We start from the raw sequence: 128,616 nt of genomic DNA, 5'->3' as shown, positions 1-128,616 counted from the left end.
GGAGTAGCCGCCCGTCCGCCCACCCACCAGCCACCAGGCGCTTGGGCTTCAGCGAGCGCAGCCTCGAAACCTCTCACTTCCTCAGTCACACATTCATTCCCTCGTTTACTTCCTCATTCGCTTACCGTCCCATTCCATCCCCTCTTCGTCTGATTTCCTCATTATTCCATGCATTTTCCCCATCATTTATTTTTATCCATCTATCCACCCACTCACGCGCCTATGCATACATCCAATTAGGCAGGGACATCCCTGTCCTGTTTGCCCAGTGCAGAGCCTGGCACTGAGTGGATATCTGTCGGATAAAACACTTCAGATCCATGTAGTCTAAAGAAATTATAGAATGAATTTTGAAGTCTGGATTTGAAATCTGACTCTACTGCTTATTGGCTCGGGGACCATGAGCAAGTTGCACCGCTTTCTTGAGCCTTAATTTCCTTACATGCAAAATGAGCATGGTAATACTGCTTTCCACAGAGGCATTTTGTGGGCATTAAACAATGCATTCAAAGAAACTAGCACAGTGCCTGGCTCACAATAGGCGCCCAATAAAAGCTCTGTGAGAATTAGTACAATAAAATGTAGTTTATCATATATATATAAATGCAAATGTTATTTTCTTTCTGACATAGATTTGAGATAGAGTAATAACTTCACAACCCAGTGTAGCAAAGGATTCTTGTGAGACTTTAACAGCCACAATCACCAGATCAAGGTTCCAGAATTTCCCAAATATTCTTCCACAGCATCCCCAGTCACCAATCTGAAGCATTAGGACACATCCTCTTATTATTCACCATGAGCAGACAGCCAGTGTTCTATTAACTCCCTTTTCAGCATGGCCACAGAACAATGAACACAAGTATGACAATGTCTCTTAGTTTCTACAAGATTCCATGTTGCCTTACAAATCATCTAAAATTCAGTTATATTCTGAGTCATTCTCATATTAGCATTATTTTTTAACTCTTTGAGAACCATTGTATTTAAAGTTCTAGGAATGAGAATATTTAAATACCCGGAATCTCTTGCCCAGCGGGCACCTATGAGATGGCAGGGTGCAGGGTCAAAGTGTGGGTGGCAGATGTTGCAGGTAAGCCAGCACAAACAAGCCACTGGGTCTCAACAAGGGTAGAGTTCCATCCCACTAGGAAACATCTGGAACTGTGGGAAGGATGTTTTGGGTTATCTGTCACAATGACTGGCAGGTTCTACTGGCCTGTGCTAAACCTTCTGCAATGCTCAGGAAACTCCAGCATGACACAGAATTGTCCTGGAGCAATTGCCAACATGGGGGACCCATTGAGAAACACTGGGCTAGGCTAAGGCCTGGTGTTTAGACCTTTCAGGTTTAAAAATGGCTACTTATTATGTGGGTATGTGGCCCGGTGAAGCAAGAATTCCCAAACTCTGTCTTGCCATCTCCCCTTTTCTCAAGGAGACATATGCAACAAGGATAAAATAAGGCAAAGTAACACTTGATTGTTAGCTGGGGGTTTGGCTTCAAATACCAAAGTAGAACTTGGGACAGCTAGGCTTGACCAAACAGAGGACTTCATTTTCTTAAACTCCGCTGAAGCAAGAGGAAAGGCCACATTTATTTCCTTCCCCTGAGTCCAAACCCAAGCTTTGGATTTTATTGCTATGATTGGTGGAAAAATACAACCTCTAATATCATGGAAAAGGCGTTCCAGATAGCATATCTATGGCTTACCCAAATTTCTCACTTGGATATCTAATACACAAAATGCCTATTTATTTGTCCCCCGACCTCTATTTCTTCCCCTGGAATTTTGACACTCTACTCAGTTGCTCATGCCAGAAATTCGCTAGGAATTATCCTTGGTTTCTGTTTCCATCACCTCCTGTATTAGTTATTTATTGTTGCATAACAAACTACTCCCAAAATTTGGTGGTTTATGATAATATACATATAATCTCCTCATTTTTGTGGGTCAAGAATCTAGCACAGCTTAACTGGGTCCTCTGCTTCATAGGCTCTCACAAGGCTGCAATCAAAGTGTTGGCCCAGGTCTGTGGTCTCATCTGAAGGCTCAGCTGGGAAAGGAGCCATTTCTACGCTCACTCACCTGGTTGTTGGAAGGTTCCAGTATCTTTCAGGTCATTGGACTGAGGATTTCTATTCCTTGCTGTCTTTTGGCTAGTGGCAGCCCTCCCTTCCTTGCCAAGGTGGCCCTCTCTATCAGGGTAAGCACATAAGAAGAGGCAGAGAGAAAATGCAGCAACACAGAAGTCATAGTCTTTTATAATCTAATTTCAGATGTGACATCCTGTCACTTTCTCATGTTCTACTTGTTAGAAGCAAGTCATTAAATCTAGTCCACACTCAAGGGGAGAGGATTACACAAGGGCTTGAATACCAGGAGGCCAGGATTATTGGGAACCATTTTAGAAGGCTGCCTCCCTCACCTCCCATATTCAGAGAATCAGCAAGTTCTGTCAAATCTACTTCCAAAACATGATTCGCATCAGTCCAGGCATGTTCTGAACTGCCAGTAGGGGTTGCTTGACAAGGCCAAACTTTGCTCAATTCCAAAAGGCCTCATTCCCATTGTATTCCATGTAAATGGAATCCCCACCGAGTTGTATGATGTGGCTGTTCTATGGTCTAGAAAGAATAGCAATTACCTTCTAATCAATCTCCTTGCTTCTTCCCATGCCTTCTTCCAATCTTTAATCCAGAATGATTTTTAAAAAAACATAAATTGAGGGGCCGGCCCGGTGGCTTAGAGGTTAAGTTCAAGCATTCCGCTTCAGTGGCCCGGGGTTCACCGGTTCCAATCCTGGGCGCAGATCTACTCACTGCTCATCAAGCCATGCTGAGGCGGCGTCCCACATAAAAGAGCTACAACTCTACAACTGTGATACACAAGTACGTACTGGGGCTTTGGGGAGAAAAAAGAAAAAGAGGAAGATTGGCAACAGATGTTAGCGCAGGGCCAATCTTCCTCAAAAACAAAAACAAGAACATAAATTGAATCCTATTTCTCCCCTGCTTAAAACTTGTCAATGGTTCTTCATGGCTCTTTAAACAAGTCTGAACTCCTTACCGTGGCCTCAAAATCCTGTATGACCTGGTCCCTGACTGTGACTACAACGGCACCAATTCTGGGGCTCATTCCAGCCCCACTGGCCTCCCATCAGGGCCTCTACCATTCCTGACTCTTACTTGCCTCAGTGACTTTGTACCTGTGCTTCCTTGTGCCTGATCCCAGGCTCTGGAAGATACTTCAAGATTTAGATCTCAAATTAAAGCCATCTCCTTAGAAAGGTCTTTTTGGCCACCGCTTTTAAGGAGCTATTGCTCCTCGCGTTATTCTCTATTATTTGCCCATTTTGTTTCCTGCACAAAACTTACTACAAGTTGTATGTGTGGATATACATATATAATAAACATACATATATGTGCACACGTAGATACATGAATAGATATATACATTCATATATATGTCTATATATTTTTAATTGGAATTACCTACAGATAGTAAAGTATACAATTCTCAAGTATATAGCTTAATATACCACAAAGATCCAGATATAAAACATTTCTAACGTTTCAGAAGATTTGCTATGCCCTCTCCCACTGGTTATATTCAAGAGCAATAACTACTCTAATTTCTATAATCATAGATTAATTTTCCCCGCTCTTTGAAACTTTATATAAATAGAACCATACATTTGTACTCCCATTCAACATTTTGTCTGTGAGATTAATTCATGTTTTTCTATGTTATCAGTAGGTTTGTTTGTATATTTGTTTGTGTTTTTGCTGGGTAATGTTCTATTATATGAATATACCATTGTTTATTATTTGTTTATCCATTTTACTATTGAGGATAGTTAGGTCACTTCCAGCTATTATGAACATTCTGTACAAATCTTTTGCAAGACGTAAGCACTCATCTCTTTGGTATATGTCTAAAAGTGGAATTTCTGGGTCATATGTTTGGCATATGTTTAGTTTTAGGTGCTGCCAAACAGTTTTTGAAAATTGTTGAACCAATTTACACTCCCGCCAGCGGTTAATAAGCACTCCAGTTTAATTCACATCCACCTATACTTGATCTTGCGTGTGAATTTAATTTTGGCCATCTGGTGGGTGTGTAGGAGAATCTCGTTATGGTTTGAATTCTCATTTCCCCTGATCACATTTTATATATTTATTGATGATTTGGGTATCTTCTTTTGTGAAATGCCTCTTTAGGTCTTTTGGCCGTTTGAGGGGCAGAGTGTCTGTCTTTTTCTTATCGATTTGTGGGAATTCTTTATAAATGATCAAAATGAGTCTTTTGTCAGATATACGTTTTGCAAAGAACTTCTCTCAATCTGTGGCTTATCTTTTCACTCCTTTAATGATACCTTTTGATGAACAGAAGGTCTTAATTTAGTGAAGTCCAACTTATCAATCTTTTCTTTTATGGTTAGTATATTTGGTATTTTGTCTAAGAAATCTTTCCCTACCTCTTGGTCACAAAGAAATTCTTCTGTTTTCTTCTAGAATAGAAGTATGATAGAACAGTATGATAGTTCTGTGTGATAGAACTTTTTGTGATGATGGGAATGTATTGTATCTGCACTGTCCAGTATAGCAGCCACTAGCCTCATGTGGCTATGGAACACTTGAAATGTATGACTGAAGAACTAAATTTTTAATTTTATTTAATTTAAATAGCCACATGGGGCTAGTGGCTGCTATATTGGATAGCATGGTTCTAGATACTTTATTGTTTTAGTTTTCACATGTAGACCTACAACCTTTTGTGGGTTTTTTTGCGTATAAGGTATAAAGTGGAGATCAGGATTTATATTTTTGTATATGGACATTTAATTGACCTATTTGTTGAAAAGACCATCCTTTCCCCAGTAAATTGCTGGTGGCTTTGTCATAAATCAGGTGATGATTCTGTAACAGAAATAAAGAATGCCTTTGATGGGCCCATTAGTAGAATGAACACAGCTGAGGAAAGACTCTCTAAGGTTGAGAATATGCCAATAAAAACTTCCAAAACTGAAAAAGAGAAAAAAAGACTGAAAAAAGAAATAGAGTATACAAGAAGCATGGGACAATTACAAAAGGTGTAACGTACATGTAGTGGGAATATCGGGAGAAAAAAGAGAGAAAGAAACAAAAGAAATATTTGAAGCAATAATGACTGAGAATTTCCCTCAAATTAATGTCAGAAATCAAACCACAGATCCAGAAAGCTCACAGAACACCAACCAGGATAAATGTCAACAAAACTACACCTAGATATATTATCTTCAAACTGCAGGAAATCAAAGATAAAGAAAAAATCTTGAAAGAAGACAAAGATAAAAAATACCTTAACAATAGAGGAGCAAAGATAAGAATTATATACAACTTCTCCTCAAAAACCATGCAGGCAAGAAGAGAGTAAGTAAAATATTTTAAAGTGTTGAGAGAAAAAAATCCACCAGCATAGAATTCTATGTTCTGCTAAATTACCCTTCAAAAGAAAAGAAGAAATAGACTTCCTCAGAAAAACAAAAATTCGGAGAATTTGTTGCCAGTAGAGCTCCCATGAAAGAAATTCTAAAAGAATTTCTCCAGGGAAAAGGAAAATGAGATAGGTAAGAAAAACTCATATCTACATAATGAAAGGAAGAACATCAGAGAATGAATAAGTAAGGTAAAATAAAAACCTCTATTTTTCCTATTCTTAATTGGTCTAAGAGAAAACAGTTTGTTTAAAATAATAATAGCAATGATGTATTTGATGATTAAAGCTTATGTATAAGTGAAATGAATGACAGCAATAATACAAGGGATGAGAGGAAGACATTAGGAATATTTTATTATTATAAGGTACTTGCACTATCTGTGAAGCAGTATAGTGTTATTTGAAAGTGGACTTGGATTAATTGTAAATGTATATTGCAAGTTCTAGGGCAACCACTAAAAAAGTTAAAAAAGTATAATTGATATGCGAAGAAAGGAGAAAAAATTGAACCATATAAAATGCTAAATTAAAACCACAAAAAGCAGAAGAAGAACGGAAGAGAAAAATAAGAACAAAGAACGAGGGGAACAAGTCAAAAACAGTAACGAATAGGATAGATATTAATCCAACTATATCAATAATCACTCTAAACATCAATTGTCTAAATACACCAAATAAAAGAGAGAGATTTCAACATGGATCAAAAAACAAGACCCAACTATATGTTATCTATAAGAAACCCACTTTAAGTATAAAGACATATATAGATTTAAAGTAAAAGGAGTGGAGAAAGCTATACCATGCTAACACTAATCAAAAGAAAGCTGGAGTAACTACAGTAATTTTGAAAGGAGCAGACTTCAGAGCCAGAAAAATTATCAGGGATAAAGTGAGCCATTACATAATGATAAAGGGGTCAATTCTTCAAGAAGACATAACAATTCTTAATGTGTATGCGTGTAACAAAGGAACATCAAAATGAATGAGGCAAAAACTGATAACATTGTAAGGAGAAATAAATGAATCCGGTATTATAGTTGAAGACTTTAACAGCAGTTTATCAGAAACGGACAGATTCATCAGGCGAAAAATCAGTAAAGACATAGCACTGTCAATCTGCTGGATAAATTGACATTTACAGACTACTTCACCCAACAAAAACAGAATATACATTCTTCTCAAGATCACGTGGAGCATTCACCAAGATAGACTACATTCTGGGCTATAAAACACACCTTAACAAAATTAAAAGAATGGAAATTAAACAATGCATGCTCTTAGAACACAGTGGAATTATAGTAGAAATCAATAACAAAAGATAGCTGCAAATCCCTAAAATACTTGGAGATTAAACAACACACTTCTAAATAATACATAGGTGAAAGAAGAAATCTCGAGAGAAATTTTAAAATATTTTGAACTAAATAAAATGAAAATACAACTTATCAAAATTTGTGGGTTACAGAGAAAGCAGTGCTTAGAGGCAAATTTATAGCATTGAATGCACATATTAGAAAAGAGAAAGATCTAAAACCAATAATCTAAGCTTCCACCTTAGGAAACCAGAAAAAGAAGAACAAATTATATCCAAAGTAAACTGAGGAAAAGAAATGATAAAATAAGAGCAGAAATCAGTGAAATTGAAACAGGGATTCAATAGAGAAAATCAATGAAACCAAAAGCTGGTTCTTTGAAAAGATGAATAAAATAGTTAAACCACTAGCCAGACTAACTAAGAAAAAGAGAAGACACAAATAACTAGAATCAAAAATGAGAGGACAACCCTACAGATTCCATAGATGATTAAAAGGATAATAACGGAATACTGTAAACAACTCTATGCCTATGAATTTGATGAACCAATTCCTTGGAATAGACAATTTGCCAAAACTCACACAAGAAGAAATAGACCGTTTGAATAGGACCACATCTATTAAAGAAATTGAATAAATAATTAGTAAACTTCCAAAACAGAAAACACCAGGCCCAGGTGGGTTCATGAGTGAATTCTACCAAACATTTAAGGAAGAAATTATGTAAATTCTCTACAAATTCTTTCAGAAGATAGAAGCAAGAGCATACTTCCTCATTTCATGAGGCCAACATTACCCTAATGCCAAAACCAAAGACATACAAGAAAAGAAAACTACAGACTGATATCTCTCATGAACATAGATGCAAAAATAAAAAAAAATAATATTAGCAAATCAAATCCAACAATATATAAGAAGACTTATACACCATGACCAACTGAGATTATTCCAGGTATGCATGGCTGGTTCAACATTCAAAAATCAACAAATGTAACCCATCATATCAACAGGATAAAAAAGAAAAATCACATGATCATATCAATGGATACAGAAAAAGCATTTGACAAAATTCAATGCCCATTCATGATAAAAACTCTCAGAACACTAGGAATAGAGGGAACTACTTCAACTTGGTAAAGAACATCTACAATAAACCTACAGCTAACATCATACTTAATGGTGAGGAACTAGAAGCTTTCCCACTAAGATCAGTAACAAGACAAGGATGTTCCCTCTCACCACTTTTTTTTCAACATGGTACTGGAAGTCCTAGCTAATTCAATACGAGAAAAGAAAATAAAAGGTATACATATTGGGAAGGAAGAAATAAAACTGTATTTGTTTGCAGATGACATAATCGTCTATGTAGAAAATCCAGAAAAACTGACAAAAAAACTCATGGAACTGATAAGCAATTATAGCAATGTTGCAGGATACGAGGTTAACATACAAAACTCAGTCACTTTCCTATATGCCAGCAATGAACAAATGGAATTTGAAATTTAAAAACATAATGCCATTTATATTATCACCCCCAAAAATGAAATACCTAGGTATAAATCTACCAAAATATGTACGAGAGCTATATGAGGAAAACTACAAAACTCTGATGAACAAAATCAAAAGAGAACTAAATAAATGGAGAGATATTCCATGTTCATGGATAGGAAGACTCAATATTGTCAAGATGTCACTTCTTCCCAAGTTGATCTATAGATTCGATGCAATCTCAATTAAAATCCCAGCAAGTTATTTTGTGGATATTGACAAACTGACTCAAAAGTTTATATGGAGAGGCAAAAGACTCAGAATAGCCACCATAATATTGAAGGAGAAGAACAAAATTGGAAGACTGATGCTACCTGACTTCAAGACTTAATATAAAGCTACAGTAATCAAGACATTGTGGTATTGGTGAAAAAATAGACAAATAGATCAGTGGAGCAGAATAGAAAACTCAGAAATAGACCCCCATAGTTAAAGCTAACTGATTTTTGACAAAGGAGCAAAGGCAATACAATGGAGCAAAGAAAATCTCTTCAACAAATGGTGCTGGAACAACTGGATATCCACATGCAAAAAAAAAAAATGAGGATCTATACATAGACCTTACACTCTTCACAAAAATTAACTCAAAATGGATCATAGACCTAAATGTAAAATGCAAAACTATAAAACTCCTAGAAGATAACATAGCAGAAAACCTAGATGATCTTGGATATGGCAATGACTTTTTAGATACAACACCAAAGGCACAATCCATGAAACAAATAATTGATAAGCTGGACTTCATTATATTTAAAAACTTCTGCTCTGTTAAAGACAATCTTAAGAGAATTGGAAGACAGGCTACAGACTGGAAGAAAATATTTGCAAAAGACATATCTGACAAAGGACTGTTATCTAAAATATGCAAAGAACTCTTAAAACTCAACTACAGAAAACAAACAACTGATTAAAAAATAGATCAAAGATCTTAACATACATCTCATCAAAGAAGACATAGAGATGGCAAACAAACATATGAAACGATACTTCAAATCATATGTCATCAGGGAAATGCAAATTAAAACAATGAGGTACTACTGCACACCTATTAGAATGGCCAAAATCTGGATCACTGACAACACCAAATACTGGTGAGAATGTAGAGTGAGAGGAACTCTCGTTCATTGCTGGTGGCGGTGCAAAATGGTACCGTCACTTTGGAAGAGAGTTTGTCTGTTTCTTACAAGAGTAAACATACTCTTAATATATGACCCAGCAATTGCCCTCCTTCATGTTTACCCAAATGAGCTGAAAACTTATGTCCACACAAAAACCTGAACTCAGATATTTATAGCATAATTTTCAAAACTTGGAAGAACCCAAGATGTTGTTTATAGGTGAATGGATAGATAAACTGTGGTACATTCAGACAATGGAATATTATTCAGTACTAAAAAGAAATGAGCTGTCAAGCCATGTAAAGCTGTGGAGGAAACTTAAATAGATATTGCTAAGTTTAAGAAGCCAATCTGAGGAACACCAAGAGTGAACCCTAATGTAAAGTATGGACTTTGGGTGATAATGATGTATCAATGTGTATTCATCAATTGCAAAAAATGTACCCCTCTGGTGTTGAGATGTTGATAGCGGAGGAGGCTGTGCATGTGTGGGGGCAGCGAGTATATGGGAACTCTCTGTTCTTTCCCATCAATTTTGTTGTGAATCTAAAACTACTTTAAAAAATAAAATCTATTTTTTAAAAAAAGCAGATATGGGAGTTTTCACTCAAGTACTGTGGCTCTACCGTCTATGTGGTTAACCATGCCTCCCAGGAGATATATGTATATATTTGCTTGAGCAAAGAGAAGGGTGTAAACTGACATATACAAGATGGTAACCAATAAATACCTCAGTGGGTGGGAGAGGAGGTTTTGGGTTATGTCTGTATCAGTTAGAATGATTTTAGCTGCACAGAAGAGAATATCTGAATAACTATGGCTTAAACTATGGCTTTTCAAACTTTAATGTGTGGACAAATTATCTGGAGATCTGGTTAAAATGTAGATATTAATGCAGTATATCTGGGTCATCGCCTGAGTTGCTGCATTTCTAACAAGCTCTTAGATGTTACTCCTGCTGCTGGTGGTGGTCCAACATTTTGAGTAGCAAGGACTTGAATAATAAAGACATATGAATAATAAAGACAATAATAAAGACATATCCTATATAAGAAGAAGCCCAGAACAGATGGAGGACAGGAATGGAAGAAAATCTTTTCACTATATACCTGCTGTGAACATTTTTGTATTTATCTTTTGGTGAGCATATGAATGCATTTGTGTTGAGCATATACCTAGGAGGGAAATTGCTGTGTCACAAAATAGGCATATGCTCAGCTTTCTTGGATTCCACCCAGTAGTTTTCCCAAGTGATTATATCAACTTCCACACCCACCGGCAGTGCATGAGAGTTCTGGTTTCTACACATCCTCTCCAACTTTTGGTATTATCAGTCTTTTTCATTTTAACCATTCTGGTGGGTGTGTAGTGATATTTCATCGTGGGTTTAATTTGCCCTTCCCTGAGGACTAATGAAGTTAAACATCTTTTCATGTATTTGTTTGCCAATTAGACATCTTGTTTTATGAAATATCTATTCAAATCTTTTGCCCATTTTTGCACTGAGTTGCCTGTCTTTTATTGGTTTGTAGGATTATTCAGAACATGCATAAAGAAACCTTATCAATAAATATAGTTTTATTTTTAAATTTAAATATTGTTTCACTTGGAGTTTATCCTGTTTTAGGTATGGGCCCAACTTAATTCTTTTTTAGATGTCTTTATTTTTTACTCAGTTGTCTCAACACCAATACTACACAGTCTGTCTTTATCACATCAATTTGTGATGCCACTTTTGTCATGTATTACATTCCCATGTATATTTTGGAATATTCCTGGGCTTTCAATTCCATTCTGTTTGTCTGCCATGTGAGAGTGCTATTTTATTTACTTAGCCTTATAATGTGTTTAAATTTCTAACAGGATGAGTCCTATTGTTTTAGAGCTTTCCAGGCTATTCTTATCTATTTTTCCATAAACTCAGAACTAGTTTGCCTCACTCTAAAATAAAAAACAACTTTATTGGTATTGAGACAAATTTGTAAGTTAACTTACAAAGAATTAACATCTTCATGATGTTGTTTTTCCAATCCAAAATGATTACATGTCTCTTATTTGTTCAAATCTTATTAGGTATCCCACAATGACGCATAAACTTCTTTTGATATGTATAACTGAGCTGGTGGGAAAGTGAGGAAAATCTCTGAGGCCAAGAAACTATAAGAAAGTAAGAAACCAGAGTGGTTATTCAGCATTGCAGTCAATCTTTTCTTTGGACAGGAAAGAAAGCCTAGAGCCTAAGCAAAGTGTGAGGTTCAACTGGGGACATCTGAATGAACCTGGGTCCCCTCAAAGGTGGCACTCTGAATAGGAATCTAGAAAACAACCCATCTCACAGAAGATGAGAGAGATATCACCTCTGTCAACTGTATTCCTCAGAGGAGGGAAAAGATTGATTGAGAATTCTTAACAGCCCACTTTCACATACGTTTCTGTGGGTCAAAAAAAAAAAAAAAAAAAAAAATCCAAGGAGAAATTTTAGGTTTAAACTGTTCTAAGTTGGTAGTTCCTCCAAGTTCCAAAAGCAAAAGCAAATTTTCATTGGCTGGGCACACTTTAAGCTTAGATGTTGTGGGTTGAACAGTGACTCCTTAAAATTTGTGTTCACCTGGAACCTCAGAATGTGACTTTATTTGGAAACAGGGTCTTTGCAGATGTAATTAATTAAGGATCCCTAGATGAATCACCTTGGATTTAGAGTGGGCCCTAAATCCAATGATTGCTGTCCTTATCCTTACAAGAGAAGAAAGGACACAGAGAAACACACACGCATGAAAGGCGGCCACAGAAAAATGGAGGCAGAGATTGGAGTCACGCTGCCATAGCTAAGGAATGCCATGAGCCAGCAGAAGCTGGAAGAGGAAAGGAAGGAGGCTCTTCTGAGCCTTCAGAGAGAGCATGGTCCTGCTGACACCTTGATTTCAGACTTACGGTCTCCTGAATTCTGAAAGAATAAATTTCTGTTGTTCAAGACACCCAGTTTGTGGTAATTTATTATGGCAGCCCTAAGAAATGAATACACTAGGTTTCAAGATATTCACACAGATAATATTCCAAGGAACTTGATTTCATTACCCCAAACCATAAAACACATAATGAAATAAACCATGATAAGCAAGAATCAGCATGAATAATAAACTGCAGAGGGCAATCTGCAAACAGTACAGACATTGGAATGGTCAATGTGGAATGTAAAATAAGTACGTGCAATAGTTTTTTAAAAATAAGAGAGGTTATGGAAATTAGATGTAAGTACAAGAGACTACCAAGAGGGATGGGGCAGATTTGAAAAAAAAGTATAACTTCTAAAAATGCAAAATATGTAATGGTTAAAATTAGAAACTCAATTTATTGGTTAAATAGCATGTAAAAGCTAGCTGAGAAGAAAATTGAAAATGGAAGATAGATCTACGGAAGCAACTGAAAATGTAGCACAAAGAGATAAAGAAATTTAAAAAATTAAGAAGTTAAAAGACAAGAAGGATAGAGTGAAAAGATTTAATATGCTTCTAATTGGACTTCCAGAAGGAAAGAATGAGAGGGCCTGGAGGAGGCAATATTAAAAATGAATATGGCTGAGGGTTTTACAGAACTGAAAAAACAATACAAATCCTTATGTTGAAAAAGCATAATGAGTTGTAAATAGGATAAATTGAAAGAAATCCATGCCTAGACATATTTCAACAGAATATAGAACATAAAGGAAAAAGAGAAAATCTTAAATTCACAGAAAGAAAATCCAGTGTACCTGCAAGGGAATGAAAATCAGATACCTCATCAGCCATAACATAGACTGCAGTGGAGTAATATCTTCACTGTGCTAAGGAAAAAATATATGAACCTGGACTTCTGTACCCTAGAAAATTGTCATCCAACTTAGAGCGTACAAAGGTAAGAAGTACCTAAAAATGTGGAACAGATTTTGGAATTGGGTAGTAGATTGAGGTTGGAAGAATTTTGAGGCACATGATAGAAAAAGCCTTCAACAGACTGTTGGTAGAAATATGATGTTAAAGATGCTGCTACTGAGAGTTCAGAAGGAAGTGAGGGGCGGGGTAGAGAAAGTGCATATCACCTTAGAGAATGCTTAAATTGTCACCAACAGAATATTAGTAGAAACATGGGTGTTCAAGTAGCTGTTGGTGAGAGCTCACAAGGAAAGGAATAACGCCCTATTGGACATTTTAGAAACTTAGGTGAACTGTGACCTACAGTTATGTGGAAAGAAGAATTTGTACACGATGAACTTGGATGTTTAGCTGAAGATAATTCCAAGCAAAGTTTTGAAAGTACAGCCTGGTTACTTTTTGCTGCATTTAGTAAAATATGAGAGGAAAGAGTTAAATTAGGGAAGAACTGTTAAACAAAAAAGGAACCCGAACTTGATGATTTGGGAAATTCTCAGCCTATCCGGATTGCAAAAGATGCAAAAATATAGGCGATTCACTGTGAGGAATGTATGTTCTGGAAAGAAATTTAAGGATGTGGCTGGACAACTTTTTGCTAGTACCTGGAAAGGATCGTAAGTTCAGAGTATTCAATCATACAGAGGGCTCCTTGAAGAGATGAGGTGTATGGCTCAAGGATCTCCTCAGTCATTTCAGCAGAAGCCAGGAATAGAGATGATATCGTCCAGTAAAAAATTGTGGGAGAGCCTTTTTTTTAATGGAGTGAATCCTCATGACATACATCAGAGACCCACAAGGTTTTTGAGAGTGTTATATCAGCAGAAACACTGCCAGCTTGGGCAGAAAGGGACACAGAGAGGACTAAATGAAAGATAGCTGTTGGACCCCCCCAAATTCTACAGGCAGTAAACAGGCTGATAAAACAACTCAGCTGCAAACATGTGCCCTCATTCAAGAAAAAGAAAAGCATAACTCAGTGCAAAACTATGGGCCCAGAGGGCGGAGCTGAGAGCCACAGAAGATTATTCTCAGGCACTGTAACTAATAAAATTTGCCCACTTGGATTTCAAAATTGCTTGAGACCAATGAGTTTGTCTTTTCTCTCCCTTTTGGAATGTCAATGTGTATAATTATTATTCTATGTTTGTCCCACCATTGTATTTTGGGAGCAGATAACTTGTTTTCTACTTTCATTCATTCTTAGATGGAGAGAAATTTTGCCCCAGGACAGATCATACCCAGAGTCTCACCCATACCTTATTTAGATTATGTTATTTGGGACTCTTGAGGGGATCATATTTAGATGAGATTTTGGATTTGAGTTGATTTTGTAATGGTTTGAGAATTTTGCAGATGTTGGGATGGAGTGAATGTATTTTGCATGTGGGATGGTTGTGAATCTTTGGTGGTCAGAGGGTAGACTGTGGTAAGCTGAATAATTGCCCTGAAAGATATCCATGCTCTGACTCTTCGAATCTGTGACTGTTACCTTATATAGTAAGAGGAACTGGCAGATGTGATTAAGTTTAGGATCTTGAGATGGGGAGATTATCCTGGATTATCTGGGGGGACCCTAAACATAATCACAAATGTCTTTATAAGAGAGAAGCAAGAAGATCAAAGGAGGAAGTGGAAGGAAGGAGGAGGAAGATATGACAACTGAAACAAGAAATTGGAGTGATTCAAAATGGGGTCATGAGCCAAGGAATATAGGCAGCCTCAAGAAGCTAGAAAAGGCAAGGAAACAGATTCTCCCTTAGAGCCTCCGGAAAGAACAAGCCTTTCTGACACCTTGACTTTAGCCTACTGAAACTAATGTTAGACTTCTGGACTCTAGAAGTCTAAAAGAATAAATTTGTGTTGTTTTAAGCCAAGAGGTTTGTGGTAATTTTTTATAGTAGCAATATGCAACCAATACAAAGGGTAAAATACAGACACACAAAGTCTAAAAGTTTACTGCCCATAAACTTTCAATGAATGAATAATAAACATATACTTCAAGAAGAAGAAGATTGAGTCCAAGAAGAAAGAGTGGGATGCAAGAAGCAGTGGTGAGTTAAAAAATAGGTAAAACATATTGACAAATCTAAAAGCAACAAAAAAAATTTTGGATGAGGTTTATAATCAAGGTGTGACTAACATCTATAAATAAAAACATGAAAGATTGGTGGAGATAGTTCAGAGGGAAGTTAAAGGTTAAGATCCTTGTTTTGTTCATAAGGAGGATAGAAATGTTGGTTTTATTTTTCCTAAAAAAATTTAAAGTTAGAGTTTTTAAAATATATTTTTAATGGAATCTAAAGCTAACATTAAATGTGTATATAAAAATTAAGGGTATAAGTGAATATACAGTATTCACTGTAACATTTCTTCGAGTGTTTCTGTATGCTTGAAAATTTTCCTAATAAAATATTGGGAAGGAAAAACTCACAATGAGATATCTTCTAGAATAGCTAAACTAAAAAGTCTGGGGCCGGCCCCGTGGCTTAGCGGTTAAGTGCACGCGCTCCGCTACTGGCAGCCCGGGTTCGGATCCCGGGCGTGCACCAACGCACCGCTTCTCCGGCCATGCTGAGGCCGCGTCCCACATACAGCAACTAGAAGGACTTGCAACTATGACATACAACTATCTACTGCGGCTTTGGGGGGAAAAAAAAAGGAGGAGGATTGGCGATAGATGTTAGCTCAGAGCCGGTCTTCCTCAGCAAAAAGAGGAGGATTAGCACAGATGTTAGCTCAGGGCTGATCTTCCTCACAAAAATAAATAAATAAATAAATAATAAATAAATAAATAAATAAATAAGTCTGATAATATCTAGCATTGCGAGATTGTGAAGCAACCAAAACTCATACCTTGCTAGTAGGAGTGTAAATGGGGCCAAACACTTTGGAAATGTGGCAGAATCTACTAAAGCTAAAAATATGCATATTCTATGACCCAGAAATCCCACTCCTAGATATAATATATATTTAATAGAAATCCTACTAATGTGCACCAAAGGATATGTAAAAGAATGCTCATGGCAGTTGTATTTGTAATAGGTAAAATCTGGAAATTATCTAAATGTTTAACAAAAACAGAATGGAAACATAAGGGCATATTCATGTGATAGAATACTACATGTCAATGAGATTAAATAAGCTACTGCTACGTATGGCTATATGAGTGGATCTCAACCTAATGAGGGAAAGAAGCCAGGCTCAAAACTGTCTGATTTTATTTGTATAAAGTTCAAAAATAGGCCACACTAACCTTTGGTATTAGAAATCAGGCTATTGGTTTCCTCTGGGGAGGAGAGAGAGTGTTTGGAAAGGGGATTGAGGGAAGGCTTCTGGGGGGTGGTCATGCTTTATTTCTTGATCTGGGCAGTAGGCATGGGCATGCTCGCTTTGTGATGATTCATTAAGCTGTACACTTGATATGCTTTTCTAAATTAAAAAAAGATTATTGTTTTAAACATTTCAAGATAATTACTGAGTCGGTGAGTCCATGGTAATTTCAAAAGAGATGCTAGGATTACTACTGAAGGCAGGATGAAAGACCTTCCAGTGATTTGGAGGGAACTGAGATTAAAGGACGCCTGCACAGAGCCCTGGGAGGTGGGGATCTCGCAGGTGTTCGCTGGGCTCTGCAGAGCGAGAACACTAAGGTGGAGTGGATGGTTGAGCTCCTCAGAGGAGAGATGCCCTGAGGTAGCCTTCCACGGCCCTGGAGGGGCTCACAGCATGGCCAAAATTTCTATGCCCTGAAGAGAGCACTAAGTTGAGCAAGAGAGTTCTATCAGGTCCATCCCGAGTACTCACGGGGTCTGGGGCGAGAGTATATAGGGAGATCAACCTACCATATGCTTAAATATTTAGAAGGTATAAGTCAAACTAACCACTGTCAAATAACGTATGTTCTGTGCTCCTGCTTGACAAATATGCTTTTGTAACAACCTTGAAGTCCAGGATGAACTTGAAGAGTCCCACATTTGTACATGGCCGTGGTGGAGGGCCAGCCTTTGGCCCATCCCTTTCTCCTTCCATCCCTGGCACGTGCATGGACACACTTGCCCACATGTCCAAGTTTCATCCATGCCCCTGCAGACAGTTGCCCCTTGCCCACTCTCAGGCGTAATGGTATGTACACTAGAGACAATGTGCCTTTAGGAGGACCACTTGGGAGAGAAGCCTGCACCAACCCTGCAAATGGGCTCAGGAGCACTTAGATAAGGAATTACCGGGTCTTGGCTAACCAGAGTGTGTTCTAGAAGGGGGAGGGACTAGGGCTCTGGATGGGCACTGCTTGAGGAGGGCCAGAGTGGGGCCCAATAAAATATGGCCCCTGCTGGGCCCCTCTAGCTAAGGTACAAGGACAGTATAGGTCCTTGTGTTGATAAGGGAATGGCTCAGCGAAAATTGGAATGGAGGGGCTGGCCCAGTGGTGCAGCTGTTAAGTTCACGCGCTCCACTTTGGCAGACTGGGGTTCACCGGTTCGGATCCTGGGAGCAGACCTACTCACCGGTCATCAAGCCATGCTGAGGTGGCGTCCCACATAGAGCAACTAGAAGGATGTACAACTATGACATACAACTATCTACTGGGGCTTTGGGGAGAGAAAAGTCAAAAAGGAGGAAGATTGGCAACAGATGTTAGCTCAGGGCCAATCTTCCTTGAAAAAAATGTGTAAAAAAAAATTGGAATGGACTCTGCAGCTATGAGACAGAGCTTTGAAAGTCTCAGTAGATGCTAGTGTGATGAGATGACCATGTCTGAGGACCACAAAGAACCAGACATTCCTGCTCGTGTCTGTGTAAGAGAAACGACTCCAAAGACGAGACGTCCTCTTAGTCCCACCCCACTCTACTCAAAGCCATGATTCTTTGAAAACTTCCTAGAAATGAAACGACGCCTTGGGGAGAATTAAGGAGGAAGAGAACAACCTTAACCCCTTGAATTTACCCCAAAGAGATTGAGGAAAAACTCTGAAGTGACTGAGTTTACCATGAATTAGCTTGCAAACTGCAGCTAGACAGAGAAATTAAATTCAGACATGGAAAATCAAAATTACATTTTTTTGCATACCTGAGTTTTGTGCATTACTTAATATGGATTAGTTTATACTTAATACAGAATATAATGGTGCTGCTTAGGTACGCCGTGGTTTTAAGATCCATCTACCTTTTAGAACACCCTAACTTGCAGTTCATGCCCATTTCGTCACAGGGACAGGGGAAGAAGTTCTGAACTCTGGTCTGAACAGAATGTGGTGGTCAGGTAGGGGCTTGGAAGATGATGGAGAAGGAGGGAAGAGAGGGGACCATGATTATGTGTATTATAAATAAGTCACCCAAAGGTTGCTTCAATGAAGAGTTCTCTTGGTGAACTCAGAAAATGATTTTGCTATTAAAATGTATGAATTCTATCAAAATTTTCAGGACATACATATTAACCAAAATTAGACTTCCCAGGATTTTTTGTTTTGGAACTGGACAATATGAAACAAGATAATGTCGAGGGAAGACCAACACTGCTATGTATTATAATGCACTAGTCAGCTATAATTAAAAGAGGATGGTATTGGCACATTGAAGTCACTTGATGAAATACAATATAAACCGAGGAAAAGATTCTGGCCAATAGTCATCAGTGCTGTGCAGTCAAGAATGCTTTTCAAGTCAGTGTGGAAGGATGGTTTTGGGGTAAACAAATGCCAAAATACCTTCAGAATGAAATAAAAAGTTAAATGTAAACAATAAACCATAAAAGAGCTGAAAGAAAACAGAAGTAAATAGTTTTATGAATTTAGTTTGGAGTCAGCTTTTGTGAGCATAGCAAAAGTCATTGTTGTTTATAATGCCAAGCAAATTGGCTATAACTGAATTATCTAATAACTGGGATCAGATAAACAAATTATGGTAGATCAGTTCAATAAAATGTTGCTGACATAAAAGGATTATTCATGACAATATTAACTTTAAAATAAGCTATCAAAAAGTATGTACAATTTAGTCTTATTACAAAGAAAAAAAGCATATATATGCTTAGCAAAAAGGGTAGAATACTAATAGTGTGGTTATCTCTGAATGGTGAATTTATTTTCTTCTTCATGTTTTTCTGTATTTTATTACTCTGATAGGAAATTTCCTCAAAAAAACCAAACTTCTGTAAGTGACTTCTCTATGCCAAGCAATCCTTGCTACTTTTAAAAATTACTGGAAGCAGCCTTATTCACGTTAGCCAAAAAGAGGGAACAAGCCAGTCCATTAACTGGTAGATGGATAAACAAAATGTGGTGCATCTATACAATGGAATACTACTCAGCAATAAAAGGGAATGAACTACCAACGTATGTTACAGTGTGGATGAACCTCAAAAACATTATACTATGTGAAAAAAGCCAGACACAAAAGACCACTTATTGTATGGTCCCATTTACCTCAAATATCCAGATAGACAAATCTACCGAGACAAAAAGTAAATTACTTGTTGACTGCAGCTCAGGGTAGGAACAAGGATTAACCATAAAGGCACAGAGAGATTTTATTGGGGCAATGGAAATATTCTGGAACTGGATTATGGTGATGATTGCGCAACTTAATACTAAAAATCACTGAATAGTACACTTAAAGCAGAGTGAGTTTTATGAAATGTAATTATGCCTCAATAAAGTTGTTTAAAAAAACTTAATGGAGAATTTGGTGAAAGTTCAGAGACTAAAAGGTTTAGAGGTTTGGTTTTGTTTTGAATATGAAGGGAGAGGATGAGGAAAGAATGATTAGAGACTTCACAACTGCAAATTAAAGAACGTGGCTTTAAACACTGCAGTATCTATCCAGACATTTAGGATGGATATACCATGGTATTCTTGATGCCAGGGAGGAAAGTTTACCCAGATTTAGACCCAGAATAGTGATCCTATTTCTCTAACCAACTGTGGGTTCCTGGAGGAAAGAAACCACACCTTAGCGTTGGGTGTTAACTTCTGCCACCAACCGGCTATGTGACATTCCCCAAATCACTTTGTTTCTCTAGGTTTCAGTTTCCTTATCTGTAAAAAAAAAAAAAAGAAAAAATAGTGGGTGTACTAGATGGTTTTTATAGTCGAGTTCAGCTGTAGAATATTTTCCTTGGTGTTCACCACCCGACCAATTTGCCTTAGATTCTTTTCCAATCCTATAGCTTGTTGCTTCAGTTCTTGTATCCTTCACATCAGATAAGGTGACCCGGTTCCACCCTATTTATCTGCACTTTTTTTCCCAGTGGCCTTTGCTCAGGCTCCAGACTCTCTTATCAAAAATGAGATTTTTCTAATTGTTCCAAGCCCCAAGAATTTCTCTATCTCTGGATCTCTCTGATTTAACTTGTACAGTCTTTTTTGTCTTTCACTGTTATTTCATTTATCAGTTGCTGCACTACAAACCTCCCCAAAACCTACCGATTTAAAACAACCACCGTTGTATTAGGCTCACAATTGTGTGAGTTAGGAATTAGGGTAGGCACAGCGGGGATGGCTTGTCTCTCCTCTGACATAACTGGGGCCTCAGCTGGGGTGGCTCAAAGGACTGGAGGTGGCTAGAATGGGGACATAAGCCTGGAGCTTTGTTTCTGGTTGACAGCGAGTTTCCTCTGTTCTCCATGTGGCATCTGCTCTGGCTCGAATGTCCAAGCTGGCTTCTTCACTCATGTGAATGGTGTCTGGGCTGGTGAAAGCAGTTAGGGTTGACAATATAGCCTCTCCACGTAGCTAGGTTGGGCTTCCCCACAGCATGGTGGTCTTAGGGTAGGTGGATTTCTTACACTGTGGCTGGCTTTCCCTCAAAGCACGTGTTCCAAGAGTCATGGTGGAGGTGGCAAGGACTTTTATGATCAGGCCTTCAGAAGTCAGATAGTGTCACCTCTGGCGCATTCTCTTGTCTCCACAGGGCCAACCCAGACTCACTGGGGGAAGGGACCACACAAGAGTGTGACTAGGGAGTAGTGACTCACTGTGGGGGGAGGCATCTTTAGAAACTGGCTACCACAGCTGTTAATCCTTCTGTGTTTTATTTTCATAACTAAAGTCTAAATTATTTGAAGTTAGGAATGATTTCTTTCACCTTTTATTATCTCCACTCTCTCTTCCCAGAGCATCAAGAACAGAAACACATGTTTTATGGACAGTGGGCTGAAGGCAGGATAAGCTCAGGGTTCCCAACTCTGGCTCTGTCACTTATAAGCCATGGGACTTGGACAATCACTCAACCTCTCTAAATCCAAGTTTCCTCATCTTTAAAATGGTGGTGGTGGTGGTGATGGTAATATAATACGTTTTTCCTCATAGAGCTGATATGGGGATTAAATAATGACATTGTTTGCACATCACTTGGAAAAATGGCTAGTATACAGTAAGCAACCAAGAAATACCAGCTCTGATTGTTGACTAAATTTATACCATAAATTTATGATAATTTGGGGCCAGTGTTGCCCAGAGGAAAAGGGAAAAACTCAAACATTATTTTCCAGAATGAAAAAAAATTCTATAGACTGTGACAATGGGGGCAACTGGCTCTGCCATGCCCATTCAGGCTCTGTTGCATTGGCTGGAGACTTCTGATGCATGAAGATCTAAGTTTAAATTTTCTCGTTTCTTCATGTCTTATCTAAAGACAGAATACATCTAATTGGCTATGAATTATAATTTTAAAAAATCACAATAAAAAGGCTGTTAAGTACTGAAATGACCAAGAAAAACAATTGTACATAAACAATCCTCATAAGGAAAAAAAATTGATATGAAACAAAGAAAATGTCCGTGTAGGAAGAGAAGTGTAAATAAATTGCGGGATGAATGAACACTTAACAGAGAATATGCACAAACCAGAGTCCAGAATGGAGCAAAGCAAAAGGAGAAGATTGGAAGAAGAACCCAAAACTTGGGCCGGCCCAGTGGCTTAGCGGTTAGGTGCGCGCGCTCCGCTGCTGGCGGCCCGGGCTCGGACCCCAGGCGCGCACCAACACACTGCTTCTCCGGCCATGCTGAGGCCACATCCCACGTACAGCAACTAGAAGGATGTGCAGCTAGGGCTTTGGGGGAAAAATAAATAAATAAATAAAATTATAAAAAAAAAAAAAAAGAACCCAAAACTATGTCTTGATTATATACAATTGACAATAACATACAGTAATTACTACCTGCATTTTAAACACTAGGGCATCTCATTGAAAGAATTTACCCTTATTTAGGAAAAGAAGTGACTAATGGGAACTCTCCTGGGGAAATAGTATAAAACAATCCAGTTACACTATTTTAACTTTATAGAGAAGTGCCTGTAATGAGTTTACAACACATATAATCAACAGAAATTGTTTCAAATTGCAGGGGGACCTGTTTTTCTCCTACTTAGAACTCATAGTTTTGTTGAGTGTTTCTTTCTCCCCCCAACACAAGATTGGTTTTCTTTTTGGTGGTTGCAATAATCAAAAGACATTCAGGAGGATAGAGAGCCCTGGCAATGGGTTTTAAAAATTCAGGCAAAATCATAGTTTTAAGACGCCTTGGTAAAGAAATGCCGGGAAATGACACTGCAGAAAAATCAAGACGGAGGTTGTAGAGTTGATTTTGGGGATTTCAATATTGAGGGGAAGGTGAACATTCCAATCTGTTTGGAAGGGTAGACTGTAGCACAGATGACATCTTAGATTGGGGCTCCTGGAAACAGACTCTAAGAAGGACGATTGAGTGCAGATGGTTTTGGGGGCATGCTCTTGGGAGATACACTCACAGGAGGAGGAAGGTGGAACTGGATGGAGGCTCACAACGCAATGGCAACCAGGACCTCTGCCAATTCTACAGGTTGCTCTGGAGCCGGAATGGCTTTCAGAGTTATCCCACTTTGAGGCAGAGAGCCAGGCCTTTGCATCCTGCATTAGCCTTCCGGAGGGGGTAACTTTGGACACGGCACTTTTCTGTGGTCAAGGGCAATTCCCTGTGAGGGACACAGCTGGGAGCCACCAGCAGCCTACATTCCCAGCCTCCAGGGGTGATCCAGGTCTTCTGATTGTTTTCTAGTCATCCACAGAATCTCTTTTTTACTGAGATATTGCATACAGTAAGTGCACAAATCGTAAATATACAGCTCTATGAATTTTTACATATGTATATACTGATGTAATTCCCACCCAAATCAAGATATACACTAAATTTTCAGCACCCAGCAGGCTTTTTCATGTCCCCTCTCAGTCAATAACCATGCCCACAGAGGTAATCACTATGCTTACATCTATGACCATAGATTAGTTTTGCCTTCATGTAAATGGAAACATCTAGTATGGACTCTTGGATCGGGCTTTTCTGACTTAACATCCCTATGTGATTCATGCATGTTGTCCATAGCAGTAGTTCATTCTTTCTTATTGCTGTGTAGCAATATTGAGTTAATATACCACAAATTGTCTCTTGTACTCTTCATGGGCACTTGAATTGTATCCAGTTTTGGCTATTATGAATAATGCCTCTATCAACATTCTCATACATGTCTCTTGCTGGACAATTACCACTCATTTTCTGTTATATATCAGACGAGACGAGATCGGGTGCGTTCAGGGTGGTATGGCCGTAGACTCTGTTATATATCAAAGGGAGGAATTGCAGGGTCTTAGGGCATACATGTGTTTAGCTTTAGTAGATACTGCCAAACAATTTTTTAAGGTGATAGTACAAATTTACAATCCCATCATATTCTCTGACGACAAAAGAGGTGCATCTAAATGACTTCTGCAAAAGGGAGTAAAAACATGTTCACCCCAAATCAAGGAAAAGATTAGTGAGGTTAAGGATAACTAGATTAGGAGAACTTTGAGAAAAGTAACATAAAAACTGGAGTCACATATTTTCCGTAGATATTGTAGATACTTAAGCAGTTTTGCAGGAGCATATAGAATGCTAAGGGATTCTTGAAGATGTGGTTATAGGTCAGGTGCGCTAGGCCTATGCTTCTGTTCCTTAGAAGCAGAGACTGAGACAAGGATTTGGATCCATGTGATTTATTGAGGGGCATTCTCAGGAGAAATCTGTAAGGGAGGAAGTGAAGAAGGATAGGGAAAGGGGAAGAGCTGAGTAAGGATGTGGGCTTGGGGAAAATCAAGCCTTGGCCTGATCCTATATGGAACACACTGGGGTCATCTGTCCCTTGAAGGAGGTCTTCTGTCACTCCTATCAGTTCTCACAGTTGTGGGTCTGGGGGAGGGGGTGGTGGTGTGGTCATTGCTTCCTGGAGCATCCTGTCAATCTAGAGCAGTTGTTCTCACTTGTGGGCAATTTTGTCCCCTAGGAGACATTTGGCAAAGTCTGGAGATATTTGTGGTTGTCACAACAGCAGAGCTGGTACTGGCACTGAGAAATTACAGGGCAGAAATGCTGCTAAACATCTTACAATGCACAGGATAGCCCCCCACAACAAAGAATTATCTGGCACCAAATACCCGAGGTGGAGAAACTCCGGGCTAGCACAATTCTTTGGAGAAAGGGTCAGGGGCAAGCCATTAACAGCGCTAGCTGCTAGTGCCAGACGGACTCCTGGTTCTGTAAAGGGCATGTGGTCAGGGCATCAGAACAGAACATTCTGTAGATATCTTTTAGTTATGTGATGTTAAACAATGAAGGGAACTTGAGATGCTGGTCATTAACGTTCCCATGTGACCTGCATTTCATCTATGGAATGGAACTAGCATTTTGAAATATATGTTGCTAAACCCCTAGCTACACACAGCACAAAAACATTGTCAAAAAACTTACTGGAGTCAGCTATAACCTTTTCAGATTTTCTTCAGAACTTTATTGAGCTTGTGTAAATTGGAATTGGAAAAAAACCTACCTGAAATACCCATTACTGTGCTATGTTGTTGCCAACACTGCGCTCTTGAATAACTGTGACTTGAATGGGGTGAAGAATTGGTGCAAAGATTAAAAAATAGTTGTACTTAACTATAAAGGGGTTTAAAAAACACCAGTGTCAGACTCATGGTCTGCACTGTCTATATCCTGTTGTCACAATCCCTTAAACCTCTTTTACAATCCAGTATTTACCTGTAAGTTATCCATGAATTCATCCAAGCCCTCTTAGAAACAGTTTATAACTTGGAATTGCAAAACTCAGGATATCTAGTCCCATTGTGTTGGCTACTGTTATATGAAAGGATAATTTTTTTCAAACTTCAAAATGTGTGATCTAGTTTGTATCCTAACTTTTGTATTTTTATTTTAGTTTTGTGATCTATGTTTATGATGTTATTACTAGTTTCATTTTTTTCCTCTCTCAAAGTGAATCATTACCTGATCTCTTAAGACTTACAATCCTAACACTGATAAATAAGAAGGGTACAATTATATTACGATATTTTTGACAAAAAAAGTAGTCAAATGGAAATATTATAATGTTACATTAGGTGGAAAATTGAAAATATAGAGTGTGATACCATTTTTGTTTAAAAATCTTTCTATACTTTTATGAATAGAATAAAACTCTGAAAAGATGTATATCAAAATAGTAACAGTTGTTAAGGTGTAGTTTGTACGTTCTCTGTAAGATCCCATCACTTCCCCAAAATGGCTCAGAGAATGAACTAGAGTTATAAACAGCTTATTCAGGAAGCTATTTCCAACCGAGGTTAAAACTCTGTTCTTTGAGATAACAGTCTTACTCACCTATACGCGTGCCACCTTCTGGAAACAAGGAGCATTTCACCATTAAAAGACTTCTCACAATAGAACTTGGTAACAAGGCTGAAATTGGAATTGTTTATAGAAAATATTTTTTAAATTTACCATTTAATTTTGAATCTTGTGGATCGCAATCAAGTTTGTTAGACCAGAGGACGGGCTAATTTAATATCATCAAAGATGGTAGGTTATATACTTGTCCTCAATAAATTGGCCACGGAAAAAACTATTTTCAAAATAGTGAAAAGCTATCCAAAAGTAAGCCTTAAGGAAATGGAAAAACAAACAAACAAAAAATACAACTTAGAGTGCTCAAAAAATGATGAAAAATTTCATTCCTGTTTGTTTTCCCTCTGAAGCAGAGTTAACATGAAATTTTGAAATACTGTATTTATTTTTAAGCAATGTCTGTATCTAGAAACATGAATTCAACTGGATCTATGAATCAATATTGGTATGTCTAAGAAAGTATCCAAGGAAAATAATAAAATAATGTTGCAGATTGACATTTATAGTGTGATAATGTACCCATGCATGCACACACAAACATAAAGTAACAGTGTACCCAGAAATGTATATAGACATATAGAAAGGTCTGCAAGGGTGGCCAGAGGGATTACCTTTGGGGAAGCAGAAGAGAGGATCAAAGTTGGACAGTAGTCAAGGGAACTTTAACTATTTTTTAAAAAAGAGAATGAATTTATAACTCGTGTAATTTACCACAAATTAGAAATACAAAAATAAAGTGAACTATAGCTTACAAACAAAACAAGACAGCCCTGTTATATAGTTACAACTATCAGTATCTTGTGATACAGCAGATGCAATATGTATTTCTTATAAATAACAGCAGCAATGAACCATATAGTCTGTTTATGTGTTGTAATCCTGTGTGTGTGTGTGTGTGTTGCCAAACAGAATAAAATGTCCAGGAAGTGCACAGTCTACTTTGTAAACTGCTTTCAGTTAGAGTTTCCTCATGCATAGCTCAGCTTTAGCCTCGGTTAATTCTCTGGCATTAATAATTTAAAAATATTAATGCTTGTGACCTACAGGAATGAGGTCCCATGCCGGATGTAAAGACTCTTTCTAGAGCTAATTTGGAATGATCCAGCCAAAGGCCTATCTCAAGAGACCTTTTGAGAGCTTTACTAATTCCAAGTTTGCACCAATTCATTTTCAATATCGAGTGCCTATTATTTGTAAGGCTCAGTATGGTCTAAAGCAAGGAGTCTTTTTTTTTTTTTAATTTTTTATTTATTTATTTTTCCCCCAAAGCCCCAGTAGATAGTTGTATGTCATAGGTGCACATCCTTCTAGTTGCTGTATGTGGGACGCGGCCTCACCATGGCCGGAGAAGCAGTGCATCAGTGCGCGCCCTGGATCCGAACCCGGGCCGCCAGTAGAGGAGCGCGCGCACTTGACCGCTAAACCATGGGGCCGGCCCAAGCAAGGAGTCTTGATCTCAGAATGTGAACAAGTTGGGTAGGTGGTAATATTAGAATGAGTCAGCACTGTAATATTTTAGAGCCTGGGTTCAGGAATCAGACTCACTTGGGTTTCAATTCCCATTTCACCACTCACTAGCTATGTAATCTTGTGCAAACCATGGGGATATATAATGCCTACTGTATAGAGCTATCAGGAGGGGAAAATGAGATCATTATTAAGGATTTGGTGCAGTGTTGGCACATAGTAAGTATTCAATTAATCCCTCTGCTACCCAAGGACTGGATGAATGTGTAAAGAGTACTCTTCAAATTGTTTTACACATAACCTCTTATTTTATCTTTACCAAAACTCTCAGATTTAAGCAGAGTGGTTTTTGTTTTGAAATTTTGATTTTATTTGCTCCTGTTAATATGTTTTTATGAGTCCTAATTAATTTTCAAGACTCATTAAAAACTGGAGGTTGAAAAGGCTTTTGAGGTTATCTGGTCCACTGTCCCAGGAGATGACTTTCACCCCTTTTCCATTGACATTTGAAGCCAGGAAATAAACACTATTTCCTGGACTATTCTAGTTACCGGTGAAATAAAAGGAAATAAAATAAGAGGGAAGGAAGGCCAAGGGAATATGTAGGGGAAGAGGGAGACTAGTGGGAGAGGCATTGGGAAAGTACGAGGAGCACAGACTAAAGGGGGTAAATGCAAGGAAGAGAAGGAAAAGAGACAAAAAAGAGGACCTTGAACAAGTGCAAGAAGAAGAGGGAGAAAAGGGAAAGAGGGGCGAGTACAGAGGCACTGCAGTTTGTCGCTGCAGGCATCAACAGGGTTTAAGAGTCGGACGTTCTGGGTTCTGATAATTGTAAAATGCATGAGTATAAGACATTGCTTAACCTCTCCGAGTCGTGTTCGTCGGAGTTTGTAGCGCAGATTAAATGAGATTAGTGGGATGGACGCGCTGTAAACGAGAGAACTCTACTCAAATAAGGAATTAGGAAGGAGAGAGAAAGTGGCAGAAAAAGAGAGGGAGAGTGAGAGGGATGTAGAGGAGGAGAGGAAAGGGAAAGGGAGGAGAGAGAAATCGGCAGAGAAGGACGGAGAGGGAGAAAGGGGAATTGTTGACAAGGCAGGTGAGAACTAAGGAAAACCGCAGTAACGCTGCTGTGGCTACTGCGGTGACTGCTCGAACACATCTAGCACTGACGACTTGCCAGGTACGTTGTGAGAGCTTTACATTCATAATTTCATGTTATCCTCACAACCTCTCTATGGGGCTAGGTTCTTGTATGATCTTCATTTTATAGGAGAGATATCTGAAGCACAGAGAGGTTTTGTAACTTTCCAAGGTTAAGCTGGGAAGTGGCCGAGAAGGCATGAACCGCAGGTCTATCTGCAAAGCCAATGCCTGTTAAAATCATCTCTAAGAACCTCGAGAGAGGTTTGGTGGGTCTCAGGCGGACTCTTGTCCCGGTTCTTCCAAATTACGCCCTCGGTTCAATTCCAGCGCACAAAGCCGCACTCGCCACGCCCTTTCTCCACCTCTCCACTAACAGCGTCCTGTCTCCATGGAGATCGGCGTGGGGCGGGACTTCCTCTCTCACGCACGAGCACTTCCGCCTCGAGCCGGAAGCGCCGTGGCTAACAGAACAGGTACCAGCGCGTGGGGACTTCTTGCAGAGTTTGAGTGGCGGGACTGCGGCGGCAGTGAGAGTGACCGACTTGGGCACCTGAGTCCGGTGCGGTGATGCTGACCCCTGCCTTCGACCTCAGCCAGGACTCCGACTTCCTGACTGTCGCCATCCGCGTGCCCTACGCTCGGGTCTCCGAGTTCGACGTCTACTTCGAGGGGGTGGACTTTAAGTTCTACGCCAAGCCGTACTTTCTCAGGCGAGTTCTGGGTGTCCGGCCAGGGGAATAGCGTATTTTGGGGATTCATTCATTCATTAGATGACTGCTTATCGAGGGAGGATGAAAAGGCGAGGGAGCGCGTCTCTATTTCACGGCTGCCCTTTCCGAGATCTCCGCGGCTTCTTTTGGTGCTGAGGAAGTGCCCTCTTCCAGGCGTGCGCTCTGGATGCTGCAGAAGCTCGTTGCCTTTTGAAGCCTTCTTAAATCCCCACATTAAAGAGATTTCGGAGCCATTTAAAACCTTGGCGTTTGGGACCATGTCACCTTCCTTTTCTGTTCTTTTTTTTCCTTGCCCCGGCACAGCGTGCGCTGACCTCCCGGCTGCCCAGTCCCTTTGACTTTTCTCAGTCCACGTTGTTTATTGACCTCTTGGCTGACCGCTCCCTACTTCCTGAAATTCTCGCCTTCCTTGACCCCCCTTGACACCGAAGTAGCCTCATTCTCCTACCTCCTCGTCGTCTGCTGCTTCTCTGTTTGGTTTTGTCCCTTGATTGTGGTTGTCGTCCCCCAAGTCTCAGTGAGGGGCCTTCAGCGCTTGTCTGTCTGCGTTTTCTCCCTGGAAAACCGTAACAATAGTAGTAACAGCTAACGGTTACTGCTCACCTTCCATGGGGTGAACAAGCAACGCATTAAGTGCTTTATGTGCATTATTTTATTTAATCTTGACAGTGACTCTTGGAGGTAGGCGTTAGCCCCATTTTACAGAGGACACAGTTCGTCCTAAACATTGTCAGTCCATTGCCCCCACCCCTTTCCTACGAGGGAACATCCCTTCTCCTAATCTTTCGCGTTCAAGTGTAGCTCCAACCTGCCTTTCCTGCCCAGTACTTTCCTAATACAAACCTTCCTCTTGAGTCAAGCTGGTTCCCTCACTGGGCCTCAACCGGTTTTGCTCATATTGCCATTAAGACCTAATTTAATCCACCTACTTAATAAAATATACTGCATTTCCCTATTTCTTTAATCATTTATTTCTTTGATTTATTTATCAAGCTCATGGTATATACTAGGCTCTGTTTTTGTTACTGGGCGTGTAGTGGGGCCTCATGTGGTTTATAATTTTATTTATTTATTTATTTTTACCCCAAAGCCCTAGCTGCACATCCTTCTAGTTGCTGTATGTGGGACACGGCCTCAGCATGGCCGGAGAAGCAGTGCGTCGGTGTGAGCCCAGGATCCGAACCCCGGGCCGCCAGCAGTGGAGTGCGTGCACCCAACCGCTAAGCCACGGGGCCGGCCCGGCCTCATGTAGTTTACATTCTAGTGGGAAGAGAAAAATAGTAAACAAATAAGTAAACATATAACTAAAACGAAATAAACATATTTCTAAAAAGAAATAAAGTGCACTGAGGGAGAGTAAAAGAGAGCCTGTTTTTATCTAAAGTGGCCAGGGAAAGCCTTTCTGAAGAGGTGATATTTAAGCCAAGACATGAAGAATGGGAAGAAGATGTTGATGGTGATAGCAAATATTTATTGAATTTTTACACCAAGTTTATGTTATTCTTTATGTGGATTATCTCGTTTGGTTTTAGCATATCCTACAAAGTATGTTCTATTATTTACTCATGTTACAGATGAGGAATCAGAGGCTCAGAGAAAAGTTCTTAAATGAGATAGGATTGTAAAATAAAATAAGTACAATAAAATAAAAATTTCAAAGTAAAAGCCACTGTGTGTAAGTCGGTGGGTTTGATGAAGACAGAATACGAGGTTATGTATGAAACAGTTTAAAGAGTTCTCTTCACAGATTTGTCCATTCCTTGGGTAGCAGAGGCTTGGGAATTGGGCACAACTGGATCTTGGCACGCTGACAGTTCTATGACTTTGGGCAAGTAATTCAGTCTCAGTTTTGTAATCTATAAAATGGGACTAATATTTGTGATCTTAAAGAGTTGATGTCAGGGTTGAGCTGGTGCCTGCATAGTCCTTATTATCATGGCTGGTAATTAACCATGCATTCAATAAATAGTAGGTATTAGTATTTATTAAGGGCCTGCTGTTCCAGTTATCTGTTGCTGCATAACCAATCAAACTTAAAGATGTAAAACAGCAATCATTTAACTCCCTGTCCTGGTTTTTGTGTGTCAGGAATTTGGTAAGGGCTTGGCTGGGCTGTTCTGCCTTGATGTCTTTAATACAGTTGTGGTGACATGGTGGCAGGACCTGGAACCCCAAGGGCCTAAGCAGCTGGGGACTAGTGGGGTGAGGGAGGAGGGCACCTCTCTTCATGTACTTTCAGGACCTCCCTGTGTGGTCTCTTTGCAGGGTCTAGTTTTGATTCCTTTGAGGAGTTGGACCTCTAACAGGGTAGCTTGAAGGTTTCGAGAGTGAGTATTCCCAGTGAGCAAGGCAGAATCTATATCACCTTTTATGACCTAACCTCAGAAATCACAGTGTCATCTCTGCTTTATTGTATTGCTTAAAACAGTTCCAGAAGCCCATTCAGTTTTAAGGGGAGGGGACATAGACCACACTGTTGGGAGGAGTGATGTGAGATGGGCCATCTTTGAGAATGCAGTTTGCTACAGTACACGAAAGATTAATAAAATCTCGCCTCTCTCTTTGAGGAATCAAGAGTCTAACAGGGGAGGCAGATCTGTGAACAAATATGAGTTCACTATTACACGGTAAGAATCTAGCCCCATACTTAGAGAGTTTAGGAGAAGGGAGTTGATAATAACAGCTTACATCTTCTGAATGTTTACCAACTGTACCAGCCACTAAGCTCTTTGTATTATCATCTCCTTCTCTCAGTAACCCTGGGATAGATTCTGTTATTTTTCCCTTTTTACAGATGAGGAATATGAGCCTTGAAGTTAATTAACTTGTACAAAGAAAGTTACAGAGCTGGTAAATGGCAGAGCTGGGACTCAATTCTGATTGTGATAGTAAAGTTAGTGTTTGTAACTGTTATAACAAACTGATTTATCCGTAAACTGACTCCTTATACTGGGCTTAGAAGGGGTCTTGGTTTGGAAAATGCATTGTAGCTCCTAGAACCATTGGGATCCAAGGTAACTAGGTTGTGAAGCCCTGGGCCTTTTGGGGTCTGCCAAATTTATTATTATTATTGTTATTACTATTAGAGTAGGAAGCAAGGGAGAGGGAGTTATGAGAGGAAATGAGGCTCAGATGATAAGTTTGGAATGGAATGGTGCCGGCCTGATAGGCCACACTGGTGAGTTTAAATTGTCTAGTCAGTGTCAGGCAGCCACAGAAGCTTTTTCAAATGGAAAAGTAGTAGACTTCTGTTTTAGAAAATTCTTTTGGGGCATCAGTGAAAGACTGACTGAACCAGGGTAAAGCTGGAAACAGAGAAATCAGTTCATTTCCTTTAGTATGAAAGAGGGGGAAATCCCCATATAGTAATAATGAGATTTGAGAAAAACACTTTTGCTTTCTACTTTTTTTTTTTTTAAGTAGTAATTTGTCCAATATAAACAACTGGTTTTGTTGTTTCCCATTTTTTGGTTCTTTTTTTTTTTTTTTGGAAGCCAGTTAGTCTACTTTTATTGAGCCCCTGCTGTTCAGGCACGAGGGGAAAGTACTGTAATAAGTTATAACTAATAGTTACTGTGGCTTTTCTTTTTAAGTCTCTATTTTATCGGTGACTAATGGGTGTTCAGACAGAAAGATGAGTCATCTCTGATTTCTTTCTTCTTAGGGAAGAAATCTAAGTTATTTAGTTTGTAAAATGTTAAGAAATGCTGAGGAATTTCCTTTTAAGATGGTTGATAGATTTCCATGGTAAATGTTTACAATCATTGAGAATCACTTATTGTGCTTTGTAATTAAAGGACTTCATGAGACCTTATATTAAATCTGCAGATTAACCCTTCCTGGAAGAATTGTAGAAAATGGAAGCGAGCAAGGGTCCTATGATGCAGATAAAGGTATTGCCTTTGGGATTTTTGTTAGTTTTTTCTTTGGATTCTTCATGTTAGAGTAACTACACAAAAAAGTTTCAAGATACTGTGGGGACCATAGATGTATTGCTAGTGCAATCTGCCCCTGTCATTCTTTATTGTTTCTTACTGTTCAGTGCCTGTTATTGATAGATTTCTTAACAATTTCAACTTCTTCAGTCCTTTAAAGTTTTTCACAATATTCTTCAAAGTCAAGTTCATTTAGTTAAATACTGTGGTTCTATTTTCTAGTAGTTTTATTCCCTACTTCCTCTACATTTAGTAAGTGTTTAAAAGTAAAAAAAATGTGTGAGGCAATAAAAGATGTAGATGGTTTTAGCTGTGAATCAAATCTTTCTTGTACAGTTTTCAAACTTAAAATTTAATAACATGTAAGTGAGAGAGAAACTGTCCATAGGTGGCATTTAAAGGCTGATTGAATTTTCTTCTCATGGTTAATAAGCCCTTCATTTCAGCTAGCCATGAAACCATTTATTTTCCCTTCATAGAAGCCACTGGATTTTCCTTTGTCACTTGATCTGGAATGAGAATACTTTGTGTACTCTTGTGTAATATATTCAGGGAATATTTATTGATCTCAGTCAACTAGGGTAAGGGAGGAAAGATGGGATGAAAGAGGTAAATGACAGAGTTCTAACCCATAACACAATGTAATTCCTAGATAGTAAACCTGCTTTTAATTGCAGGTAAGTTGCATATTGAAGCGAAGTTATTAAATTTTAAATGTACACAGGGGTTTAGGAGGGTTGTATATGTGGAAATATTTGGCTTGAGTTGTATTTGATATATTAGAATACAGTTTAGTACACTAAAAGATGTAGAATGTTCTGAAATGTAAGAGTAGTCAATAATGTGCTAAGTTCATAGGAGAGCCTAGATGAAGTGGATAAACCCATTCAGGAAAGAAGTACGGAGATAGAATTTGAGTCTGCCTTAGACAGACTTTAGGAATATACCTCTTGAGGTATCAAAGAATTTTATTAAGCTGTAATTGCTTTAATTAAGATTTTGTATATTTTTCAGACTATTGCTATTCTCCAGTGGATTAGATATCCTGATTTTTTTCCCCTCTAGTCCAGAAATAAATTTTGTAAGTAGCTGCTGGTTAATTCTAAGTTATGACCTTCTCAGGCCGTTGAGTTGTGAAAGTTTTGACTTGGACTTTTAATATTATCGATAGGTGAAGGTGATACTATGGAAGACTAAAGCATTCTGCAGCTTTAACAGATTCATTTCTTATAGAGGTGACAGCTGAATCAGCAGAGCTCTATGAAATAGACTTCTGTTTTACCAATATATATATTTCTTAGATATATTTGTGAAGTCTTTGAATATTTTAATCTAGCTAAGCATAAAAAAAATTTATCTTTAAGGAATTTTTACCATTCGATTGCCCAAAGAAACTCCTGGCCAGCATTTTGAGGGGCTGAACATGTTAACTGCTCTTCTAGCACCAAGAAAATCCAGGACTGCGAAACCACTTGTGGAAGAAATAGGTATGTCTGTTACAGTTGGGAGGAAAGAAAGATAGACAGAATATCTGGAATGCTATGTGTTTCTAGGGGAAAAGGGATATAGCAAATAGGAAATAGGAGAAAATACTTAAGGTGACAAGATAAGGAGGTCATGTGAAAATAGCTCATTTGATGACATATAATATAAAGACGTAAAGAACTCTATTGAATGAGTAGTCAGTCACATTTTGGACCAATTGAAACAGCATCTCTGTGTTTGGCAAAATATTGGGCTCTTGAGCTAAGATCAGAAGTGTACAATTCGGTGAGTTACGTGAAGTACCACTACCAGCTAGGTCAAGAAATGGAACATTTCCAACACCCTGGAATCCTGCCCTGTGTCTCCTCCTGGTTACTTCTCCCTCCCTCCTCTCCCAGGTAACTCCTACCCTTAGTATTGAATTGTATATATCAGTCATGTACATAAATATATATACATATATATAAGTCATATACATACATTTATACATATATATATAATTCATACGGTATGTGTTTTTTTGGTCTGGCTTCTTTCACTGAACATTTTTGTGATATTTATCCATATATAGCTGAGGTCCATTTGCTTTCATTGCACTTATTGCTTATACATCCTACTATTGATGGGTTGGTTCCATTTTTTTTGCTTTTAAGAGTAGTGGGGCTGTGCATATTCTTGTATGTGTCTTTTGGTGCACCTGAACAGGTGTTTTTTCCTGTTCTTTTTCTTCCCCAAGTTGTACCTAGGAAATCCAGTACTTTAGCAAATTAATATTTAACACATTTAGGTGCTTCTGAGGTTCCCGAGGAGGGAGTAGAAGATGACAATGAAGAGTTTGACTGGGAAATTGAACAGTCCCCCTATGAAGAGGTATCCGAAAGTGCTTTGAGTCCACAGTGCCGCTATGGATTTGGAAACTTGCGATCAGGAGTCTTTCAACGGTTACAGGTATGCTGTCTCTCTAAAGACCTTGGTATATAGGATTTTACTGTTTGGATATTTTAATTTCAGTTCTGCTCATACTTGGAGGTTTTTTGTGAAGATTGCAGGAGGTGACATATTTAGAGCACGAAGCACAGCTCCTTGTATGTGGTTGTTAGACAGATGTTCGCTCCGTTCCGTAGCATTGGCTGTTCTGCCTAGTCTTACTGTGCTTACAGTTGTAAGATGTCCTGTTACTTTCTTTTTTTCTCTACTTCATTCAGTATTCTAGACATGAAGTTTCCAAAATACAAAACGGGACCTCTCTCTCCTCATACTTCCTGGAAAGCTTTATGTTTTATACTTCTGAAAAATGAAAATTATGTCTTTATGGCATGATGTCTCTTCTGTTTTATATATAAATGACACAGAATGTTCCTGATGAGAATGACTTTGTGTCTTTTGATCAAATTGTTTAGTTCTTGCAAGGTGTACAGTAGGCACTTTTGTCTATTTACTCTTCATCGGGGTTGAATGTAATCTCTTGTTAAAACCTGATCATTTGTCATTTAGGCTAAAAAGGAATGACATCACTCTTTCTCTTCCTCAAACAATGTAGGAAATTCTACTTTATCTTAGGCTATGTAGGGAGATTGAAATGAATGAAATGGAGAAGAGAGATTTTGGATAATTTTGTACTTGTGTTGTTTTATAGAAAACGCATCTCTGGAATGTTGAATGATGAAAGTGTTTGTGAACCACTAACTTGAGGTCTTAATGGTTGTTTTTAAATGAAAGAAACAGCAATGAACAGTTTTTTTTTTAACTTCATTCCTATCTGGATAGAGGATGTGAAACCTGTTCAGAATGTGGTTTATTATAGTAAGACATATTGGAAGCTACTAAAGAGAGGTAAAGGACCTATGTTTTGGTCCCACTCTACCTCTGTTTAGATTTGGGATGCCAGGCCAATTATTTGACACAAACCAGTTTTATCTCCTCTTTGTAAAATAGGGATAAATTTGCTCACCTACTTTTTTTTTTTCAATTTTATTTATTTATTTTTCCCCCCAAAGCCCCAGTAGATAGTTGTATGTCATAGCTGCACATCCTTCTAGTTGCTGTATGTGGGACGCGGCCTCAGCATGGCCGGAGAAGCAGTGCGTCGGTGTGCGCCTGGGATCCGAACCCCGGGCAGCCAGCATCGGAGCGCGAGCACTTAACCGCTAAGCCACGGGCCGGCCCTGCTCACCTACTTTATAAGGCCACATAGAAAATTTAAGGAGATGCTATCTTGTGAAAACTCTTTGAAAAAAAGAATAGGATACTAGAAAGACCTCTGCCCTTGAGAAATATAAAATGCCCTCAAGACTCCTTTAAGGAGTCTCAAAATGCTGATGAGATACTTCCTCCAGAAACCTCATATGCTTTTCTGCTGAATTCTGATCTCCGTGTTCTCTCTCCCTACTCACGTTCCCTGTTTGTCTCTCAGGTAGTAAGTATAGAGTCAGTCTTGTCTACAGCAGACGCTGCAGTGAATGGACCCCAGTTGTTTGGCCGAGAGCTAGTTTGTGGTCAGTCTGTTTTGGACTTGCCTGTCTAAAGCTATAAAGGAATGATAGTAAAAGTCACGCAGGCTAAGTACAGATTGTACATTTGGGTTGAAAGTGCTTCCTCAGGCCGGGGAACTTGGTTTCTTAATTGCTGCTGCTGTTGAGAGAAGATCCTTTCAAGGGATTTCGGCCGGGTGCTGAGAAGATGCAGGAATGCCATGATGTGAGCCCAGGCCAAGTCCCTGTTGGGTCGGAAGTTCTTGTATCTAGTGAAGATGTTCACTAAATAAGTAATTTAGGTTGATTTAAGATAGAAGTTATAACATATACTTTATATCTCTTTGAATGTCTTAACTAATGCTTCAAATCCCTAGGGACCTATTACCCGGCTTAAAAAAGAAAACATTACCAGCATAGTTGGGGCCCCTGTGTGTCCCTTCCTGATGGCATCCCTCTATTTTCCCCTTGGAAATGAACCACTGAATTTATGTTTATTATGTATTTTCGAGCACTTATCTTGATTGTCTAAAATCATTAAATTGTTCTTCAAATTTTAATTGAATGAACATTGCTATTCTAAACAATTTGAATGCATATTTTCCTCAATGTAGGGGAAAAAAGCTGTGCGTGTGAGAAAGCTCTGAGGGGTAATGTAAATAGTAACACTATAGTAGTACAGGTTTATAACCCCATACGTGCAATACTGGGGTCACGAAGAGTTCTGAAACTAAAAGCTTTTTCGTATTTAGTTTGGTGGCAAACCTGATCTGAACTGATGTGAGTCATTTAATAGTTATTTTTCTTTATCCCACTTAGTGTGCATATTCAAAAATTTTGCTGTAGAAATAGTAACATATTTCAATGAGGTGCTGCCCCAGACTTCTTAGAGGGGGTTAATAAAATGTGGTGTGTGTGTGTGTACCATGGTACTTTTCTGAACTCTTCAAAAGTGTGAATCCTGAAGCTCACCTTTCTCCAGGGGATTTGGGTAACAGACGTGGACCTCAGGGGTCTGGGCAGCAACAGCTAGCAGCTATTGAGTGTGTCCCCGTGCCAGGCACCGTGCTGGGCTCTCGTGTGTATTGGCTCTGCATTGACCATTCCGTCGTGGCATCGTTGCTGTTATATGTGCACATTTTACTAGTGGACAAACCAGTGGACAAATGTAGTCTTTAAAGAATATGTGTTTTCTTATATGAATTTGAGGACTTTGGTGTCATTCATAACAATTAGGAAATATCAGAACTTCCAGAAATCATATGTGAACCAAGATGCCAAGAGTTAAGGAGTATTCTTTGGAGTATTAAGGTAGATGTGCTTTATGAGACAGTGCCACAAAAATGTTGCGTAATTGGTATTACTTGCAGAGTTCTTTTTTGCATTTGTAACTGCTCTATTTGTAACATTCATACACTGTGGTTAAAAACTGAGTGATCATGTAGGATTAACAGTATGACCCTATTTCTACTGGTAAAGCAGCTAGAAGAAACTGAAACAATTACTGCAGAAATAAGAGCTTTGAGAACATCTCTTCTAATTTAAAATCATATATTTAAGAAACGTCACCATTTTCTCAAATAATGTTTTCTCACAAGTTTAGGGTTTCTCTAGTTCTGCCTTTGGATGAGAAAATACCCATAAAGTTTTGTTGACTACTCATATTTTACTAGTATTTTTATAGTCTCTTTTTTTCCCCTTAAATGAAAAATAGCTTTATTTTCTCTGATGATAAAAGCAAAATATATTCATTATAAAAATATAACCAAGGAAGTAAAACATCATCCATAATTCCAATACCCAGGGATCCTCTCTTAATTGAATAATTTAACCCTTTTCAGGTGGGAGTATAGTCTTTCATTTTTTTTTTCCCTCCAACCATTTACATAGGGTTTGCTTGTGAACTTCTGTATTTTACACTAATAATGAGAAGAAAATAAGAATATTTTTGCTGAAACAAATTCTCTGTCAACCCCCCCCCCACCCCCACCCCCCCCACACACATACATCCCCTTTGTCTTTCCTTTCTGAAATTGCTGCCAGCCACCAGGACGCCTTTGGAAAACTGCCCTGGCTGCTCAAATTCAGGGCTTCACAACAAGCTTCTGGCAGAGGCAGCTGCCAGCAGCAACCATCCTAGAGTCTGTGGGCGCCAACCCAGCAGGCTCCCGGGACCACTGCTGCCAGCAGCCGCAGGACTCTGCCTTGCTGGCCTTTCCTTCCCTCAGCTGCACTGGGGACTTGAGGCTGTTGTTTCCTGGAGACCTACTGGCCAGATGTGCACACGGCTCTTCATTTTCTCTTTGGCTAGTCTCTGCCTTAACGCTGCTGTAACTTACATAAGCCTGATTTAAATCCTACAGGACCTCTCTTGGCAATGCCCATCTTTAAATAGCTCTAATAACAGTGGCCTAGCAATGCTTTTTTTAAAAAAAGAATCACTTTTTTCCTACTGTAGTTTAACATTCCTCATCCTCTTTTCTCCCTTTCCTTTGGTTGAGTGATGCCTTAGACAGATTTCTCTACTTTGCTTTTTACTTTGTTCCAGTTTCTCTTGAGGGTCCAGTTTGAACAGGGCCACTGTGTGTGGGACAAGCCTGTGTGGGGCTTGTACTGCTGTGCACATTCATGTTCTGTGGGGTACAGTTGCATGGCTGTATGTGGAGGCCTGCATCTGCAGGCAAGGGGGAGGAGGAGAAAGGAGGGATAACTGCCTTCTTACCATTTCCTTCTCGTTCCCATGAGAGGAGGGACCGTGTCTGTGTGTTTATTACTGGAGCTTCAGCACCCAGAACAGTGTCTAGCCCAGAGCAGGCCCTCAGGCACTATTTGCTGAATGAATGATTTAATACTGAACACTGGGCACAGTGCTGGGGAAACAGTGAGGAAGAAGATAGTCTAGACCCCTGCCCTCATGGAATATTCTAGTGGAGAGATAGACAGTAATCATGTAAACCACAAATAAATAAGATAATTTCAGATAGTGACAAGTGAAGGAAAAGGACGGGACGCTGTGAGAGACTGGAAGGTCCTCCTTTGGCTAGGATGCCCAGAGAAGGCCCCTTTGAGGAAGTGACATTTGCACTGAGTCCTGAATGATGAGAAGGGTACTGTACGTGAAAAGGCTCAGAGTTCCAGAAAGGAAAGAAGTCTGATGTGTGGCTCGGGCATATTTGAGCGAGAAGGGGCAGGTAGGAGATGAGGTTGAAGCAATAGATGGGCTAGATGATGCAGAGCTTTGAGCTGTGGTAAGGTAAGAGTCTGGGTTTATTCTCCATGCAGTTAGTGTTTTAAATGCCTGTGGTTACTTCAGTCCATTTATCCTCTGAAATGTAGAGTTGTCTACCAAGATTCACAGATTGTATGACCTTCTATCTGGTCCAGGTGAAATAATGAAGTGGGACATTTTAATCCCAGTTTTTTTTCTTTCTTTCTTTTTTTTTTTTTTTGTGAGGAAGACCAGCTCTGAGCTAACATCTATTGCCAATCCTCCTCCTTTTTTTCCCCAAAGCCCCAGTAGATAGTTGTATGTCATAGTTGCACATGCTTCTAGTTGCTGTATGTGGGACGCGGCCTCAGCATGGCCGGAGAAGCGGTGCGTCGGTGTGCGCCCGGGATCCGAACCCGGGCCGCCAGCAGTGGAGCGTGCGCACTTAACCGCTAAGCCACGGGGCTGGCCCTTTTTCTTTCTTTTTATTGCTGCTAGGAAGTGAGGAAACTGAAGGGGAGGGAGGATACGTACTCTCAATAGGAAGTCAGACAGTGAGGAACAGGGAACAGCAGTGGAATAGGGACAGAGAGAAAGGAAACTGACATTACTGAATGTGTTGAACTCTGTACTCAATGCCCTACTTGTGTTATTTCATTTAATCCTCACAACAGCCTATAGCAGACAGAATGATGCACTGCTCCCCCGCCCTGCCCCGCAGCCCTCCAAGATATCTACAAGTTAATCCTTGGAACATGTGAATATGTTACATTGCATGCCAAAAAGGACTTAGATGTGATAAAGGATCTTGTGAAGGGGTGATCAGCCTGGCTTATCCAGGTGGGCCCTGGTTAATCACAGGATCCTTGTAAGAGGGAGGTGATAGAGTCACAGTGAAAAAAGAGAATGCCGTGTGATGATGGAGGCTGAGGGAGGAGAGGCATTGTGATGGGGGGCTGTGAGGCCAGGAATGAGGACAGCTGGCCTCTAAGATGGAAAAGGCAAAGAAACAGATTCTCCCGAGAACCTCCGGAAGGGAACCAGCTCTGCCTTCACCTTCATTTTAGCCCAGTGAGTGACTGTGGACTTTTGACCTCCAGAACTGTAAGAGAATAAATTTGTGTTGTGTTAAGCCACTAAGTTAGTTGTAATTTGTTATAGCAGCAGGAGAGCTAATACCCAGCCCTACGATGGTGTTGTCCCTACGCTCGTTTTATACTGAGGAAGCTGAGGGTCAGAGAGGTTGCAGTTAGACTGGAGCTGGGTTTTAAGTTCAGGTTTGTCTAACTCCAGAGTCACGCTTTTGTACTTCATCAGGCTGCTTTCAGAAGTGTGTGTGTGTGTCTTTGTGTGACGGGGCAGGGAAATTCTTGGGGCTAGAAGGAGGAAAGAGGGTGAGTGACACAAGGGTGCTGGAGAGAGAGACCTGCGGTCCACGTGCAGGAAACGGCTCTCCAAGTATTCATCCAGCTGAGGCAAGTCCTGTGGGTCCGGTACAGCTCCTCTCCCCCAAGGCCTGCATCAGTGACCTTTCCCAGCTCTGTGGCTGGAGTGGCTAATTTGAGGCAGGTGTGGAAGTGGGGGAAGCGAAGAAGAGTCCAGGTTGAGCTGCTGGGGGAGAGATGCTTCTGGTGGATTAAACTGCAGGTCTGAAAGTATTTTCCCATGGAAACACTGCTGAGCGCTTGTTAAACTCTTTGTATAGTGAGTGTTCTATTTCAAGTTTATTATGAATTGAGTAAACTTGTGGGTTTCCCTGAGAATCTAACTACTATTTATAATAGTATTTCTATAGGAAAGTACAGCTAAGTCTCTCAGAAGTAAATTGTAAAAATTTTGGAATGCAAATTTTTATAAGTTTGGGGACAGCCAGTAATCTGATTTTTGCCCAGAATGTTTGTACTTAGAAGATTAAGATGTTCTGGATGTGACTTCCAAAAAGTTCTCTGGGCCCTTTCATTTTATTAGAATGTGCTTAGATTAAATGTTGTTGATATTATTTGAGCTAAATGGATTGTGGTAGGCATGAAAGAATTTTTTTTTTTTTTGTGAGGAAGACCAGCCCTGAGCTAACATCCAATGCCAATCCTCCTCTTTTTGCTGAGGAAGACTGGCCCTGGGTTAACATCCGTGCCCATCTTCCTCTACTTTATATGGGACGCTGCCATAGCTTGGCTTGACAGGCGGTGTGTTGGTGCGCGCCTGGGATCTGAACCTGCAAACCCCGGGCCGCCGCAGCGGAGCACGCACTCTTAACCGTTGCACCACCAGGCCGGCCCCCAATTTTTACTTTTTTTTTTATGCAGCGATTTTGATTGTGTGGGGAGTCTGTATACTAGTCTCTCCCTGGCTAATTCAGCGTAGCTCATTTCCTTATAGTGATTCTGCATTACAGCTGTCGACTTTAAGCCTGATTATTAGGCACTAACCTGTCATTCCATTTACAAATCGCTTCTAACAGTTTGTCTCCACAACTCTCTACCAAGTTATGTCCCTTGATTTCTTTTCAGCTAAGCTTTAATTCTTTAAGCTTTTTCCAGTTTCCATACTTCTCGCTTGGGGTTGGTAGTAGCAATGGGGAGGTTGAAGAAAGAAAAAAAGGTATAGTTTTAGGAATATTTTGGACTGTAAAAGGTATCTTTGCTTCATAATTCCAATCAAAAGAAAAAAGACCATATAGTATCCTAGGCAGTTTTCCTAATATACCTGTTTTTTGTAGGATTTGTCTTAGGAACCATGCTACATATCAGTATATATATTTCTAGGTGAAGATAATTACAGTGAAGTTGAATATTCATTAGGATTAGATTTTAAAATTTTCCAATGGGAAGGCATATACATCACCGTTGCCCTTAAAAATTCTTAGATCTGCTCATAAAGTAGAATGGACACAGTTTTGTGTGTAAGTTTTATATGGTAATCCTTATTTGAGGCCAGCTGTGCTAGACCATAGGAAGAAACAGAAGGAAAGTCTGTGTGGATATTTGGTAGTCAAACCATTCACCTGTTAAAAAATGATTAATCAAGATGATTTAGGTGATACAAACAAACTTGATTTAACACTTCATGAAGTGAGTGGTTGCCATTCAGAAAGCTGCAAAACGGGGTGGAAGGCAGGAATTTTTTATAGGATAAAGAATAAAGAAAAAGGAAGAGAAAAGTAGAAAAGATCTGGCTGGGGCCACAGAGGCAACCTTGTTTGGGGTGAGAAGGAACAAGGAAGTAAGTATGGAGCCCAGCGTTGGCATTTGGAGAGTGGGGGTTGGCGGACTGGATGTCCTGCCTTTCTGGTCAAGCAGAGCATTTGCAGGGACAGAAAAGTGATCTAAGTTTTGCTTGCTGATGTGGCACCCCAGAGAGGACCAGCTCCATCTTGGGTCTAGAAGTTTATTTCAGCATGCCTTTAATAACTTTCAAATCTCTAGCAGTAAATAGGGAATGAATGCAGAATTCAATGTTCCTGTTTGCTTAGAGGGGTTTATTCTATTCTGTTTTTTGTGTTAAACTTTTATAGCCTTAATATGTGTTAATCAGTTTGTTGTAAGGATTAAATGAGATAATTTAGGTGAAAGCTTCCAACAGGGCCTGGCAAGTAGTAGTTGTTTAACAAACATTCACTGGCTTCGACTCTAAATGTCACAGGTAGTACCTGTGGCTTACTGATCAATTAGATTCTTCTTGTGCTTCTGCGTTTTGTGCAAAATTAGGTTTTTCAGGGCTAAAACAGGAGATAGCAATTATTCTTTCTTTTCTGGGTGTTCTTAGGATGAATTGAGTGAAGTTATCGATATTAAGGATCCAGATTTCACTCCTGCAGCTGAACGAAGGCAGAAACGCTTGGCTGCTGAGCTGGCCAAATTTGATCCTGACCATTATCTGTGAGTACTGAGTTTTTTGAGGACTAAGTAATTTACTTGACGTTTATTTAAAATATTTTGAGTGTCTTTTTAACTATGCTAGGCGTGTGCTTTTTTTATTCCAGAAATTAGTGATGGCTCAAAACCTTAATTAACATTTGAATGAGTCTACAACTGTTATAACTCTGTGATCTTTGTCAGATGTTGCTTCTTAGCAGTTCACTACAGCAACAGAGAACTCTTCTAATATACTTCTTTGAGTTTTTTCTCTCCAGGCTTAAAAGTAGAACGCTGAGTGCATGAGAATATTTACACTTGTTTTAAGCAGACTTTTTGTTGTGATTAACGTTTCTTAAAGAATTTGAATTTACATGTAACTGCATTTCTTGGCTGATCCAGGGTTTTCCTAACACTTCATCCACTAGCACCTGTAATCAAGGATCTGTTTCAAATTAACAGTTATTCTCTGTGGTAGGGTATAAATAAAATCTAATTTTAAGTTTTGCTGTATTTCTCACCTGCATTAATGTGTCTTTAGCCATAATACGTCTCTATTAGGCTTATATTTGCCTAAGGAACTTATGTAATTAAGGGATAGGTAAATAATCACTTGAGGCGAGACTGTGATGTGTCTCATTGGCCAGGATGGTGGTACTTATTCCAAGGAAGTGATTGTCACCTGGCCTCTGTGGATACAGTGCTCTGTTAGGATGTGTGTCGACGTTGATGTAGACCTCAATGATCATTCTTCCCAAGCTCTGGGCCGACAATTTCTACACTGTTAGATATGCAGCTGTAATCATCATATTCCTTATATTTGCATAGTGCTTTCAGCTTATCAGGTGCTCTCATGTGATTATTTAATTCACTTTTCACAGCAGCTGAGGAAAGGAGGTTAAGGGACTTGCCCAAGGTCACACCACTACTAAGTGGCTTGGCCAGGGCTTGAAAAGAGTCTTTCCATTTGTCATTTTCTATTTCCTTTTCGTGTACACTATTTCAGTTGAACTGCTGTTGCTCTTGTGATTAACGTTCTATCTCCTGTGACACAGTGGGAGACTAATTGGAATGGCAGAAATATATCTTGTGATGTGCAAATGCATTGAGTGATGTGTAGTGATAAATGGACTATTCAGCCTCCTAAGGGAAACTGGGTAGGAGCAGGGTATGGTATATTTTGGAGGACATCTGAGAGATTCAACTCCATTGACATTGCCCTTTCTAATTACCTTTATCTCTCCAGTTGTGGTTTTAAAGATCCACTGAAGAGTAATTTGAAGAAACCTATTTAAAATCATGCTGAATATTTAAAGTGGAAATTTCATTGTCAGCAAATTTCTTGGGCAGGCATGAACACAGAATGAGCTTTACAAGACTAATTTCAAGTGGGAGGGAGCTTAATTAGAAGAACTGCCTATCTCTTCTCTTCTAAAACTAGAAGAATATCCCTGGCTTGAGAGAATTAGGAAATTCGAATTTATAGTTAGCAGTTTGATATTATAAGCAGCCCTTATTTTTCTCTGTCTTCTGTGTTTCTTATCCAGAAGCTCATTTTCTTTAATAGTATGCATGAAATGTTCTTTCCATTTCTCAAGGAAAAGTTCTTCCACGAGTGGTTTAAATTTAGTCATGGGCAAGTCGGAGAGTGGGAGTCATGAGGTGCAGGTTCTTTGTGACTTTTCCGGTAGCAGTAAGACTCTGGCTAATTGCAATTTTGTGTTATTCATTACTCATTATTTATTTATTTATTTATTTTTTTTTAAAGATTTTATTTATTCATTTTTTCCCCCCAAAGCCCCAGTAGATAGTTGTATGCCATAGGTTCACATCCTTCTAGTTGCTGCACGTGGGACTCGGCCTCGCGTTGGACGGAGAAGCGGCGCCCTGGGGCTTGCCCGGGATCCGAACCCGGGCCGCCAGCATCAGAGCGCGCGCACTTAACCGCTAAGCCACGGAGCCGGCCCTTTTTACTCATTATTTATATTAGCTGACTGACTCCTCCAAATGTGTTAATATTAAATGAAGTGCAAGTAAAATTCTTTTAAATTTTCAATTAAAATTTTTTTAGCTCAGTGCTTTTTTCGTTGTTCTTAATGGTTAATGCAGTGGAAGAAAAGATTTACTTTAAATTCTTATCTACCATGCAGACAATACATTGCATGTATTATGTTACACATTTCTATATGTAAATGTGATATACATGTGTCATACGTAATATATATTACATTAGTGTAATATATGACATTTTCAAGTTGTTAGACTTGTCCTTACAAGTCATGATGTCTCATTGTGTCAGATTTTTTTGGAGCTTAAGGAAAACTAATTTTAATTTCATCTAAAGCAGAACACAGTGAGGTAAATTGGTTATATAGAAAAATTTATACCTCTCAAAGGCACACAGAAATGACTTTGGGTTATTGTTGTTTTTAAAATCCTTTGTTGTAAAGTCTGGATGTCAGTGTGTGATCTCTGCTCCCCCCCTGCCCCCCCCAATTTTGTAGCTCATCAGAATGCTGGGCATATAGATGATCCATAAACGTTTATTTTTTTTGATTATCCATTCCTTGCCATTTATAATTCTTTTTGGGTATTATTTTTACACTAAAGTATGTTGAAGGCATGTTGAAACATTCCTTAATAGTCCTTCCTCTTTTTGTTTATTATAGCCAAGTTTTCGTATTTCTCTTGCTGAGAGTGTTTTTTCATTCCCAGGCAAATTGTTTTTTAATTGTTGGCATATTTTTTACTTCAACCAATTCATAAAATCTCACCTATTTCCTTCTTTGGAAAATAAAAGAATTCAGTCGATATTCAAAATATCTGTGCGATAAGAAAAGAGACTAAAAGGATCATATAGCATTTGGGTGCCATTTTCAATTGAATTTACAGTGCTATAAATTTGTTAAAGAAGATGGTATAATGATCAGGCTTTTGGATTTATTGAGATCTCAAAACAAGTAGTAATTATGAGGCTGGATCACCTTCTTCCGAGGTGGCTCCCTATTCACAGTAGCAAGCTTGGGACAGAGCAATTAGAATAAAATTTCATTTATTCCTTCTTTCATGTATGCACTTATTTGTTCAACAGATATTTGTTTGAATGACCTTCGTGCCAGGCAGTGTTGTAGACAGCAAGGAGAGTGCGGTCAATACAACAAGGTAGCTGCCCTCATGGGGCATAGGTTCTAGTGGGGAAGTAGATGGTATTTCGATTGTGATGAAGTGCTGTGAAGAAAAGCCAGGTTGAGAGTTTAGAGAGTGACTGGATATCTCACTGACTCCTCTATTTCAGTATGTTCAAAATCAAACTCATCATTTCACCTGTAAAGTCTTCCTGAATTTTCTAATTGGTGGAGTGCCCCATTTTTCGCCCCCATCACCCAAGTTAGAAAGCTGGGATTCATCTTTGACTTCTCTCTTATCCCACGCTTCCAATGAGTCCTGAAGTTGTGGCCTTGGTCTCTTCACTGTTTCCTTCACTCTGTCTGTTCCTGGCCCTCGTCTGTGTCTGGCTCATTGCAGCAGCCTCCTAACTGGGCATCTCTAACTCCAGCCTGGACTTCTGCAAATCCATCAGTCATAAAACCACCACTATGATGTCTTAGATGCTGAACATGAAAATCTGCTTAACCCCTTACTGAGTTCTTTGCTAAAGCATAAGCTCTTAACTCCTTAGCATGATACAGAAAGTGCTCTGTGATCTGGGCCCTGCCTGCCTCTCTAGCATCTCTTTTCCTACTCCCTGCCCAAGTTTGATACTGCAGCAGTAATGAATGTTTGCATTTCCCCACCTGTACCACACTGCTTCTCACACACTTTTACTCATGGTATCCTTTGCTGGCTCTTTTCTCCCCTGTCCCACCTTGCCTGAAGAACTGCTATTTATCCTTTAAGCCCAGGCTCAGTTGTCACCCACTGGCACCCTCCCTCCCTTCCAGACTGCCATAGAAGTGCTCCTGTGTTATAGTTCATCTTGTTTTTACCACGTTGTTTTGTGACATTCTGTGTTTGTGTCCGTGATTCCCATTAGATTGTGGATCCTGAAGGGCGGGGAGTGAGTCTTACTGATCTTCCTCTCCCTGATGCTGTATGTAGAGGGCGCTCAGTGAATGCTCGTGGAATTATTGGCATTTAAAAACTTGACAATAATTCATTCTGGAAAGTAGAACATCAGTCAACCTCAGATCTTGTTTACAAAACTCTTAAATCATGGACACTGTAAAGAATAACCCAGAACAGTTTAGATTACTAGGGCTGTCTTAGTGAGATTTTACTCAAAATAATTACTTAAACGTTTTGAAATTTGAAGGGGGGTGCTTGGAGACGGTAGAAATATCGTTTGACAAAGGCTCTTTCTTCCCCATCATTTTTCTCCTAGGGGAAAACCCAGCATCTTTTCAGATGGGCTCTTCTTCTACTCTCAACTTAAAGGAGGTGCTCTGGTGTTCAACTCCCGTTTCTCTCACTCGGCCAGATCTCCCTCGGCAATCCTGTCCTCTTTGGCCTCAGTAACTGTTTAAGTGCTCATGACTCCCATGTGTCTCTCTTGAGTATCAGATTTGTATACCTAACTGCCTACAGGACACCTCAAACTCAGTGTGTTCCAAGCAGAAGTCATTCTTTCTTCAGTCGTGTCTGAAGTGTCCTGTGTTCCTGTCTCAGCAGAGTACAGTTGTCCACTGAATTGTTGAGGCCAGAATCTTGAGCCTCAGCCCTGGCTCCTGGCTCCCTCAAGCCCTACATCCTGTGGATTCTGGCTTCTGACTATAGGTCGGACGGATGCACTTGGCTCCATGTCTACTGCCACTGTCCTGTTCTCGGCCACCGTTATTTCTGTTCCTTCAGGCTTGTTCCTTTAAACCATTTTCCTTACTGCAGTGAGAGTGATGTTCTAAAACACACCGATGTCAGTCCTCAAGCTTTTAAGTGTTTGTTGTTCTTAGGGATAAAAATCTGTGAGGTTTTTTTAACATGGCTTATGAGCTTGTCACCACAACCTGTTATTTCCAGCTGTTCTCAACTTTTTTTTCTTAAATGTGTCTTCTTGTTTCCTAGTCTTTGCTAACCATTCTTTCAGCTGACTACTCTCTCCCACCCCTCTTACTCTAGTTAACTGTTAATTATCATTCAGCTGTTGGCTTAGATATTTCTTCCAGGGATCTTGCCTGTCGTCCCAATTTCATTTTGGCATACACTCTTGTAGTGTTAGGTCACAGCACTTACATCGTATTGTAATTGTTTGACTCTCCCTTGAGACTGTGAGGGCCAGGACCGCCTTGTCTTGTCAGCAATGTAACCCCAATGCCCAGCATGGAGCTTGGAACATGCCACAAAGTCAGTACTTTTTGTTGACTTATTTAGCATTTTAGCCATTTACTCTTATTGCTTATCCCTTTTGAAATTCATTTCCTAGAAAAAGTTCACATCCTGATTTGTGGATGAAAGTCTGTAGTAGAACCTCAATTCCAAAGAGTTTTCCTTCAGTTTAAAGAGAGAGAGAGAGAGCTTATAAGAGACTCTTAGCAGGATTAGTTTATAAAGCAACTTCTTTATCCTAGTCTTATATGCCTTGTGCACTAGACAGAAATTGATGTTGAGAATTACTATTTCAAGATAATTGCTATTGAGTTTTGTCCAATATGTACTTTATTTCCTCAAGCATAAAAATGGAATGTTTATACTGGTTAATAGTTGGATTCCAGAGTAAGATGTAAGTGGGTCCAAATCTTGGCCACACTTCTTACTGGTTCTTTGACCTTGGCGATGATGTGCAACTTTTCTGACCTTCAGTTTCCACCCATGTAAAATGGGAGTATTATTAGTAGCCCCTGCCTATGGGGATGCTTTGAGGATTCAAGGAAATAATGGATGAAAAGCATTTGTTGCAGTGCTTCGCACATATGAAGAACTTGGTAAGTTATCTGTGATACTTCAAATTTTAAAACGATTTCAATATCTCAGTTGAAAGAAAAAAGTATCTAAGGTTATAAAACTATCAGCTAGAAGATTCAATGTATCAAAACAACCAATTCCTTGAGTTTCTAATTAATTGAAATATAAATGAATTTTTCACCATGAGCTATACTTTTTTTCATTCTTTTCCCAAGAATAACAATTTCCAACTTTTTTTTTTTTTTAAAGATTTTATTTATTTCTTTTCCCCCCAAAGCCCCAGTAGATAGTTGTATGTCATAGCTGCACATCCTTCTAGTTGCTGTATGTGGGACGTGGCCTCAACATGGCTGGAGAAGCGGTGCGTCAGTATGCGCCCAGGATCCGAACCCGGGCCGCCAGCAGCGGAGCACGCGTACTTAACTGCTAAGCCACAGGGCCGGCCCAACAATTTCCAACTTGGAATGCAAGATAGCATAATTTCTGAATGTGTCCTCTAATTTCTGAATGAGTGTCCTCCAAGAGTATATTTCAAATGTAGCACTTACTTTTCATGTTAAAACTGAGAAGTCAAGTACAGGAAAATTAATTTTCTGTTCTCTACAAAGGTTGCCTTTATCTTTTTCAGTAGTTTTAAATGAAGGAACTATTAAGATTAGCGTAGCTAAGTAAAATAAATTGCATCTTGGTAGAAAATAAGAGGGCACATGCTAAAAAATGATGTATGTACATATGTGTGTAGCATGTTTGTGGATATGCAGTATCCTGAATTTCATATTCGTGTGTTTGTTTTTCTTTGGAGGAGCTAAAAGATTCTTTCCTTTATTGTAAACTTACAATACAAAATCTGTGGTACTTAGAAACTTAGCACAAGCGCTGGCTTAGTCCATTGTGTTGAGATTCACTTCATCCCACACCACTATAGTACAAGATGGGACTGCAGGGTAGGCCTGGTCCTCTGTGCGCCTTTTCCTCTGTGCGCCTTCTTTCTAAAGAGATCAGAAATGTCAAATATCCCTGTAGTCAGATGCTTACTTTTTGTTTTATGGTGATTAGTAACCACAAAGAAAGTAAGTACAGTGCTCAATCTTTCCTTGAAATGTACTTTGAATAAACTATATATTTCTAGTGCAAGTGTGATGAGTTAAGATAAAATTTTAAAGAATGAAAACCAGCCCAATTCTATATAACAAGCCCATCCAATGTTTTTTTTCCAGCGCCGACTTTTTTGAAGATGAGGCAGTTGAACAGGTTTTGAAGTATAATCCTTGGTGGACTGATATATATTCAAAAATGATGGCCTCTTTGGGAAAGAGTCAGGAGCAAGAAAATCATGCTGCATTAGGTAAGAAACTCAAAATTAGGCTTATTTGTTTACCACTTTCTCTGTTATTAAGCACACAATTGTGATTGCCTCATAGAGTGAAGATATTATTTTGGTTTGCTAATTTTGGAAATGGGGTCTGCACCCCAGACTGGAAAATGCCACTCAATAATTAGACTAATTTGTCTTAAATTCTTTTGAAGTATGTTTTACTTTTGAATCATTGGGGTCCTTTTTAAAATTTTTATTTATTTATTTGTTTAAGTAAATTTAGGAACATTAACACACAGGACATTTTTAGTTGTTGAATAATCTGTTTGAGGGATCTGAACATTCCTCTGTGTTTAGGGCATTTAAGTATTAGTAATGGTGGGAAAAGACCTGGTTTTCATTCCCTTTGTTGAGTGAATTTGATATGTCCTCCCATATTTTTTTCACAAGTGGTTTTAAGTGGGAATAGTTATCCTCATTATTTGTACCTTACAGAGAGCAGGTGGACCAATTTTTACCAATGAAACCTAAGCCGGGGGCGGGTGTGTGTGTGTGTGTGTGTGTGTGTGTGGCGTGTTATGAGCCACAGGACTTGGCTGTGTCGTATTTAACATTAAGCCAAATGTTATCCACAAAGAATTCTTTCTTAGATGGTCATTTTATTACCACCTTCTCTAAGTGGGAGGTTGTTATATTAAGTCTGTAAATCAGAATTATAACAGTTTCAGATAGATCAAAAGTAGAAGGCCCAGGTTTTCTGTCATACTGATTTGGCTTTTATTTATGTATTAAAAATAAAATTTCAGTGTTAAAATGAAACAATGTGCACGTGGAATGAAATGCTGAATCTCCCAAGTGGAATATAGAATCTCCCCATTCCAAAGTCCTCTTCCTGAAAGTAATCACTCTTAACAATTTTGGGGTATTTTTAATGCATATGCTCATATCTAAATATTTGCTTTAAGAAATTTATAGACATATACTCATGTACACACTCCCTTCTTACCTTGCTTTCTCCTGATTATGGTGTATGTTGTACATCTTACATAGCAGCACTTCTGGTTCTACCTGAATGCCTGCTTAGTATTCTCTTGTATATTTGTATCATGACTGATGGATATTTGGGCTTTTTACTACTGATGGGCATTTGGGTTGTTTACAGTTTTCTGCAGTGGGCTTCTCTGACCGCTCAATCTGAAGTAGCTGCAAGTCGCTATTGCGTCACAATGTTTTGATTCTCTGCATAGCAAAAATGCAATCGTTTGTTATTTGCTCTATTTCCAGTGTCTAGTGTAGTGCCTGTTATATAATAGAGACTCAATAAATATTTATAGAATAAATAAATATTTCAGCAAATAGTTTTTTTTTTTTTTTTAAAGATTTTATTTATTTACTTTTCCCCCCAAAGCCCCAGTAGATAGTTGTGTGTCACAGCTGCACATCCCTCTAGTTGCTGTATGTGGGACGCGGCCTCAGCATGGCCGGAGAAGCGGCGCGTCGGTGCGCGCCCGGGATCCGAACCCGGGTCGCCAGCAGTGGAGCACGCTCACTTAACCACCAAGCCACGGGGCCGGCCCAGCAAATAGTTTTGTAGTTAGGTTTTGTTAGAGTTTCAGTGATTTCTACCAGATTGAAAAGTTACTGTAATCTTTTAGAATTGACTCTACTTGCACAACAGAAACTCGTTTACAAATGGTGACTGTTGTTACACTGTTTTCAACAAATCCTTGGTTTTGTATTTGATTTGAGTTTAAGAATCTTTAAGAGACTTCCCACATTATACAGACAAATTTTCAGGTATAAAATTCTTAAAACAATTTAGATAGTCATCTGTATATGCCATGTAGATCTGTTCAGAAAGCTTGCTCAAACTTAAATCATCAAGGCTATCTACTGGTCTGAGTCTGTTTCCCCAGTTTTAGTGCAGTATTTTAATGAGGTGGTGTGGGAGGAAACTGGTGGTTGCGTAGTTGAGTTTTCTGTCCACAAGGGTGAGCTAGTTGCCCTAAAAATCAAGAGAAGGCATTACCTTTGATTTCAATTCTAACTTGCTCTACTTTGATCAAGTGTAGCTTGTTCTAGGTCCTGTTTTCTGTGAGACCTGTACTTTGAGTCAATTCTCTATGTATAATTTTAACAGAAGGTTAACTAGTTCTTCACTGTAACCACTGGCCCTCCTGACCCTTCATCTGATCCGTGGCCTGTATCCAGACTGGTGCTTCAGGAACATAGTCTGCTAAGCTAGTATGGTGACTCATTCTAAAAATCACCTCTAAAAATAGCAAGGGCATGTGATCTAAGGTAGAAGAACTTGAGTTCTGTGTTGCACAGAAAGGGTGTCTTCTAAATGTGCCCAGTAGAGGGTGGAGTACAGGATATAGGGTAAATGTGGGGCTCGGGCTTTGACGCCTTGCTCCACCACAGGCTAGCAGTGCGATCTTGCAACTTCTCCGCGTTGCTGTGGAAATCCTGTACCTACCTCACAGAGTTGTCATGAGGATTGAATGAGATGATGTACTTAAAATCCTAAGTATATTGTAAATGTTAGAAATTATTATTGTAGAGTAAAATTAGTGGCAGGAGAGCCAGGAATTGAATGGCTTCTCTGTGAAGTTACAATTTTGGTGCATTTACAAGGCTTTAAGAGGAAGTTCTCTGTTAATGAGGTATTTCTTTTTTTTTCTTGTTCAAATGTTCGAGACATCCAGAATTGGAGGAATAAGTTGAAGTGTGTTCAACCAGGATAAAATACGAGAGAACAGAGATAAACCTTCAAGTTCTCAGCTTACTCAGGGAGCTTGCTGCTGCTCTGGTTTTCCCTCTTCCTCCTCTTTGTTCTTCCTCGTCTCCCAGGCCTTCCTCCTGTCTATGTCACAGCAGTGGGGTGTTTCCTCTGCAATGTTCCCTCAGCAGGTGTTGCCAGGCAGAGATAACCGTGCACGTGAGGGGTGCACCCTTAATTCACCCTCCTCATGAAAGATTAAGCTGGATTGTTCTGAATTCCAGATAAGCCTTAGGTGGTGAACTTTGCTCTCTATCTTTGTATTGGTTACGATTCTTGTTATTTTCATTGTAGCCTTGAGTTACAACAGGGAGACTTTTATTAACATCTTCAGTTTTGTAACGATCCGGATCTTCCTCCCCGAAGGCTTGTAAATGGAAGTGTTAAATGCCGTGCTCCCACTGAGCTCTGGTTTCCTGAGGATGGACTTGCCACGTTTCCCATGTTGTCTTTCAGTGGTTAATCTCAGCCCGGGAATCTTGGCACATGATTGCTTGTTATGACACCACACAACATTTGTAGTCAATGAACTTCCTCACAGGGACATCCTGTTTGGCTTCAGTGAGCTCTTCAGTGTCTGCAGAGCTCCCTGTCAGTGTCAGCTTTGAAGGCTATAGCACTGCAGGGCTACCCATTTAGGCCGAGGGTCTGAAGGCAGCACATTTTCTTCTGGTCTCCTTGATCTGTTTCCAGAAAGTATAATGGACAGATTTGTATTCCTCTGAGAGGAGCCAGGTCATGGATGATTTAATTGTTGACCCACAGAAGACAGGGATGTTTGGGAGGGGGATTTAGACAAAAGAGAAGATTTAAAAGTAACAAAACTAGAAAATGTTCTCAGTGAGGCGAGAAGGTCACTTTCTCTTTTGATAGGAGCCCCTTTACCTTCCTCAAACTAATTAATGGGGTTTTTAATGTTGGGAGGTGGTCTTGGGCCATTTGCTTCATTGCTAGGGCACCAGTTTCTTCCCCAAACGAATTGAGCTTTCAGCTGGCTTTTGTTTGACTGCAGATTATTTATAGAAGTATAATTAACCGAAATGTTGTGAACTATATAGCAAAGCTGCTTTGTAGTGTAGCTAAGTCATACAAATGCTTGACAAATGTTACTCATGGTGGCAATCATCCAAGTATTGTTGGCACTGCATCTGTAGTTTTTTCCATTGCTGCTGCTCAGTTAGACCTGATTGTGTGCAAACCTCCTTGAGTTCCCCTTTGGAAGATATGATTTATAGCTCTAATAAAAAAGGCCTTTGGGAGCTCAGACTTTTGGTTTCTCTAGTGATTTCCTGGTTTGTTGTTATTGTTATTTATCATCTCTGGTTTCTTTGCTGGAATTTCAGAATTTAAATACATCTGTGTATTATTAATGAACTGCTTAGGCCAAAATGGAACTTATAAACACTCAGAAAAAGGCAGTGGTGTTTTAAGGAAAGGCTAGGGGCACCTAGCATCTAAGAATTCAGACGAGTATATTCAAGTAGGCTTTTCGTATGTGTATAGTCGTGGAAAGTGACCTGTGATATGTGGAAGCACTTGTGGTAAGGTAACATCAGAACCTACAGTTCTCAGGTCAGCCTTTACAAATCGTTAAACATATACAGGTGTGATTACTTAAGAATGAAGGAATAAACATGGAGATGAGTTGATGTGCTGTTAAACGGCTCTGGGCACGCTTACCTTGTGATTCAGAATTATGTGGAAACAAGTCTTTATTAGTCAACTAGGATGTAAAGGCTTTTCTCTAGTGAGAGAATAGCGTCATGAACACCTGGCATTTTCGTATCAGCTAAATTAATGAACGTCTCAAAAACTACACCTAAGGGAATATTATCTCAAACCTTCTTGCCAAATACCAGAGGTCTTAAAATACCTTTTCAGGAATACTTTCTTCATACAGTAAGTATGTTCCTTCTTACAGTTTCCTTAAATCAGATTTCTTTAAGTGAACTGAGAGCTTCTATTTAAGTTAAGGGATCAGCATATAAGTCCTTTAGTGAAACAGTGAACATCCAGTATCTGTCTTATTTTGTTTTGACATGTTAGTTTTTAAAGAATGAGTCACCTGACATCTACCTGCATTAAGTTTAAAAATATACACTTTGTTTATGTTGCCGGCCAGCAAATTAAATAAATGCATTCTCATAATTATTTGCTGTTTATGTAAGCAGTGCTTGTGCAAATACATTTCTTTTTTTCTTCTCATATTTTTTTAAACATGGTTTTATTTTTTCTAACATGGTTGAAAAAATAATTATATTTCAAAATCTGTTTTTTTGCTTGCTAAGTGTATTTTATAATGAGTAAAGGAGTATTGCTTCTAGTAGTTTCAAATAAGTGTATTTAAGATTTTTTCCCCCTAGAGGATAGGCTGTAAAACTGTTGGAAGGAAGTCTTAAAACAAAAAGAAGCCATAGTAAACTTGAGGCTCCTACAAGAGGACAGAAGTGAGTTTGGAAAACTACATTCATGCGTTGCTTAATGATGGGGATACGTTGTGAGAAATGAGTCGTTAGGCGATTTCGTTGTTGTGTGAATAATATAGAGTGTACTTACACAACCCTAGATGGTATAGCCTACTACACACCTAGGCTATATGGTACTAATATTATGGGACCACTGTTGTATATGTGGTCTGTTGTTGACCAAAATGTCATTTTGCAGCGCATGACTATTTATGTGAACAGGGGCCATCGTATTCTCTTCTTTCTGTCTTTTGCCCAGTTGTGATGAGAAGAATGGCAGTCTTGTTGAACAGAAACAGAGAGGGACTGGGTAGCTAGCTATCAAGAGAGTGGTTTGGGAATGTTAAGGAGGCAATTTAATAATTTTTGATCTCCAAAAGGTGTCAGAGATGGCCAAGTGTCTTTTATTAGCCCTTCTCCCCTAAGATGCTTCCTGAGTTGGAGCTGGACACATGACCACTAGCTAAGGACTACATTTCTTTTCCTTCCCTGTCACTGGGTGTGGTCATGTGACTAAGTCCTGGCTTATGGGAAGTCAGTGGAAGTGCTGTGTACACTTTCTGGATCAAGTCTTTAGAAAGAAGGTGCTTGCCATCCTCTTCGTACTCTGCTTTCCCATTGGTTAGAAAGTGGTAAAAACATGGAACAGCTGTCTTGGACTCATAGATAGAAATCATATGATAGAGATGCTGATGCCCCACCAGTCCTGGATCATTCACTCAGAATAGTAGCGTGAGGGAGAAACTTCTGTCTTAGTCTTATTTAAGCCATTGTATTTTGGGGTCTCTTTGTTACAGCAGTTTAGCCTATCCTTACCTAAATATAACGGACAGTTCTAAACCCTGGAGAAAAAGACTTGAAAGTTATTTTGACATTACTCTGATATGAAGCATCAGAACTAGAAGCTGAACGCTCCTCTTTACTGGGCTTAAAAACTTTTTAAGTGAATTTGAAAGTGATTGTCTGATAGGGCATGGAAGGAAAATTAAGGATGACTTTGCAAGGTAAGAGATTGATAACACTTATACAGAGGTAACTTAATGTATCTAGATGTTTGTTTTTATTTTTTTTATTTTTATTTTTGTGAGGAAGACCAGCCCTGAGCTAACATCTATTGTCAGTCCTCCTCCTTTTTTTTCCCTTTTTCTCCCCAAAGCCCCAGTAGATAGTTGTATCTCGTAGTTGTACATCCTTCTAGTTGCTGTATGTGGGACGCGGCCTCAGCGTGGCGGGACAAGCGGTGCGTCGGTGCGCACCCGGTATCCGAACCCAGGCTGCCAGTAGCGGAGCGCGCGCACTTAACTGCTAAGCCATGCCCGGCCCCTAAATTTTTAAAAAATTGCTCTAAGACAAGTGGTAGTCCATGTTTTACTTATAATAACTAGGAACTGAGCACATCTATGTTGTTAGCTAGTACTCTTTCTGTAAATCTTGCTCTAAGACAAGATGTATTTTACTTTGTATGTAGAGTAACAAGGAACCGATAATGCTCATGTTTTGTTAATGTGAGAAGATATATACTTTGTGATAGCTTGCCTAAATTGTAGGCATCAAAGAAAACTTAGAGGGAAACACAGTCTCATCCTTACTTGCCTTATCAATGTAGACATAATGTTTTTTTCATCAGTAGCGTTTAAGTATTTTAGTTTACTTTTTTAATTAATTTATTATTTTTATTTTATTTATTAATTTATTAAGTATTTTAGTTTTGCTTTTAATTGTTTTATTGAGGTCACATTGGTTTATAACATTGTGTAAATTTCAGGTGTACATCATTATATTTCAGCTTCTGTAGAGACTGCATCGTGTTCACCACCAAAAGTCTAGTTTCCATCCGTCACCATACAAATGAGCCCCTTTACCCCTTAGTTTGTTTTTTTTTTGGTCTAGGTAGCCAACATTTGATAAGGTGGCTGATATGTAAAAAGAAATAGCTTTTCTCTCTTCTATAAAGAAGTATTTAATAACGTAAATGGGAAAAATATATTTGCAAGTAACAAAAACTGAAAAGGCTTTGAAGTAATTTTTAGCAAGAAAAGCAACAGATCTATTTGACAAAGTTGGTGGTTCAATACAGTGGGGAAGATGGATTACTGAACAAACTGTGCTGGCACAATTAACTGTTCATCTGGAATTAACTGAAATCTTAAAACATATGAAAAAATAACTTCCAGATGGATAAAAGACTTAAATTTAAAAAAGGAAACATCACATCTTAAGGAAAAGCTGAGAGACTTTGTGTACACTTCAGGGGTTGGGGAAAGCTATTGAAGGCTGTAAATCTAGAATCTGTTAAAAAAAAAAAAAAAGATGGACATATTTGGCTACACATAAAATAAATAATTCAGTGGCCAAAGATTCCATGAACAAAGTCAATAGATATGGGGTAGATTTGGAGATATGACTAGGGTTCATATTTATAGATGAGTTCTTAATTTTGACAAGACAAGCCATCCAATGGAAAAAATTGGGTAAAACACATTCAAATGGGTAATTCACGGGAGAGCAAAGCCAAATTGCCAACAAACCTATGAAATAATGCTCAAAGTTTAGCAATTAGAGAAATACTAACTGAAGTAACAATATGTCACTGTATTAGTTTTCTCTTGCTGCATAAAGTTATCACAAATTAGAAGCAGAGATCTGATTTGATTCAGTTTTCTGTGGGTCAGGAGTCAGGCCTGGCTTAGTTGGGTCCTCCTCTCAGGGTCTTGGCAAGGCTGTAGACAAATATGGCCGTCTTTTTTTTTTTTTTAGTGGGTGTTGGCAGCCACATTCTCAGGATCCTCTTCAACCTCACATGATGGTTGGCAGAATTCCATTCCTGTGACTATAGAACCGAGGCCCCTACGTTCTTGCTGGCTGTCAGCTGGGGGCCACTCTCAGATCTTAGAGGCCCCCACAGTTCCCTGCAACGTGGCCCTCTCACAACGTGCATCTTATTCTTCAGAATTAGCAGGCGAGTCTTGGGCTCCAGTCTGCTAATAACGAAACATAATCGTGACAGTGACTGTCCCTACACCTTTGCTGTATTGTTTTGGGTAGAAGCAAGTCATGGGTTCTGCTCACACTCAAATGGTGTGACTCAGTGGTGGTCATCTTAGGATTCTTCCTACCACGGTCACTTTATATCCATTAAACTGGAAAGTATTAAAGAAAGCTATTACATTTATTGCAGGGAGGGGGTGAGAGATGTGTAGGAAGGGGAACTGCTGTCCGTGACCAACAGAAAGGAGAATTATAGCCTTTAAATAAAGTATCTTTTAAAAACAGGTATACTTTTTGACCCAGTAAATGTACTCTTGGGAATCTATTTTATGGGAATAAAGGCTCCAGTATCCAAGGACATTTATTGCAGCATTATTAGCAGTGGCAGAAAACTGGAAGCAAAGTGAATGCCCATCAGTAGGGGGAGTGGTTGGATAGAGCATGGCACACCATGGAATATTCCACTCCTTTACAAAAATTAGCTAGTACCAATTGACTTGGAGAGATTTGCCAGAGATATTGTTGAGTGAGATAGACTGGATGGAGAAAAATCATATAATTCTTTGAGGGGAAAACTCGCTTGTATACATATTTATGTGTCTGTATATGATTACATGGTTGTAGAGAAAAATATGAAAGATATAGACTAGATTTTTAACATGGGAGAGGCTGTTTGCAAAGATGGAGAGAGGGTGCCAAGGAAAAGAAGAAAAGGGAAAACAGACTGTCGAAAACAAACATCCTCTTCCCACAAGTCTAATATGTGTGGTATAGTCACATTTGTATATTTATGTAAAACTTTGTTTCTATGTGTAAAGAATATTAAAAAATAAATACTGTGCCTTTAAAATTGACTAATATATGGGAATACTTCTATTTCTTTGTATAGAACTTTCAAAATGGATAATGAATATAGAGTGCTTTATTTAGCTGTTACGTGTTTTCTGTTGTCAAAATGTATTATCTTAATTTTAAAGTTAATAACTCTGGCATTTAAATCCCTTGAATACAGAACAGAGAGCAAAAAAAAAGGAGAGGGGGTGTGGAATAAGGAATAGACGTTGTTTAGACATTTCTCCTTTATTTCATCCTGCTAGGGTTTGAGCACAAGCATAGCCCTTAATAAAACTGTGACGTCTAGCTAAAAAGTTGTTTCTATATCCAAAGTTAAATAATTTTTATTTCAGTTTCTATAATCAAAGTACTAATTTTGACAAATCTTCCACGTTGGGGGTTTTACAAAACTGAATGGAACATCTAATTTTTAAATGCATTTTCTTTTAGTGTCTTTTTCTGAAGAAGAGAAATATCAGCTGCGAAAATTTGTCAATAAATCTTACCTCCTGGACAAGAGAGCCCACCTTCAAGTGTACTACAGTTTGATTGATATCCTTCTGGCATATTGCTACGAGACTCGTGTCACTGAAGGAGAGAAGAATGTGAGTGCACATGTGTCTGTGCATGTTGGCCTAGACGACTGTACTAAGTAGAGTGTATTAAGGCATCAGCCCTCCCGTTGAGAGTAAGCCCTGTTGTGATGAGTTATGTAGGGGACGCTCTGGGCAGAGGAGCAGGTGTGTGTTGGTGGTAGGTACCAGCATGAAAACATAATGCTTACTTGGTCTTTTTCTCTTCTCTCTTGGCATTAGTCTCTACCAGATAGCAGAGTGAGGAAGTAAAGCTGAGGGTAGAGAAAAAGGATAGCCTGAGCTCTCTTCTCTTCTAGGAGATGAACTGGCCAAATAAGAACTACTGCCACATGACACTTGACATTGGCAGGTGGTAAACTTGACCATACCCATTTCTATTCTTTCTCCGAGCTGTCAATTAGGAGATGCAAGGCATAGTATTTTACAAAAAAAAAAGAATCTTAGTATTTATCTGCACGTATCCCTCAATTGACATAGTATATATATCCTTCTGAAGAACTGTATGTAAATCAGATTTTTAAAAACCTGAATCGTATCTTTTTTGCTATTTAATGAAATTGTATTGTAAAAGTAAATCCTTTTGTAAAGTACATTATTTCTTAAATGAGATATATATATATTTTTAATAATATAGACGATTGTATCTCTTCTGCAACCACATTTGATTTTGTAAATCAAGAGCTAAACTTCTTTCTCACCTACATCCCTGATCATATATAAAAGAAGGCTGGAAAACCAAAAAAAAGTTTGTCCGGTTAATGTGCTCCTCCAGCTGTTGATAATTGTCATTGCTCAAGGGATTGTTTTTGAGCTGAGCGTATGCTTTTCTCTCTTAAAATTACACAAATAATTCATATCCCTGTAAAGGAAAATACGGACGTGAAGAAAATAATTAAAATTTCCTGTATCTGAGCCATCAGAAATAGCCTTGTTACAAGGTGGTGTGTGTCTTCCAGTGTTCTTTCATTGTGCACATCTATGTGTGTGTATTCACATTGGGTTATAATGTCTATATGGACTATTATTTAATCTGCTTTTCTCACTCAACATCATAGCATTAGCATAGGATTAGGGTTTGATATGTGCCAAGTTTTTTGGTATGAGTCTGAAAATTTCAAAGGTGACTCTTATTTGCGTTTGACTCCAAAATGAATATTAAATAGTGTATCAAGGGCATAGTATAACTGAAGATCGTTTTTGTTTCCACTCATCTTTTAAGGATAATATAATTGGAGAAAATGTCTTCTTTGACAAAAAAAAAAGTGCTTCATATTATTGCTTGAGAAGGTGAGTGAGAGTGTTTAGTTATGCTCGATGAAATTTACCATTTTTGAGTCCTGCGTTCACATATTTGAAATCATGAAGTCTTGCAACTTCAAGACCTGCTCTAGAATGTACTTATTCTCACAAGCGTTCTCTGAAAGGCCAGATTCTTGAGCGGCTTTTTAAGTGCCAGAGACAGCATTTCAGCATTATCTTTGAGTCCGTCGGTAGATTATTTATAGAATGTTTGGAAGGCAAGTAACTTAGTTGAGAAGGACAGAAATTGAGCAAGCATCGCTTTGCTTTCATTTTTAGTTTCAAAGCCCCTGCTTATTTGCTCTTGTGCTCTTCTCAGTGGAAAAGCTTTACTTTATCAAATCCCAAAGCAAGACAGAAGCTTGCCTTTGATAACCTCTGCATCAGTAAAGCAATGGTTTTTCCGCAGTCATAGAGTCATAGGCACTTCTTAGTTCTTATGTATGTCAGTACTACTCAGCTACTGGTTGAATAAATGGATCTATTTGCTTTATTTTCGAATGACTTTGCCTCTAATGTGACAGTACTCTTTTCTCCAAAACAAATAAAGGTTGAATCTGCATGGAATATCAGAAAACTGAGTCCCACACTGTGCTGGTTTGAGGTATGATTTTTAGTTGCAATTGTTTAGATTTTGTTTGCTTGTTCAGAAGTTTATTTTTCTGTTGTCATTAGTTCATTTTGGGTAATTCAAGCAATTCCATGATTTGTTAAAAGTGGAAGCTTTATCATACAAGGTTTTTTCCTATCTTTATTAAAATTCTGATTCCATTTGTTACTCTGACTCTAATCATAGTATACTGATGAAGCCAGGGAGGGAATTTTGAAAATTGGAAGAGGGAGAACATACTTTGGAGAAAGAATAGGGACATGGTCTGTTGGGAGAGGATGTGGGGTGGAGTTTGAGGCATGGTTGTCAGTTGGCATATATTGGGGTCCAGAGCTCAAAGATGGGGAGCAAATGTAGGTGGTAATACTACTAGCTGCTACTTACAACCAGGGACTGTGCTAAGCGTTTTATAGGTATTAACTCACCTATTCCTTTCAATAAGTCTGTGAGATAAGTATTACTGGTATTTTGCAGATGAGTGGACTTAGATCAGATAGCTTAAATAACTTATCCCAGGTCCTATAATGAGTATGGTTAGATAACTCTTCTAGTAATGATTGTCTTTATATCTATTTTCTAGAAAATAGTTGTGTAGGTCTTACCAAAAGTATCCAAAAATGATGTCTTTAAATTTCCTAGTTTTGAACAAACTCTTGTATATCAAAACAGTGATTAAAGTTAGAAGCTTTAAAAAAAGTGTCAAACAGTTGCTATTTGCATCATCAGTTAAGACAATAAAAAAAACTAGTTTTTTTTTCCAGTGTAAATCCTAGGTACAGTACATATTAAGTTGTAAAAGTAAGGTTGTTCTTTGGCATCACTTTGTTCCAATAATAGATAAGATGTAAACAGGAACTGAAACACAACTTTATCAGGGAATCTTGCTACTCCAAGAATGGTCCATGAACCAACAGGTTGACCGGCATCCTTGGCTGAGAGCTTGTTAGAAAGTTAGAACCTCTGTCCAGACCCACTGAATCAATCTGTAGCAAGATCTCCAGGGATTTGCATGCATTACAGTTGGAGAAGCACTGCTCTCGGCTTCATTTGGGTTCTGCGTGTTGCCATGATCAGCATGTAATGGAGAAACTGGTTTTTGCAATAATTCCATTGATTACTTATGTTGAAAACAAAGTGATTGATTAGATAATTTCATAGTTCAGTTATTAAAATCTACATCAATAAATTCACCTATTTATGGTTTTACTTTGAAATTTTTGTTGTTTTTGAGATATCTTAACAATTATCAGACTTAAGTGGCTATGTCAGACTTCTATGAGTATTTAGTTTGTGGCTAGAATTTTTTAAAAGTTCAGAATTCTGTTTAGATATAAACTATTCTTTGTCAGATATACAGTATTCTTAATCAGATCTCTCATTTGTTAAGGATTAATGTACATGGAAATCATGCTGCTCTGTTAGTTTTAATTTTATATTTTAAGTTTCATATATGGGTTACATTTTTTTATCAAAACACAATTAAATAATTTTGTAGAAAATTGCTTTGTCTAGTGTTTTGAGTAGGTATTGAATTGCTAATGGTATCAGTTTGCTATGCTGTTCAAGATAAAACACTTTTTTCCTGGAAATCATTACTTTTCTCTTTAATAAATGAAAGCAAATTACTAAAGTAAATACCATATCTTACTCTTGCCTAAAGAAAAAAAAACAAAACAAAAGGAAAGAGGGAGACTGTAAACACACTTCACTAAAGGGTTCTACGTCTTTCATCTGCACTATCTTGAATGGTCCCAAAAGACAAAACCATGAAACATATATCATTTAGAAATGTCTTTTATGTGCATCTGTATTTTGTTAGTGCCATGTGTTTTAGATTCATATTCGTAATTCTTAAAAGACTTTTTAAAACTTTCCTTCTACATATGTGATTTTTAAGGAGCATTTGTGATATGCTGATGAAGTACGAGAAATTACAAAGACAAGAATTAAATATTTTATTGTAAGGTGTATAAAAAGAGTCTCGTTTCATGCTTTTATATTTCTTTTCCACTTGGCTTCATGATGATCCAAACTTAGAGTTTTTAGTTGGTAATAGTTTCATATTTCGTTGTGTGCTTTTGTTTGTGTAATATGGAAATGATTATTTATTTAAATGATCCTTCACAGACTTGGACTAATGTTCATGAAATCCTGGTGTCTTTTGGAAGAAGAGTTTTGTGCTATCCACTTTATCGCCATTTCAAGCTGGTGATGAAAGCCTACAGAGACACTCTAAAGATATTGCAACTAGGTGAGATATTATTGTGCTTGCAGATTTGCGAGTGAAAAGTTGTAAGTTTTTAGCCTGTAAGGATGTAGTCATGATTTTTGCTTTTTTTTCTGTCCATAAATAAGTAATGAAAATCATCCAATCCAACCACTTTTCCTCCCAGGTATATAAAGTAATAGTTCCTCTATGTAGCTAGATAATCATGCAGAGAGGTGTGGTACTCTCTTCTGAGAGGAGTGGGGAGGGTCAGTAGAGAAGGTACACACAGTATTCCACACCATTTGGTATTATCATAGATTGCATCACTCTGTATTTCTTGGATGCCTGTAATTTTCTAGGTACCATTCTGGGATCGTGGGTACAATAATAAAGAAGATAAATTCCTTGCTCCTATGAAGTTTACGGTTTTTCCAGGGTGATAGATGATAAATAAGTAAGCAATTCCAGTATAGAGTGAAAAGCACTCTGCTGGGGGGAGTACAGAGATCACTAGGAGGGGACGTGGAACCTGCACCTGGGAGGTCAGGGCAGGCTTTCCAAAGAAAAGCACAGCTGCTCTAAGGACTTTTGACTGTTGCTACATCCAACCTGAAAAGACAAATATTTGCTAGTTTTAAGGATGTGGAAAATTCTAAGCTCTGAAACAAATTCCAAAGTTCCTGTAACAGCATCATTGGATTAAGTATATAATTTCCAAGATAATGACTTGGAAGGGGGCAACATCCATTTGTATGTATTAGTTCTGGCACATTTATTTAAAAGTCACTTTCCATACTTTATAGTCATTTCTCATATTCTCCCTTGGGGATCCTCGTCATTCCTTTGTCCTTAGATAAAAGTGCTTCTGAGGACTTAGTTTTCAGACTTCAGGGTAAGAATGGGAAAGAAAGGAAGTTCTTCTTCTCTTTACATCCAGGTGACTTCATTGACTTAAAGGGAAGAATCACGTCTCTAATATTCTGTCCCTCCTAGAGGGGTACTAGATTTTTCTTTGACTTCTGTGTAACCTATAGTCCTTTTACCCTGGGGGTAAAAGTCATGTTTGAAGTAGATTCTTTTAAAGTAGGCAATAATTGTAAAAAATGAATCATAGTTAAATGAAAGATACCTTTTTGTTCATCGAGTTGGTTGAGACTAGCTGTATTTTATATTGCAGGATTGCTGATTATGGGGTAGCAGAACTACTACCTTTAAGGAATATATCTTCTTTGATTTAACAGTGAGAAACAAACTGCTTTGTTTTTTCGAATGTTATTTCTTCTTTCCTTTCACCCAAGATATTTCTTGAATTGTAAAAATTACCTTGAAAAATCAGTCTACTATACATGACTGATTGTTGAACTTGTTACATGTCACAATTAATTTCTTGTTTAACTCATGCTAGATTATCTGCACATTATTCATAGATTTAAACAGTGAGAATGCAGTTTGCGATTATCCTGTTACATCATGGCTTCCAGATGGAAAACTGGCAAAAACCCCCATGTGTGTGCGCGCACACACACTATTACTTGTTACTTTTTATTCTGGGAAGTAATCTAGTTCTCTGGATTTTTATTTGAAAAGTAATCAGTTCTGTGATTGCATAACCAAAAATAAATTTGATTGCCTGAACTTACACTCTAATCAATTACTCAAACAGTTTTAGTAGGTCAGAATTGAAATTTAGACTTAACTTCTCATCATTATCAATCTGACAAGAAATAGTCTTATCAGCTGTGTCATGATAGTGACAGAAAACCAGAGGTAACACACTGGAGGCCTGTCTGCTAAAAATGAATCTGAACCCTCTATAAACCATACGCATTATGTTCTGTGGCTGATTTGGTTTGTGGCTAGTCCAGGGGGCCTCGCTTAAAACCCCCTTTCTCTTGGTTTCAGGTGACAGGAGAGCACCTCCTCCTGTCCCCCATGGAGTGGGTGGTAGAAACCCTACAGCACTCCAACTTATCCAAAGAGATTTTCTAGACCTCTTTACTCTTAAACTCCTGGAGGTGAATATTGGTCTAAGGGATCACAAATCAGTTTTTTGTTAGTCTCTCTGGAAATTTAGCATTTCTTTTTAAAATATGGGAATACTTGATATCTGTTTTGTCCTTTGTGAACCTCACTGGAAGTGAGTCAGAAAGTGTCCTGCCTTAATATGCTCGTACGGTAATAATAACCACAGCTACCGTATTAACCACTCTGTGTGCCAGCAGTAAGTTCAGTTCTTTAGAGACCTTATCTGATTTCATCCATGCTGTAATCCTGAGAAGAGGGATTACTGTCCCCATTTTGCAGATAGAAGCCAGGCTCAGAAGAATTCAGTTACTTGCCAGGGGTCACACAGCCAGTAGTTGGTAGAGCCTGGATTTGACACCAGGTCTGTCTGACTCACAGACTCAAAGTCTGTGCCCTTTGAAGTGTTGAAATAGTTATAAATGAAATTGTATGAGGCCTTGGATTTACTTCAAAATAATCCACAGTGGGTTAGGGGAAAGTGGGCAGGGTGCAGATGAAACAAGGTTGGCCATTAGTTGGTACTTGCTGAAGCTCGGTGATGAGAACGTGGGAGTTCACTGGCCTATTGTCTCTTTTTGTACATGTTGTGATTTTCCTTTGTAAAAAGGTTTTTTTTGTTTTTTAAGTCTGGGCTCTTAACCACTGTACTTCTATGTTTCAAATTTAAATTTATTCACCGTTTTGTACAAAACATTATAATTTTTGTTCAGACAGATGTATAAAAATATTTTGGCTAATAAAAAGACACATTTAAAATTAGTTTTTTGTTTTATTTTTAAGGCTCATAGAAACCTACCTTTTTATAAACATTTCAAGTCTGATGACTAGTGGCTACATGGCAGGCTGTAACCCAAGAAACAGCCTTCAGGAGATTATTGTTACCAACTAAAAGCTGGTTTTACTTCATATAATTAATAGCCCTTACATATCAGTCATTACTGGGCTCAATAATCAATTTTTCAGAAATGACTGCTTTACTGACCTCTCTGTAGATGGATATAATAACATGATCAATGTGAAAGTAAAGAGCCAGGGCACAGGGCTTGGGGGCTGATCTTTTTCTTTAAGAAAAATGATAGTTTAAGAAACTGAGGTATGGCAAGTGTATTGTGCAAGCTCTGAGTTCTGAAGCAACGTTAAAGATGAATTTCTTTTTAGTATTTGAATTCTATTTAGTCCAAAGTCAGTTTAGCAAATGCTTCGTGTTATTGAATTGTAAAGGAGATTACCCCAAATTGAAAATTAAAAGATGAAATCACTAGGATTTTCCAGTGTTGACATTTATCTGTGTTTAATTTCTATGAGTTCCCAGCTATGGACGTTTTAAAGAATTGTGAGGCCTTTTAATTTTACTCCCTAAGTACGTTATGTAAAACTATTTTGAGAGTTATTCAACAAGTATTTGTTGAGCGCTTGGTATGTCAGGGTGCCGAGCTGGCTCTGCAGATGTAGTGAACAGGAGGGGTGCGACTGATGCCCTCAGGGAGCTTGAAATTCTAATGCGGGGCAGGGAATTACACAACTACCAGGTTTTTTAAACAATAGCATTTGTAATAAGCAGGTCAAAGGAGAAATATAGTGGGTGAAAATATAAAGCCAGAGAAACTGACTTACATTTAAGTCGCTTCAGACACGTAAGCTCCTACAGAGGGGAGCCTCTGCCTTATTTGACTTCCAATTCTCAGCTCCTACTACAGTTTCCTGTCGCTCTAAAGTACTTGTTAATTGATTGATGAGTTCACTATTAATTTATTCATTCAGCAGGTATTTTGTCAGTACCTACTAAAAAGCTATTCATTATGCACAAAGCACCCTGTAAATGTAAATCTCAATGTAAAGAACAGTAGAAAGATGAATTAGCCTTAGGAACTGTATTTGGGGAGCATGTGCAAGAGTAGGGGAGCTAAGATGTCCATCCATAATGTAAAATACATAGTAGACAGAGGTAAGTACCTTACATGAAATGTGGGCTAAGCAGCTCAAAAAGGGAGCGGTGATGTTTCACTGGGGACCAGAGAAAGCCTCATGGAACACGTGAGATTTGCGTTGGGACTTGAAGGATGGGTAGTATTTGGACATGGAGGGAGGGAGGTGTCCTAAATATTCTAAGTGAACAGTATGAGGGAAGTTCATGGAATAGCACAGTTTCATAGTGAAAATTTGGAGTTGATATGCTGTCTGGTTCTGAGATTTGCCCTATAGCCTCTAAAACTAGTTGATAGTTCCTTTCCTATCTGACTTAACTGGTCACCGGAGTGAATTTCTCTACTTCTTTAATATTATCACTTAATTCCGTGCTCCCCACTCAGGAGGTGATAATTCTTATTTCCTGTTTTCTTCCTCATTCTAAATTGTTCTTGAACTTTTTATTTCCTAGTCAATTCCTGATCATAATTAAATGTTTCTAAGAATGAAACAATCATAGTGCTTTCAGGAAATTGAAATAGCATGGAATTCAAATCAAATATTGAAGTACTCTTTGTATCTGCTTTTGCTGATCACTTATATCCCAACTAATCCAGTAAAGGAGGGGCTTCGGAGCCCTGGAGTGCGTGGGCTGGCTGAAACGTGTGAAGGGAGAGGAGGACCCTGCCTTGGGTGGTGACCAGGCCAGTCCTGGGCCTAGCTCTCCCTGGATTCTCCTGCCACGAGGCAAAGCAAGTTCCTGTTACTCTTGTCTCTTCCTCAGGCCCACATCTGTGTCCCCAGTCTCTAAAATTGGCACATTCTTCCTGTTTATCTGTTTATTTATCCTCAGAGCATTTGTGGGTTTATACATGCACTTCTTTATAGAAAGATATTGTATCTGAGCATAAACTGTAATAAAGCGAAGAAAATCAAGTTCCGATCATCTCCCTAGCATCGCCTTTTCCTTGATAATCCTGTTAATCATTAAATATTGTTAGTCACTAAAATGTTTTTAGATTGCTTTTGTGGTAATTTCTGGGTTACATTTATATAAAACATTCTTAATACTCTGTAGGGGGCAGCGTTTCCTCTATGGTTTACAAATAATAAATTGCCTTTTAATTGCCACAATGATTCAGAGTTTTTGATTATTCTGCTACAAAAAAATCACTTAAAATATCTAGTGTTAATGTTCTATGGAAATTTGAGTTGTATCATAATGCTTACCTGTGGCTGATGGCTCAGAATCAGCTGATCTCTTAAATATTTATTTATATAAATACACCAATTTAAATCTACATTATATTTCCTGTACTATAAGTTTTGTTAATTTCTGCAGTTTCTGTGCTGAGCAATGGAGAAAACCCAAGCGGTTAGTTACATGGTTTGATATTACGGCTTTAAAAAAAGCTTCTATAGTCAGTGCTTCTTTTAATAAATTTTAAGTCAGTTTTGAGATTGTTTTTATTGATCTGAATTTGTAAGGAAGTAAATGTAAGTCTACTTTATTTAAGTAAGAGGATAAAGGCAGAAAATTGTATATAGTTAAGACAAATTTGAAAGAACAAAGAGCAAACATTTTGTTTGACCCTAATGAATGAAGGTCCTGTTGCATAGTAATATTGAGACCTAGATGAAGTAAATTGAATAATACTTTGTATGTTATCTGGAAAACATGCAAGAATGCAAGAATTATATTTATGCAATTTAGAGTTCCTTTAAGTAGGAAGTTAATACTGAAAAATAAAAAGTGGCAGACATTTATTCAGCAGACATAAATCAAATCCCTTCTTTGTGCAAGGCATTGTAACAGAATCAGCAAAGAGTTATAAGGATAAATATGAGTTGGTCTTAGCTCTTGAGGAGTTTATTATGTGACACGGATGATAAGACAGAAGGTAAGATACAAAATATAAGTATTTATAATATAAGATACAAAAGAGAAAGTCCCTTAAGAAAATGCCTTAACTGTCACCCATAGGCTAAATCCATCCTTTATGGCCTGTGAGCCAAGAATGCTTTTTACATTTTTAAATGTTGGAAAAAAATCAAAAGAAAAATAGTGTTGGGGCTGGCCCGGTGGCATAGCGGTTAAGTTCACGGGCTCTGCTTTGGCGGCCCGGGGTTTGCAGGTTCGGATCCTGGGCATGGACTGATGCACCGCTTGTCAAGCCATGCTGTGGCGGTGTCCTATGTAAAGTAGAGGAAGATGGGCATGGATGTTAGCCCAAGGCCAATCTTCCTCAGCAGAAAGAGGAGGATCGGCAACAGATGTTAGCTCAGGGCTAACCTTCCTCACAAAAAAAAGAAAAATAGTGTTTTGTGACACACGTAAATTATATGAATTTCAAATTTTAGTACCCATAAATAAAGCTTTATTGGAACACAGTCATGCTCATTCACTTACATATTGTTTATGGCTGCTTTTGTGATGTAATGGAAGAGTCAGAGTAGTTGCAACGGAGATTATGTGGCCTGCAAAGCCAAAGTATTTATGTTCTGCATCTTTATGGAAAAAATTTGCATACCCTTGCTTTATGTATATATACAGGGTTGGAGGGGAGCCCTTCTGGAGTGAGCTGAGGTCTTTGGCTGCCTTTCATCCCAAATAGTGGCCAGTGTTGAAGGGCATCATTTCAGCTGTTTTCTCTCCCCTCCCCACGGAATGAGATGTAGCTGGTCTAGTTGGTTCCCATTAGAGTGGGTCCCTCAACATTAGGAGAAGCAAACTGAGATGCCTCCTTGGCCAGGTGGGGGAATGAATGAGGATGGGTTTCAGAAAATCGGGAGTAATGAGGTCGGTGTGAACTGGAGACGTACAGTGCCCCATCTGTAGCCTCTTGTTGCCATGTGGATATGTAGTATTGCCAGTTTTGGAGACTTATATAAAGAAGTAGAAAGCAATGATCTTTCATATAAAATTTTTCAGAAGTTTAAATAAGAACAATGAAGTAAAGATTTTAAATAATACTGTAAGAGCCATGGTATGTCTGAGAGCCCAAGTCAGCCTGTGTGGGCTGTCAGTTTTTGATTCCGACTCTGCAGCAAGCTGAGTGCCAGCCTGTCTTTCTCACGCCCTCTTGGACCTGCCAGTTTGCAGCTGCAGTGAGGGCCTGCACCAGGTCTCTGTTCCTTCATTCAGTCCCAGCTTGAGATGGAGTCTCGATCCTGTGTGGGTTCCCAGATTAGGTTGAGGATGGAGGTGGGAGATGTCCCGCATTCTCCAAGGAGCTGTGACCAGAAACCTTAACAAAAAAACCCAAAAACAGATCCCTTACTTCTCTTTCCTCTTACTTTGTATTGTTGCTTTTGTCAGCCAGACCCTGGTTGGGGTGAGGGGATGAGTCATAGGATTCCAGCACCACACCTCACTCTGGCTCTGTGGGGTGCTTTTGCGTGTGGGTGAGGGGAGGGGCTTGACATGGAAGAAGCAAACGGCATAGGCCTAATGAGGGAGGGGTAGTGGTAGTTGTTGCTTAAAGAGTATGTAGAAATTGGAGAAGAAGTGGAGGAAGGTATTCCCTGAGAAAGTAGAAGGTAAAGAAAATCAGGGAGAGGAAAATGAGAGCTATATGTCCAAGAAATGGCAAATATTCTAGTTTGTCTGGAGGCTTGGGCTGTGAAGGGGAATTGTAGGAAAAAGGTGGGAACGGTGTGTTGGGGATGGTGGAGAGGCTGCAGTGGTTTGGTAAACAGACTGGGTCTTATTCAGTGAGGGACCGCTGGAGAGTTTGGGGTCTGTGACAGACTCATGCGGTCAGATTCATCTGGCAGTAACACCGAGGACAGAGTCCTTGAAGAGCATGAGATTAATGGCACGGAGAAGAGAGGAGACCTCTATTCTCACCTGATGCTGAGTAGTTTGGGGGTAGGTAATATGGTCTAAACCTGTGTGGAGGAGGAAGGAATAAAACCTGTGTGGAGGAGGAAGGAATACGTGGGCAGATGCTTCCCGGGTAGTGGGTGGGAGCTGATAAAGGGAGTCCCAGGGTCCTTGATCCCTATGACCTGTTATCCTCCTTCTCTTGTCATCTATAAAGTGCTTGCGTGTTCGTCTCATTTAATTCCCACAGCAGTTCTGAAGAATTTCCCCCCTCAGTTTACACACGTGAAAACAGATTCAGGTTAAGTACTAAACAGCAAAGAAATGGCACCAAGAGCAAGCAGATTCTGGGCTACGCAACTGTTCCCCAGTGGGACACTTTTAATTGTCATCATTTTTACTTTGTAGAGAAGTTAGCTAAGAACTGCATGAGATTATTTGTGCACAACTTTTAAATGATCTTTCCTTAACTTTTAGAATTTGGAACTAGAGTTCTAAGATCTTAATTTCATAATCAAATTTTCATGTAACCACTTAATATAAAGTTGCATGTAGTTATATATTTCTAATCATTTTTACTAAATTATATTTACTATGTATTGATTAAAATGTAAAGAAGCATAACTCAGTTCTACTAGTATGCAAACCATTTAGCAGTAAGCAGACACTCAGTGCAATACCATGAGGATATCAGATGAGTTTGGTTTCTTTCCTTCTGTCTTGACATACTGATCAGTGTTTCAGATCACCAAAAGGGACTCATGAGTCTGGTCGGACTGGGTTTGTTTTTCCTTTTATGAGCCATTTGAGGAATCCAGTTATCTTTTTTCCTCCCCATTTCTTCTTTCTGACTTCATGCACAGTTTTAGTTTTACCAATTCAAAACTAAGATAATTCTAAAAAGTAAGTCAGAAATTTTAATATTAAGTAACATTTACTGGGAAAACAAAGTACAATAGTCTTAATTAAAGCAACAATGAAAAGAATTTATTTTAAATTGAGCTACTAGGCATTGGGATACATGCTGTATTCATAAGGTGGAATAGTTCAAATAAAATTTTACTTACAGAATTGTGAAGTTTTAGATGCTTAGGGATTTCCTTAAAATCCAGGGTTAGATTGCAGTTGTTTCAAGAGCTTTTTTCCATGCGTGTTCAGCTTCTTAAACTTCTACTTTTGTACTTACTGTATAGATGGGATTTTTTTTTTTTATGTTCTACCTTGAACTTGGATGCCTTACTCTTAACTGTCTAAAGAAATTGAAATTAGTCATGCTACCATTATGTGATGTTGGTGACATCCAGCCATGTATTTCTAAACTGACACAACCACTGCTTTGACAGGTGACTGAAGGCGGAGGATAGAGCTCATGTCAAGGCTGTCCTTTCAAACCAGCGAATCTAGTGGGGATTGTTAGAACAGAAAAGGCAAAAAGCAGCCTTGGGTTAAATTCATTATTTTGACGTTTGATGGTGTAGTGATGTGAGAAAGATGGCACAGCTACCTTCTTTTCTTGTCAGTGAATAGATAGAGTAGGGGAAGGCACAAACAAGTTGTGTACTCCACATTTGTCGTGGCACAGTAACTGAAATCTACAGATCACAAAGGTGTTCTAACTAGTACACGTTACCTGAGCAATTTGCCCAGGTGTTTTTAAACTTCGTTTCTGTGTACTCCAGACTACATTAACAACTGGCCTTTGTTAAACATGATCATACAGTTTGCTAGACATTGTTCTAGACCAGGGAAGAAAGATGAAAAGCCATGTCCTTTCTTGTCAAGGGGTTTGCCACAGAAGGTGATAAATACTCACACTGTATTTATTGCATAGTGGCTGGGAGGCAGACGTACTTATTTTCAAATCCTGACTGTTGCTTCCTAGCTGTGATCTTGGTCAACTCCTTCATATTCTTGAGCAACCTCAGTTTTCTCGTTAATGAAGTGAGGAAGAAAGTACCCAACTAGTAGGGTTAAATGATGTAATGTATGGAAAGTACTCAGTGCAGAGCAAGTGGGTAGCTACTAACTACCGTAATAGAAGGGTATGCCAGGCATTATGAAGGAACCTAAACTAGCTTGGAGGAGGATTAGAACTTGGTTCCTAGAAGTAATGCTCTCTTTGAGACTTGATGGTAAATTAGGGTTGGGTTGGGGGTTGTGCATTCCAGGCAAAGGGAACATCTACAAAGTATATGTTTGCTTTGTGTTAAATTTGTTGGTGGCTATAAGATGATATATGTAATTTTAGTAACAAAGAATATTAAAAAATTGATATAGGATTGTAAATTTGTGCTCAAAATAGTAACTCTTACTGCTTCAAGTGTGTGTTTCTTATTACAACTCAGAAATGTCAGAGCTTAAATTTGAGGAATTTGAGGGTTAAAAAAACAGTGAAATGGAATGAGAAGCTTTCAAAACGCTGAATTTAATGTATGTTTTTGTTAATAGAGACTTGACTTTGTGCTACCTCCCAACAGGGCCTGGTATAAAAGCAAATTACCACACTTTGATGCTCTTAATTTTGATTAATTTGACACAGTTCTTCTGTCATCTCTTTTTATGGTCAAATGGTCTATGAAAATTAATGTTAAAAATAATTCATGTTATCCCTTCTGATAATATGGTCTTATCAGAATCCCTGAATTCTAGGTAGATACCCACTAAGTTATGCATTTTAAGATGATAGCACTGTTGGCTTTTATTTTGGAACGGTTTTACAAATAAAGACTAAGCACTGCTTTTCTTCAGGTATTTTGAATAAACATCCTCTTTTTGCTTTATTCTTTTTGGCTTCTTGTCTTGTGTAGCTCAGAACTTTAAAGGGCAGAACTAGATACCCAGAAAACCACAGCCTTATAGCAGCTGTAATGTACCAGTTGTTGAAAAGAAATTTAGCTCTTACTATATAGAGTTAGCAATTTATATTATTTTTCCTATGCTGGCTTTTAGCCAGCAAAAACATCCACTATCCCGATGATCTCCTAGAGATGGGAGCCATTTCTTAAGTGCCTCCGACCATGAGCTAGTCTGTCAGTGAGAGATTATTGCCAAACCTGGTCTGCTAATAGGAAGATTTCAGATAGCCAATGGATTCTAATTTAGAACAGCTCAATCTTGTCTCTTTTTAAAGATGTATTAACCTGAAATGCCACATCTGTCCAGAACAGGAAAGCACATGGTTCTTAGTTTACCTTCCCTTTAAAGGAAAGCTGGAGAATGAGTAGCCAGAGAACGTGTTAAATACTATTTACTGCCGACCTGCTTGTTACTGTTATCTTTATTTATTTTATGTTGTCATTGTGTTTCTGTGTTGTCATTACACAGTCATTTTCCCTGAGGTAAAACATTCATGGCACTTGTCATTTACAATACCAGGATACTAGTTTTAAACTGCCTTTGTGAGTGAACAAGAGATCTTGGTCCCAGAAGCCTTTTTTCCACAGCTTGAGTTGGCTTAAGTGAGGACCAAGTGCATCATGGAGAATCCCTAACTCTTTGGGGGTGTAACATCCTGGAGAGGCCTGTTAGTGCATTGCTGCAATGAAAATAGTGACCGTGGTTACTGTGCAAGGTACCTTCTTTTTCCTGCTTTGGACCAGGCAGTGAACTGGCTGAAAATGGTCACCTTCCTGCAGTGCCTTTGAGCAGAAATAATTCCCTTGGATTTAGGCCTGAGCAGTTTTTTTATGCCCACGTGATGTGCGACGAGCCCACTACTAGATAAAGCCCCACAGGAGCCAGGTACTTTGAGTCCCCAAAGGCTTCTGGCCACTGGCCCTGTGACAGCCGGAAGAGGGCCAGCTTTTTCCTTGGCTGATAGCTGTTAGATAAGTGGTTGACAGCCTGAGAGAAACAGCAGTCAGGAGAAAACAGACTTAAAACAAAGCTTAGTGCTTCCTGAGTCTCTTGGCTCTGATGCTGTAATCGTCTATGGTGATTTAGTGGGAACAAAAGAGATCAAGTAACACCTTGGGTAACAATACACATTGTTGAGGGGAGGATGGTTTTAATGTACTTTTTGTTCTAGATTGTCAACTGCCAGTAGCTCAGTTCTCTTTTACCATATTTGTTACATAGCATACTGTGAAAATTGTTTGAATAAGACATAATGAAAACACAGCTTTTGAAGAGCGCATAAGTTTCCCTTTCAAAACTGCCTGGCATGTGGTTTTCTAAAGTTCCCTGATCTAAATATTGATTCTCAGTTGTTCAAAAATACAATTTAAAGAAAATGTAAACATGAATTTAAGAATGTTAACATTCTTTGTCAATATTTCAAGGGTTGGCCATGTAGTCGAGGAGGTCTAATTTTTTGTTAAATGTTGATTGTGGAGAGTTTTGAAAATAGGGGAAAGTGCAAAGAAGAATAAACACCTATAATCCCGCATGTAAAACAGTGCCGGGCACACAGCAGGCACTCACGTATTTGTTCAATGAATGTAGAGACGAATACCATTAATACCATTTGGGTATATTTGTGTTTAAGGGTTTTTTCCCGTGTGTATTTGTTTTTTATTTTTTTTAAAAAAATAGGGATTGAAACATGCAAGTACAATGTAACTTGTCTTTAAATTTTTGAAGAATTGATTATTTTTGACGTTGCTTTTATTATTCTTTTGTGATAACTGGAAGATTTGAATTTGCCTGTGGCCTTTAGCAAGGGGCAGCCTTATTTTAGGCCTGTCTGCTTCATGAAGCTATATACTTTCATTAGGTAATGGTTGCTTTGGATTCTCATGAAATATATGACCGTAATTTCATACCCTTCTTCATAAAAGTCTCTGGAGTGGGTCTTTTATCCCTACCACCCACACCTGCGTTTAGGCCTGCTCGCCTCAGTCCTGTCTGGTTGCATTCATCTCCTCCTCCTTGACGCAGACTTCTGTCAAACTCACCTGTTTACTCCCCATTTCCCTACTTGAACCATCTGCTCCAGCCAAATGGTCTTTCCCTGTTCTTGCCCAGATCCACCCCATTTTAAGTCTCACCTCTACTCTTTTTTCACACTGTTCCAAGCTGGCATACCTACCCTTTTTCTTCACTCACTGAATTATTTGCCGTGAGGCTGGGCTCCAAATCCTGCATCTTCTGTTAACCTGCTTATGTTAGTATGGTTCATGATCTTGAGAGGCAGTGTTCTGGGATGTCACTCTCTAGAGGAGCTTATACACGTTTGAAGTGAATAGTTTGTTTTTTTGATAAGACCTATGGTTGACTTTTAAAAATTTAAGTTGATAATTATCGTTAAACTTAACTCTTTCCCTCATATTGCACCCTACTCCCCAAAAGAGAAAGTAAGAAATTGGCATATGCTTACCCTGACATTTTCTTCTCTGTGGCAATTAAAACTGTTCAAAAAATTCTTACAGTTTAGTTAGTCCTCCCATGATTTTCTTCTATTTGGATAACGTGGCTAACTTGGTTTCATCACTTCTGTGAGTTTGGAGTATGTTTCCTCCTCTTGTCATCAAACTCTGCCTTCAACGTTACCTGCTGTAATTTATAGTTAAAATAGGCCTGCGGTGGGGGATCCACGCTGATCATTTGCTGTAGTTAGCCTAGGCCACTTTGATAAGTCACAGCTTTGACCTCAACTAAACCAAATGTAGTTTTAGGTCTTTTAAGTATTTAGTTTTCTTAACCAATCGAGCAGTGGAGCTTTTGTTGGCATTCTTCCCATCTGCATATGAGGAAGCCGCATAAATATTTTGAAAAAGGCATGGCCCCTGCTTTGAACTTATTACCTACTTAACTCTTGAATAATAAAAATGTGCTATAGACTAAACGGGCGAAGAACATATGGGTAGCATAGCACAGCTGATAGCTTCTGGAGCCGGTAAGATCAGAATTTGGTTTCTGGGCCCTTAACTCAGTGGCACTATGAGTATCTTACTATCCTTGAGCCTCAGTTTCTCCTTCTGTGAAATGAGCAGAAGAGGTTATGGGGAGGATCAGCTGAGTTTCCTTTCTACTTCTTTACTTTGTGGGGTTTAGTCAAGAGCTCTGATGACTAGGGAGGTCAGCCCAGGCTTCCTGAAGGATGAAGACTTGAGCTAGGCCTTGAAGGCAGGCTCAGATTCCACTAGGTCAAGGGGAGAAAAAAAGGCACTCCAGGTGTGGGGAACTAGTTGTGCAAAAGACCATGGACAAGTCCATAGACCCTTGAAAGCGTGTGCTGGGAGGGGACTTGATGAAAGCCATGCGTAAAAAATGTGTGTCAGAGGGCTCGAGGAGAGAGTCTGGAATCTGAGGGATGAGGAAGAAAGGGATGTTATAATCTAGTGATGAGGGTGTGAGTGAGGATCAGTGGTCAGGGAGTGGTGCAGAGAGGGCAGCTACAATGGGTATTTCCAAGGACAAATCATCAGGGCTTGGTGTGTGAGGCTATGGGATGAGAAAATTGCAAGAGTTTAAGTGGGTGTTTACTGTGTCCTTCATTTATACATTCTTAAAATACTTAAATTGAAAATCCGCTGCTGCAAGTTTCTGTTCTAGGTATCGGGGATTAACCACTAAATAGAACAGAAGTCCCTGCTCTTTTGAAGCTTACTTTCTAGTGTTAATTGTGTTAAAAATTTAGTGGCAGCAATTTGGGCATCTTGAGATGTCATTATCCAGCTCATGATTCTTTGATCATATCTAAAAGTCAAGTGGGAAATGGCAGTGAGAGCATATCTAGTATCTTCATGAAATCAGTATACAGTATTTTCGTGTTTCAGGACTTTAAAATAAGAATAAAACAATTAAACTGAAAAAGCTGTATTTTATAGATCAAAGGAGGTGGTATTACCATAGATTTAGTAATTTGCCTTATAGGTAATAAATTTTAGGGAATGTGAAGTTTGGAACACCTAGGGAATTGTTGTTGAGTTGTGAAAGATTCCTTTTGTAGGCTTTGGTTGGGATTAAAATTAGATTCGTTTAACAACCAGGAGGAAGTAATTAAATTGAACAAGACTTTAGTACTTGATGGCTTTTTTCCAAGTGATTTTGTTGGCATATTTTTGAAGTAGTGCTATGATATTTTAGTTTTCTTCAATTCTTTAAGGTGCAAAAATTTAAGTTAGTATTAGGTAATTCCTTGACAACAAATGTTGACATAAGCAATAAAGAGATTTGAAAACTAAAACATGATTTTCCCTGGTATTTTGAAAGCTTGAGTTAGAAAACATTATCTAATTAAAGTTATGATGCATTTAAATATTCGTTTAGTTAGGAAAACTTCCCTCTCTTTTATTTAATGTACCTAGTTGTGTTTCATCATGTTTTTATGGTAACGACAATTAATCAGCTATAGAAATAGAGTATAAGGATTATTCATAATTTTTAAGGAAGGAAAGAAAGAAAGGTTTGAACCATATAGTACAGATGAAATTTCATGGAATAAAGGAATATTAAAAACAAGGATTAAGACTCTGAACTGCTATAAATATATTACCTCTCAGTAACTGAATTTCTCAGTTAAAAAAAATCAGATGTTTTTTCTTAAGAATGATTTGATTTTTTTACATTTCCTTCAGGTAAAAGTGCAGTTTTGAAGTGTCTACTGGATATTCACAAAATTTTTCAGGAAAATGACCCAGCTTACATTCTGAACGATCTCTACATCTCAGACTACTGTGTGTGGATTCAGAAAGCCAAGTAAGTTTTGAGTTACTTGCGAATTTTACATGCTCCCGTTTCTGAAACACCTACTTACCCAGGACGAAGAAAATGAAATAACCTGGGGGATAAGTTTTAATGAAAGAGAAACCCCATATAGCTACCAAACCCTTGAAGAAGTGACTGGATCAACATGGGGAGCTTGGTGAACTTGGTTAGGGAGGAGGTGCAGGTGGCAAAAAGTTAATTTTACCAGAAAAAACTGGTACAGCCTGGAAAATTGGTGTTAAAATAGACAGTTGTGAGTATTCATTGTTATGCTGTCCAATATGAAATCTCAAGACTAGGTATCCAAACCTGTGTCTGTAGTTAACTTACAGTGGGGTGTGAGTGTGTGCGCGTGCACGTGCATGCTTGTGGGCATGTGTGTAAACATCATAGGACACAAACCTCATCACTTCTAATCACAATGAGAGCTGTGCATGCATTGGCTAACCACTGGCTTACAGAATTCAGTATTCAGAGTTAAAAAATACAATCTTTGGAGCCTAATAACAAGATTCTTAGTAACACATGTATCTAAAGGTCTAAACACTCACAAATGGGCTCCTTGCACTTGTTATGTAAAATTTTTAAAAAGTGTTTATCATTGCCCCACTCAAGGAACCATATTAAGTTTAAAAATACGGTGAATTTTCATTTGTGAAGGGATTCTTATCAGACATGCCTGTATTATCCATTTCAGTAATTGCGAACATTCTTGATTGGAATGATTCTTAGGTGCTGTAGGAAATGGTGGCACAATATCCTTTGTGACTTAGAAGAAAAGTATCGTTCATGACTTAGAAGAAAAATAATCATGGTATTTTTACTGTTACTGCGATGATCGGTAAATGAATGCTTTAGTATGGCTTTATTGCCTTTTCTGAGTGAGCCATTATATGGAATTTATTTTTGATTTCTGTTCATGGGGAAGAAATTATATTGCAGAGTGAAATAAGAAAAAAATTTGAGGTTATACCTGTTGTAAGGAAAATGCTGAGGGACTGCTCAAGATAATGCCTAACAACATACAGCAGGTGGTTTCAGCATTTGTGTTGGAAATCTAGATTTCACCAGATGGAAAATTGCATGTTTAACCCCTGAGGTCATAATGGCATGTCATCACTTCATTTGATCCTTCTGCTAATTGAGCTTATCAAATACCCTGCTGCCATTTCCTGTTGTTTTCATAATAAAATTAAATTGAAATAGTCTATTTGTGTGAGTTTAGGTTTTCCTTTTTACACATGTAATGAGCATGGAGGTTTGTGCTAGGATCTGATTTCTCTGAGCTCCTCCCTTCTCTCTTTGTGGCATTCCTTATTAACTAGAGAGAAGATTGTATTTCATTGAAGTAGAAGGGTGTGTGCCCTCAAGTTGATGTGGGGATTATTAGACTTTCTTTCTCCTAAAAAAATTTTTTTCCCTTGGTTTTAAGTTGTAGGAAGTGAAACAAAATTCTTAGGTTCCTCATAATTGTTATGATAATAGTAATATTTTAAAAGGGATAATGTATTGGGAAGTGAGATAGGAGAGAAACGAACAGGAACTCTTCAAATTACTTTGGAAGAATTTATTCAACTTTACCAATTTGCCCCCCCCTTTTTTTTTTCTCCCCAAAGCCCCAGTAGATAGTTGTATGTCATAATTGCACATCCTTCTAGTTGCTGTGTGTGGGACGCGGCCTCAGCATGGCCGGAGAAGCCGTGCGTCAGTGCGCGCCCGGGATCCGAACCCGGGCCGCCAGCAGCGGAGCGTGCGCACTTAACCGCTAAGCCACGGGGCCGGCCCCTCAATTTTACCAATTTGAACGTGACTTTTCTTTCCCTAACTAGGCTGTGTTGTTTTCACTTTATACGTTAAATTTGAACTCTAGTCTAGCCCAGCTATTTTTTTCTCTCCGTTTAAAATAAGACATTTGTTCCTTTATCTCATTTTTATTCAGTTTTCTAATTTCATCCTTAATTTTTCAAGCACAAAATGATTGAGCTTTCCAGTATCATCTTACTGTGAATTAATTATACTGCAGCACATGTCCATGGTTTTCAGGCCTGATTTCTTCCTCACCCTTCACCTTCTGGTTTCTTTGCCATATAGCTCTGTCAACGAAATCTAGCACCTTATTTTTATGTTTTAAAATAGTTCTATGTTTTCCTTAGCCTTTGTTTGATGTTTTTGATTATAGACATATTTCGGAGATATCACGAGTTTGGTTCCAGACCACTGCAGTAAAGCGAATATTGCAATAAAGCGAGTCACATGAATTTTTTTGTTTCCTAGTGCATATAAAAGTTATGTTTACACTATACTGTGGTCTGTTAAGTGTGCAATAGCATTATGTCTAAAAAACCAATGTGCATACTTTAATTTAAAAATACTTTATTACTAAAAAATGCTAATCATCATCTGAGCCTTCAGCGAGTTACTGTAATCTTTTTGCTAGTGGAGGTTGTTGTAAAAAACGCAATATCTGTGAAGTGCAATAAAGCAAAGCGCAATAAAACAAGATATGTCTATATAATAATAAAGACTGTGAAATTTTATTAAAATACCAGACAAGTGCTAAATTCTGACTAGCACAAATGACAGCATTCCATTTTTACAGTCAGACATTTACTTTGGCAAAAACTTACTGGAATGTGAATAGCAAAGTCATTCTTATATTTAATTAATGAAGTTAGGGCAACAGTTATCATAAGTTTTGCTTTAGTACTAGGTAGTTATTTTTCCTTGTGATATCTGTGTCTTATAGAGCATATTTGCAAATCTTAAAAACTGAAGCTCCTGTATTCTTATTCATAGTTGCAGACTCTGCAAATTATGTTTCTGAAAAGGAACACTCCCTGCTATCCTTCACTGTAAGCTTCATTGGAAGTTTCTAGTGTGGTGGCCACTGCAGCAAATGCTCCCTGGGTGGCAGCATGAGGAAGAGATTTGCTTGGGGTCATATAGCTTAAGAGATAGGTCTGTGATCGTCTCAGGTCTACCGGGTCCAGATTTCATATTTTTCCAGATATGCCACCTAGACAAGCAGTTGTCTTTACCCATGGTATGTGGGGGAAAAAAAACAAAGAAAAGAGCACTGCCTTTAGAGAGCTTTTCCTATAGGAAGAGGGATGAATGAATCATTTATCTTCCTCCTGAGTGTTCCCGTAGCACTTGGTTTAGAGATCATTTGAGCACATCTCATGCCTGCCTCATTTTATAGTAATTTTGGTACAGATCTCTTTCCCCCTCTAAAATTTTAAAGTCTGTGTGAATGAACGCCTACCTGTCTGGGCCCATCACAGTCCTCTGTGAGCACAGTAAGTTTTAGTTGAATTGAATGGTATCTAGTAGAGCCAATTAAAGGACATTTCTCATTGTTTAAGAAAAATTGTAGCACTCTATAAACTGTGAGTTGGCTCTAACTTATTTTAATTGAAGTTGTCAGCTACGTTCAGTTATGAGATTTCCCCCTTCCCGTGATTTCTGTCCCGGTGGGCTGCACTCATCAGTAGCAGTGATAGTTCTGACCCTTGAAAGTTTAGCAGTTTACACCCTTCTATAGAAGCTGGGGTGGAAAAGAATGAACTGTAAAGTATGTTCCAGCTCTACTGCTCATTGACCATAAAACCTTAGCAAGTCACTTCATCACTTCATCTAATGTAGCCAGTATTAGTATTTTAATATTTCCTCTAGTTATTTTCCAGTGTATTTTTAAGCCAGTGGAAATAATACTGCACATATCATTTTGTAACTTGTTTTATACTTATAATAGTACCTCATAAATCATTTTCTTTATAATATCCGTAGCATAGTATTTTTAAAAAATAACTTAATTCGTTCCTCATTATAAAAGGCGTATATGCCCACTGAAGAAAATTTGATACTGTATGATTTTAATGCATGGTGTATTTTGAAATGACAAGGGGTCAAGTAGGGTATTATTTTGTTTTTGCTACATGGAAAAATTTTGGTGGTTTCTTTTTTTGAAAAATGAAGTTAAAATCTAAAATCCTGGCTATCTTCAGTACAAGACTGAGCTTGTTGTAAAGATTTTAAATCACACTTTTTTGGGGCCAGCCCAGTGGCATAGTGGTTAAGTTCACGTGCTCCGCTTCAACGGCGCGGGGTTCGTGGGTTCGGGTCTCGGGCGCGGACCTACACACCACTCATCAAACCATGCTGTGGCGGCATCCCACATACAAAATGGTGGAAGACTGGCTCAGATATTAGCTCAGTCATGGTCTTCCTCAAGCAGAAAGAGGAAGATTGGCAACAGATGTTAGTTCAGGGCCACTCTTCCTCACCAAAAAAAAAACATCACACTTTTTCTCTCTAGTATAGTTTTTATGGTAGGTAGTTGTGGGGGAAAGAAAAAACAATATGTCTGTGAGATGCTGAACGTTTTTCCATTGAACTGATAAATAATTTACTGTAATACTTTTGGTGCATTTGTTTTCTTCACTGCTTGTTAGCATACTTTTTCCCACAAATGAAGTCTTATTTTGTGACCCTTTAGACACTAATGTGGAACATTTGTAGAAGGAAACGGCTCCATCACTGAATAGTTATATCTCATTTGATAAATCCTGGACCTCAGTTTTTTCAGTTGTGAATGAACATAAACCATTTCAGCAGTGAAATCGTAAAATTTTAGAAAACTTAGGACCTTATCATTGGTTCATATCGCTTCAGTTGCTTCCTCCATGTGTGTGCTTTGGTAGGGGTAGCGTTATGCTCCTGAGAACAGCATAGATCTCGTCCTGTTGGCTCGCTCTTGTTCCTGGTTTATCTGCTAAAAGCTGTGGGAGTGGGGGTAACTCATTTGCAGAAGTAAAACATCAGCATTGAATATAGAAGTGGAATTATGTATTTTTTCAACCACTAATTATTATTTTATTTTATTTTTTTTTAAGATTTTATTTATTTGTTTTATTTCCCCCCAAAGCCCCAGTAGATAGTTGTATGTCATAGCTGCACATCCTTCTAGTTGCTGTATGTGGGACGCAACCTCAGCATCGCCGGAGAAGTGGTGCGTTGGTGCGTGCCCCGGCCGCCAACAGCGGAGCGCGCGCACTTAACCGCTAAGCCACGGGGCCGGCCCTCAACCACTAATTATTGAGCCTTACTATGTGCCAGGTACTGAGGTAGATGACGGGGGTACTCTGGTGACGGAAAGACACGCCCTCCTAAAGCTGATGTTATAGTGGGGAGTACGGATGTAAGGAGAATATCATGCTGTAGCCTGAGAGTGGCTACAGTGAGGAAGTATGGGTGGTGTCGAAGCGCTTAGGGGGACACATGCCTAGTCTTGGGGTATAGGAAACAGCTTCTAGAAGGAAGAGTTGAAGCTGAGAGCTGAAAGATCAGTAAGAGTTGTTCAGATGCAGGTGGGGAAGCAGGGGTGAAGGATATTTCAGACAATAGGGACAGAATAATATGGCCCTTTTAAAGAGCTCAGAGGCTCAGGATGGGTGGATCAGAGTACAGGAATGGGAGGAAAGAAATGAGGCCAAGGAGTTCATATGGAGCCTTGGCCACGTAAAGATGTTTGGACTTTGTTCTGGGAGAGTGTGGAGCAGTTGAAGAGTTTAAGCTGTGGAGTGTCTGTGTGAGAACGGTGATAAGATTTAGATTCTGGGGAGCTCCATCAGGTCGCATTGTGGGGAGTGAATCGGAGTGGTATGGTGCTCAGTCTTGAGATTGAAAGACTGTTAAGAGGGAGGGTGATCCAGACAAAAGGCAATTGTAGCCTGAGTCGGGGTGGGGAAGGAGACTAGTGGTCAGATTTGAGAGGTAGATGAGACAGGCCTTAGTAATTGATCGGATGTTGGGGGAGAGGAAGAAGAGTCCAAGATGAGATCCAGATTTTGACTTGGCTGGTTAACTGGGCTGTTGGAGGTGCATTTGCTGAAATTAAATAATATTGGAGAGGGTGTAGGTTGCAGGAGAAGCCAGAGGGAGAGAAGATGAGTTCTGTTTTAGAAATGTCGATTTGAAGTCTCTAAGGAATACCCATCAAGAAATAGGAACATTTGGATCACAGCTGGAAAAGATGTATGGAGAAGAGTTTGAACAAAGAAGGGACATGAATTAATAGCAAAACATAAAAAATGGTATCTGGTTGCATAGTATTACACATATGAATATAATAATAATCAGGAGGGGATGCATTCCAGGCTGGGAAAATAACATCATGCAGGGGAGTAGACAAGTAAAACATGTAAGCAACATGGTAAACAGATTTCCTAGTTGTAGCTATGGTGTTTTGGAAGGGCAAGAACGGATGTGAGGCTTTTTTGCATTTGGATCACAGTTTTATCTCTCCTTGTAGACTCTTTATTATTGAATGAGAGTCTACAGTTAGCCTGGGGTCATGATGTTTTAGTAACAGGGCCAGATATGAAATCCTTATTTCTCCATTCTGCGTGCTAGAGACCGTGTCAGCTTTCTTGGCTTAGGAATCAGTTGGTTACGAAGAGAAACCCACTCAGACTTTTATATTAAAATTGAGGGCTTTGTTAGGAGGCTGCAGGTTATTTTCTGGATCCCAGGTGCTGAGAGTGCAGCTGGGCCCCATGAGCTCAAGTCATGACGTGAGGCAGCTGGCTTACTCTCTGGTGACATATGGTCTCTCACATTGCTTTTTTCTGCAAGTCGCTGCCACTCTTCTGTCTTGATACACATGGGGGAGAATGGCCATTCCACAGCTCTGAGTTCATGTGTCCCTAGTTTCAGTGGACATGGACTAGATAGAGTCCCTTATTGGTAATTCCAAGGGGGGAAGAATATGGTTGCCCAGCATGGTTCAGTGTCTTTTCCTGGTCTAGTTGCCTTGATCACAGTGGCCTTGGGGCAGGGGTGCCCCCTAAAGTGGTACACACGTGGCCCCATGATCCATTCTGTCACTGGTCAGTGACATTTCTCAGAGAAGGGTGCATGTGGGGCATGTAGACACCTTAAGAGGACACTGCTGTAATTCCACAGCACTGTTCTGAGCCATAGCAGGGAGAGCTGTGACACCTACCTTCACCCATGTCACTGATGTTCATGATAAAAATACAGTATTGAAGATGATTTCAGGGGTCTTAAATTCAGGCCTACCAAATGATAATCAGACACTCTAGGTGATTTTACTTTTGTATGGGAGGTTACTTCTCTGACAAATAGTAAAATGTTAAGTGTTACATTAGCTGCTGATGATTGGCATATAGAAATTTTAAGAAACAATTGTGTATAATTTCAAGCAAATTAAACCTCCCTTGAATTGACATCATTCTTGGTAAGGTGCTTATTCTGACATGTCAAGTTGCTCTGTAGTTTTACTGTTTATTTTTAATTAAATCCACAAATTTATCGTGGATGGGAGTGGGTTTTATCTCCATAAGGAAAGATTAGTACATGCCAGTATCCATTCACTTGCCTCCCACTGAAGTGTGGTTTCATATAGAAAGGATTTACTTAATGGTTCTTTACCTTATCACCAGGAGTTCAGCAGTGCCCACTGGGGACGGTTGCTCTTCATTAGACTTCTCTTACAAGAAATGTGCCAATAAATCATAGGATTACGAATGTTCCTACAGATTTCAGACTAAAATAACCCTGTGTAAAGATATGAATGCTCCCTGTGACTGTGTATTGAGAAACTAGCAAAAAAATTATATATCTGAATATCTAAAGTTTTGTGGGTTTTTTTGTTGTTCTTTTCTGCTTGTTTTGTTTTCGTTATTTGCAATTTCTATCTTATTTTTTTTCAGGTAAACTTTTTATTTTAGAATAGTTTTAGATTTACAGGAAAATTGTGAAGATGGTACAGCGAGTTCCTGGATACTCCACGCTCAGTTTCCCCTATTATTAACATCTCACATTGGTATGATGTATTTCTCACAATCAGTGAGCCATTATTGATACATCGTTGTTAACTAAAGTACACAATTGATTTAGATTTTCCTAGTTTTACCTAATGTCCTTTTTCTGTTCCAGGATACCACGTTTTATTTTGTTTTTACTGAGAACTGGAACTCAAATCAGTAATGCTCAGTTTCTAGAACATTTTGATTATCCAAGAGCTTAAAAAGTATTGAAAGGTAGTGAAATATTATTGAGATATTAAGATGCCTGAAGGGCTTAATACATAGAAACATTGTAACCACCGTGAATCCAGACCTTGAAAAAATAGCTTTGGCATGTTTGAGAATTTTTAGAAATTTGGAAACAATTCATTTATCACTTTTATTTCTACATATACTGTGGGCATCATGATTATGATATATTAATAAAAATAGAGAAGGTTTGTAAAAATAAATTGGGCAAGCCTTTATATTTTCATATTAATTTTCTTAAGGTGGAGGGGGTTAAAGGAGAAGTATGAATAGGAGTTCTTATAAAAAAGATAAAAATTTTCAGAGGTGCATAGGCAGCTCCCAGACTGGAAAGCGCCCTGCATTTATGGGTACATGGAGGCTGCGTGTGGCAGGCCCATTTTAGAGCTGTGGCTGGGTGGCTATGTTTTGTCTCTGTCCTTACTCGTTTTGGTCCTGGATACTTGGCTCCAGACTTCTCAAATCTTTGGTTTTGGCTCACTGGAGCCTTGGCTTCTTACAGGGTATAATTAGCTACTGTGTGAGCAAATTGGTATTTTCCTTCACCTCCTTGTTCTCGTGTATTTTTGCACGTTAAAGGTCTTTGGAGGATTCTCCTTGGAGGAGACCCACAGGATCAAGTGAGTTCGGGTGGGGATTGATTTAGTCAGGTTTTGTAAACCAGTACTCTCTACTTCACAGAGAATGTTCACAGGGCTTGGATTGTCTTCACAGCTCATTCAGAGAAGAGGCTTACATTGATTAATGTGGCGTACGTGTGGTTATCGTACTTAGAAAGTGCTGTGTTTAAGGAGAGCTTTGTCAAGAGCGTCCTTTGAATGGAGTCACAAGAAAGCTTTTTTAAAAAACTGACAACTTCAAGTACAATTTCCTTTTCTTCTGCCTATTATTATTGAAACCCAGTCCTTGTTATAACATAATTATCTCACCCGAAGCCAGCGGGGAATCACTGCCTTAATGTAAGGGGTGTGAAGTCCCCTAAATAAATAGAGGATTAATTACCTTCGCAGCATGTTGTGAAGGTGATGAGATTGATTGTGATCATTTGACTTGTCCCATTTCCTGTTCTGACTACTCTCCTGAATAAATAGAAGCTGGGAAAATAATAAATAGAGTTATGGAGTGTATTGTTGCGTCTGGGGTGGGCCGATGTTGAGAAAGGGCCTCCTTGAGGTATAGTTCCGGATTTTAAGTGATATGATATTTACTTTAGATAATTTTTATCATTGATTATTCATTTACTCTCCTCCATTTAAGCAGCTTTCCAGGAAATAGTTTTTATTTCAAAAAATATAGATATTATGAGTATTGAGAGAATTTGACAGATTGTATTGTAAATGGATGGATGTTAGCAAATTTCTGATCTATTTTTAGATGTTTTCCCCTTAGTGCAGCCTTGTGGAAGGTTTAAACTAAATAAAATGTTAGCTGTTATATGTTTGTGTTGTCTTTTCCTCATAGAAGCCTCGTGCTTTTGTTAAACTTAAAACGATAAATTAGTACTTTGAAAAAGTAGATCATCTTTTCTATTTTTATTTTATGTTTGTCTTACTTCCTTTTCCTGGAGAGTTTTATAATATTGTGAAATTGTGCTTTCGATTTCTCCAAATCTTTTATTGCAGTGGCCTCCAAGGTGAGGGGCACTTACCCCAGGGAGCACACAACCATTTTTTTGGAGCACAGGAAGACTAGAATAGACCTATCTATGTTTATTTTTTAAAAAAGAAATTCAGCTTCACTAACATTTAATTTATGGATTGATGGCAAAAATTATGTTTTGTGGCTACCAAACATTTTTTAGCGATGGGACACTTGATCAGAAGTTTAGAGGAACAACCATGCTTATTTCCAAAGAGAAGCACATACATTTATTCTGAAAGCCTGAATTATGGCAGAGGAAGGATCGTCTCACCTAGAAATTGGAGTTGGGGTTCAGGGACTCGCGTCAGTCTCTGCCAGTTGCTTGAACTTAGTTGAAGACATAGAAACTCCACTGCTGGAGCTTGAGATTTTATATCAGATGGGAAATGTTCCCTCCTTACGCTAGTTGTGTGTTCTGTTTGCCTAGGGAAGAGAAGGAAGGCCGACTTCTGACTGCAGAGCCTTTGTCATGATAACAGCACGTATTTCTTGGGCACAAACAACTTGGCCTTATTTAGTCTCTGCTTTGGGGATTTTTATGTGTTAATGTAAAACATTAAAGAAGAAAAAGCCGACTATCATTTTGAGAAAAAAAAGAATGAAATTTGAAGTGGACAATCATATGTCTGGGAGTAGAGTATAGTGTAGGTTTAATCTCAAGATGTATGATTCCATGATTTCACTGTAAATTGCTGATCCAATGAAAAAGGGCCCAAAGAAATCTGGACTATGAATGTCCAAAGGGCAAAGGTCTTATTCAACTTGGTACCCTGGCACCTAGCAAAACGCCTGTCCCTTATTAATGACACTCAGTAAATGTTCATTGAACTGAGAATTTTCTTACTAATTCAGTAAAAAGCTTCAATGAAAAGCAGTCTTACTCCTCTTTACGCAAAACTAACCCTATCTCTTCTAGGACCTTCAATGTATGTCCTACTCTTCATATCCTAGTCACAAAACAAGGATATATGCACTTACCTACACAGATGATATGTCTTCAGATAAATGACAAAGGAAACATAACTTTCTGTGAATGCTTGCTTACTTAGGTGTGAGAAAGTCAGAATGGGTTGGAGATGTACAAGAGAGAGGGACAGAGAGAGAAGAGTGTGTTGGTGTTTGGATCGCTTGCATGTCACCTACATGTTGAGCAGTATTGGCCCAGAGGGTAGTGTTGGGACTGCCATGCAGCTTCTCTGAGGCTCAAGAACTGACCATCCCAGGATCGGCACCCATGTGCTGTCCCCATGTCTAGAGACAGAGAGTATGAGCTGAGTGAGAAGGAAGAAGATACTCCAAACCTTGAATTCTAGGACATTCCCCAGGTCATCATCACCAAATTACACACCTGAGCGGGAGGCAGATGGAGTGATGTGCTATGTAACTGAAGGATGTCAGGAATAGCCGTTCAGTTTAATCCTGTTTCCCATAGGGAGATGCCTGTGAATAACAGAGCTTCTTAGATCAAACCACGTTTATCTGAAATAGTTATAATTATAATTATATTTAATATTTTAATAATTATAATTAATAAATTATTAATAATTAGTATACAATCATGATTATAAATATTTCTGTTTTTTATGGTTCATTTGTTTAAATGGGTTTAGAATCTGATTGAATCCAAAATTTATTGAGCGCCCGCTGTGGCCAGCATTGTCCTCAGTGCTGGAGATAAGATCAAGGTCAAGATTTCCGCATCGAGGAGCCCACTCTCTAGGAGGGTTAACGATGCTGTACTATCATGAAAAATCATAATTGGAAAGCTAAATGGAAAAAGTAGCGTATGTAAAGCTGGATGTGCTGAAGTGTTCTAATCACATTAAGAAATATGTCTTCACAGAACAAAAATCCTAGAAGGAAGCACATTAATGTTGATAAAAGTTATCTCTGGTTTGTAGAGTCATGGGCAGCTTTTCTATTTTATACTTGCTTTTTTGTATGTTTTACAGTGAACATGTATTTTATTTTTTTCCCCAGACATGCATTTTAAGAAATTACGACGGTGATGTAAATGCTTGTTGTAATTTTTTTTCCTCAAGTATAAGAGAGTGTTACAGAACTGAATAAAGTAAAAAGTGTGGTGGTCTGCACTCAAGGCCCAACTAAATAAATAAATGAATGGAGAAAGAAAGCCCTTATGCCCTGAATGAAATGAAATAAACGTAATAATTAGATAATACTTCGGTGCTTGTTTGAGATTTCTCACATATGAGCTTAGCATTTAAGTCAAGTAGTGATTTGACGTTATTTTCAAATGTGTAGTTTCGTTGTTTGGGTGCACTATTTTATTATTTATATAAAATTACATAACGGAAAAAAGACACTATACCATTAGAAGTCTATCGTGCATGTGTTCTCAGTTTTACAGTAACACATCAAGCGATCGAATATACCTCTGATACCATGGCGTATTTGCCCTTCGTTTAGTTGCACTGTTGTTAGTCTTGTGATAGATGAGATACCACTTTACATCACAGATTTGTAATTATGTGGTGTGCTTTAAATGACAGAGTGAAATGTGAGAAGTGATATCAGCTCTGATGATCTTGTTTTTTCCAGCTCTCTCTTGCCCTATGACCCCAGGCCACGTACATGCCCGAAGTTGTTCTTTGGGGTGTCAATTTGATACCTTACTAGAACCCAAAGACACTTTCTTTGAGCAAAGAATAAAACACCTTCTCACATCTAGTATTAAGTATTCTTGTGTCAGTCCAAGTAAGCTTGGCAGCCTGTTTAGATTTTATTTCTATCCTTGGAGTGTCCTAAGGCTTCAGGAAAATAAGGGTTTAGTTCTTATTGGAAGACATTGACTTCATTTTCAACTTGATGTTTAAAATTACAGTTGTCAGCATATGTCCTGTATACTTGTTTTAATGGACACAGCAGTTAAAAGGATTCCACTTAAGCTGTCTGAATAAAACTATTGGCAAAGGATCTCCACTCTATTAAATACTGGATTAATTATAAAAACCAAGCTCTCAGAACTCAGGGAGTTGCGAAGCTTATGTTCTGGACACAGCAGCACTACACATACTTAGGTTTCAGAAGCTTTATTATAATCCGTGATTTCAGATGGAAATTTCAAATCTAAAACGTTCACAGGATAAATACTGGGCTTATCTTACCTTTTTATCAGAAAGATCCAGTCTTGCTCCAGGTTTGTGTGACAGCATTTTTTTGTTTTTGTTTTTAAACAAAAGCTACACAGATCTTCCCGTCATCTGTGTAGGACAATGTAACGTGTTTCCATTGATCATACTTTTTCCAAGATCACCTGCCGGTGTAAGATGGGCTCGCCCCTTGAGGCTTGGGAGTCAGAGGTGATGCCATGTATCTACTTTGTTTCACATCTTTTGGGGGCTTGTTATCCTAAGTGGTGGTAATTGTAGTTTTTAAGTTGTGACTGCTTTAGGCTTGAGTATCTGTTCATCCATCCATTCATTCATTCAACAAATAATTGTAAGTTCCTACTGTGTGCAATGTTCCGTGCTGAGGTTCTGAGCCTACGATGGTAAGCAAAAACCAGACATGGCCCCTGCCCTCATAGGGCTTATGGTCTAAGGGAAGAGAAATGTTAGTCAAATAATCACATACACAAAAAGTAAAATGAAAACCTTGGAAAGTGCTGCAAAAGAAAAGATTCATGCTGCTCTGAAAGCACATGATAGCTGGCCTAGTCTGGTGGGGAGTTAGGAGGAGGGGGAAGGTATGTCAGGGACGCTTCCCTAGGGAAATGTTTGCTTTAAGTACTGAACTACAAGTTGGAGTTCACTTAAGAGAGGTGGTGGACTTCAGGAAGGTGTAGTAGGACCACCATGTGCAGAGGCCCTGTGGCAGGAGGGAATTTCGTATGTGTTCAAGAAATTGAGAGAACATAGGGTGTTCAGCCAGGGTGGCTGAAACATAAAGAAAGGGTATATGTGTGGGAGGTGGGGTGAGGAGGGGTCAAGATGAGCCTGGGGGTTTAGGCAAGGCCCAGACTGTACAGTACCTTCTAAGTAATGTTAAGAATTTCTGTCTTTATCCTGAGAGCAGTGGGAAGCCAGTGAGGGATTTTAGGCGTATGATGGGAGATCACTGGGGCTGTGCGAATTGTGTGTTAGCCCAGTTAGAAAGATTCTTGTGAGGGATGAATGTAGCTTGATCAGGGAAGTAGGGTTTAGGACTAAAATGGATTTGGGGAGAGAGGGAGGGGGCAGGCTGGAAGATGATGCCTGGGTTTGTGGTTTGCACAGTTGAATGAATGTTGAGACCTAATTTAGGAAAAATAAGTCTCAGGCTGTTGGCTTTTGTTATAGAAATTCTTCTGTTTACACAACTTAGCCTCTTTTTGGGTGATCTGAACTTTAGTTCATAATTCTGGGTAATGGCTAGTTTTCTTTGCCTATTATTGTTTCCTTTATTATTTAAAGGAACTTTTGGACTCAGTTATCCTTGAGTTACCTTTTGTCTGCCTTTTTTACATGTTTATAGAGTTTAATTATTTTCTTAAAATATTTTCTTTGAAATATAAAATATATACAAGAATACATAAAATATATATGTACAGTTTAAAGAGTAATAATAAACTGAACATGTGTGTACCTACCACTAATTGTATGAAACAGAATATTACCAGTTTCCTGGAGGCTCCCTATGGGACCAGTCCCAATCATATTTCCCCCCTCCCTCTGGTAACCACAACCCTGAATTTTGTGTTTCAAAATTTGAAATTTGTGTTTCAAAACCTTGTTTTTCCTTATAGTTTGACTATCTATGTTTGTATCCCATGTTTGGTTTTAGTTTTGCTTCTTCTAAACTTTATGTAAATAGACTCATACTGTATGTGTTCTTGTATTACTTGCTTCTTTCACATAATGTTTTTTCCTTTTTTTAGATTTATTCATGGTGATCACAGAGGTGTAGTTTGGTTTTCTTTCCCTGCTGTGTACTATCCCATTGTCTGAATATACAGTCATGTGTTGAGTAACAATGGGGATACGTTCTGAGAAATGCATCATTAGGCGATTTCGTCGTTGTGTGAACATCGTAGAGTGTACTTACACAAACCTAGATGGCATAGCCTATTACACACCTGGGCTATATGGTACTAATCTTATGGGACCACCGTTGTATATGCCGCCCGTCGTTGACTTAAACATTATATGGTGCCTGACTATACTGCCGTTTATCTATTGTTCTGTAGATTGCATTATTGATGAATCGTTTCCAGTTTGGGTTATTAGGAAAATACTGCTCTGAACATCTTTGTTCATGTTTCGTGATGCACTTGTGCAACTTGTTGAGTAAGCTCTATATCTAGGAATGGAATTGCTGGGATTTGGGGGATGGTTGTAGGTTACATTTTACAGGGTAATACCAAACTGTTTTCCAAAGTGGTCATACCAATTTATTTTAACTTATACTCCCATCAGCAGTGTATGAGAACTTCCCTGGGTCAACCTTCATGCCAACACTTGTGTTGTTGAAAGTTTAAGATTTGACAATCTGCAAGGGTATGAAAGAGTTTCTTTCATGATTTTTATTTTCTTGATAACTAATGAAGCTGAGAATCTTTTCATGTATTTATGAGCCATTTATGTTCCCTCTTCTGTGAAACATCTGTCTGTTGTATTGCCTATTTTTCATTAGGGCTATCTTTTTCTTTTTGATTTTTAGGATTCTTCTGGTATTCTGGATACCAGTCCTTTATTGGTTAAATATGTTGCAAACATTTTCTCCCAGTTTATAGTTTATCTTTCAGTCTCCTTGTAGTGTCTTCATAAACAGAAGTTTTTAATTTTAATGTTGTAAAATTTATCAATATGTTCCTTAATGGGTGTGCTTTTTGTTTCTTATTTAAGAAAGTTTTTATGATGTGGATGTCATAAAGATATTCTCATATAGTATCTTCTAAAATTTTTGTGCTTTTGCGTTTAGCATCTAAGTTTTAGTCCACCTGGAACTGATTTTTGTGTAATTTATGAGATAGGGATCCAGTTTCATTTTTTCCCATATGGATAACTTTATCCCAGCTTCATTTATTAAATAGTCATCCTTTCCTCATGCATCCTGCAGTGCTCACTCTGTCATACATCAAGTTTACATATACACGGATCTGTTTTTGGGCGGTCTGTTCAGTTCCACTGATTTACTTGTCTATTGTATGCCAATACCATACATTCTTAATTACTGTAGCTTTATATCTTAGAATCAGCTTGTCAAGTTCCATGAAAAACATTTCGATGGGAATTGCTTTGAATCTATTAAGTTTGGGGAGACTAAAACATTTAGTCTCTTTCCAATAACGTGGTATGACTCTCTAAGTTTTCTTTAATGTCTTTCAATAAAATTTTATAATATTTTCCTTAAAAACTTTGTACGTGTTTTATTAGATATATTGCTTTATATTTTGTGTTGCTATTGTAGATGATATTTTTTAAAAAATTACTTTCAAACTGCTTGTTTAAGGTATATAGATATGTTAATTTACTGTTTAATATTGATTTTTGTATCCAGCTACCTTGCTTAACTCTATTATTAACTCTTATGTATAAATTCTGTCCAGTTTTCTGTGTAGGCACTAGCAATGCAAATGACAGTGTGATTTCTCCTTTTCTAATCTTTATATTCTTTCTTTTTTTTTTTTTTTTCATCTTATTGTACTGGCTAGACCCTCCAGTACAGTGTTGAAATAGTGGTAATGTACTTTCCTATCTTGTTCTTTATCTTTAAGAAAATGCTTTCAATAGTTCACCATTAAATAAGATGTTTGCTGCAGGCTTTTGTAGATAGCCTTTATCAAGTTAAGAAAGGTTCTTAATAGTCTTAGTTTACAAAGAGTTTTTGATCCCAAATGGTCATTGCATTTTATTGCGTATTTTCCCTCATCTTTTGAGATGATCTTAAGGCTTTTCTCTTTTAATCTGTTAATGTAATGAATGGCATTTATAAAATTTCTGACTTAAGTTAGGCCTTGCTTGCCTGGGCTAAACCCATCTTGATTAGGATGTATTATTTAAATACAATGCTGGATTTGGTTAGCTAACTGTGTGTGTGTGTGTGTGTGTGTGTGTGTGTGTGTGTGTTGCACATATTGAGAGAGAAAGAGAGAGAGGAAGGCAATGGGAGGGAGTGAGGGGAGGGAGGTGGGCCCATAATTCTCCATTCTTGTGCTGTCCTTTTCCAGATTAGTTATCACAGTTATGCCAATCTGATACAGTAAGTTTGGGGAGTCTTGCCTTTTTTGTTCTCTGAAATAGATTATGTAAGATTGACGTCATCTCTTCCTTGATTCTTCAGTAAAATTCGCCCCAAAAAGCCATCTTGACTTTTTCTTTCTGAGAAGATTTTAAACTATTCATTCAGATTTTCCAGTTGTTACAGGACTCTTCTGGTTCTTTATTTCTCCTTGAGTCAGTTTCGATAGGTTATGTTTTTCTAGAAATTTGTCCATTTCATCTAAATTTTCAAAATTTTCTGGCATAAAGTTTTATTTCTTCTTATCTGTTTTTTGCTCTACAGCATCTGTAATTGTCTTATTGTACATTTCTAATATTTATGCTTTCGCTTTTTTGTTTTTTTGATTAATCTTGCAAGAGAGTATATTTGATTAGCTTATCAAAGAACCAATATTTTGCCCTCTTGATCTGCTCTATTTTTGTTTGTCTTCTATTTCATTACTTTTTGCTGTTATCTGTATCATTATTCCTTTATTTTGGGGCATTTGTTATGCTTTTTTTTTCTGATTTCTTATGGAGGTGCCTAACTCATTAACTGAGCCTTCTTCATTTAAGACTGTACATTTTCCTACAAGTACCTGCTTTGGATGCATCTTACAGGTTTTGAAATGTACTGAATTTTCATTATTATTCTATTCCAAATATTTTCTTATTTTACTCATGAAATGTTTAGAAGTATATTTCTCCTTTCCAAGTATATGGGTTTTTATAGTGATATCTTTGTTGTTGATTTCTAACTTCATTGCATTTCTGTCAGAGAATTATACCATTCTTCTGAAATTCATTGAGATTAATTTTATGCCTAGAATGTAGTCGTTTTCAGAAATTTTAAAGCTTGACAGTAATGTGTATTCTCTGATTGTTAGCTGCTGTATTCTATATCTGTCCATTGGATGAAACTTGTCAATGGGGCTAAGTTTTTTATATCCTTACTGATTTATTTTGTCTGTTTCATCTGTAAACTTTTGGATTGAAAGAGGTGTGTGAAAATCTCCTACTGTGTTGGTGATCTTGTCATTTTCTTCTGGTAGATCATAGTCAATTTGCACTTTATATTTTGAGGCATGTTATTCATTGTTATCAGTTAATAATTGTTGTATCTCCCTGGCAAATTGAAATGTTTATTATGTAGTGATCTTGTTTATCACTACTAATGCTTTTTTGCCTTAATCTATTTTGTCTGATATTAATATGGAGATCCCAGCTCTCTTTTGGTTAGTATTTGCCTGGCGTAATTTCTTTCTGTCCTTGGAGGAGTTAGTTTTTGTGAACATGGCTTCAATAAACTTTTGGTGACTGGCTTCAAATTCAAAGATAATTACAAAATCTTATATTTTTTGTATGTAAAATATATACTCTGAACATATGATATAAAGCTGTGATGAATCAGTAATTTGGGAACCAGTTGTGACTTGATGTTTTGGGGCTTTTGGTCTTATTGTTAGGAAGCTTGACATGTCACGTGGGTTCCCTGATTCAACTGTGTCTGTCCTTGACTCCCCACTGCACACTGAATCAATCACCAAGTCCCTTTAATTCTTCCTGTACAATCTCTTTCATTTGAATTCCTGTTTTTGGTCTCACTACCTTTCCTTTAATTCAGGCCTGTCTTTTCTTATTCCTGCCCGAGTGTCCTCTGGCCACCAGAGCCTCACTCCTCCTTTTTTTCCCTACAATAATGGCAGTCTGGTCATTCTGAAATGCCATTTTGATATGGCTCTCTTGCTCAGAAGTTCTCGAGGATCCCCCCTTGCCAACAGGATAAAAGTTTAAATGCCTGAGCTAAGTTCAAGACCGTCAGCATCCTCTTTCTCATCTTTTATGCTTCATCTCTCTTTCCTGCTTATCGGGCACCCTCCCTCTTTCTTGCGTTTCCCAAATTTGCCGTAAACTTCCGCTTTTCATTGCTTCTGTGCGTACTATTTTCACTACCAGGAATGTTACATTTTGCATGAAGCTTTCTCTAATGACCCCAACAAAGTCACTTCTCCATTGTAAGGCTTGAAGCTAACACTGACATCACTTTTCTTGCTGCTGATCGTCTATAGTTCAGTCAGTCATAGAACTGAAATGTCTAGCCAAATCTTCTCCTTTGCGGACTTTTATTTCTTGGATCAATTCCCTCTGCACTGTTGGTACCATGTGATTGCTTGGCCTTGTCATGAACAACTCTAGTGCCTGGCATTTCACTAATGAAGGAAGGAGCCTATTCTACTCTGAAACACCTTAGGTTGCTTAAAAGTTATCCTTTAAATTGGACTGAAATCTGCTTTCTTTATGTTAGTTTTAATTCTGAACCCATATAGAATAAGTCTGTTCTCTCTTCAAATATCTGTCTTCAACTATCTAGAGGATTGCTGTTGTATCCCTTCTAAGTCTTCCAGATCAGCCTCTCTGCCTTTAAATTATTCTACCAGGTCCAAAATTTCCGACTCTTTGCCCTTCCTGGCCTCTTTTTAGGCAGACTGTACTTTGTCAGTGCCTTCCCCCTGACCCCCTTCTTTGGTTGATGCCCTGTTAAAATATCCTCCAAGTTAAACATAATTCTCCAAGTTTGGCCCAAAAGTGGAGAGGAGCTGTTGCTTTTGTTTCTGTGAACATTACTGTGTTCATGTAGTCTAGGAGCTCACCTACTTATCTTTGGAAACCTCAGCACACTACTTATTCTTAATTTGCCATTTGCCAAAGCCCTTAAAATTTTTGTCTCAGACATTGTTGTTTAACTGTAATTCCTCTTCCGCATTGGCTGCTGGAGAACGTCGTGTTTGTCCCTGTTTGTTTTACCTTGTTGGATTCAGTTTATCCCATCCACCTCTTTTAATTTTTTTGGAACTGGAATCTGTCATCTCGCTGTTCCTGATCTTTTCACCTTTGTAAGGGTGTTTGTAAACTTGACTCCTGAAATCCAGTCAGTAATCATTTTTGGAGCATTTTCTGTAAGCTAAGCACGAGGTGAGGCACTGGGGAATTGAAGAGGATTAGATAAGGCTTCTGCCCTTAAGGAATCAGAACGAACATTCTATGTTTTTGCCTAAAACAGTGAATAAATGTTGAATGAGGAAGTCTGACATCAGAACTTTGCACTCTTCCACTAGATACCCACCTTCAGGTTGAAATTGATCTTACCAATAAGTTCAAATTTGAGTCCAGTCAGCTTCATAATCATATACCCCATTTTCTGTATTTTCCCGTAACGAAGCCACAGGAGATTGTCATATGCCTTCTTAAAACCCAGGCATAGTCTTTGCACAGGGCTCCCAGACTCAGGCCAATCTAAGGGATGGCATCGGTTTTCATGAACCCATGCCAGTTCCTGGGGGTCACCATTTCTTCTCTTAACTGCCTACAGTTCGTGGATTTTGACTTCACCGTGGTTTCATCACTTCCTTCTTCGCCTTTTTGAAAGTTAAGCAAGATGCATTTGCCTCTTTCCTATCTTCTTTATGGATGTTAGAGGCTAGAAACATTGTTCTGATTCCTTCTCCGGTTATTTTTTCTGTGATCAGCAAAATACCTTTTCTATTAGTATTAATCTATGTTACAGTTTTTGCCTTCCATAATAATAGCTATAATTTTATGATACTTTCTGGGCATTTTTCCTTTTCTTCATCATTTTCAGTTTATTGAGCAAACTGGCAGCCCTTGGTCAAACTGAGAGAGAAGCAAACTCCTTCTTGGAACTTCTGAGGTATAGTCTGGCCCAGGCCAGGCCCTGATCATTCTATTATCTTAAGCCATGATCCACAAAGCCAAGTCCTGCTTTTGATTTGAGAAGATTGAGGTCAGAGAGTTGTCCCTTGCCATTAGAAATATAGAGAGACCGTAGAGTATCATAATTAAGAATGTGGGAGCCAGTTGGCTGGCTTTTCTGTCTGTATGACCTTGAACAAGTCATTTAAACTCTGTGCTTTAGCTATCTATAAAATGGAGAGAATTAGGAAAATTAGCTGAGCTAACATATGCAATATGTTTAGAGCATGTTAACACAGAGTAAGTAGTCAATAATTGGTTTGCCAACAACAGAGCGCCATTGATGCAGTGCTTGCTTAACAATAACATTGGCTGAATCAGGCAATCAGTCCATAAATATAATAGCTTACTGCATGCCAGGCGTGGTGCTCAGTGCTCAGACATTCATCATCTCTCTTCACCTCACAGGCTCCATATGAATTTGGATTATGTTCCCATTTTATTATGGCCCCAGGTTACACATATGGAAACTAAGGCTCAGAGAGATGAAGTAACCCAGGCCTATTTGTCTTCAGAGTCTGAGCTCTTAACCACCTTGCTGTGGTCAGTCAGTCCCCTGTCATCTTCCAGAGTATGTGACAGCCTCCCTCCCTGTTAACGCTGCACACTCTATTGACGAAATTCCAATGTAGTTTCTATTATTGAGCACTTAGTCTAGTTTGGGAGATAAGATATGCAGATGGCAGAATTAGAGGCAGAGTGAACCCCTGCCTCATTGCCAATGATACAGTCATAAAAAAGATAATGATTCAGAGAAGGGGGATCTTGGGGTGGTCTATAAGGCTTAGTGGACTAGGAGTCTTGAACCAGGAACTAAAGATGGGTGGGATCTGACCAGGCACAGAAAGAATGGAGGGAAGTGTGCTAGGCAGGGACACAACTTGAGGCAAATCCCCTGGGTGTGGGAGCAGTGATAAACTGGTCACACTGGTGTAGCAGGTGTGTATTGAGGTATATAGAATATGTTAGAGAATTGGGGAGATGAAGCTAAGTGTGAAGAATGTAAGAGTTGCAAGCTAGTGGCCCTTGGATCACATTTAGCTCTCAGTTTTTAAAAACTTTGAATCGGTTGTCAGCACTTAAAAATTGGAAGATTTTATGTAAAAGGATTTACAGCTGCTCTTGAAATAACGGAAGTTCTGGCAGTTGCTAGGCCCACATCCCCACATGGTAACAATTGGCTAGAGCTGAGCCCAGCTGTCTCCATTATGTGGGACAAGTGCTCTCCGTTCTGCCACAGACCCCCGCCCCTCCACTAGACTCCATCTGCGTGGCTGGTGAGGGCAGCAGAGTTTGTGACCTTGGCCGAATGGATAAGGGCGCTGATGCTGGACCAGAGGATCCTGTACTTCCTTCCTGCCACACTGCAAGCTCCATACAAGCAGAAGCTCTGCTTTGATTGTGTGCTGCTGTACTGCTAGAGCTAGCAAAATGCCCAGCAGATATTGGGCACTCAGTAAACGTGGCACCTGGCTGGCAGCAGTGACCACATTCTAATGTCCGATCAATTTTGGAAACCCTGCATTTTGGAATGCTTAGGAGAAAACAGACTGATGAGGCACACACCAGTTGACCTGGTGGCTCGTTTTGAACTCTGTTTTTAAAGCAAACTGTGGATGACCATTAAGCAGCACATAGGCTGCTTATAAAGTAGAGAAGTCTTTATGTGTGTCAAGGAAAAACGTGCTGGTCATGCGTTGCTCTGTTTCCAGCTCCGTTCCTGGACAGAGATAACTATCCTGTTGTTTTCTTCTTTGGATCACACTAAACAATAGGAATAGAAAATGCATAAGTAAGGCTTATGGCACATACTATCTGCCTCACTCAGCAGGGCACCAGCCTGTCAACGATCACAACCAGAGCTCCGGGCTCTATGTGGTTTAGCAAAAACCTGTGAAACCTAGTTGCTTTTAACTAGGGATGTGATCTTTATTCCTGGCTGCTGATGGCTGTTCTCCGTCCTGGTTTAGCTGTGTTCTTGTTTTGTTTCTTTCTTTCTTTCCCTTTCTTCTGTACTTGGTATTCCTCAGGGCGCCGTCTGAATGCACCTTGCCGTTGGGAGCATTAGGAAAGAAGAAAGTCAAACCGCCTCTACCCTCGGGCTCCAGCTCTGGAAAATCAAAGCCGAGCGGAGGCAGCTCTTCTCTGCCTGCAGCAGGGTCAGCGATTTGTGTAATAATGTTTTCCAGTCAGCTTATCTCTGCTGATTTCTTGTGTTTTTGAGTCAGGGAATGAAGAGCTGTGTCACTGCTGCTGCCTTTTTAAGCAGGTGGGACCTGCAGCTGCGATCAAAGCCGAGCTCCGGGTTCCCGCAGACAGCAGTCCCTGCTTTTCTGTCAACTGCTTATTGTGGGGCTGGATTTGTCTCTGTGGGGTGAGGTGGCTCCAAGAAAAACCCAGCCCGATGCCCCAAGAAGGAATGAAAGGAGAAAAGAGAAAAGCGCTTCTGTGTCTCGCCCCATGCAGGAAGTGTTTTGATAACATCATTTGAGTCAAACCGTAATTAGGCTTTTGCATCCAGTTCTTGTAGGAACATGAAATGCTCTTCAGCCAACAGGTTTGGTTCTCACAGCCACCTAACTGGGGTTTAAGTTGTGCTGTGTATTTCTATATTTAGCTAAATAATATCTTTGAGCCACTTTTTCATTCTTATGTTTAGTAATCAGTAATTTTCGTAGATAGTAATTTGGGTCTGATTCGACATTTTGGCAACACTTCAGTTCTAATTATAGAAGAGTTTTCGCCTGTGTGTTTGATGATAAAGTGAACGTAGGATTTTAAAGAGAGGTCCAGCAAACTAGTTGAGTCCTAATTTTTGAGAGTCGTGGTCACTACCTTAAAATATAGAATAAATTATAGTGCCCATCCTGATAAGGAGACTTAATTTACATAAATGTTTTGTCAAGGATTGGATCCCACAACAGAGGGAAGAGTCTTCAGTGGTTCTATTGGCAAGTGCCATCTTCCAGCATCTCGTTTCATGTAGTTCATAAACTCTTCGATTACCAGATGGTGGCACTGCTTCAGTGTGAGCCAGCACATAGTGGGTCTGCGTGTCAGAAGCTCTGGCCTTTGCCGGGATTAACTCTAGCATTAGGCAGATGTTTGCCTCCGAGCATTGGTGAAATAGGAACAGTCATATGTACCTGCTTTAGCCCATGTGGTTGAGGAAAGGATCAGACAGACTCATGCATATGAAAGCAATTCGAAAACCCTCCAGTCTGATGCCAGGGTGGAGTATTAGTACTTGAGGTTGTGGTTAGTCCTGTGGTCTTAGCTATGTCTAGGCCTCAACTTGGTCACAGAAAATTATGGCTTTAGATTAGATCTGTGTGGTCCAATTTTGTATTCATAGCCACACGAGGCTATTTTAATTTAAATTAATTAAAATTAAAGAAAATTTAAGATTCGATTCCTCAGTCATACTGATGACATTTCAAGTACTCAAGAGCCACATGTGGCCAGTGGCTACCATATTGGACAGCACAGATATAGAATGTTTCCGTCATTATGTAAAGCTCTGCTGGACAACCCCAGACTCACTTATCCATCGGGTTTCTTCCAATCTGAGATTGTGTAGACTTTAGCAAAGTGGCTTGCGCAGTCCTTAAAGGAGAATTAATTGTACCTTTGATGCCCCTCCCCACCACCGCCACCCATATCAAGGGCTTGGCTGTGCTGAAATCTTTGCTCTTTGTCTCCCTAGTGGCTCTGCATGAGGCCTTCCTATGGCATCTTTTACAACCAGTTTCTTAGAAGAGATAAGTTAGTTGTGGATTGATACATTCTTGAGTCCTCAAATAGTGTTATCTAGTTTATATTTATAATACGAAATAATATAAAATTCTGGCTTAGCCAGAATTATTTCTCCTCTTTGCTGAACTTCTGAGTCTTCCTTTTCAGAAACAAAGTAATCTATTGTCATCTCCCATGAACGTGGGACAGCATGAGACAGCATAGGTCGGGTATCAGGCTCAGGTGGATAGAAGGTACAAGAAGGAGTTCTGTAGGCGTGGATACATGATCTGCAGATTAGAACTAGCCATGTGGGAATTGACATCCAGATGGCTTTTAGGACTGGGAGGAGGGGGTGGATGTGCGTGTTGTACTAAGGTTAATAGACTGGAGATTCGAGCTAGGAAGAAATGAAATAGGTAAAAAGCAAGAATAAAGCTAGGTCCCACAGTTCAGGCTATTCGAATGTATTTGGTCCCTATGTCACCTTTCAGTGAGGCCTTCCCTAAACACTCATAAAAAATTGAACACCCCCTGCCCCTAGCACTCTCTGGCCACCTTTTCAGCTCTGTTTTTTCCCATAGCACTTAAACCATCGAGTGCACACTGTATTTTACTTAATTTTGTTTATTGTCCATCTTTTCCTGCACAAAAGAATAAGCTCTGTGAGCACGAGGATTCTGATCTATTGTGTTCAGTGCTTGGGTGCACAGTACTTTCAGTAAATATTTATTGAATGGATGAGTGAAAAATGCAGATCTGCTGCATTGTTTCAGTGAGATCTGGAGCTCCTAGAGGTTACTTGTAGGAGGCTGGTAGCATAGATGAGGTAAGGAAGTAATGGGTGGAGGTCTGCTGGGGGCAGAGGCAGGCAAGGGGTGGGGTCTAAATGGACAGAAAAGGGGTTAGGGGCAGGGATCTGGACCCTGGCCTCAGGAGAGGTCCTTATAGAAGTTGAGGACTTTGCACAAGAAAGGAGCTAACGAGCAGAAACCCCAGCTTTGCAGAGTCAGGGTCGAGAGAGAAAACATTTCTGAGAATGAGCCTCAGGATCAAGCTGGCTTAGAAGAGGAGCCAAGGAGAGAGAACTCTTGATCCAAAGGACCACGAGTGGGGCTCCTTGTACCTTTTTACCCAGAGCCAAGATTGGTGAGTGAATGCAGGCTGGAGAGTCATATTTGTGCGCTGGGTGAGAGGGGCTGGGGCAGAGGCAGGCTGCCCTTTCCAGAATGTGTGAAGTGATAGCAAATGCTTAGCCTTCCAAGCTGACCCAGGTGTGAGGGAGAACCTCACACCACTCCCCTCCCTTCTAGGTGTCTGCAAAGTGTAAGGTGGTGACAATCTTCACTTCGACACAGTCACAACTGTCTGGAGCAGCGCTTCTCAAACTTCATTGTGATACATATCCCCTGGGGAGCAGATTGATTTGGAGACCTAGGGGTAGGACGTGGGATTCCGCAGTTCTAACAAGTTCTGGAATGATGCTGCTGCTGGTGGTCCAGGGATTACACTTTAAGTAGCAAGGCTTTATTAAGGAGAGAAACTAAGTATTAGTCATTGATATCAATTGCCTTTATTAAAAATATTTAAAAATTTCCCTTGAATAGGCTAGGGACTGTCATTTAAGGATGTTCTGACAGACAGATGCTTTTCACTCTAATTCTAGTAGTTTTTGAGAGAGCATGAGCAAGCGTTAAGAAAATCAGCTTTTCCCAATTTTGATTTTCTGTAGTCGAACACTTGTCAGTACTGTTGTCAAGTGGCTTTCAATTCCAGGGCTTCCTAAAGCAGTCTTTGAATACTCCAAGCCTTAGCCAACTCGCTTCCCTACATGTGAGAGGTGGTTGTGCCCAGTGGAGTGTGGTCCGTATGTGCTGAGCCGCCGATCAAGCTGGTCCTATCAGCGACCTGGATCGGGGTTAGGAGAAGTCTGTTCTTGCGGTGTGGAGAAACGGGCAGCTCCTGACTCTGAAGGCTCATCATGCTTTTATGAAAATTACTGTCCTGGAAGATGTAATGGGGGGAGAAAAGGAGGACCTGAAACCAGGGACATTTTGGAATTTGTATTCTGGTAGTCAAGGTCTCTTGTAAATAGATGATCTTATGTGCATCTCTCCTCCCTGCCACATTCCAGGTTAGAATATTTAGTCCTTGTGGAATGCAGTCAACCTGTCCTGCAGTCCGAGGCTGTAGCCATGGACCTAATGGTGCCATCGGCCTGGTGCTGTGATTCCAGGGTTCCTGTCACTAAAACCTGCTTCCCACTTTTCTCCCCTGGACAGCTCCTCGTGGTCTGTAAGCAAGTTTCAGTTTAGATTACCCTTTTTATAGGAAACCTTCTCTGCCCCCTCCACCTTCTCCCTAGCTTCCAAACCTGAAATGGCTGCCCCTCCTCTGTGGTCTCATAGCCAGTGCCGAATTACAGTCAGTTCACGCTAGTTATGTTCTGTAAAGTTGCTGCAAACACAGAATTAGCAAACTCAACCATAGCTCCTGGGGGCAATACAGGGTTAGGTCCTGTGAGTCTCTGCTCACAACATTTTCATCAGCCAGTCAATACCTATCTTTGCTTTATTAGTGTTTCTGTTTAAAGACACCTTATTTAATGTATATTGTTGCTTCATTAACAGCATTATAACTCCTACCTGAACAAAGCTTATCTAACACAAGTATCTTCTCCATCAGACACTTTCTAGCCTTCATGCACTTAAGAACACTAGGCAGCAATTCAGCACTAAGCTTGGGGGCCATTTTAAACAGCGAAATCATCAACAAAAAGCCACAAAACAAAAAAAATATGGCACTAAATTAACCATGAAAAGGACACTTGTTTACAGTAGGAGAACTGAAACAAGAAGGCAGAGTGTCGTCTTGTGTGACCTCAGCTGGGAATGTGTGCGTTGGGTGACTGAAATTTTTCAGTGCTCTGCGCCTGTCTGTGAGTGACCACAAAAGCACTGAAGAGTATTGATTTTGAGGTTAAAAATACATTTTGGCAAGTAGGCAAATTCACAAATATGGAGTTCGTGAATAATGAGGATTGACTATACCTCATAGACAGACTAAACTTTGGTATACAGACCAGCACAATAGGGGCAGAAAAGAAGAAATAAATGTGCTTCTTCCCTCAAAGAATTTGATATTTGAAATTTCAAGAAAAGCATTGAAGTAGGCAACCTGGGCAGAATTAGGACTTTGGTGGACTTCTTGCCCTCATTTTAAGTTATACAGTGGTTTTCCTGTCGAATTACACGTGGCAGGGCCTGTCTCCTCAGTGCCTAGGCCCCCAGAGCCCCTGAGCTGGACGTGCCGGGATCACCCTGTGCTGATCCTTCTTATAGACTCACTTCAAAGTGGTATGATGGCTTGTTCCTTGCCTGCCACAGACTGAGAGGAGCTGATCTTCACAGAGACTGTGTTTCATATTCACCGTTAGATCCACCAAACCTGGCACATAGTAGATGGTCAATAAATATTTCAAAAGACTGACCTTGGACCTGGGCACTTGAGCTGAAAAACTGCAGCTCAGTCTAATTGCATCTGGTCCTGGTCCACAACCTCTTGTCCACAATTCTGAAATCCAGAAAGTTCTAAAAGCAAAAGTATTTTCAGGGCAGTTGGCAGCAAAACCTGACTAACTTGAACTTATTTGGTTACCTGAGGCTATTTACGATCTTTATTCATCCCATTTGGAGTGACTAACCATATATTTTGCTGCAGAAATATTAGTGTATTTGATTACAGGTTGCTGCTAGAAGTATTATATAGTACATAGTAACATATAGTATAATAGTATATATCCAGAATTATCTTTCTGAAATACAAAAAAAAAAAGAAAGAGAAATCGGAATTTTGAAACTCATCTAGGTCCAAGAGTTTCATACAAGGCATTGTTGTTGACCTGTAGTAGAATTTAGAAATTTTCTGTAGAAATTTTATTTGAGGAGATTGACAGTTTATTTAGAAGTGAATTACCTAGAGGCGTAAATGGTTATGGTCTCTGACTGATGAGAGAAAAATTAAGTGAAATAATCTGATGGCATAACTCCTGAGGGGACAACATGTAGAGTAGAGCCCCAGGGTAAGTTTGAAGAGTGCTGAGAATAGTTCTTTTAAATAATGAAAACGAAGGTGTTGAGGAATCTAAAGAATTTATCATAAATATAAAAAATATTTGAGTCTTTATTATATCAATATGTGCGTGTATCAGCAGGTACACGGTGGAGTTTATTAGAAAAAGAGATCCCTTGAATTTCAGAATTTATTTGAAAATTCTGATCATACGGTCCAAATCAATTATCATTTCATAGAGAAATGTGTTGGTAAAACATACTCTCCTATTAAAAAAATAAAAGTGTCAAAATTGAAACAAATCCCAAGTGACTGAGGTCAACCAATAATATTTTCTCCCATCCAGTTCCCTTACAATACTAAAAATAATAATAAATGAATGAAGCCCCCACAAACTTGTCTTTTTTTCGCCCTAGGCGGCAGGTTTTCTTCTGCTGCTTTATAAATTTTAATTGGAATTGCAGATATGGAATAGGGTCTTATAAACTTTTATGCTTATGTTTTAAAACTGTCTGTTTTGAGAAAGTAAGCTTTACTCTATAGTACACGAATTAGATAAAATTGCTCACTTTGAGTGAAATATTCATAAAAGTGGTATAAAGACTCCTGGGGCCTCATTTTTTCCAGGTTTTTGATAGATAAGATGAAGTATTAGAAGCTTGGAAACAGTATTAAAAGGAAAAATAATAGAAATTCTTATTTTAGACTTAATTCAGAAAGTACTGTTTGGTTTGTAGATCAAATGTCCTGGAGGGGAAAATGCCTTTAAAAATGATGCTTGAAATGACCCACAGACAATGCTTTACCCAATACCTCAGGAATAACCTCCATAGCAGTGAACTGCGTACTTCTGCAAAGAAGAACTTTCTGTATATAGTAGGCACATTCTGAAAGAGATGACTAATGGATCTTTCTCTAGGCATATTTTGAGATTCTCTTTGTGTTTGGTGAAACGTGCCATGCCTTTTAAAAAGAAGTTTGAGATGAGGAGTGTTGTATTAGAAGTCTTGACAGTCAGCCCAGAGGACATCGGAGCTGTCCCTGTGATCTCCTCCTCCCATTAGGGCACGTTCCTCCTCTGGCTCCATCCCCTTTTCCCAGCAAATGTTCAAAAGCATGAGACTTCTTTTCCAGGACTCCTATTTGTTGTTGTTTTTTTAAGATAATTTTTGTTGAAGAACTCACAGATTCTAAGTATACAAATAATGAATTCTGATAAAGTGAAACACCCAAATCAAGAATCGAACCTTAGAGCCTCCCCAGAAGCCCCTTGATGCACTTTCAGTCCCAACCCCCAACCCCGTAACCCCTCTCTTGACTTCTGTTACCATCTACTGGTTTTGTCTGTTTTAGAACTTTGTGTAACTGAAATAATACAGTGCGTACTCTTTTGTATGTGGTTCATTCATTCAGCGTTATTTTTGTGAGGATTCTAGCTCAACATCAATTCCCAAAGGTTTCTTTGGGGCATCTTTTAAAAAAATCTCCTGGCAGATTGGTCTGAGAGCATTAAATCTGAAAAAGGAGCACTGGGAGTAATGAATAACGTAGGAATAACGTAGCTACGTAAGGAGTATGAAGTGGGGGAATGGGAGGGATTGAATGTCAATAGGTTAGAGGTAGGCATATTTCTGGAGCACTTTCCTCTTTGCCTTTGCCAACCAGTCCTAAGGCCTGCCCGCCATTAGGGCTCCCTCCCAGGGCACAGCCCTCCTGGGTCCAACAAGGAACAAACCCAGTGAATCTGCCTTTAGGAAGGATCTGAATGCTGAGTGCCGCAGCTTCTAGGTCTGGCTCCCCCACAGACAGGAGACAAGTTAAATAGCTGCCCGTATTATGTCAGTGAGCTACACTGATTGGCACAGCATGGAGTTGTTCGGTGTAAGAATATAGGAACATACAGCAGGCCTGCCCCTGGAGATGGCCACTTAGCATTGTGACTGGCCCTTGTGAGGAGCTGTCTGTCCCATAACTGTGTCTTATCATGTTGTCCCTGTTTCCTCCCTAGGAAAGCAAAGGTTCCAGACTTTCTTTAGAGGGCATTTTAACCATGGTTCAGAGTGAGTGGGAAGAGGCAGAGCTTATGTGCTATGTCAGACATTTAATAATTCCAGAAAACCCAAACCGGTGAGTGGGCAGTGTGTTGCTATCATTCGTCTCGTAGAACAGGATTGTCATTAAGAAACCACGGAATGGTTCTGGTTTAACTGATTCATGCCTTATGCATTTATGCATTTAAGGTTGCTTTATGCATTTAAGATTGCATTATGCATTTAAGAAGACATTTCACTGTGCATCATACCAGTGAGTGGAGAAATAGTCTGAATTTTCAAAGTTTTTGACTCCCATCGTAATTTGGAGAGCCGCATGCTTCAGCCTGTGTGTGTGGTAAACATACCAGCACTTAAGTATTTTCCTGTCTCCGTATTATGAAAGCAATGTGGTGCACAAACTTCATATTTTGTAACCAAGGAAAAAATCTAACATTTAGAACAGGCATACAAAGAAATAAACACATTAAATCACATGACCCAGTCTTTCTTTCTCAGAATATGCCAGGAAATTTGGAAGCAGTCATTTTCATTCTGCTTTCAAGATGGGAAAGTGGAGACAAAAAGGCCATACTTGAAAATTTAACTAGAACTTCCACTTCTTTAGCCCCCAAAACTATCCTAGTATGCCAAGTTGGTAATAGTAAGGCTTGGTATAAGAAGCTGGAGTGTGAGGGGCAGAGCGTCCCAGCTGCTGGTCCACGGCACCACAGATGGGATTCAGGGGAATGGAGTTAGTGGCCCCCTCAGCCTTCAGGATGGCAGGTAGGATGCAGGCCAGTCTGGTCACTTTACCCCTTATGCCATGCCAAGCTAATATTGTTTTCTGTGTGTCCCATGACATGAAACAGCTTGGGAAACATTGCTTTAAATAGACTGTTCTTGCAAGACTCTGAGGTGGCATTTTAGATGAGTGCTGAATGAGTAGGAGCCAGTATGGGAAGACTTGGGGGAAGAATGTTCCAGAAAGAGGGAACAGTAAGTGCAAAGGCCTTGAGGCGAGAGTGCATTATTGTGTCCTCAGGACAGAGAGATGGTAGAGAGTTGAGCCGGAGCACAGTGACCTGGACACGAATGGCAGGTGACCCACTGAGAGGCAGACAGGGCCCAGGGGCCAGATCTTATGGGGCCTCGTCCTCACTGGGGAGATTTTATTCTGAGAGTTCTAGGAAGCCATTGCAAGTTTTTAAATGGGAACATCATGATCATAATGTAGAACTGTAAAACCATAGCGTTTTAGACTCAGAGGGGACATAGTCTGATCCATTCTCTGCATTTTATTGCATGAAGGAAACTTTTCTGGGCCTTGCTGCTGTTGATATTTTTGGTGATGTCATTTTTTCATTTGTAAAATCAGGAACTTATATGAGATGCCTTCTAATTTCTGTTCAGCCCAAAAAATCTTCATCCCTGTTTAGTTTCCTAGGGCTGCTGTAACAAATGACCACAAACTGGATGGCTTAAACAACAGAAATCTATTCTCTCACAGTTCTGGAGGCCCGAAGTCCAAAATCAAGGTGTCAGCAGGGTTGGTTCCTTCAGGAGGCTTGAGGGAGAATCTGTTCGATGCCTCTCGCCTAGCTTCTGGTGATTGCTGGCAATCCTTGCTGTTCCGTTGCTTGTAGACATATCACTCCAGTCTCTGCCACCATCATCACATGGACCTCTTTGTCTCTGTGTCCCTGTGTCTTCACATGGTGCTCTTATAAGGCCACCACTCCCCCTTGAATCATTGGATTTAGGGCCCACCCTGACCCAGTATGACTTTATCTTGACTTGATTACACCTGCAAAGACCCTGTTTCCAACTCAGGTCACATTGACAGGTTCTGGGGGTTACGACTTGAACATATCTTTGTGGGGGACATATTTCAACCTACAATGCCTTCCTTCTGCCACCACCTCCATGGTAGTGCCTTCTTCATCTTTTTGATTGACTTCCACTTAGTTTAATGGAATCCAAATAGCCATTTCATCCGAACAGCTAATGGGTCAAAATACTACACTTCTATCATTAAACAACACTGAATGCCCTTTTCACATAGATGAAATATAGCAATATTGTCAGAATTGTTCAAGTCTGACATACCCAAAATGTCGTGCTTCATGGAATAATTTTAGAGAAGAAAATGGATTGAAAAGATCTCTCTCTCTCAGCCTTGGACCTGTAGTTTCCATTTTCCCATATCCTTTCCTATCCCACAAAGGTGTTTTTTGGTTTTTGTGTGTGTGTATTTTTTATTTAAAAGCTATTTGGTTTCACTCTGATACTTGCCTTGTACCAGAAGTTATTTAAAGCATTTCTGTGTGTGTGTGTGTGTGTGTGTGTGTGTGTGTAAAACAAGATGGCAGGCATAATTAAAGGTGGGGGTAAGAGAAGGAAAAAAAAAGATAGCAACAAAATGAAAAGGGAGGCAAGAAGGAGCTCCGGGTATATTCCATCATGTCAGGTGGGTCACAGATTTACCTTTCCTAACGGTCAGTATGGAAGGGGAGGCCTTTGTGTTGCACAATTCCAAGAGTTTCATGGGGCCGGTTTTTTTTTTAAAGATTTTATTTATTCAGTTTTTTCCCCCCAAAGCCCCAGTAGATAGCCGTATGTCATAGGTTCACATCCTTCTAGTTGCTGCACGTGGGACTCGGCCTCACGTTGGACGGAGAAGTGGTGCCTCGGGGCACTCCCGGGATCCGAACCCGGGCCGCCAGCATCAGAGCGCGCGCACTCAACCGCTAAGCCACGGAGCCGGCCCCGGTTTTTTTTTTAATTTTTTTTTTTGTGTGAGGAAGATCAGCCCTGAGCTAACATCCGTGCTAATCCTCCTCTTTTTGCTGAGGAAGACCGGCACTGAGCTAACATCTATTGCCAATCCTCCTCCTTTTTTTTTTCCCAAAGCCCCAGTAGATAGTTGTATGTCATAGTTGCACATCCTTCTAGTTGCTGTGTGTGGGACGCAGCCTCAGCATGGCTGGAGAAGCGGTGCGTCGGTGCGCGCCCGGGATCCGAACCCGGGCTGCCAGTAGCGGAGCGCACGCACTTAACTGCTAAGCCGCCGGGCCGGCCCGGGCCGGTTTTGAAATAGGCTCTGAACACCAGCTTTGGGGATTACAGTGAAGCACATTTCAGCAAAAGCAGTTCTTTTGGGGTTGGGGAGGGGAGTTTAGGGAGGGAGTTGAAATGTGGCAAATTTATAAGACTCACATTTTCATCTCTGCTAATTTGATTCAATCTGGCATAAATGCAAAAAGATTTCAAGAACGGGCTGGAGTGTGTTTCTTTCAAACAGTTCTTTATGAACATTGTGCCTTCTTAACCTGTTTATCACCCTCACTCTTCCACTTCTTAGATAAATGTCAATGATGAAGCAAATAATAGCTCCTCTGGATTTGGATAAACCTTCATTTACCTATTAGGGCATGCTCTTAAGTGTATAGGATTGCCATAGCAATGTTCCTTTTTTTTTTTTACATAAAGTCATTTACTTTGCTCTAAAAATGGGTCTATCTAGTACGGCCACTTATATATGTCTTGCAGGGGGTCCTTATTTCTGAATATTCATTATTTGAGTTTCTGCACTTAGAAAGTTACAAAGAGAAGTGATGGTAGGCAGGACACAAAAATATTTGCTAATGATCAAACCACTTGATAAATTTAGCCCCCATTCTAGCATATCGTTTCCTTCCTAGCACCTTCCCCACCCATCCTGCCAGTGTTTTTATTGTTTGATGTCTTGTTGACTGTTGATATTGTACAGTGCACATAAATTGCAAATTGAGTAAAAAATCAAGGATTTCATGAAGTCAGTGGAAGTAATATGGGAGCTGTGCTTGAACCACACACAGAGACACTGACGATGCGGCTTGGAAATGTGGGAGTAGTTAACAATTGAAGAAGAGAACTCGACGACAATAGTGACATCAGTGGAAAGTCTTTATTTTGAATATTAAAGGATTGATTTGAATCACGTGATTGAGAGGCCCTTGAGAAAACTGATGAAGCCCTTGATGATGATTTGTAGAAATTACTCTCTAATTTTACTAAAAAAGACCAACCTGAAGTGATGAATGTCATATAGTGCTATAGTATAATTTTGTTAGAACAATTACAATTACAAATACAATTAATATTTGGTTCATTCTTTGTTCATTTGAGAATTAGTGCATGGTTGTAATTATAACCTACATATTAACGTTGTCAGATACTTTATAAACTTATTTGTGTAGTTTGGAATTTTGTTTTAAGGTGAAATCTTAACCTTTTTTATCATGATTTACTATTAAATTTTGGCCTCTATTTTATGCTGATTTCCTTTAAGTGACATTTTTTTAGTCTTAATTATCCTCTATTAATGAGCGTCTTCACTATCTGTTTGTTTCAGCTATAGGGAGGGTACTGTGTTGGAGAGTGTCCCCTCAAAATTCATGTTAAGGAATCAACCCTGCTGACACCTTGATTTTGGACTTCTAGTCTCTAGAACTGTGATGGAATAAATTTCTGTTGTTTTAAGCCACCAGTTTGTGGTAGTTATGGCAGCCCTAGGAAACTAATACAGATTTTGGTATTTTGAGTAGGGTGCTGCTGTAACAAATACTTAAAAATGTGGGAATGGCTTTGGAATTGGTTAATGGGTAGAGGCTTGAAGAGTGTTGTGATGCATGATGGAAAAGTCCTAGATTGCCTTAAAGAGATTTTTGGTAGAAATATGGACATTAGAGGAAGTTCTAGTAAGGGCTCAGAAAGAAGTGAGGAGAGCTATAGAGAAAGTTTCTTTTGTCTTAGAAAATATGTATATCATCACAGACAGAATAGTGCTAGAAGTAGGAAAGTTAAAGGTGCTTCTAGTGAGGTCTTAGATGGAAATGAGGAACATGTTATTGGAAACTGGAAGAAAGTTGATCTTTGTCATAAAATGGAAGAGAACTTGGATGAATTGTGTTCTGCCATGCAGAAAGTAGAACTTAAAAGTGATGAACTTGCGGGGCTGGCCCGGTGGCACAGAGGTTAAGTGTGCGCGCTCTGCTGCGGCGGCCCGGGGTTCACAGGTTCAGATCCTGGGCGCGCACCAACGCACCACTTGTCAGGCCATGCTGTGGCAGCGTCCCATATAAAGTAGAGGAAGATGGGCACAGATGTTAGCCCAGGGCAAATCTTCCTCAGCAAAAAGAGGAGGACTGGCACCGGATATTAGCTCAGGGCTAGTCTTCTTCACACACACACACAAAAAGTGATGAACTTGGGTATTTACCTGAGGAGGTTTCTAAACAAAGTGTACAGTCTGGTTTCTCCTTGTTGCTAATGGTAGAATGCAAGAAGGAAAAGATAAATTGAGGAAGGATTTGTTAAGCAAAAAGGAGCCATCATTTGATGATTTGGAAAATTATCAGCCTGTCCAGATAGTGTGCTCTGGAAATGGGGCCAAGGGTGTGCCTGGACAACCTTTGGCTAAAGAGATTAAGCATGTGACTTATGGATCCACTCAACCATCTGAGCACAAGTCAGGAATAGAGGTAGGGTCATCCAGAAAGGACCTGTGGAGAAGCTTTGTGTCGGATGGTCTGGATCCCCTCAACATCCACAGAAGACTGACAAGGTTTTTGAGAATGTTACACCAGCAGAAACATGGCCACTCTGAACTGAAAAAGGCAGAAATGAGAGGAAATGAAAGAAGGATAACTCCAGGGTAGAACCATGGACGCAGAGGCCAGAGTGGGGAGCTCCTGTCCCGATTGGTCCAGAGGACAGAGCAGCAAGCCACAGAAGATTATTTTCAGGCCTCAAAGACTAATGGAATTTGACCTGCCATGTTGTGAATTTGCTTTGGCCTGGTAACTGCTTTATCTTTTCCATTTTCTGCCTTTTGAAATGGGAATGTCTATTCTGTGTCTGTCCCACCATTGTCTTTTGGAAACAGATAACTTATTTTTTAGTTTCACAGGTCTGTGCACAGAGAGGAATTTTACCCTAGGATGGAGCATACCAAGAGTCTCTCTTATACCTGATTTAGATGAGATTTAGACGAGATTTTAGACCCCGAGTTGATGTTGGAATGGGTTGAGACTTTCGGGGATGGTGAGATGGGCTGAATGTATATTGCAGGTGGGATGGGCATGAATTTGGGGGGTGGTGGTGTTAGAAGACAGGCTGTACTGGGTTGGATAGTGTCACCCTAAATTTCATATCCTTCCCACAACCTCAGAATGTGACTTTATTTGGAAATAAGGTTGTTGTGGATGTAATTAATTAAGATGAGGTTCTACTGGACAATGATAGCCCCTTAATCCAATATGACTGGTGTCCTCGTAAGGAGAGGAGAAGAGACAGACACATACTCAAGGAAGATGGCCATGTGAAGAAACAGACACACAGAGAGAACGCCATGTGATGACAGAGGCAGAGTTGGAGTGACACCTCTACAAGCCAAGGAATGCCAGTGATTGCTGTTCACACCAGAAGCTAAGGGAAAGGCATGGAACAGATTCTCTCCTCAGAGCCCTCGGAAGGAACCAACCCTGTCAACACCTCGATTTGGACTTCAAGCCTCCAGAACCGTGAGGGAATAAATTTCTGTTGTTTAAGCCACCGGTTTGTGGTAGTTTGTTAGGGCAGCCCTAGGAAACTAACACAGGGAGTTTTCAGAAAATTATTCTACTGATCCATGAACTACATGTTATTTTTCATAGCCCAGGGCCACAAAAGTATTAAGTCAACTTGGAAATAGGGTGAAAAGTTATTTCATTGGCCCAAACTCAGTATGGCTTAAATAACTTGCAATATTTTCTGTATTAAATTAGTAGTTTCTTGTTTAAAGCAATCGATTGTTTCTGTTAATAACTGAGCTGGAGATGATTTTCACTGTTACAGAATAACAGTAGACAATTTTGTGTTTATTTGTGCATCAATTGGTATTTGTTTTTCATGGCAACTTTCAGAGAAGAGTTTCACCAGCAACTTCTAGTTAAAGGTAATGCATTACCTTTTAGATCAGGATACATAAATATGTTCTGGGCAGGGGATTCTGAAGTTTGGAACTGGTTTTTTTCAATAGAGAGGAATTATGATTGTATGTCATTATTATCACTGCCCTTTAATAAGAAAGTTCATGTACTGTTTGTTCCCCGATAGAACCTGGGATTGTGTGTGTGTGTGCATCCTTTGAAATTAAAAGGCCAGTTAAGTGTATTCGATCATCCAGCATGAAATGTTTCTTGAATTGCCTCACTGGAGTCCTGTCCTGCATTATCAGTTGCTGGCTCTAGTGTCAGTATGTCATACCTGGCAAGTTAGCAGGTTTTGGCAGAGGAAATGAAACCTAGTCAGTTACTAGGAGATTTATAGTAGACCTGCTATTGCAGCAAGTGGTGAAAAGTTGATTGATAGTTTGAGACAAAACTCTACAGCAAGAAACAGGATGTATGCTTTCTATTTATACCCAGTTTTCTTTTTCCTACATTTCAGGGCTCCTTTTGCACTTTGTTTTGGCTGTTTCATAAAGCCATGGATCCTTTTTTTTTTTTTTTTCCTAAACTCAGTCACCGAATATAAAATAATTGAAACTTTATATGAGCTTAGCCGTGGTACAGGCAGGCACTTTCTGCCGTTCCTATTACTCTTTCATGTTGGTTGTATTTACTGTTAACTTGTCAGAGAGCAGTCTTTAATTAAAAAAGAAAGAATCCTCCAAGTAGGATATTATTTCACATGTACAACCAGAATGAAAGTTTTTTAAAAAAGTTACATGGTAGGATTACATTTCCAAAAACTTTCTAAGAAAAACCTTTTGAGTATAATTTTATTAGAATATGGCATTAGTATGATCTGATTGTCCTGTCTCTCTTAAATGCTGATTGTCCTCACTCTTGAATAAATACATTCTTAACAGGTAGGTGTTCTTCACGTAGATATAAAATATATATACTATAAGTACAACTGGTAACTCAGTGTATGTGTTCGTTGAGTTATATTAGAATGTACCTGGTTTTTGTAAGCATTCTGGTTAACTAATAATGTCACTTGACAAGGCTTTTTGACATGAAGTAGCCTGGTCTGTTTTGAGTGTGACAGTGAAAAACCACTGGCTGCATTAAATGAGGTGCTTTCTGCAATGGAAAGGCCATTGCAGAGTTGGATTCTAGAATTTATAAGGAGTGGCCGACTTAGAACCAACTCTGATTGTGCCAGTGGTTGTAGGAACAAAAACACTGCTCTTTCATGCCTTAATTTTTTTCTCCAAAGGAATAATTTCATTTTTGCAAACAGTCATTTCTAAGTTATTTGTGGAAAATAATTGACTAGAAACAAACCCAACTTTCATTCCTTGGGCTATTAGGACACATTCTGCACCAGAGATATTTTGAAATTTTTAATCACTTTTTATTCTAGCATTCTTTATGGGGAGAGTTCAGAATGCTTCTTCTATAAAGTTTCTATTCAGAACTTCAGTATTAATTTAGGAAAGTAGCCAGCCTGAGGTAATAAAAGTGGGATAATAAAAAATAGAGATGAATCAGCGTGGTAAAGAATAAAATATGAACATATAATTCATTTTTTACACAGCTTACATAAATGGGTCACTTGAAATGTAATTTAGCGCTGCAGTGAGAAACGAACTTTTCCGTGAAGGATGAAACTTCACAGAAGCTGGTAGCAGGCGCGAGTCCCTGTCTGGGTCACACGGCTCATCCTCGCCACTTTCCTATCTGTCAGAGTTGACTTTTTAGTCCCACTGTGCTTTCTGAAAAGAGCTAGGATTACTGTGAGGGGCTTTGAAATTCCAAACTTATACTGTTATAAACAACAGATATAATATTTTTATAGAAGACAATAACAAAGATCCAAATAGTTTTAACTTGAGTATTGACATATCTACTGTATTCACTAATATCCACAAAAGTACTTCAATTTTTTCCCTCCTATTCTAAACCTCTGTAGTTAAAGCTCAGATGGGGCCGGCCCTGTGGCTTAGTGGTTAAGTGCGCGCGCTGCGATGCTGGCGGCCCGGGTTCGGATCCCGGGTGCGCATCGAGGCACCACTTCTCCGTTCATCCTGAGGCCGAGTCCCACATACAGCAACTAGAAGGATGTGCAGCTACGACACACAGCTATCCACTGGGGCGTTGAGGGGAAAAAATAAAATAAATAAAATCTTTAAAAAAAAAAAAAAAAGCTCAGATGTATTCTTCATTTAAGATTGCTAAAATAAAGATACCAGTCATAGCTTCTTTGGAGAGTTCTGGGCCTTGTGCAAGTCAGAACTTGCTCATTTGGAAGATGTTGAGGAGAGCTCAAATTGGGAAGGAGTGAAGAATGTGGTCTTATGAAGTGAGACTTGCAGAGCCTGGATACTCGCGGGAGGCCCTGCGGTGGAGCAGGAATCGCACTAGAGCTGCTGGGCGTGGGTTTCCAGTCTTGACTGCCCCTTGTTAACTGGGTGAACTTCAGCAGGTCTCTTGAGCCCTCCAGGCTTCTGTTTCGTCATCTGTAACGTGGAGATAGACATGAAACTGCTTCACAGGGTTGTTGTCAGGAGTAAGTGCAATGACGTGGAACCTCATCCTTCAAATGTTTGTCATGGCTATTAAAAATATGAGCTATATGGTCACTGAAGTAAAAGCTTTTATTTTAAATTTTTATTTCTAATATTATGATTTAATAAGAGGCATTGTCTTCTTTCCCAGGTTCATTGCTCTTTATCTCTTAAAGCTGTGTGTCATTATCCAGAGAGGACCTCCTTCAGTGAGAAAGATGACAGTGAACTAGTTCCTAGGCCGACAGGGCCTTGGGGCAGAGATGTTTTAACTGGCCCACTAGTTCTGACCGAATCCTTGACCACTGGTAGTCAAGGTTTCAAAATATATGGTGGACATTATCTACAACTATCTTGGACATGGATGTAAATTATACTGCAACCGTCTTATTCCATGCTTTTAAAGATGTCTCAACTGATCTGAGTTACCCCAGAGTTTCTAGCCCTTTGGTGAATCATTAACTGACTCCAGCTGATCTCACCTGCGTTTTCCTCTTTACCCTAGCCACCTTTTCTTTTCTAAGCTCTGGAAATTCCAACACTGAAATTCAGAATTTTCCTCGCCTAAGAGAAAGTTGCCCATCAATGATGGCTGTTGCCCTTGTCCCATTCACCCTGCCGCACCTGCCACCCACCCTTGGACACTGACGGCAGTGGAGCTTCCGGTCCTGCTTACGCCTGTGGAGAGGAGCATCCCTGCACAAAGTCGTTATCACGCTAACTGTTTAGAGATGGAAGGGTCTCGGGTTCATCTAGGCACTTAGATGAAAAATACCATCTTTGTTCAGTTGTTCCCATTGCACCATCCATTCACTGCAGCTCTATTGAAATGAAGCCGCATTTACCCAATATTATGGGATGGACTACACTTTTACAAATGAATTTTTCATGTGGACTCACCCTCATCCAGTTTGGCTCAAGCCACTAAATTGTTTCGTACACTCATTTAATCTTTGGAGTTAGGGAAACAGAAGCCATGTCAGCACGCTTACCATTTTCACTCATTGCCACCTTTTTTCAGTTGTCACATCAGAGTTTCCTCTATGGAACAGTAAAGAGATAGTTTTTGGAGAACTGTAGTATGCTTTATGTTGCTTCAAAAACAAAACAACTAAATGCATCCAAGTTAGTGAAAAAGTTTATTCATAAGATGTTATAAATTTAGAAAAATATCCTCCAATATTACACGAAATGGTTTTCTGATAAAAATAAGCACTCTATGCTGCTCTGTAATATTGCTTTTTTTTGTACATTTAAAAATTTTGAATAGGGATTACATTTACATAGGATTAAAAATAAACAATATGCAATGAAAAGTCTCCCTCTCATCGTTGTCCTCCATCTTTCCAGTTCCCACCATACGCTTCCACATAAGTTAGTGTTTTCTGTAGCTTTCCAGAGTTTATTGATAAGTATACAACCAAATACAAATATATGTTTTTATTTCTTTCCCTTTTTTTTAACATAGAAGGTACATATACATATGGCATGCCTTTGATCTTGTTGTTAAACAGTATATCTGGGTTAGCCCATGGAGAGCTTCATTCCTTATGCGGCTGTGGACTCTTCCTTTATACGGATATGCCATAACGTACTTAACGAGTCCCATAGTGATGGACATTTAGTTGTTTCCCATTTTGGGGTAATTAAAAACAATGCTGTAGTAAATAACCTTGGGCCTGTATCATATAGCATATGTGTTTAATTTCCAGATGTGGTATTGCTGGGTCAAGGGTATGTACATTTTCAATTTTGAAAGTTATTGCCAAGTTCTCCTTTGTAGGGGTTTTACCTGTTTAATCTCTCACCAGCAGTGTTTGAAGGTACCTTTTCCCCCACGGCCTTGCTAGCAGCGTTTTCAAGTATTTGGATTTTTGCCAGTCTGGTAAATGAAAAATATATCTCAGTATGACTTTAATTTTTATTTCTCTTATTTGACTGAAGTTGAACATCTTTTCTGATGTTTAAGAGGCATTTGTATTTCCTTTTGTGAGAATTGTCTGCTTATGCCTTCTGCCCATTTTTCTGATGGATTGTTTTATCTATTTTTAAGAACTCTGTTAGGGGAATTAGGCCTTGCTCTGTGATATGAGTTGCAAATATTTTTTTCAATTTTGCATTAGCCTTTTGACTTTGCTTACGATGGTTTTTTTGCCCTACAGAAGTTGTTGATTTTTATTAGTTGAATTTATCAATCTTTGCTTTTCTTTTGTCGCTTCTGGATTTTGAGTCATAGTTAGAAAGGCCTTCCTCATTCTAGAGTCATAAAGGAAATCTCCTATGTTTTCTTGTAATACTTTCCTAGCTTCATTTTTTACATTTCTATCTTTGATCTGTTTTGGGATTTCTCCTGGTGTATCATGTGAAGTATGGATCCAACTTCATTTTGTTATTTCTTTAAGCTTTGTACCTTGTTGTCCCCAGGCCAGTTAATGAATAGTCCTAATATTTCTTCTTAAAATGGTTTTCAAGGTCCAAAAAGTTGGCAGCTCTTGCAGAAGCCTTAAAGGCAGTATCCGTGACAAAGGCCCAGCTGGGGTTAGAACTGGAAGACCTGGAAGCAGCAGCGCTTCTTGTGCAGGAGGAAGAAGCTGCATTAGAGGCAGCCCATTCCATCTCCAGGCAGCAGACGCCCTGCTCCAGTCCTGAGGCAAGTGATTCGGAGGAATCAGACAGCACCACATCGTCTGAGACTGAAGACTCAGGTTCAGAACAAGAGGAGCTCGAAGACGGTGCATCTGAGACACGACATTCCTTGCGAGGTCCCTTTCTCGAGGAAGGCAGTGCTCTGCTAATTGATGACGGTGGGGTGTGCAGAAACTCAGCCATCCTGAGGTCTGGGGTCAGTCAGGGAAAGCCACCTGCCTCCTCCCAGGCTCTTGGAGGGTCTGGGCCTCTGATCGAGGAGCTTGGAGAACAACTGAAGACGACAGTTCAGATGTCTGGACCTGCGGGCTCTGGTGCTGGAAACCACAGCAGTGTGCAGGACAGACACGACCAGCAGACACCAAATGATTGACTCTGAGTGGTTTTATTCATTGTTGAGAAGTATGTCAGATTTGGTTTTATATACTGAATTAGAATTCTTCATTTTCACTTTGTACTTTTTCTTAGTGTATACAACATTGTTTTTCAATGAGCTAATGTTGATACCTGTTGGTTTCCTTGTTGCCACTTTAAAGTTCTAAAGTATTTTTTACCAAAGTGTAATTAATATTTGAAGATGAAAATAATAGTTCTGCCAGAATCTCTGGAACGTAGAGCCCGTTAATATTTTTAATAGCTTTAGCAAGGTACACTTGACATACAATAAACTGCATATTTAATGTGTACAATGTGATGTGTTGACTTACATATACACCAAGTGAAACCATCACCACAATTAAGATGACATGTTTCCCCATCATCTCCAAGTGTCCTCGTGTCCCTTTGTTACCCCTCTTACACCCCTACCCACATTCCCTAGGCAAGCATTGATCTGCTCTCTGCCACTATCCATTAGTTTGCATTTCCTAGAATTTAATATAAATTGAATCATGTAATATGTACTCTTTTATCAGGCTTATTTCACTCAGGATCATTATTTTGAGATTCATCAATGTAGCATGTATTGAGAGGGTTTTCTTTGTTTTTGTTTTTTTCCATATGTGAGTAGTATTTCATTGAATAGATGTATCCGTTCACCTGCTGTTGGACATTTTGGTTGTTTCCAGTTTTTAGCTGTTACAAATAAAGCTGTTTTGAACGTTTGTGTGCAAGTCTTTGTGTGGATATATGCTTTTATTTCTCTTAGGTAAATGTCTAGGAATGGAATGAGTGAGCCGTACGGTAGGTATATGTTTAACAGTTTAAGAAACTGCCAAACTGTTTTCCAAAGTGGCTGTACCATTTTACATTTCCACCAGTAGTGTATGAGAGCTCTAGTTCTTGCACATTATTGTCATCACTCAGTATATGGTCAGTTTTTAAAATTTTTACCATTTTAATTGGTGTGCAGTGGTATCTCATTGTGGTTTTAATTTGCATTTTTTTTAAGACTTGTAATGTTGAGCATCTTTTTTCATATGCTTGTCTTCCATATATCTTTGGTGAAGTGTCTGATCAAATCTCTTGCCAGTTTTTTTTTAAGCTGGGTTGTTTTCTTGTTTTTGAGTTGAGATATAAGTCCTCATTATTAGTTGTCTTTGCATGCCTTGTAATCTGATTGGATGCCAAACATTGTGAATTTTACCTTGTTGGCTGCTGGATATGTATTCTTCTAAATAGTCTTTAGCTTTGTTTTGGGACGCAGTTAAGTTGAGAAATAGTTTGATCCCCTTGTGGGTCTTACTTTTGTAATTTGTTAGGTCTGGGACAGACCTCAGTCTGGGATGAACTGTTTCCCAGTACTAAGGAAAGATTTTTCCCTGCCCCATGAATTATGTTTTCCAGTCCAGCTGATAGAAATAGGCACCTGTGTGAGTGCTGAGCGCTGTTCCCTCTAATCCTGTCAGGTCGTTCTTTCCCCGGCCTCACGTACATGCTCTCATCAGTAAGTACTCTTTTGAATACTGGAGGGGAATCCTCTCCAGATATCTGGTGTTATCTGGAGCTCTCTCCCCCCTGGTACTCTGTCCTGCAGACTTGAGCTGCCTTGATGGCCCTAAGCTCTGGCTCTGGCTCCTGAACTCTGGAGTCCACTGGGTTCTGCCTGGGTCATCCCTCCCTGTGCAGCCTGGACAGTCTTTCAGGCAGTAGGTGAGGCAATCACAGGGCTCACCATGTTTGTTTTCCATCCCTCTGGATCACGTCTGTCATTGCCTGATATCCAGTGTCTTGAAAACCATTGCTTCATGTATTATTTCTGTTTTTCTTTTTTGGGTATGTCAGGTGGGAGAGTAAATCTGGTTCCTATTACTCTATCTTGATTGGAAGCATAAGTCTCCATTAATATTTTAAATGTGAATTTCCCCTTCAGTGTAAGCTCCTAGGAAGCAGGGTCTGTGTCATATCTTGTTACCACTGAATCATCAGTGCCCATATTCTTAGCGCTCCATAAATATTTGTTGAATGAATGAACAAATGAAATAAACCAATTTGCTTTGGGGAGGAAATGAAATGAAATCTGATATGTATTAATCTCAGTAGCATTTTTATTTCAAGAAAGGCTATGATTCCTTTTACTCTGGGTTTATATAGGTTGTGAGCATTTGTATTTCCAATATAAATTCCAGTTTGTATTAACAGGATAGTTGAGGTGACTGTGCCATTTGGTATGCATGTTAACTCCTGAACACTATAACAGCTTTGTCAGAATGTGTTCAAGACTTTTCTCAGGCTCCCTGGAGAGCTTCAGAATCCCTATGACCATTGAAAATGCATTTCTCTTCAGTAGCACATGACCTGGAGCCAGTTTGAAAATGCATTATCCGTTACTCCCTTCATTTACTTCTACTAATGTCAAGTTGAACAAATCCACTCTTGTCTCAAAGTTTAAAGCCACAGAAATTCTTCCTTCCATCAGCTTCTGTTCTTACTTAGGAATCTTAACAGGATCTGCTTCGGTGAGACTTGTCTTGGGTGGAAAAACCTGTTACTCCCTTCCTTAAAGAATGAGCAAACATGATCCTTCCTGGAATCCTCAAAGCACAGGAGCTCATTAAACAACCTTCGTGAGTATTAAAGACGAGGAGTGAGCGCCTTAGTTTTAGTCTCTGTGTCTGCGGCGTTTCTCTTACCCTCTGTTTGTTCGCAGAGGGTTAAAGCTTGGTTGTATCGCATTACTCTGTCTTTAAGATGGGTTAAGAACACTATACCACGTCTGTAACCCAAAACACGTCCAAAGGTGCTGCTTTTATTTTTTAAACTAGACAACCTGCCAGGCAACTTTAGGGATCTCCTATAACCCTACGAATTTCCCAAGAACCCTGGGTGATGGGAGAAAAATCAAGCTGGGGAAAGAACAGGGAGGAGACCTCAGTGACGGCCTAGTTGCAGCTCAGTGGGAAGAAGCAAGGCTTTGGGGTTGACGAGGCGAGGAGTTGGGTTCCAGAGCCACAGTGCTGGTGTGACCAGCCCACAAGGGGGTATGCCAACATCCGAACCTCTCCCTTCATCTTGAAAATGGGAATAGAACTACTTTTCTGGCTTGTCTTACAGGATAATGAGACTGTGTGTTCACAACAGCTTATAAACTGGAAAGTATTAAACCAACATAAGGGTTTATTATTATTGTCTGGCTTCCCAGAGCTGAACAGGGCTCTGTCAGCTACCTGACAACAGATCGCTGGAGGAGCTGGCACTGTGAAAATGAGTCAGCCCTGTTAATCACTTCAGAGGCATGCTAGTGGTAAAAGTCTACACAGTTCAGCAGATTAGATAGAAATATTAATTATATCAGTGAATCACAGCACTGCCTCATCTTCCAGGTTTGCATTATCATTGACCTATTTTTCTTTGTTCTGTCTCTTCTCTCCCATTATCCTTGAAGCATAATGCAGGGCCTTGCTGTGGGCATGATCAGTTTTAGGTGCCAGTGACTATGCTGATATCATCTTTCACTGGCACAGGATTAATTTACAAATGAGACAGGGCTGCTCCCTACCACATTCTAAATTGGTTGAACAGCTGGGGGGCGGTTTTCACACCTGCTAGTGAAAAATCCACTTTGGTTGTATGGATCAAATGCTATTACCAAGAATTGGGGGGAGGAAAAAGAGTCAAGTTTTCTCAGTCGTAAGACTTTATAAAATTATTTTAAATCAGAGGGGCTTCTGTATATCTATTTTGTTATAAAAAGATTTTTATTTTATATCTTGTAACTAGAAATTGACCCATATAGTAAATGGTGACAAAACAGACACCTCTAAAAGAAATAGAAATGAGTTAGACAGTAGAGGAAGAAAACTAGGCAACTCTTGAGCTGCCCCTCTATTAAAAATATACCAAGTCTTCAGAATTTTAATTAATTATAAAATCTTGAAAAGATGCAGATCCCCTTATATATAGCAATCTTTCATGTAATGTCATTGTACGTCAGGTAAACTGAAGTTAAGCTTCATAAATGCAAATCTCTGTGACTGTCTCCATTCAAGTTAGGCATCTTCATTCAAGTAAATCAAAGATTGCAAATGTTTCCTTAATATCATTCCATCTAAATCCCCAATGGAATTTTCGTTCATGATCTGTTCCCTTTCCCGCTCTTTTTCCTGGCGTGTTATATGTAGTTTCAATCCATACCAAATGAAGGAAGCATTGATTAGACTTGATTTAAGGCAGCAAGTGATAAATGCAGCTGGAAATTGATTCATGCCTCTCAAGTGACTGGGGCACAGCCATCCACGTTGACACAACTCTTGTCTCAAGGCTGGAGAAAACAAACAGGGAAACGCATGTCAAACAGATAAATGACTTTGCTGTTTTGAGCTTTCCGTGGAGGCCATTTGTTTCCTAGATAAGGAAGACTGCTCTCCAAAGTCGGGAAAAGATAAGCTAGAGGGAGAGGATGAATGTGGAATTGGACGCCTAAGCACTCGGAGAAAACAAACAGAACGGATTCACATCCGGGATGCATCTTGCCACGGGGATCTGCTCTCCTTTCACCTTAGATGTGCTGGAAGCAGCGATTTGGCCACGCAAGCCTCAGTCCTAGCCGGGACCACGTGTGAAGGCTGTCTCCCGTATTTCAAGTGTTCGCAGTGGTATGCTCTTGCCTTTTAAGCTATTTCCAGGGCGACAGTCCTCAACTGCTCTCCTTGGAGTGAGCATTCAGGGGAAGAAGCAGCAGGAACAGCTGAGTGACTTGAGA

General features: G+C 39.2%; 1 protein-coding gene across 2 annotated transcripts; it reads left to right on the top strand.

Moving 5' to 3' along the window:
* The first annotated feature begins 29,133 nt into the window (after window positions 1-29,133).
* On the top strand, window positions 29,134-124,579 carry SHQ1 (SHQ1, H/ACA ribonucleoprotein assembly factor). Of its 2 annotated transcripts, none has more exons than XM_004419923.3 (11): window positions 29,134-29,385; window positions 33,235-33,299; window positions 34,706-34,828; window positions 35,614-35,774; window positions 44,271-44,383; window positions 51,472-51,599; window positions 61,089-61,243; window positions 63,084-63,137; window positions 65,271-65,394; window positions 80,629-80,749; window positions 123,303-124,579. In XM_004419923.3, exons 1-11 carry the CDS (start codon window positions 29,243-29,245, stop codon window positions 123,847-123,849), a joined length of 1,734 nt encoding a protein of 577 aa, XP_004419980.2. In that variant the 5' UTR covers window positions 29,134-29,242; the 3' UTR covers window positions 123,850-124,579. The 2 variants fall into 2 exon arrangements, with proteins under 2 accessions (XP_004419980.2, XP_087287473.1); XM_087431347.1 differs by lacking the exon at window positions 29,134-29,385 and adding an exon at window positions 30,665-32,033.
* Window positions 124,580-128,616: the final 4,037 nt, after the last annotated feature.

Source organism: Ceratotherium simum, chromosome 5 (assembly GCF_057802395.1).
Source record: "Ceratotherium simum simum isolate JZ-2026a chromosome 5, ASM5780239v1, whole genome shotgun sequence".
Classification (NCBI taxonomy): domain Eukaryota; kingdom Metazoa; phylum Chordata; class Mammalia; order Perissodactyla; family Rhinocerotidae; genus Ceratotherium; species Ceratotherium simum.
This window is presented reverse-complemented; position numbering and strand designations above follow the sequence as displayed.

What these genes read in the sequence shown, in the direction of transcription:
- SHQ1 (XM_004419923.3), top strand. Translation starts at nt 29,243, where the DNA reads ATGCTGACCCCTGCCTTCGACCTCAGCCAGGACTCCGACTTCCTGACT. An exon ending in GCCAAGCCGTACTTTCTCAG is followed by an intron (nt 29,386 to 33,234) that starts GCGAGTTCTGGG and finishes TTAAATCTGCAG; the next exon opens with ATTAACCCTTCCTGGAAGAA. An exon ending in TCTAAAGATATTGCAACTAG is followed by an intron (nt 65,395 to 80,628) that starts GTGAGATATTAT and finishes CATTTCCTTCAG; the next exon opens with GTAAAAGTGCAGTTTTGAAG.